This window comes from Lacerta agilis, chromosome 2, assembly GCF_009819535.1.
Source record: "Lacerta agilis isolate rLacAgi1 chromosome 2, rLacAgi1.pri, whole genome shotgun sequence".
NCBI lineage: Eukaryota > Metazoa > Chordata > Lepidosauria > Squamata > Lacertidae > Lacerta > Lacerta agilis.
Window position 1 is genome coordinate 49845606 of NC_046313.1, and position 143956 is coordinate 49989561.

Genomic DNA, 143956 nt, shown 5'->3' on the forward strand with positions numbered 1-143956 from the left:
AGGAGACACCTGGGGGAGGAGGGGGGAGTTCTGTTGTGCCAACAGAAGTCATTCTGTGCACATATTGATTTAGTTGGATACAACCCAAATAGTTTTATTGATCGATTTAACCAGGATAAAGGAGGATTCTTTTGCTCCATCGAAGTACATGCATATATGCATATTCACACAAACGTATTATGCAGTCTATTTTTTTTTAATTAAACAGGTTTAATAACTGTGGCATGTTTCTCGGTGGTATTAAGCAGAACAAAATAGTATTAAGATCAGCCAATTTACACTGATCTTATAAAAATAGATTTTTTTAAAAAAAAATTCCAATAAAGTGCAATAAAGTCATATGCCTAGGAAAACTGCCAAGTTATATTTCTACATTTGGAAAATGATTCTGGATTACATTGTGACCGAAGAACATTTTTAATGTTAGTATTAACACAATGTCTTGCCAGTGTTGATGGAATTTATTGTACTATTTTAAAAGTATGCTGGATGAAATATTAAAAGCAGTGACTGGCATGAATGGTGGTGGTCTCTGTTTGAAACAAACTTTAGGAGGACAATGTTTATGCTCACAGGGATATTCTTGTGTATGGGTAAGCAACATAGGCTACTTTACATTAGATGGTTTCTTCCAACCAGATACAAACTAAGTGGGTTTTTTTAAAAAAAAAAATCAAACCTCTGCTTGTGTAAAAGTTTTAAGTGAACAAGAGGCAATTGATATAATACGCAAGTACAATAACATCTATTTTTTCATCTGTACTCCTCCTTAATTTGAGATGGGGATTCGTTTTGATTCCAGACTCCAAGTTCTGGCCCAGTTCAAAATTCCAATCTCTTCTACAGGAGCTTCAAAAGTGGAGTGTTCTCTCTGTGCATTTCCAGAACGTTGTTGCTTTTAGGTGGGATTCAGGCACATACCGGCAAATTCGAGTGGTGGCTTTATTCCAATAAGAAAAGTAATAGGAAGATGCACTGTAAAATATGGGATAGCATTTCCTTGACACAACTTCATCTAACCTCCCTACAAACAAGTCAGGATGAATGCTCAATAAACAAGTCATATGGGCTTATGTATCTCTCCCACCCCAGCACATTCCACTGAATGCCAGAAACACATTATTTTACCTAAAACAAAGCAAATGAAGATAATGGGTCAGGGTGCAACTCACCTGTTTGCCAACATCAGCTTAGAGCAGAGGAATCTCTAGCCTTGACAATCACTTTCTCTCTGCTGTGGGAGAAGTACGACTACAAAACATAAAGCCACTCTGCACTTTTTTCTTATTAAACCAACTTTCAAATCCATATCTCCTCCCATTGAGGGGTAAGCGGGGGGGGGGGGAGCAAATCAATTTCTTCTGCTCACAAGTCAGAGTGGAAATGAGTGCAGTCTGGGAAGAGGAGAAACTAGGGCAGGAAGAAAAGTGTCATGGTGTGATAATTCATGAATAAGTGCAGCACTTCTGTGTTCCTACAGGCAAGCTACGGGAGGTGGAGAAGCAGGGGAGGGGTCACTTTTCCTGCTTATTTTTTATTTGTGCAGACGCATTGTAAGTCACAAATCTTGGGTGAAATTTACTATTTCCGGCTTGTTGCCATGGGGCATACAGTACCTTTAAGGCATGGTGCTCTTCTTCAGGAAGGGCACTAGGTGGCAGCATCTCCCCTTTCCGGTTTCCTGTTATAAGGAAATGGCTCTTCAAGTGTTCATCACCGCTCTCTTTGGAGGACCAAATCTCATGCTCACCCAATAGGTGAGTCCAAGATGCTTGATGGAAGGACGAATGGGTACTGCAGACCCACCCCCACAAGGTAGTATGAAACTTACACATGGATGCAAGCTTAATTCGTTTAATTTTATCCCCTGCATTTTGAGAGGGTGGGATTGTGCAAAACAGTCCTCTGCATGTACTGATGTATATGTGTGGTAACTGCGTCACCTTCCTTCCTTCCTTCCTTTTTTCACACACAAAAATCACGCTCAAGTGGCATACAACGAAGAAATCAGGAATACATTTTAAACAATAAAACAAAACAAAAACTCTTGCATAACAATAGAGCAAAACAATAACAGTAACAATTTCTTACTAATATTTCAAAACAGTAGCAAATATAAGAACATACAAACAACCACATTTTAATACTGTAACTAACTAGATTACTTAAACAATATGCAGCAACAGTAGCAAGAACAAGGGAGCTTCACAGTTTCAGGTTAGTCCTGGAAACAACCCTCCCAAAATCTTGCTCGCCATCCTACATAGGATTTTTTGTGGGGTGTTAGCTTTTTCTTCCTTGAAAAGTACATACAGCTGAAAGAGGAAGTTGAGAGATTAATACATTTTCCACTTACTCTTTCAGATTTTTGAGACTTAGTTTAATTCTACTAGATCTTGACGTCTATGCAGCTTCCTTGGAAAACTCAGCTGTAGGTGTGAAACTTTCTGTCTGTCTTTTTTGGGGTGGCTGACCTAGGGGAGACAGACAGAAGTGACCAGAGAAGAAAAAGTGCACACTGAACTTGCTCAAAAATCAAAATGTGCTCACATACCTGAAAAGGTTGGCAAGCCCTTTTCTGTACCATACATGGAAGGTTGAGGAAGCAGGGAGCTTGGAAAATCACTTTCTTCTGAAGAAAAAAAAAATTGATGAAGAGGAAGATGCGGGTGGCGCTGTGGTCTAAACCACTGAGCCTAGGGCTTGCTGATCAAAAGGTCAGTGGTTCGAATCCCCGCAATGGGGTGAGCTCCCATTGTTTGGTCCCAGCTCCTGCCCACCTAGCAGTTCGAAAGCATGTCAAAGTGCAAATAGATAAAATAGGTACCGCTCCTGCGGGAAGGTAAACAGCGTTTCTGTGCGCTGCTCTGGTTCCCCAGAAGCGGCTTAGTCATGCTAGTCACATGACCTGGAAGCTGTACACTGGCTCCCTTGGCCAATAAAGCAAGATGAGCGCCGCAACACCAGAGTCGTCCAGGACTGGACCTAATGGTCAAGGGTACCTTTACCTTTACCTTACTAAGACCACTTTACTGTACCTTAAGGAAACCTCGGTTCAGCAAAAACAGGCATGCATGTACTACCTTTGAACAAGGGTAAACCTGAGTCTGAAGATATTTTTCAACATCATCTCGTCTTCTATGAGTACAGAATTATATAAAATGCAGATGATCATTAGGGGTGGATTAGATTCTCATGCAGAGCTTCTCAGGGCTCCCAAAACCAGCTCTTACCTTCAACTGTTTCCATGCAAGCAACTGCCCTTCCTGTGTGCCAGGCCTACAGCCGGCATATAGAGAAAGGTTCCTCCTATATGACATAGAAACTTCATAACAAAGACAATAACTGACTTGGGTCATTCATTACCATATGAAACTGTGCATACTGATGAAAAAATTAGAAGCTTTCCCCCTGAGAGTCATTTTCAGTTTTCTCTCCCATTAGTTTGATTTTCTATTTCTTTATAGTTTCCAAAATTACAATCGCCATTTCCTCAAAGGGCAAATGTTTTAATTTAATAGCATTACAGAAACATCTCTGACACGGCATTAACAAGCGCAGTGATTCACAAGGCCGTGTTTGATGTTCACCAGATGGAGAAATGACCCGCTTGACAACGTAGGCAATCCAGCCGTTCTGCAATTGCATGACTTTATTGAGGTGCTATTCTGAATAATAAGAAATAGTGGTGCCACCTATGACAAATATGTTCTACTAGGGGCAGCTCAAACTGCTTATGTTGCCTACAAATGCAGCCTTCCAGCCACTACCCAATGCCTTGCCAACCACCACCCCCCTTCACACCTGGCCAAACTCTCTCCCTTCACACCTTGCCCCCCCCCCAAAAAAAACCTTTCTTTACACCACCCAAACCCAGGGCCAGATTTAGGTTTGATGAGGCCCTAAGCTACAGAAGGTAATGAGGCCCTTTATACGTCCAGCTGTCCTTTGTCAACAACAAATTGTCACTGTTTTATGTGTTGAGTATATGCTATGTGGTAATTTTATGGTCCTAATTGGTATCTAAAGCCATTTGCTGTGTGTAGTTTTATTTTATTTGTTTTTTATCTTATATTTTGGAAATGTACATCCAGTTTTGTTTTTCCTTTAATTTTTTTTGGGCCCCCCAAGAGAGTGGGGCCCTAAGCTATAGCTTGTTTAGCTTATACAGTGGTACCTCGGTTTACAAACAGCGCTGTTTATGAACTATTCCATTTATGAACTCCGCAAAACCGGAAGTAGTGTTCCGGTTTGCGAACTTTACCTCAGTCTACAATTGGAAGCCGAATGGTGGAAGGGCACCGGTGGCCGGAGGCCTCATTAGGGAAAGCAAGCCTCGGTTTAAGAACGGATTTGGTTTAAGAATGGACTTCAGGAACGGATTAAGTTCGTAAACCAAGGTACGACTGTACGAAAATCCGGCACTGCCCCAACCCCACTTTCTCCGCTTCATCCCCACCACCACCACACTGCTGCAGTGAGAGAAAATCACCTGCCTTCTCTCTCTTTACACTGGGGAGAGGGACACTTAGTATCGTTCTCCATCCACTGTTGGATGGGCGAGGGGGAGAGAAATGAGTTTCTTTTTTTCTTTCTGCTCTTGGTTTCCTTGCCTCTCCACCCCCCCAGGAGCAGTGGCAACAGAAAAAGCACAGGAAGGCTTGCAAAGGCCACCCCACATGATCCTCTCCACCCCACCTGCCTGCCTCCATCAGCCTCCCCTTCCCTCCTGCTTGCTCTCCTGCCCTCTTGGCCAGAGCACAGCCCACAGAAACTGCAGAGGGACAGGCCATGCATATCAGTCGTAGCTATCCTGTTCTGCTGCTGCTTTCCTCCTCCTCGGCCTCCTACACTGATGAGGCCCAAACAATAACTGTTATGTGAAGCGTGCAGCATCAGCGGAGCAGGATGGTTCATGGCTGTTCCTCAGCAGCTTGCCTTTACCTCGGCTAGTTCACTTGCCTACCTGTTCCACCTGCCGGCTAATCTGTCATCACTTTGCTGTTTGCGTGGCCATGTGAGCTGCAGTGTGGTGACATTCTTACAATTTTACTAAATAATAATAATTATCATTATTTGTACCCTGCCCATCTGACTGGGTTGCCCCAGCCACTCTGGGCGTATATTTTTAATATAGCCACACAGCCTGTTCTCTTACTGGATGAAGGACAGGTTCAAAATTCTATGCCATTTTTGAAGCGTAAGGAGAATAAAATACCTTCCTGATGTTTTTGTGCATCTAAAACACAGGGAACTTACGAGTCCATATCTATAAATTCTGGTTAGGGTGTAGTAGTAGGTGAGTTAAATGAACTCCCATAATGAAAAAAGCAGAACAGCTTAGAGAATCAATAATAATTTTAAAAACCCATAACTGATATTTATCACTATAATAGCTTCAATGAAAGGGAATACATAAACCTGAATGATTACGTGTAGCATCATTTTTATTAGCCTATTTTGTTTAATAAAATGCCTTTTAAAGCTGTGTTGGCTTTTTTGGTAGCCTGAAAGTCACATGACCCTGAAGTTTCCTTTATCATTGATTCTTTATGTGCCCAGCAAAAGCTCAGGCTCGTAAATGCATATGGGTTTATACTTAAAGGCTAAGTCACTTTGCCTTGCAAACCTGGGGAGTGGGTTATTTGTTTTATCCTGCCCTAGAGACAAAAAAATGATGTTGATAAGGCAGCCCCAGCCCTTAGGCTTAAAATTTAAGAGACATGACACAAAAAGAAAAAGGATTGGGACAGAAGGGGGGGGGGGAGAGAGAGCAAATGCAGACATGATTCCTTAGTTACAGAGTTCTTGCAATGACCAGCTGGAATGGAAAGAAATGAGGAGCCCAAAGATGCTGGGATACTTTGGTGTTTATGGAAGATGCTTGTAAAGGGTTCGGTGCTTTTCAATAACGTTTTACATCTGAGTGCTTAAAATACCCGTCGTTGTTAAATTATAATTCAGGGCAGGGAAAGGCTCTGTCGTATTCCAAATGGGAGATAGTGCTGGAGTTCGTTCAATTAGCTGAAGGTAGCTAATTGTGTGTTCTTTAATTTCCACGCTATTTTAAAATGTAGGGGTTCATGTTAGTCCTACATATTCCAAATATATAATAGGCAGGCAATTGAGAACATGGGAAGCTGATTTCCTCTGAGTCAAATGCCACACTGAAGCATTGAAACAGCAGCAGTTTAAAATAAAAAGAGGGCCACACTTACTAATTAAAAGTTGCTTAAAATAAGGTCTCCAAGTTCTGTTCAAAAGGCAGCAAAGTATGTCCATATGTGCCCCCTAGAGAGGGAATTTCTCAAATATGGGGCCACAACTAAAAAGACCCAACAGATATATGAGGGCAGGTGTCACTTCTTTGGGGAAAACCTAGTGCATGAACCAGCCCTGAAAAATATCCAGACCCAAGAAATAGCTGTTGCTAGATGAGACAAGATGGGGAAAATCTATAGCTAAATGGTAGAGCTTCTGTCTTGAAAGGAGAAGACCTCACGTTCAAGATCTAGTGCAGGCATAGGCAAACTCGACCCTCCAGATGTTTTGGGACTACAATTCCCACCATCCCTGACCACTGGTCCTGTTAGCTAGGGATGATGGGAGTTGTAGTCCCAAAACATCTGGAGGACCGAGTTTGCCTATGCCTGCTCTAATGTTTCCAGATAGGGCCAGGGGAGACTGCTGTCTGAAACCCTGGAGAGCAGCTGTTAGTCAGAGTAGACAAATATCAGACCAATGGTTTGATTTGCTACAAAGCAGTTTCCAGTGTTCTGCCATTCCAGTGTTGCTCTCCTCTGGGCAGCACTTCTTGCCAATTTTGCTGGCTGCTTCTTGACGTGGCAATTAGATACACAGGGGGACAATAGTATTATGAAAAGCCTTCCTGTTGTCCCCTTGCTGCTAGTGCGGGCTGTGTGCCATTATTACTGGTTTTGGCTTTGCCTTGAAAGTTGGGGCAGGGGGCTTCAGGAGAAGAATTTCGGGGGCAAGTTTTAATTTGGTCATTTTGGTCTTCAAATTCCTTACCAACACCAAGCAGCACCGAGGGCATTCTGATGCAGCGGACGGTCAAGGCTACGGCAGTGGCAGCATAGGAAAGCACATGAGAGAGAGAGAGAGAGAGAGAGAGAGAGAGAGAGAGAGAGAGAAATTAATTAGGCACCTCTAACCAGCCACTTTTTCAGCTTTCCAAAGCCTCTGAGCTCTTGAATTATTCATTGCAAGTGTACACTTCAGATAAAAACAATTTGGCTTTGCAATTCCTTTACAGTGCTGTCTTGCCCATCGTATAATTTCATGCAGGGAAATATTTTGTGGCGAACGAAGTTGTCCAAGAGATACCAAAATAAAACTGAGGCATAAGCATACAACTTGCCCAGAACCAAAATAAATATTTCAAAAGGCAGTCCCATTAAAGGCCAGTATACTATTAGGAATGTGTGTTGTTTTCTCCTTCAAGTAGCTGAGAGAAACCAGTAGACCTTTCAGACGTCACATGGTATTCCTGTGTAGGAAGCAAGTGTTTCATTTTAGCGACAGCATCCAATTTTTTGAAAGGCACAGAAATCTCATATCATAGTGGTGAGTCTCCTTGATCTTAGGAACAGACAAGGAAGGGGAGGTGGCGAGCATATTTTCCCAGGACTTGGTTTTACCAAAATTACAAATAAGATGACATATGACATGAGAATTATAGAAGTCTAAAATGCAAGTCACTAGTAAGCTAGATCAAAAGCTTAGAAGTCATTTAACTATAATTACAAACACACACACACACACACACACAAAATTATAAGCATGCTTTGGTTTTTGTTATAATATGGTTGTAGAAAATGAATCCATTAAACCTGACCTCTTGGTGCTGAATTATTTGGTGACTCAATCATAAAACATACATTTTACTTTCATTGAATAAATCAGTGACAAGTTTCACAGAAGTTTTAACAGTGCCAGTTTTCTTTTTCCTAACAACTATGCATTGTATTAACACAAAACCACAAATTCCAAGTGCATTTCTAGAGCTTGGAAATAAAGCAAGTCACAAAACGATGCATAAGTTTCCTCCATAATTTTTCTTTAGGCTACATGGTAAACAAATCAGGTGGAGGGTGGGCAGAATACAAAGAAAAAAGTTCATTAGAGCCTGCATCTCATAAGCGACTTGTGGGAGGAGGTACCAGACATTCAAATGAGGCTTTGTAGATGCTGGGCAGGTTTCAGGTTGCACCAAGGCCTCCTGGGAAGGAAAAAAACACTTAATGGCTGATATGCCCCCATCCATCTGCACACGTATAACAAACAGCTGTTACCCAGGTCTGCCTCCTTCCTTAGGTGAAACACACAGGTTCCTTGGTATGCAGTAAAGAGGAATAAAGATATTGCCCACTGGAGGGACACTATTGCACTGCAACACAACACATGTAGGACACACATATAAAAAAAACTACAACCACCAAGTGTGGAACATATTGTATTTTAGTGTTTTGCTGGAAGCCACCCAAAGTGGCTGGGGAATGATCTGGCTGGGTTATGCATGTATGTATGTATGTATGTATGTATGTATAAATAAATAAATAAATAAATAAATAAATAAATAAATATAATAATAATAATAATAATAATAATAATAATAATAATAATAATAATAAAGGGTACAGAAAATCTAGTAGGAAACTGTGGTCTGTACACAGATTACAAATGAAGCACCAACACAGCTCCAAAAACCACAAAAAGGCTCTCTCACACACCCCAGCCTATTGTACCCCAGCTGTACACCGGCTCCCTCGGCCAATAAAGCGAGATGAGCACCGCAACCCCAAAGTCGTCCGCGACTGGACCTAATGGTCAGGGGTCCCTTTACCTTTAATATGTCAAGTGGCTTTGACATGATTGTTTCTGTGTTGGTTGAAAACTTCTTCACTTTTTCTGCAAGAGCTGCATTCTTAGAACACAATCATGCTATGTAACAAAGCAACAATTGGCCCTATTGTCTGTCGTCTGATGAACAAGTAAACCTTCAGATAAATGGCAAAGGCTGTTTACATAGATCACAGAGATGTGACCAGGCTGTGACTCTGAGGAACACTCTCGGTTAGGGTGGCCACTGGGCCATAAATGCAAGGCCAGATGTTTCTGTCATTTTAAGAAACAACAACCCATGCAGACTCCATGCATTATTTCAATCCAATAGCAGAAAGAAATGCTCACATACCTTTGTTATTTTGTGTGAGCAAAGGCAGTATCTTCTAAGTCATGGCTGGGGAATCTGCAGCTCTCCAGATGTTGTTGGGCTCCAACTCCCATCAGCCCCAGTCAACATGCCTGATGGTCAGGTGTGATCAGCCCCAGTCAGCAATAGGGTGCCTGCCCTTAAAGCCAGCTCTTTCACTGCTCCTAGATAGCTTGAAATGAACTCTCGTGCAAGCTTCATTGACAGGCCCCTACTTGCTTGCACAACTAGTTGCTTACAAACTCCCGCCTTAGCTGTAAGGAGTGTAGGAGGACCACAGCAGGTTGGTATGACGAGTTCTGCAAATGAATGGTTGAAAAATGGAAAATTCCCCCTGGGGTCACTGCGGAAGCACCCCAGACATAGTGACTAAGCACATGATGGGACTAGATGATGGAAATGTTAAGATCAGAGACAGGGGAGCTAATGGGTCATCCTACCTCTGCTGGTAACTTCTTTCACTGAGAGTGTATTGACAGAAAAGGTGTGCTTACTGTTACCTCAAGACTATGACCACAGCTCATTGAATGAGCACCTGCTTTGCATACAGAATGTTCACTTTCTGTTAAATTCAGTTAAAAGGACCAGGTAGCAAGTGATGAAAAGTAACCTTCCCTGCCTGAAACCCTGAAGAGGCTCTGCCAGTCAAAAGAAACAATACTGGCCTATCCGACAAGTAGTCCAATCAGTGTTTTACATTCTGACAGCACTAATTTGCAAAACATTTGAGGGCAAGGTTGCTACGTTTGCTCTGACCTTGATGCTAGAAGTTGGACAGAGAGGTGTAGGGGGGGGGGCTGCCCTGGAATGCTAATAGGGAGCAAGGTCTGTTAGGGTGCTAATCCGGTGAGCCCTTCACTCCTGTGCTCAGGTTGTATACATGAGTCAATAAAACTGTCTGCTAAAGACATCACAGTCTCTGTTCACCTTTATTCCGAGAGAATCAAACCCTGGGAAAGTGCAGGAACCCCTGGAGTCTCTTGCTGCTTGGAGATTGGGGTGAATGCAATAATGCTATGCCACCCACATACCATTCTGCCTTATTGGTTCTGAAATGTGATCACTTGATAGCTAGCCAGTGATATTGTTATTCTGAGAGGAGATCTGGTCACAAGGCTGAATAAACATAGAAACACACACACACACAAACACACACACACACACAACAATTTAAACCTTTTGGTAAGATGATTGAGAGCATCGTCTTACCATGCACTCAGTTCTGGTGCTTTTTCAATACCATATGGTGATCTGTAATGTGAAATTGGATGAACCAGCACATCTACGTGAGGGTGGACATATTCCGAATGTGATATGTATAACAGCACTTTTCCCAGTCACCACAATTGTGGAAATCAAGCAAACATGTGCCCACACTCCCACATGGAGGCTCTAGTTGAAATGATCCCAGCCAGGTCACAAGTCCAACAGGGTCCTTTGGGTTCCTCTGCACAATCACATCAGGGTCATGTCATGATATCCTTAGTGAGGAAAGTGCACAAATAGGCCCACAGTTTACATCTAAAAATAAGACCGTGGTCACATTTAGTACAGATTGCCATGTTTAACAAATCCTTAATATCCAATAATAACTCTTCTCCTGACATGTTAGCCTTCCATGGGCAGAGAGACTTTGCCACACACAAGCATCCTGGAATGACAAAGTCATGAAAAGCGTGTATATTGTTTTCCTCCTCTCTTTTTTCTGAATGAGCAAATTAGCCTTCAGGGGATCTGTGTTAAAGTTCCAATTTGGTCAGGGATGCAGCTGGTTATTAATGCTCCATCACTATAATATCAAATGAAGCAGTACACCAGCCCATGGTAGCCTTTCTGTCCCCGACCCATAGGACTGAAAGCAAATTAACTCAGGGGAAATATTAGACAATTTCATTTCTGCCATCAGCAAGAGTTGACGTGCCTCCCAATGACATGCTAACACTGACCTTTGCAATGAGGTGGTGCAATGCCTGTCTCTTGAATGGGAATTTCTACAGGGATCCTCTGTGAGAAGTCATTCAAGTGACAGAATGCAGCCACCCGTGGAATTCTTCCTTGTCGTTTTAATAAGACATGCAGCGATCCCGAGCTTTCAGGTACTGGGGTCTCTCAGGTCAATACATCTTCCTAGAGTGTATGACCTTCTCAACAATACTGGCCTACAGGGAAGATCAGTAAATCATTGCCAAACTCTTGTGGGAAAGTGGCAAATCAAGATGTGGACTTAAATAAATGAGTGCAGTATTTCATTACCACCTTTCCAGGAGAAGAGTGATGAACTTCAGTCCGTAAAACAGAGTGACACAACTGATAATGTGTTGCCAAGTGGTGTTCAAGATACCAACCACTCAATTCCATTTCCTCCACTCTCTAGTTCTCCATTCTTCCCACCCCAACAGCCAAGACTATCAGCATTCTGTAGTCAATGAGCACATTCAGTCCTCATCAGACTGCTTTGCTAAATAACCCAGCAGTCCCTGATTACTGCAAACTTTACCAATACACATCCCTCTAAAGCAGTGTTTCCCAAACTTGGGTCTCCATCTGTATTCAAACTACAATTCCCATCATCCCTGACCACTTGTTTTGCTATCTATGGATGATGGGAGTTGTAGTCCAAAAACAGCCGGAGACTCAAGTTTGAGGAACACTGCTCTAAAGCAAGTCTGGAGAATGTATGGCCTTCCAACTCCTATCAACCACACCCAGCATGGCCAATGGTCAGGGATGATGGGAGCTATAGTCCAATGGCACCCCTACCCTGCTCCAAGGACTACTTCAAACAAGTTTGTTCTTGCCGTTTTCAGCAATTGTACCCAAGTAGAATAATGCATATCTTGTGAAATCATATATTAGATGACACAACCTTGATGGCAGAAAGTGAGGAGGAATTAAAGAACCTTTTAATGAGGGTGAAAGAGGAGACTGCAAAATATGGTCTGAAGCTCAACAACAACAAAACTAAGATCATGGCCACTGGTCCCATCACCTCCTGGCAAATAGAAGGGGAAGAAATGGAGGCAGTGAGAGATTTCACTTTCTTGGGCTCCATGATCACTGCAGGTGGTGACAGCAGTCACGAAATTAAAAGTCACCTGCTTCTTGGGAGGAAAGCAATGACAAACCTAGACAGCATCTTAAAAAGCAGAGACATCATCTTGCCGACAAAGGTCCGTATAGTTAAAGCTATTGTTTTCCCAGTAGTGATGTATGGAAGTGAGAGCTGGACCATAAAGAAGGCTGACTGCTGAAGAATTGGTGCTTTTCAATTATGGTGCTGGAGGAGACTCTTGAGAGTCCCATGGACTGCAAGAAGATCAAACCTATCTATTCTGAAGGAAATCAGCCCTGAGTGCTCACTGGAAGGACAGATCCTGAAGCTGAGGCTCCAGTACTTTGGCCACCTCATGAGACGAGAAGACTCCCTGGAAAAGACCCTGATGTTGGGAAAGATGGAGGGCACAAGGAGAAGGGGACGACAGAGGATGAGATGGTTGGACAGTGTTCTCAAAGCTACCAACATGAGTCTGACCAAACTGTGGGAAACAGTGGAAGACAGGAATGCCTGGCGTGCTCTGGTCCATGGGGTCACAAAGAGTCAGACACAACTAAATGACAACATATTTGTGCGTGCGCACACACACACACACAAACAAACAAACACACACAATGGCTTTAAAAGAGAGAAGTAGACAAATTCATGAAGGATAAGGTTGTCAATGCCTACTAGCTACAATGGTTGTTTTACCTCTATTGTTGGAACCAGCATGCCTCCGGATACCAGAATATACCATGAAACTATTCCAAATGGAAGAGAACAGCATAAATTCAGTCAAATAAGTAAGTGATTCCTACAAAAGAAAATAAAAACACCACCTGAACTGTCAAAGGCAAGGGACTTCAGCTAGAGAAACACCTCTGTAGGGAGGGAGTTTCACAATTTTGGGGCTGCCACAGAAAAGCTCTCTCTTGGGCCACCATTCCCCCCACACCTGAGGCTCTACAACCTGTACTAAGGTCCACACTATGGGGGGGGTGCATAGGCTGTGCTAGCAGCCCCATGGCCATAACGTGTTATACAGTGGTGCCCCGCTAGACGAAAATAATTCGTTCTACGAGTGTCTTCGTAGAGTGAATTTTTCGTCTAGCGAAGCGGCAATGGAGCGCGGAGGTTTTCGCGCTAAATAAAAAAATCGTCTTGTGAGGCAGCCCCATTGACATTTTCGTCTTGCGGGGCAGCCTTCCGCTAGCGAATGCCGTTCGTCTAGCGAGTTTTTCGTCTAGCGAGGCATTCGTCTAGCGGGGCACCACTGTAAAGTTGTTTGCTTTGGGGTTGTTGTTTTTTAAAGTTAGATATAGTTATAAGTAATGTGGACTCTTAACAATGCATTGGTAATTTAGACTCTGAAAACTACTCCAAATATTTTAGCAATTAATGCATCATGAATTGGGTATATGGTTAGTTATTTTGATGCCATTTGTTTTTACTATTATTACCTGCCTTGGGCACCATGTGGAAACACAGAATGGAATGCTAAATCATAAATGAAAGAGGCCACAGAAAGGACACCCATGCTATAACTGCTGTGCTATCCAGACCAGAGCTGAATATATATTTCAGATTTATTGTCTGCATCGAGGGAGGGCCGTTTGTAGTCTTAAGCTACCAGCAATAAGCTTAGCGATTTCACAGTCAGCCTTTTTTCTCACACCCACATTTACATATTGTTTATTGCACATTTAAAGCAGGAAGCAGAGTCAGGCTGGGTTGCCATCTCTTAACAAGTCCTTAAAGATCCATACCCGGTAATTATTATGTCCTTCAGTTTGACTTTCCCAGAGTAGAATTTAACCCCTATTTATCATTGAGATGGTGGGAGCTCCTTATCTAATATAAAGTCTCTGTGTGTGTGTGCGTGTGTGTGCGTGTGTGTGTTTGTGTGTTTGTGTGTGTGTGTGTGTGTGTGTGTGTGTTGAGGGAATTTCCTGTTAATAGGAATGTGGATTGTGTTCAACGCCCTGCTCTGACCTCCTTGGGTGAGAAATGCACTCTCTTCCCCCCTCCACCAATAATAGTACCCTCTGAAGTGATTTGCTTGCCTGTAAAAAGCAGCTTTTCGTTGCTAAAGATACTGAATCTCTCTCCTTTTTTCCTCGCCCCCCCCATCTCCTTGCTTCCCTTCCATCTTTCATGGCCGTTGCCATGGCGCCCAGGGAGAGCAAAGCACCGCAGCAGGGGAGGGGGGAAGGAGGCGGTCCATGCTGCAATTTCCAGGCTCTCTCCTCAGTGAGCTCATCAACCTCCTCCTCCAAGGAGGGAGGTGGCTGAGGCTCTGTCTATTGCTGGTGGGTGGGTGGGTGGTTTCCATCCTCAGCATCACCAACCAAAGGAGGGGGGGATAGAGAGAGAGAGAGAGAGAGAGCAGTTGCTGATGTTGTGCTCTGAAGCAACCTCAGTAGAAGGGAAAATGGATCCAGCTTGCACATCCCTCGCCTTTCAGCACCTTCCCTTGGATTCAGCATGGTGAGCATAAGCAATAGAGAAGCATCGGCTTCATCACTGCTTTCGTTAATCATCTCTAATCCGATGGCAATCGATATTTGAGGTGTGCTCTTTTCCATACGAGCATCCTAACCATGTAACAATGACTTTCATCGGAGCCTCTGGGAAGGGTGGAGGAGGAAGGATGGGAGGGGTGTTGTGGGAGAGAGGGAAAAGGAAGATGGAGAGGGATGAAGGCTGATTAGGCGCCGTCTTAGGAAATGCGGCTCAAAGATTAATTGCAACTGCCTTCTTGCCCGTAGATTTAGCAAAGAAAGATGCTTTTGTTTGTCCTTTTCCATTGAAATGTGAGGTGCCCTGTGGATGTCTATCAGCTTGAAAATGCAGTTGTTATTTCTGGGGTGTTTTAATTCCTCCTTGTAATTGCCCAAATATTGGGCTGGGCCTCAGCCAGCTGCAGTAAAGCCAGAAATAGGCAATGTTGGATCTTGCCAATGGCTGATCGATGTGGATAATGTTTACTGCTAGAGGTGTGTGTGTATCATTTGGAAGCATTGCTGAAAGGTTCAGGTCGGATGCAGTTGGTGTGTAAGTGTGTGTGTGTCCATGCATGCCACACACATCTGGGTCTCTTTGTAGGTTTCTACCTACAACACATGTGCAGTTTTCCTTGCCAGTGATTGATTGACAGTGTCTTCCACTCAGGCTGGTATGAGCTATCTATGGCCTCTTGGTTTCATTTCAGCCACTCGGGACAGATCTATATCCTTCATTTGGTGTGCTATATGGCCTCTCTTGGTCACTGCCCTCATGTCCTACTTGGGGTCTTCCAATAAAGATCTGGTTGTCCACAGAAGATTGAACTAGGCAGGCCTTAGATCTAATCCAGAAGCATTGCTCTTATTACATTTTTTTTATGACAATAAGATAAATATTTATCAAATTTTAACTGAATTGATTTTTGGAGAGTGGGAGGACAAACAGTGGCAACCCATATTGAGCAAACCTCCATTTTGATACTTCAGAACCTGAAAAACCAAATCACCATTTCTCCACACTTCCATCTCCATTCAGTCTTCCTGGATGTATGTTTCATCTTCTTGAATTATGGAAAGTAGGTTTTGTTATGAGAATCACTGGTTTAACCTTGGAATGATTATTTTGGTCATAGTTTTTTTTTAATGACTACATCTACAATTGTATACGTTCAGGGCGGAACAGTCATGATATATGTTCCAGGTTGATTTATATTTTTATTCTTACAACAGTAATAAATTCACATAGCAGTGACTTAAAGAGGCAGATTCAAAGCACTACTTTACACTTCGTAGATTTGATGTACTGGGTGGGCTACTATAATTCCTGACAAAGCATGGCACCATATAAGCCAACACTGGTTGTGAACCCCCAGTTCATAGCAAGCAGTATGTGCTCTCTGTATCCCTGGTAAATTGTAGGGTTTGCTGAGGTGATCACTGATCCTGAGGTTTAAAAGACCTTGATTTATCTTGATTTGGGACAAGTGCTTAAGTAATTCAAGGCTACACATGAGTTTTTAGAAAATGAGAAAATCACAATCCATATCACTATTTTTTCCTCAGAAGAAATAACAATCCCATAGTCAATATGTTTGGTCTGAGTAGGAGAGGGTTCAGTAAAAGAACCCGAGTTATTTGAGATGATCATTTCTTAAATCTTATGTTTCTTTTGCACCAATAAGGTTGTAAATGTGGTAGAGGACACAGAAATAACAGCTCTTGCTCACTGGGCTCACAATGAAAAGACGTTTCCAGCCAATTTACTGTACAATACATGCACACTTCTTTCTCATTCATAGCACACCGTCTCTCTAGCTCCCCTCAAGATACTGTACTGCATTCTCCCACAAATGCATTGTCCTTTTTTAGGAGGACACTTAAGAATGGGAAGTGTGAATGAAACAGACAGGGGTTTGAAAACATGCCATACTCAATGGAGAATCAGAATCAGTTGCTGATTGGCTATACAGTAGTTGATGAAAAACCCTCTTTTTGTTGTCAGACTGCTTTTAACAGAATTCTCACCTGGGGTTGTTACAGACCATAGGGACCCAACCATAAATCCAAAATTAAATTTAAGCATACTTAGTTGAATATGCTAAACAGGAAAAGAACGGATGAACAGGGCAAGCTTGGTATTTATTTAACCTTGTCACTTCTACTTTCATTCCTTATTTATTATCTTTGGGGATGGGAACAAAAGCCTTCTTCACTATGGGAAGACCATTTGAGTCATACATATGATCTCCCTTGAGGAATCACTAAATTTTATCACTTGTAAAGAACTAGCCTTCTCCCAGAAGCTGTGTATACTGCTACTAGGTCTGTTGTGTGTGAAATGATGCAAGGCATGTAACTAGTAACTATTGTTTGTGGCAACAAGTCATGGAAGAGCTGTGCAGCAAAGTGTGCTTTCTGCCACTATGGATGAACAGAACATTTGGCAAGAGAGCCTGGTTATGTCTTTGGAGAGGCAGAAGGATGGGGTGAAAGGAAGTTTGTCTCAAAACTTTTAGCAGTCAGAATATCTCTAGGCAAAGCCCCCCCCCCCCTTTCCTAGATCCCCAGATGGAGGTGTTAATACAAAAAGGAGATTGCAGGAAATGACTGGAGTGGAGATAATAGGATAGCCTTGCTGTCTTGTGCAGGTAACCATATTACTGTTCACCATATTTTATTTATTTATTTTTTAAAAAGAGCTTTTGGATCTGTTCACCCTTATCAACCTACCTGCTCTTTGAGATCAGTGAGGGTGTCTATGTATTGTTCTTCACAGAGGGCAGCCCTCTGTTTGACGAGTTCTCTGAGGACTATTTGAAGGAATCTTCTATTTGGAGGGCTGTCCAGTCTGAATTCCATTTGAAGAACACCAAGAAGGAAAAGCAAGGGCCTAGGAATTGCCCATCAGTGGACTGCAGACTAAGCAGTCATATCAGACATGTGATCAGTCACAATCTATCAAGCCAGGGTTTCCCAAACTTTGGTCTCCAGCTGCTGTTAGACTACAACTCCCATCATCCCTAGCTAGCAGGACCAGTGATGGAAATTGCAACCCCAAAACATCTGGAGAAGCAAGTTTAGGAAACCCTGTTTCAAACTGGTGAGATGCATTGCATTTATTTTTTAATTGCAGCAATACTTTCTAAAGTTTTCAACTGCACATTTGCACATGCAAAATTTATGCAAATCTGGCTCACCTCTTGCCTTTTTCTGGTGACATTCTAAAATTAGCTTAGGAGATCTTCCCTGCAGGCCTGCTGGTGAGATCAATTCGGTTGGCTGCCCCATTGCCCCAAGGTCAATGCCCCTGTACTTGTACCCCAGCTGAGATGTATAGGGGCCCAGCAATATAGGCCTTCAGATGAACTGTAAAGATCAGTTTGCTCAGAACTCCTTGTTGATTAAGAAAGGAACATTGTGCTACTTTCATTTGATGCTGAAGAGTGTCAACTGTTTTAGTTTATGCTATTGGGATTCTTTTTCTTGCTATTCATTCCACTATTTATCCTATTGTTGTCCTATAAAGATTTATAGATAACTTTGGGTGCTTATTGCATACTCTGCAGTCTAACAGTTGGAAGATGCCTAGTCAGGACCTGACCCTAAAAGGCAGTCAAAATATACATTAAATAAATAAATATGCTCTGGAAAAATAGTGAATGGATTTCCTTTAAAGACTCTAGAACAACCTTCCATAACTTGGCTCCCTACAGATATTTTGAGCTACAATTCTCCTCAAACCCAGCCAGCACAGCCACATAGTCCAAACAGAACATTCCTGGAATTACAGAAGCCATCCCAGCTTCTGATTTTACCCCCGTATCCTAAACCCCTGGCATACCTGGTGGCAAGTCAGTATGTCAAGTCCAAAGTTCAAAGACCAGGGGGGTCTAAAGTTCAAAACCCAAAAAAGTCCAAGGTCAGGAAACACAATCCAGGGTCAATCCAAGTAGGCAAAGCCTGAAGCCCAGCAATCGGAGCACAGTCCCATAGAGATCAAGGAACATCCAAGCCAAACTCCATCAACACGGGCAGTTGAGCAGACACAACACCTCAGCTCTGCTTCCCTTTTATACTTTGCATGCTGATTGCAGCATCTGGGTTTGATGAGGCCTACTCTAGGAATCACACACATCCCAGAGCTAGTGAGCCCTTGCTTGCCTCAGCCTCCTAGAGAGCCACTTCTGCTGCTCCCTATGCTGCTTCAGAGCCCACCTTGTTCATGGAGACAGGGGCCCCTCTGGCTCTGGGGATGGATCCTGCTGCTATGGTTTCTGTACACTGACCTCCATCCCCTCGCCATCCTCCTTCACCCTGTGAGTACTTCCTTCCCCGACACACTGGGGCAAGCAGGTGATGGGGAAGGAAGTACTCACAGGGTGATGGAGGATGGCGAGGGGTTGGAGGTCCCAGCTACACCCCTCACTGGGATCGTCTTCCTGTTATCCTGCCAATTCATGACACTTGGAATGTCCTTGCAGCCAGCTGAGTTCGACGAGAGCACTGCACCCGAAGATGTACGTTTTTTGGTACTGCGCTCTCACATCCCGGTTTTCATCAGGGGAGTGTTGAAGAGTGTACCATTCTGCTCCTCCTGTAGTTTTGCCTTACTGGAATGTGTCCTTGAAGGTAAACAGTGTTTCTGTGCACTCTGGTTTCCGTCATGGTGTTCAGTGCACCAGTAGTGGTTTAGTCATGCAGGCCACATGACCCAGAAAGCTGTCTGTGGACAAATGCCGGCTCCCTTGGCGTGAAGCAAGATGAGTACCACAACCCCATAGTTGCCTTTGACTGCACTTAACAGTCCAGGGGTCCTTTACCTTTACCTTTACCGAATCCCTCTGGCTTGCAAGGAAAGGGAATGTTGGGATGTGTGTGCAAAAATGTCTGACATTGCATGGTCTGTTGTGCAAAGGTTAGAATCACGTCCACTTTTGCCACTGACTCCACCCGCTGTTGGCATGCAGCCCCTGGAACATTGCCCACAAGAGGATATGGCCCTCAGGCTGAAAGAGGTCCCCAACCCTGGCCTAGTCAAACTGGCTTACAACCCAGCCAATGGCTAAATACAGTCCGTATGTCTCTGTTTGGTTGGAAAGGAAAACAGCAACTGAAAGCAGCTAGGTCGTTCATTAAATGCACGAGAGGCCGTCTCAACAATTTAATTATTATTAAGACTGTAATCCAGCAGGAAAGAGGATGATTTTTTCTTTCATTGCTACAAGAGATGACTAAGCTTATGGTACTCATGTCAGGAAAATATATGTAATATTACTAACAAATCCAAGCCCAGAGCAATGGTCAAATTTATGCTTCCACAACCCATCACTTTACTGTATTTCATGGTAATGTATTCTGGATAACATTACAATTTCACAAATCGGTTTATAAATGCATATGTGGGCCTCATATTTCTACTACTGAAATTGGTATAAATGCCAAATAACTGGAAGGAAATTAGTGAATCAAATTCCCCCTTACACTAAAGCTCTCTTCAGGTGTTCAGCCGCGATATGTGATGCCAAAAGTATGTAAAGCGGGTGGGGGAAATATGAGTTGACTTTGCTCCCAATGTCTCTGAGCACTGAGCATGCCCACTCTACCCCTGACCTTTGCCTGTTTAAAGCAAAGGTCTGTAAGGGGCTTGTTAGCAGGAAACCTGAAGTTTAAAAGGCTTACAAGCTCCCTTCGCAACTTCACGCCAAACACACACAAAGTTTGGGAGTGGAGCTGATGTGCCAAAAATGTTGGAGGCAGGACTTAAACTTGCCTGTATCCCTACATGCCTTTTGTCTCAAGTGCCTGAACAGGGCTCCAAATATATTCCGTACCTTTCCGTAGGAGTGTACTTCACTGGCGATAAATCAACTACTGTACTTCCTAGCTGCATGCTTTGCTAGCATGTTAAGAAGAACCATTTTGGCCATATGAGACAAATGGTACCAGTTTTTAAGTTTGTAATTTGGGCAAATGTTCATGCCTGAGTGGACCTCTTTCTCCATACACACCTCCCACCTGGTGCTATGCTGAATTCCACCCTTTGCCGCATGTAAAGCAGAAGTTAAATAATGACTGGCAGCACAATTAGAAGGAAGCCTCCTTGAATTAAGCGGGGCTTACAGATGGCAGCCTAGGCCAATAAATGCACCCCAAATACATCAGGGTCTTTTTTGTGGTACTTGCTATGGACACTGTGCCCATGGCATGTACATCTCTTGTAAAAAGTGCTCTCACCTATGTCTGACTATCAAACATAGTGATCATGGGGTGGAGAGAGATATTTTGTAAAGGAATGCTCAGAGATGCTTCCTGCCAGGTGCACATATCATGCATGGCTGCACAAATTATGACCCACCAGCTCAAAATGCCAGCCCACCAGGCACTCAGTGAACCTCCAGTTTTTGCTGCCAAGAACTGTAGTCAGAAGGAACTGTCACAATCGTGACAGGCCACATAACATGGGTGCTGGTCTGCATTTAGCTTGCTGGGTCAACTTGTGCTGGCCTGATTTAATTGCTTTACCTGATAAGGTGGAGCTGATTGGCTATGAACATGCCTTTTGGAACACGTCCTATCTCAATACATTAAAGCTGGTAGTTAATAAAAACAGGAATAGCTGAACACACACACACACACACACACACACACACACACACCCCAATTCCCAGAGGCTGCTATGAACTTCACTCTCATTTCAGTGGAACAGGGAATATTGATGAGCAGTCTAATGCTGCTATTGACACATGCTGCCGTTGATGAATCACAGTGTACCGGTATATAGCACTGGTGGTTGTGGAGGGAAATGCAGGCTCTTAACAGATGTGAATAACTGCCATCCATCACTTAGCATATCACTGATTTCTTTTTGGTAAGTCACTCAGTGTTTCCTCTGCTTTATCTGTCAACCACCTCTCCCCATGTGGGCAGAACTAAATCCTTCTTGTTATGCCATCATTAAACCACTTGTATGCAAATGGTGTCCGTGATTTACTTGTGGCTTGCAGAGTTCCTAGCATGAAAGTGATTATTATGTTACTGCATATACAAAACAAGCCGTTCTTCAGCAGTGACACCAACAATATTGGTGTCTACCCTAATCACATGCAGCACAAATGGGGGTGCTTTGCATTCACTAGTGGACACCATGACAGCAACTATTTCTGATCGCTGCACAAAGCTCCCACTGGAGCACAACAACTGTCCCCTTATAGGATACAGGATCATATACAGGATACAGGATCATTTACACTTCTTAGAACTTCTTACAACTTAAGGAGAAAATACCAGATTGCATCCTTTGGCTGCAATAAGAATTCTAACATAGAATGAACCTACCCTTTATTTATTAAAAGCCAATCATTTAAAGTTTTAAACGCATAGTGCAAATGAGACCCTGATCCCAGCAAGAGATGCCAGTGACTGAACCTGGCATCTCCTGTGGCCCTGCTGCTAAAATGTGGCTCTCGCCCTGCATTGGACATGATCTTGAAACACTATATAACTGTGCCAGAATTAGCTTAAGCAAGTCAGAGACAGGAGAATTGGCAAGTTGCTAAGGTGATGGAGGGCATGATGTCACAGGAAAAAATGTCCCTTTTGAAATGTAAAGGTGTTCTGGGAAAAAGAAGGAGGAAGTAGGCAGAACCATATTGGCACCTGCTGGAGGTGCCTAAAAACCAGGAGCCATAACTGACTGTTGCTTGAGGAAGCTATGAGTGGGGCAATGAGACACTCTTAGGGCATAACATTCTGCACCCTCTCCATTTACTTTGGGTGTAAATATGTGTAAAATAAACCATATTTCTTAAAGACACTAGCCTCCACTGTGCCTAGATTTTCCCAACAGAAACACGAACCTGGGTGAGCATCTAGAACCCCCCTGGAATCTTGCTACCGCTCTGCAGAAATTGATGGTGGCGTGCAACCTTCATAACTATATATAGAGATGGGGGGGAGTGCTTCTCTGAATGTTTACTTTCTTTGAAACAAAACTATGCGGCTTACAAATGCAAGCTATAATTTTCCATGTTCCCTGTGGAGAAAGAGGAATTGTTCAGCTATTTTGCCAATTAGCACTAAAAATACCTTATCAAAAATGTGTGGGTTTTGCTTACTCTCTCTGTGGTTCTTGCCTGAGAAAATCCAACAGCAACATTATTGTTTTCACTTAATATCTGCTGTGTTGTGCTATCCAGCTTGCAAGACAGGCAGGAGGATGGGTGGTCCTGTGTCCTACTTTATGGATCCTGGCCCATCTGGTCGCAGTCTTACCTACAGAATGAGACATATTATATTTCGATTTGAATTATTGCAGTTATTTCTAAACTTGCACCTATACACATAAATTGGCAGTAATATGTGTACTGCTTGATCCGCTTGCGTTTTTCTGTTTGCAATGTGCAAGTGACCTCTCTAAGGAGCACGCATTTTTTTTAAAAAAAGAGGAACAGATTACTATATCAAGTTGACATTTATGTGACCATCAGATTCTGAAGATGACACAACACCACCAATCATCTTCACTAAAGCACAGAACTGGTATTGTAACTTTGGAAGTCTACGTGATACTGGGACTTCTTTCCTATGGGTAGAGATGGATTTGGGGCAGTGCGACTGGTTCCACCATAATAGGCGCTGAGCCTAGGGGGTGCCACAGGGTGTTGCAACTATACCTGAAGGAGCGTCTCCACCCCCATCGTTCTGCCTGGACACTAAGGTCCGGTGCCGAGGGCCTTCTGGCAGTTCCCTCACTGCGGGAAGTGAGAATACAGGGAACCAGGCAGAGGGCCTTCTCGGTAGTGGCGCCCACCCTGTGGAATGCCCTTCCATCAGATGTCAATGAAATAAACAACTATATGACTTTGAGAAGACATCTGAAGGCAGCCCTGTTTAGGGAAGTTTTTTAATGTTTGATGTTTTTTTGTGTTTTTAATATTCTGTTGGGATTCGCACAGAGTGGATGGGGAGACCCGGTCAGATGGACGGGGTATAAGTAATAAACACAGCAATAAATAATAAATTATTATTTTTATTACATAGTTGAGCAAAATAGAAGACGAGAGGTCTGCTTACCTATGCTTATGCTCCACTCAGTTCAGTGGAACTTAATTTTCAGTAGACATGTCTAAGACAACCTATTTCTTTAAAGTGGACATTATAATGTTTTCTACATGTAAGCCTTAATTATTTTCTGCAGATTTCCTTAGGAATAATTATATGCATGGTTATAGATTTCATTAGTATTATTATACACATATTTATCTGAGACCTGCACTTAGCTGCTACTGTGATATATTGATGCAATAAACAACACAGGTTAGTTGGTAGGCATTCCAAGTCACCAGTATGCTTACAGTTTCATTTCTACCCTTCAGTTTGGGCCAGAATTTCATTAGTGGTGTGGTTGCAGACTTTTTCTAGTCTGCCATAACTGATTTATTTTCTGTCTGTGTTTATTATTTTTTTATTAATATTCAAGGAATTGATTGTTGTGCTGCTTTTATTGATTTGTTTACTGCATTATGCATTGAGGAAAGTGATGAGATGGTGATGTGTGGCAGTAATTGTGGCAATAATAAGCCAGAGAAATTTGTCCTGGTAGATTGCTTCTCCCCAAACCAGCCTCCTGGTCTCTCTTTTTAAATACTGAATGCCACTAGCCAGCCCCCAGTCCCCTCACTCCCATTCTGAAAGCAGCAGCTGATCTTGCATGACCGCCCAGTTAAATTTGTCAGACTCCTTGTGATTTCTTTATTTTATAATCTTAAAGCAAAGCCACTTTCCCTGAGAAGTTTCGTGCACTAAGTACAATTAATTGCCAGCTAAGATAGGTCTAAAAATATTAGGGTAATGGACATAGAATGAGCTTCGTCGGAATCCATAGCTGAAAAATATGTGTTTTCAAATCTCCTTTGTAAGTGAAGTGTTTACTTAACAGGCATTTTAGTGGTATGCCTGTGTAGAAAATAACCAATAACCGCGGAAGGCTTCTTAGTGGTGCTACTGAGCCAAGGATAATCTGCGCACACAGTACAAAGGCTACTGTCTGAGCTTTTGAACTACTTCATATATTTTGTAGGTCACAGACTGACCTATATGATTTCTCTTCCTTTGTTTAAGCCATTGCTGTCTGTGGTCAGTGCATTAGCCTGTAGGCTGAAAGCCCCACAACAATACAAACAAGCTTCCTTCTACTTATGGCCAGTATGATGGATACAATTCAAATTAAATATATATATATATATTGATGAAATGTTTTACCAGCAATATCATTCGGGTTTCACTGACAACTTCCTCCTCCTTGGGTATCTCAAAGAAGTCAGGGAGTTGGTGAGGAACCTGTAGCCCTCCAGCGCCCATCAGACCGAGCCAGCATGTCCAATGGACAGGGATGGTGGAAGATGTAATCTGGAGAGCATCCCACCATCTTTCTCTTGTATAGACAAAGTACCATAGCAGATTTGAAGGTATTCACATTTTCAACATAATTTTTATTAAATTTTTTGTTTTACAATTTAAAGTACTCATTTTTACATCCTTAAGATATCAATGACTTCCCTTCTTTTCCCATGTTTCATTTTACATATCATAAATCCCTGCATATTTTACAAAAGCTATACCATTCAATATTCCATTATTGCATCCATCCAAACTTATTTACACTGTTGAATTTATCTTAATGCTGCCAGCATTTTCACTGTACTCAGTTATTTCCCATATATTCAATAAACGTTTTCCAGTCTTCTCTAAATGTATGTTCTTGTTCTCTTATTCTATTTGTTAAGTCTGCAAGCTGTGCATATTCTTTTCTACCTAAGTTGCCATTCTTCTTTGGTTGGGACCTCACTCGTTTTCCACACATTTTCAACATCTTAGACACATTTGGAATATTATCCTTAGCTAGATTTGCCTTACAGGTCTTGGTTAGACTTTTTAAAGGGCTTCTTCAGGTAGGACTTATTCACCTAGAACAGGGGGTCAGCAAACTTTTTCAGCCATGGGCCGGACCACTGTCCCTCAGAACTTGTGGTGGGCCAGACTATATTTTGAGGGGGGGGGGATGAACGAATTCCTATGCCCCACAAATAACCCAGAGATGCATTTTAAATAAAAGCACACATTCTACTCATGTAAAAACACCAGGCAGGCCCCACAAATAACCCAGAGATGCATTTTAAATAAAAGGACACATTCTACTCATGTAAAAACACGCTGATTCCCGGACCATCTGCGGACCACATTTAGAAGGTGATTGGGCCGCATCCAGCCCCTGGGCCTTAGTTTGGGGACCCCTGACCTAGAACAATTGACCAATGGCCAATTTAATTATTATCTAATATATTCAAGTGATATAACTCCAGATTCAGAAGGGGCTGCCCATAGTTTATCCTCCCCCCTCTTGTCTTTATAGAATTAGCTGACAATCAATTTACTCACAGGTAGTGCTTTTTTTCTTTAAAAAAATGTTTAGGGGTACTCTCATTTTGACTCAAGAAAATCACCATTTTATAGTTCAAATTGGGAAAAATAAATACAGTAAATGGACAAATTGTTCAAAGATTCACAAAATGTTTAGGGGTATGCGTACCTCTGTGTACCCCCAGAAAAAAGCACTGCTCACAGGTATGGGTGTTACCTTTGAAGAAATGACTCAACTGCATGAATGCTGCTTGTAAAGAAACTAGCAATACGGTTTTATCTGAAATGATGCAGTTGGCATTTATTTGGGTATCAAACCCACTGAGAATACTTTTGAGTATTGATTCAAGAAAGCATTGCAGTTTTACTTTTCCAGAGTTGCTGCTGTAAATATCAATGATCCCTGTTGGCTCCTACTGTTTCCATTGAGCTAGAAGGTTTGAAGTTTTGTGCGGGGGGGGGGGCATGTTTCACATTTTAGAAAGGGACCCAGTGATAACCCAGATATGTGTGACTTGGTAATCAACTGGTGTTCAAATGACCAGCCTTTCATAGAGCTGTAAACATGGCAAGAAATCATGAACAGACCACATCTTACATGTTACATTTATTTACGTGATGCGCCTGACAAAATTTACATACGGTTTGATTGTACTAAAACCTTTAAGCGGTTTACAATAACTATTTAAATGATGGTTGTTTTAAATGAAACAATACCTGGGTGGTGGTTGTTTGAACCAAAAAAATATTGTGAAGGCTTATACTAATAGAATATAAAGTGTGCAAAAGTTCAAGAATTCTGAGTAAGGATAGTTTATTAGCGCATTCCAGGTCTTAAAATTGGTGTCGTTAACTAGGTTACATTGCTCAACACATTATGAAATCAAAGTTGTGTGCATTAGAAGTATTCCACAGGCTTCTGCTCATAGTTACTGAAAAGGTTGACAACAGGATATAGATAAAGGATCTGTGGATTTGAGAGCCAGGTCTGGGATAAGTCTTGGCCATTCTGAGAAAATACCAGCAGCATTAGCATGTGGGATTGAAACAAAAGGGAAATTGGTTTTCCTCGCTCATTGTTGTTGTTGTTCAGTCGTTCAGTCGTGTCCGACTCTTCGTGACCCCATGGACCAGAGCACGCCAGGCACGCCTATCCTTCACTGCCTCTCGCAGTTTGGCCAAACTCATGTTAGTAGCTTCAAGAACACTGTCCAACCATCTCATCCTCTGTCGTCCCCTTCTCCTTGTGCCCTCCATCTTTCCCAACATCAGGGTCTTTTCTAGGGATTCTTCTCTTCTTTCTTACATCTGGGGTAGATAGGAGTGCTCCCGAAATCTACAGAGAGTGGCTATGTGTGTACTTAAAAGGCAAGCAAATTGTGTGTTCTCCACTTTTCACCACAGAGAATTGGGACACTGAGTCACTGAACAAGGTCACCCAGCAATCAACTATCAGAGATGAGAAGGCATTCAAGCCTATTCTGATTCTTGCTGGGTTTTCTCTCGCACTAAAAAGAGACTAAAAAGTGTTTTACATTGTCTCCAAAAAACGACCATCTGGACAGCTAGTTTAGTGCAGAGCACTGTGATTAAAAAATCAAAATAAAACACTGTAGGATTTTTTGCGATTAAAAAAAAAATACTGTCAGAAATGTGTGCATGTCCACATTTCAAACTATGAGTAACAGGAGAGCAGAGAATGCCCTCTGTTTCTGCAACCACTGCATTACCACATGATACTGAGTGATTTGTAAAGTGCTTCAGGATGCTCTTGATTTCAAAAGAAGCTCTAATGGAAGGGGGAGTGGGTATCCCTTTCATTCTGCTTGTATGCCACTTAGATCACTTTCTTGTCATCATTGGAGACTGTAGGGGTATTCACTGGTTCACATTCAACGCATGCACAATCTGTGTACCAGTGTACACAAACAAATGAACTGCACACTCATACTATCATTTACACGTAGTGTTCAATGATTGTACAGTCTGTGTACACAACAGTTAAGCTGTACACTCACACCAACACTTGTACATGCATAGAGACAGCTTGCACCTGTGTTCAGTGTAACGTGAGACTGTGTCTTGCTTCACTGTTCATGGGGATTTCCCTCACCTTCAGACAAGGGAAGGGAAGGAAAACAGTGTTGCATTTTTGAAGTTTAAATTGTGAGACAAAGTGCGTCGGGTAGCGAGTGGGAGGTATTGAGCTAGAGTTGGCTGAACTTACTTGGAAGCAGCTTGGAGGGGTCTGCAGGAGTCCATCTTGTTTTGGGGATCCAATCCGTGTGTGTGTGTGTGTGTGTGTGTGTGTGTGATTTTATTTGATTTAATAAAATACATATAAAATACATGCAAATGCATGTACACATATATCCAAATATATCTATCTATGTCAAACATCTATAAATACAAACAATATGATAAATTCCAAAATTATAAATTTATAAATTATCACATTGAAAAACTATTATACCAATCAATGTTTATATTGTATCAGTTGTTCAAGAATTCAGTTCAAGGAACCCATTAATTTTTTACATTTTCTCTGTCTTGTTTTCCATCTCTCAATCTCGCTGACTCGCTTATACACCACAGCTACCTTCCAAAATGTTGATAACCATTCTTTTACTCTTTCTTTTTGTGCCAGCAAAAATTTAATTCCTTATCAACTCCTCAAATTCACTCAAATTTCGTAATGAAAATTGTCAAGGGGTCTAAGGAGCAACATGTTATCGGTGAAATGGTTTTAATTACTGTTCCCTAGAATCTATTGATTAATTGATTGATCTTCTGATTGAACCAAGATGCTGGGTTCTTTTGGCAGCTTTGCTTCCTGTTTTTGCTTGTTTCCACCATGCACTTCTTGTCTATTTGTAACTCAGACAGAGAACACAAGAATGCCACAAGTATCCAGTGGTCTCCCATTCAAAGAATACTCAGCCCTACAGCATGGCTGGAACACAGAGGAAACTGCCTAATGATCCATCTAGCTCACAAGCCTGGCAGCAGCATTTCAGGGTTTCAGGTGGAGGTGCTGGAGATGGAGGCTGGGACTCTCTGTGTGCAAAGGACATGCTCTACCACTGAGCTGCAGTCCTTCCTCCAAGGTGGCTCATGTCCTCAGGGAGATGGGAAGCCTTTCCTACTGATGCCAGGAGTAGGATCTATTGTACCCTTGGAGAGAAACTGTGCGCTGGCAAATGAGCGAATAAGGCAGAGTACTACAGCAGCAGTTTTAAGAAGAAATTCAAGCAACCACGAAGGAGAATCTGGAAGCAGCTGGAAAGCTTGTGCTGTGGAGTGTTGCAGTAAATAATGGGCATCAATAGACTTTGTAGAAATATAGGGAGCTGCCTTATACCAAGTCAAGCCATTGGTCTGTCTAGCTCAGGGTTCTAGCTAACTGCAGATTTCAGATGAATCTTTTCCAATGACAGGCATTGGACCTGGCACCTTCTGCAAAGCAGATGCTCTGTGGCTGAGAGCCTGCCAAGCAGTGTTAGGAATAAAGAGTCATGGGAACTAGAAAAGCATTTGGGACAGAAGTCAGTCAGCTGAAGTCTGCAGCCATGAATGAGGAAAAACTGTTTATAGACGCTGTGTGTGGGGGTGTGTGTGTTTAGTATCCCCTGTGCATCCATGCAAGTGAAAATTCAGATAGAAACGCAAAGGGGGGGGGCCTGGAAAAATACTGAGACCCCATAACTTCCTGCCTACTCAAATCCCATGGTGTCCTTGAAGTGCCAGACTCAACAATGACACCACTCCAGGAAAGAATACTGTTTGAACTGCAACTACTTCAACAGAATGTTTCAGACAAGTTTGCTCAGATAGGAGCTACTTTGCATAACTGTTCTTTATACCCACTCGATGAAAAAGATGGAAATAATGCTGATCCAGAGGACTTTTCTGAAGGGGAGGATACACAAGGTGGAAAACAAGAAAGGCATCCCTGGCGTGAGAGGCGGGGTGCCCACAGTTTGGACAGTATAAAGAACCCCTGGGGTGGCAGCCCAGAGGTTCGAGTACAACAATCATGGAAAAGGCAATTTGGAGCTGAGAGTGGAAGAAAGTTACTTTGTGATAAAGTTGTTGCAACTGTTTATCAGGAAGAATGCTACATTCTGGAGAAGTGGAAGGTACAATTGAAGGAAATAACAGAAGGAAAAGAAGTAAAACTGAACATGAAGGAAGAAGAAACTGGACTGGGGGAATGTTGGGGGGGAGACCAGTGGGGGATGGGAAAGGCAAAGGGAAGGGTGATGATGGACAGGAGCGGGGTGGGGTAAAGTATGAATTAATGGGGATGTTATAAAGACTGACCACGGCACTCCGACACCAGAGGGAAAACGGACTATGAGATGGAAGAAATACTTAGTTATTTGTTAATATGTATTGATTTTTTCTATATATTTGAAATTGGAATCAGATGAAATATAGGCTACAGCACAACAAAGTTAAATGAAGAGAGGATAAAAGAAGTGGAGAAGTGGAATTTGATGTTTTATTTGATAAGAATAAGATTCAGGATTTAAGATATGTGGATTATAATTGTATGATTAAGATTAGATGTAAGAAAATAGATTTTACAATGTTACAAAGTTACTAAAGAAGATTAGTAATGAACGCAAAAGAGAGGATGTGAGGAAGTCCCAAGCTTAGGATTATAAAGAGGATAAGGATGAGTAAATAATTGTTTTGTTTGTGTGTATTCTGTGTGGTTTTTGTAGTGTTTGTATTTGTGTTTTGTGTATTTTGGTTATTAAAATCCAATAAATTCTTTGGGGGGGGGAAATAAATACTTACTTTATCCCACTTGAACCCTGTGAAAATCTCAGTCACTAATGTTGCCTGATTCTGTGTGAGTGTGAATGGTGGGAAGGGTGTATGTTAGGAATGTGTGTCTGATTAGAATATTAGGAATATGTGGTGTGGTAATGCAAGAATGGCCACTTCCAGAATGTGACCCCTGAGAGAATTCCACCTCAGGCTGAAAAATTTCCCTGCTCCTGCCTTAGTGGGTAGGACCAAGCCCCTATAACTGTTGTAGTCCAGAGTTGGCTGGGGCAAAACCCCCATTGCAGAGCTATTGTAGACATCTTTACAAGGGGATTCTCAACACCTGGCAAACAGTGGACTGTTGTGTCTTCGGAACCCCTCGCCCAGCCAGCTGATAGTCAGATATTGCAAAGCCCTTTTGGCTGAGCCATGTCTCTACCTGCCCCACACCTGACCCCATAGATAATGTTGGCTGTAGTGTAGGTGGGCCTGGTCTGGCCAAAAAGACTGTGTGGGCCAGATGAAGAGGACTGGTGGGCCTAATTAGGCCTGTAGGCCAGAGGTTCACAACATGAGTTCTAGAACTTGCCTAGGAACCAGGCCTTCTTTGGGAAAGGCTTTGGTTCTACAACTGCAGGGTGACAGCTCATTCTTAAACTAGTTATTTTGCCTATAGTCTGTGGGGATCAATGAATGTTCCCCTAATGGAAGCCAATAACTGGAAATCTCTTCTGCCTTTGGAAAGTGACACCCTTCAGCAGAGAAACAGTGTTATTTCTGAATTGCAGAGAGGTAGATATTGAGTCTTCAGTCTTCTCTTATCCAAAGCGGGGTGGGGGGGTGGGGGGGTAGAATACCCAGGATCTACACAGGAGTTGAAAGCTCTTCACAATATAAAAACAATTGACTCTCCAAGGAGACTTCAATGGAAGGAGATATATTTGCCATCAGTTGATTGCTCTGCTTTGTGCATGTCAGTGGCATGTTGATCTATTTAGTGGGGAAATGCCAAGGAAAGAGCAGCTGAAGGCCGGCAAGTGTTTTTTATTGCGAACACAAATATGTTTTAAAAACACTTCATGACATGGGAGGCATTAACTTCCAAAAGACCCATATGTTGTCTGTACTGTAAAGACATAGAGATGTGAAAAGGGGAAGTAATGGCAAACATTGATTTGTTTCTTTTGTGCTGGCAAAGGGAATAGCAGCTCGGATGGGTCCCAGGAGAGAAGCCTTGATGCAGAGAACCCAGAAATGAACAGGCTAATGCACATGCTTCCCATAGGAACTGCATAGATATATAAATCCACATTTGTATAATCGAATAGCTATGTCCACTAAAGGAAGGACCACTGTGAAAAGTGCCGGGCTAACCATAGAGGTAAAGGTAAAGGTACCCCTGACCATTAGGTCCAGTCGCGGACGACTCTGGGGTTGCGGCGCTCATCTCACTCTATAGGAGCCGCCGTTTGATCACAGACAGCTTCCAGGTCATGTGGCCAGCATGACTAAGCTGCTTTTGGAGAACCAGAGCAGTGCACGGAAACGCCGTTTACCTTCCCGCCAGAGCGGTATCTATTTATCTACTTGCACTATGACGTGCTTTCAAATTGCTAGGTGGGCAGGAGCAAGGACCAAGCAACGGGAGCTCACTCCATCGCGGGTATTCGAACTGCCGACCTTCTGATCAGCAAGCCCTAGGCTCTGTGGTTTAGACCACAGCACCACCTGCTAAGCATAGTCACCAATAAAACATGGTTTCACTCACCCGCAGTCTCTTAAACATGAGGATATAGGAGACATAAATATGCAAAACTGAGATTCAAATGATCTTTAGTAGCTCATGTAAACATATGCTAAGACTTCACATTCTGGTCCCTATAACAATAACAACAACAACAACCACAGTTGCTGGTGCATTTGATTTGGCTCTTATTGGCTTATGTTTTACGAGATTAAGAAAACTCTTACTATGGGCATGCACCCAAAAGCATATCCTACCCTCGTCTAGAAGCTGTGATTGACCTTGGGGACAATGGTGAAGTATTTTGCATTTAGGGATTTGAGACAAAATACGTTCAAGCACTACACAACACCAGCTAGAGCCAATTTTAACCAATAGGGACATCAAAGCAGCATCCTTCAAACAAGCAATTTAAAGAAGGAAGATGTTGTTAAGGAGGCATTTCTGGCTGGCATTTTGAACTAGATACTAGAAAGCAAAGACAATCCAGAGATTAAAGTACTCCCTCCCCCCACAAAGCTGAGTTCCAAAGCTCAAAACCATACAGTCATACCTTGGCTCCCGAACGCCTTGGGAGTCAAACATTCCGGCTCCTGAACAATCGAAACCCGGAAGTGATTGTTCTGGTTTTTGAATGTTCTTTCAGAAGCCGAATGTCCGACAAGGCTTATGCGGCTTCCAATTGGCTGCAATTGGCTAAGTACAGTATACAGAGTGTGTACTGAATAGATTCAACTACGTATTTGTTGATCCTCTTAAACAACTTTAAAAATGTTGGTGGGACAAGCTTATCCCTCTGGAAAAGCCATGACTTTTACATTATTATTGTTGTTGTTGTTATTATTATTATTATTATTATTATTATTATTAAAAAAGGTTTTTATTTATACTTTTTAGGTTTATACATTTCATTAGTTTTACAATCAATTTTACATTTCAAAGTTTAACTTCCTCCCCCCCTCTTTCTGTGGTTCCTTAAATTTATTTTTTAATATCTTCTGCATATCCAAATTTCATTTAATTTGTTCATTTAATTATATACTTCAAATATATACTGGTACTCTTATTAAACTGCAGGTTATTACAATAATCCTGCCAATGTTTTTTATCTATTTGCATCTCTAAATATTCAATAAACCATTTCCATTCTTTTATAAAAAGTTTGTTATCTTGATTTCTCATTCTTCCGGTAAGTTTTGCCATTTCTGCATATTCCATAAATTTTTGTATCCATTCTTCCTTGGCTGGGACTTCTGCTTCTTTCCATTTTGGGGCAAGTGGCATTCTTGCTGTTGTAGTAGCATACATAAATAAATTTCTGCACAATTTAGGTAGTTCTCTCCCTATAATTCCCAAAAGAAAAGCTTCTGGGGTTGTTGTTTTTTACAAAAGTTATTTTGAACACCCTTTCCAATTCATATATATATATATATATATATATATATATATATACATATATATATATATATATATATATATATATATATATATATATATATATGTAAACTGTCCATGTCCGTTGATTTCCATTTTTCACCGAAATCGCTTGAGCGACAGCGATGAAATTTGGACACAACACCACATGCCACGATGGGAGTGTTCCTAGCAACATTGGGTATACAAATGTCACACCTACGCAAGGTCAAAAACCCTTTTTTTTGGACCCTTATAGACCAGCCCTATCCACTGGCTGCCTTGACTATAATTTCCTGGATCTCTTTCTTAAAAACAGTTACGTTGGCTGTGTTCTGATTTTCTGGCAAAGAGGCTGATAAACATTATCACTATTTAGCGGTCACTCTAGGATTCACAATCAAGAGTGAAAACTGTGTCTCTAGAAGGTGTGTTTAATTTGCTCGACTGCCTTGCTTAACAAAGTCAAAATCAATGTCTTCATTATGGCTCAACTTTAATTGGTTTCAAGTGTTTGTTTAATGATGATTAATTGAATTAGTTTCTTTAAATCATTTAGTTAAATGAAGTCTGCCTTTTTGTAAATCTTTGTGTAAACAGACAATTTAAAATGTGCAGGGTTGACGAAAGGAACCAAAAATAAATAAATTGCAAATGTCTGTTTATTTCCGCCTTTGGTATTGGAGCTGGGAGAACACCTGCCTACACCATGCCACTTGTCAGGATGCAGATTGCTGCAGACTACCTCATATATTGTAGAAAATATCTACACATGCGCACAAACACACACTGTCATCTGGAGAAACGCTGGAAACGGGCCACTCTCTTTCTGTTCAAAACTGCATGGTAGGGGGCAAGAGGAGCTGCATTCTGATAATGGGAGACTCCACAGGACCAATCAAAGACTTCAGTCAGCAGAGCGACAGCATTGGATCAGACTCAATATATTCAATTTGAGGACCAGCTTCAGGCGAATAAGGTGGCTATAAGAGGGAGTACTGAAAAGTTTTTCTTCTCAGTAATCACTTTTAATATAGTCCCAAGGGTTGCTGTAGATCAGGAGTTAAGCCTGTGAGCACATTTGGATGTTTGAGTGTAAAAGCTAAAGGACCCTGGATGGTTAAGTTTAGTCAAAGGTGACTATGGGGTGCGGCTCTCATCTCACTTTCAGGCCGAGGTAGGCGGTGTTTGTCCACAGACAGCTTTTCATCTCATATGGCCAGCATGACTAAACAGCATGACACCGTGACGAGTGCCAGAGTGCATGGAAATGCTGTTTACCTTCCTGCCACAGCAGTGCTTATTCATCTACTTGCACTGGTGTGCTTTCGAACTGCTAGGTTGGCAGAAGTTGGAACAGAGCTCATCCCATCACACGATAGCTGTCAACCTTCCCTTTTTTGCGGGAAATTCCCCTATCAGTACTATACTATAGACTATAGTACTGATAGGGGAATTTCCCGCAAAAAAGGGAAGGTTGACAGCTATGCATCACACGGATTTGAACCACTGACCTTCCGATTAGCAAGCCCAAGAGGCTCCATGGTTTAGATCACAGCATCACCCGTGTCCCCGGTGGGGGGTGGTGGAGAGGCAAGCAGCAGTTTCTCTGCTATAGCAGAGAAGCTTCTGCTTGCCCGTCCCGCCGCCCGTCCCCCGCCAAAGCCTGCTTTAGCGGGAGCCGGGTGGTGGTGTAGGGGGCAAGCAGCACCTCTCCGCTACAGCAGAGAAGCTGCTGCTAGCCCGTCCCGCCCAAGCCTGGCCAGCGCCCCCTCCATTTTGGCACCCTAGGCAATTGCCTAGTTCGCCTAAATGGACATGCTGGCCCTGCGTGTCCCTGTATTTGAGTGACTCCCCTGCTGGTAACTTTTTTATTCACTCTCCTAAATCAGCTTTCCTCCACCAACCACCCGAGAAAGACAGATAAGAGATCTGGGTAAATATCAGATATAGTAGAATTAATCTGAGCGTTGAAAAGCACATAGAGGTGGGAGTGAGAAAGAGCGCTGCTCTTCCAACTTCCTCCTTCACCTCTATGTTCTTTTCATGAGAGAGAAAGGTGAGCAGCATAACTGCTTCGTGAATAAGGGGTCAATGCAGGAGAGAGGCTTTGTAGGTGTCAGGGAAAGACCTCTAGGTGCCATTGTGCCCACCACATTAACAACCCCTGCGCTAGATACATTGAGATGCTTGCTTGCTTGCTTGCTTGCTTGTTACAGATTCTGTAGCCATGATTTATACATGTGGTTCACCTTCATGTGATGGTTTTATTTGAAATTAAAATATTTAAACAAAGCAAAAAATCATGGGAGCTTCCTAAGTTTTGTTTGAAATGAAACTGGTGGCCTCTATAATTTACTATTTTGGGGTGAAATTTTAACTATGTTTTCTCAGATGTATGTCCCACTGAAGACAAAAGGGCTTAAGCCCCAGTAAGTGGGGTTAAGATTGCAGTCTTAAGAGATGAAAGAGAAAATGGAACTTACATTTTCTTTTGTTTCACTTATTCAGCAATTCCACCAGTGCTATTCCTAGCCTAATGCTTATTGATTTACTACAGAGTCCAAAATAAACCAACCTCTTCACAAAAGACACCCCAATTGCGCAGTCTACAAAGGCATGTCAGATTTGGTGTATTGGGCACTTCATTGTGGCATTAAAAAAAAATCAGTTCATATAGTGTGACATGATAAAGGATCCTTACTTTAGCATCCAGTTTTTGTAATGGCAATTAGGTCATCAGGCACAAAATATGCTTGCCATTACAAAAACATTTCTCAGATGTTAACTTAAAAATGTAATTTAGTATTCCATTCCTCCCTCATCAATATTAGCATTTTTATTTTATTATTTTAAGTTAAGCTACTTAAAGCATTAATGTTGCTCCGACAGGATCTTATACCAAATCCTATGGCACATTAAAACTTTGTATCCATTATTTTAATTTCATTTCCTACTGATTGTTAGAAATTAGGAATTCCTCATGAATTGATAGGACTTTCCAAACCAACTATGCCATCCACCTTAGAGGCCCCAGTATCCCCCAGCACGTGAGGTAAATTATAGACCATGAGGCAGGACAGTTTGAGGGGCAGCCGTTCTGATATACTTACAGTGGGCCTTTGTGCATAGAACTACATGGGAAGCAGCGTGTGGTTGCTTTTCGTTTTTAAAAGCGATCATATGATTTTTCCACAACACCCTTCTTTTTTAAAAAATCAAACCTGGAGCAGACAGCCCTTCAAGTAGAGGGCTCCCTCAATAAAATATGGCACACACACACTACACTGCCGGCCTTCCTTTTAACCAGAGAATGCTGGCTGCTGAAGACATATAGCAAACTGCCTTGTACCAGAATGTGGTTTTTTGTCTGTCTAGCCCCATATTGTCTACTAGGACCAGAAACAGATTTTCAGAATTCCAAGCAGGTGTCTTTCCTATCATCTTCCTCCTGGTCTGTTTTTTGACTGGCGGTGCCATGGAACTTTCCATATGCAAAGCATGTTCTCTACCATGAGCCATGGTCTCTCCCCTCATCTCTTCCTTCCCCAACATGCAGTTGCCAGCATTACTTAGGGAAAGGGACACTGGTACCAAACTGCTATGTCTGATGTAAATATAGATGAGTTGCTCCAAAAGACAGAAAATGGAGCTCAAAGCCAAACCCAGAGCAGAGTTTTGAATGTTTACAGAATTGAAATCTGACATTTCGATGATGCCGCTTCCAGTAGTCTTTGCCCATATAACGGGTGCTCATCCATCTTTATTCTCTTAATGATTTATTAATCCAGCTTCCCATAAAATGTAAGGGAAGCCATGAATAATTTAAGTCTGGTCAAGGCATAAGAAGAAAAACATATGAAACCCAGACAGGGCAAAGCGGAAAAGAGCAGGCAGTGGTTTGATCTCAGTCTCTGTTAAGAGTTCCTCTTGAAGCAGAGCTCTGCTTTAGGGTTGCATATTTTGGGGTGGAGAGCTTTTCCGAATCAAGTGCAGATAAATAGAAAACAAGGCACAATATCGAGCTCGTTACAACAGTCAAAGGAATTGGTTTCATATATGATATTGGAAGCATGAATAGTAATTGCAAGTCAATGGAAATCTTACATTGGACGCTTAGTAACGCTCACTGTGGAATATAGCTACAATTGTGTGGGGGTGGGGGTGGGGGTGGAATCACATATAATTTGAGACTTCGACAAGGATTAGAATCTCCAGGCACTTTTGATAGGATTTGGCATTCCTTTATGACATATACAGCGGAACCATCATTTTCAAGACAACCCTTGTCACAAGTCTGGCAAATCTGGAACTATACAGTACTGGATGATTGTGGCGGTTCGCTCAACCTGCACAGGTCCCCCAGACGTTTAACGGTCCGTTGATACCTGCGCTCACCATTTTGTTAATTAACCGCTGCCACCAACCAGTCTGTCTGGTATTTACTTCACTCAGTTCAGTCAAGGAGAATATTGGAACAAAACTGTTTTATTTGTAGTTCAGTACATAAGCATGTGGTTTTTGAATAAACAGTTCTTTCTGGGTTGTGTTCTTGTTAACAACAGTGCCCAATGATTTCTCCCACCCCTGTTCCTACTCCTTCCCTTGCCACCCTCCTTCCAACCTCTCAATACCCACAACAAGCCCCCAAGACCAAGACCAAGACCCTGACAAAAGACAAGACCCTCTGCCTTCCCCGGGAGGGGTTTATATAGCCCACATAACTCCGCCCCCTAAAGGTTCTTACTGGTTATTCCTTTTAACTCCTTCTATGCCATTCCTAAGTTTGGGTGATCGCCACAATGATCTGATAGCATTGATAATCTTTCCTTGGACTTTGTTATTTTAACTCACTCTACATGCCTATTTTAAAGCTTTGCTTTTCATCTTTTAATATTTATTTGTTGCTGTAATTGCTCTCTCTGTTTTATATACATTATAAAATGAAATAATAAGAAACAACTTTACACACAGAGAGAGAGAGAGAGAGAGAGAGATTGCTTAATGTTACCATGACCTGCACAGCGCATTTTGTACTCACCTCCATCTGCCTAATGACAGGGCCGGCCATGCTTTATTAACTAAGAGTGAAATATGAACCTTGCCTTCTCCTTCAAGCACTTCAATGCAGTTATTAGTATTATGCCTTGCAAACCTGCTGATGGTGGTCACATTTCCCAGGCTTTTTGTCTTGAGGCTTAAAACTACAGATTGCATGTGGATGCATTTTGATGTAATTGAGCAGAGAGGTATATTGCTGCCCTGACAGGTGCAGACACTTGTTTTTTAATGGACACATGACACCTAAACTAGACTGCATATAGAGAGGAGGGCTTCTTTGTTTGTCAAAATCAATTGACTGTAGCTCAGGATAGTTGTACTTGATTTTTATTTTTATTTTAATTTCCTGATTTTATGGTATTTCTGGCTCTGTTTTATTTATTAATTATTTCCCTCCCCACTGGCTTCTGTTTCATTGCTTTAATCATGATTGCTGCTGCATTTCCTCATAGCTGTCATGTTTTAGTGTGGCTTTTTGTAGACTTCTAGTAGAAAAGCAGAGTTAAATATTCAAAGGGAATAAAGAATGAACAAAATGTGGCAACAACAAAACCGTTACCTTTCCCCCAAAGTAAACAGTTGCTATCATTGCAGCCTTATAAAAAAAAGACAGTTGTTTCTGGTTGCTCCCATGCAACTAATATCACCTGTGGGAATGCAGGTCTGTTTCACTCTCTCAAGGTTGCAGAGAGCATGTTTGCTGTGGGCACCCTAAGCAGTGTTTCAACAGTAGAGCTACAGTGGCTACAAGAAGGCATACGCCAGGTCCACCCTTTTCTACTAACCTAGCCCAGAGAGTTGCATAGATAGTGGCTGGCTGTAGTTACATAATGTTACAGAGCAGGATCCATGTCACAGACAGTGCCGGGAGGGGTGTCTCTGGAGGAACAGAGGATGTTATGAAGATACAGTGTGTTGTTGTTGTTTCTTAAAGGAACTCAATAGAAGTACAGTGGTGCCCCGCTAGACGAAAATAATTGGTTCTACGAGTGTCTTCGTAGAGCAAATTTTTCGTCTAGCGAAGCGGCAATGCAGCGCGGAGGTTTCCACGCTAAAAAAATAAAAAATTGTCTTGCGAGGCAGCCCCATTGACTTTTTCGTCTTGCGGGGCAGCTTCCGCTAGACGAATGCCGTTCATCTAGTGAGTTTTTTGTCTAGCGAGGCATTCATCTAGCGAGGCACCACTGTAGGAGGAAATGGGACTGGGTTTAAGGGAAGACAGCCCTTAAGAAGCTGAGAAGAGGAGGTCAACAGAATGACTATAGTTGAATTCACATAGACCTGGTTCACACATAATATGAAATTATTGGTTATAAACCATGGTTTTGCACTCTCTGAACCCTGCTAAGAAGTTTAGCTATGGTTTGTTTTCGGCTAACAAACCACAGTGTGAAGCCCATGGTTTATTGTTGGTTTAGGAACCTTGGCTTGCATTTACTGTGGCTTGTTCATTATTAGTGAAGCCAGCACCCTTTCTTAACCATGGTTCATCCCGGGCATAAAGCCAAGCTACAAAGGCACGAGGCAAGAGTAGCTGGGAAACAAGGCAAGCTTTGAACTGGAGTCCTGAGAGCTAGACAGATTTGGAGAAACCACATTTGCCCCCAGGGCCCAAGGTTTCCCATCCCTGGAATAGAGTAACTGACTGGGCAGTCGATTTACAGGAATAAAATTAAAAGAAAAGTCATTGGCAAAAGAGAAGGAAAGAAAGGGAAAAGCCTAGAAGCTTACAGATGGAGTTTCATGGATTAGCTCAGCCATTTGTACTTATCTTTTAACATTTGATACTGAAGATTGCAATGAACTTAGCTTCAGGCACTTCCTTCTGTAGTTCACTCTGCCTGAGCACCATGTTATCTGCACATTCAGTGCTTGTTGTGCTGTGGAACTAATGTTTGCCTGGGACCGCTGAGAGGGGGAATAAAAATAAATTTCCTCTGCCTGTTAGAATTGCACAGCTGCGTCTGAGCTGCTCCAGGAGGAGTCTGGGAATGCAAATGTGTCTTTTAATACATGCAATTCTAATTAAGTGTAGTCATAACCCCGTGCTGTGGTAAAATTCTCTGTACTCTGAAGCCGCGTATTAAACGCTTCTCCTAAGGAGCGTGGAGAATCCCCTCAGGAGGATGATTCCTCAAGACTAGAGTCAAATTCCTTGCCTGTCCTGTTTTGAATCTGAGTGGTGCTCCCAATTGAATTATTATTATTATTATTATTATTATTATTATGGCCGGGAAAGCGGGCCAGCTAGGGCAACCAAGAAGATCAGGGGTGCCACATGCCAGTCCGCAAATGGCGCCTACCTCGGATGGGGTGAGTGGTTATTCTTGACCTACTGGTCAAAGATAAGTGTCCAAACATCCACACACATTATCTCACACAATGAATTGAACTCTCACCCCTTTTATTGTCCTTATCTTTTCCAGTACTCTACCCCCCATGCTCCCTCTTTGTGTTTCTTTGAAAGACATTTCAGGGGAAAGGTTTCCATAAATACAATAACAAATAATAAAAAAGAAAAAAAATGTTGCAATGAAAAAGATTCATTTTCAAAATGGTCATATAGGATATCTCCTGTGGCATTACGTATGGAGATTTTTTTGGGTATAAGAGAGAGGGAGTTTTGTTTGCAAATAATGCAAGGTGCTGGGACTCAAATCCGCCTGGGAATCATCACCATTTGATGTGTAAAACTGGCTGTAACTGAAAGGCACACTGCACATGCTCAGAAGCATTCTCTCCTCCAGTCTGCCTGCAAAAAAAAATATCAACTAGTACATAATTAGGGAAATATTAACCTTGATATTGAAAATCTGCTACGGAGCTGAGCAAAGGTCAATCTAGTAGAATTTAAGTGACTGCTGGGGAAGGGAGGGCTTAGTTTGCTGCTCATGGGGATTTCCTAGCTTCTCAGGCAAGTGGTTTCCCCGTCTCTGGAGCTTTACACATGAACAATTCCCTTGCCTATAGCTGCTCAGGCAAGTAGAATGCACAATTAAACTGAGGAAACACATTCATATAGGACTGAATTCCACCTTTTAAAAAACAGAAAGATCAAAAGATGCTGTTTCTATTTAAAATGACATAATAATTCATTCTAATATTTCTTGATCAGGTGAAGCATACAGTTTTAAAGCACTGGAATCCTTTCCTTTCCTTTCCTTTCCCTTTCCCTTTCCCTTTCCCTTTCCCTTCCCTTCTGAAACATTCTCTTTAGCAGAGAGGAGAGATGGCACCCATCCCCCAACCCTAATCCGCTCCCCAGATAGGGTTGCCATATTCTAGTCTGCCAAATCCAGGTGGCACAATTTGCAAATTATTTGCTTATGGTGCAAATCACATAGTAGGCTGGGAAAGGGTTAAGCAACCAACCTCCGACTCCATATTATAGAATAGGTGGGGGGACTTCTGGCTCTCCATCAGCCCCAGGTAGCATGGCCAATTGTCAGGGATTGTGGAAGCTGGAGTCCACCAACATCTGGAGAGTTTCAGGTTCTTTCCCGCCCCCCACTCGCCCACCCTGTTTTATAAGAATGAAAAATGTGGTTGGGTTCCCTTAGATACTTTTGCATGCAACATGAACACAGTGTGCAACAGACACAGTACACTCTCCTTTGCACAACGCTGAATTCCATCCCATGTATGTACACTAACTTTGTTGGAAAACTGCCCTGCCTCAACTCTGGAAAGCCTATGTATCCATAGACTTTCCACACATAGGCTTTCTCCTGGAGAAGTCTACACTTAACGTGTGGGTATTGGAGGCATAGAGAGGAAGCTATATGGTCTTGGCATCTGCCCTGCTGCCCATTTAATTGTCCTGAGGCCTTACTTGGCTGTCCTGCCTAGTGCTAGGGGGCTACCAACCACCACATAGGAGCCCATAGCTCTCAAATGTGTACATGGGGGAGAAGGGAGGTTTGCACCTGTGTAGAGAAAATCTGCTGGTCCTTGGGGTGAACCTCTATACACAACAGGCTCACAAGATGGAAAATACAGCAGTTCAGGGAGAATTATTTTTGATATTCACCTCTGAGCCTTTATGTTCTTTGTTGCATTTCAAGGGACTTCTGTAATTGTACTCTTCTGCTCAGTGGAGCTTGCGTCAGTGGCATTGGTGTAGAATCTGGAAGGATTCTGTTTTTAGAATAATCATAATTTATTATTTATACCCCACCCATCTGGCTGGATTTATTATTATTATTATTATTATTATTATTATTATTGTGCCAGGACACCTGAGGTGACAGTGAAGGCAACATCTGCAAAGGAAAAAGTGGTGACCATAGCCTTTAAGGCTTTGTTTGCAGCAAAAGCAGACTCTGAAATATTTTGTTGCAGATTTGCTCTTGTTGCCTTTGAGATGTCTTTTCCAAAAATTGCAGGATTCATATAAACTGTGATGAACATTTTGCTTCCAACTAACTTCTTTTTATCACCCTCTGTAAGTCATTAAAAAATTATAGCCTTACTAGCTTGTCTTAAAAAAAAAAAAGTTTGGCTGAATGAAACATATAATTTATACGCTGCAGAACAACAAGAGCAACATGGCACTTTTTGTACGCTATTAATAACCTCCTAAGATGAAAATTAATTGTTCTGCTCTTTATCTGCAGCGACATATTGCTTGTTGTCCCTTAGTGCTCACCAACTGCACTGCTGAGGGATGCCAGTGAAAGGAAAGATGCTACAAATAACAAAACATTTAAGCTTTATTAAAAAGACGAGATAGAACAGTTGCGAGTTTATACAGGAGTTGACGACCACCAAATGTAATGTACCTGCAGTTGAAATCTGAAGGGGTAGAAGATAATGGAAATAAAACAGCCTTCCATGCAATGGTCTAAAGAAAACGCAATTTGGGATGAAAGCTTGCTTGCTACTGTTTTGTTTCTGGTATTATCATTTTTAATAAAAAAAAAAAACCCCACAAGAATACTCCAACATCCTTCTAGCAATTTCATATTGTACATTTTAATATTTGTTGGAAGCCGCCCAGAGTGGCTGGGGAAACCCAGCCAGATGGGCGGGGTACAAATAAATTATTATTATTATTATTATTATTCAGTAAATGACCTTTCACTAGGCATTCCATAAACAGGACCAGCTCAACACCTACTGCTTTGTCTGAGGTGGAACAACAACTGGTGTCCTGCCCACCCCGAAATGCCTCATAAGGACTACACTCTGGGAGTAAAAGTACAACGTTAATAAGCTGCCTGGAGTGATCACATGACTCTTATCTGATGGTAGGGCCAGCTCTATTTATGACAAAGTACATCAAAAACCTGCTTATTGAAATTATATTCACAGGGGCATCAAGAATAAAGGTGCCCAATACTTTGTGGAAATCAACAGTGCCATTTGGTTTCGCTCAGTTATGCATTTTTCTATTCCCAAGAAGACACTTGCTTTTATTAGTCACACTGTTTCAGATCTAGTTGCATATGTGTATTTGTAAGAGGTGTGGGGGAAGTTGGCTGGGGAGATTGCAATACTTCTAATGAGTGACAAGGAGCTTCTATACTGCCTAAAAAAGGCATAGGCAAACTCCGGCCCTCCAGTTGTTTGGGACTACAATTCCCATCATCCAGTGGTCAGGGATGATGGGAATTGTAGCCCCAAAACACCTGGAGGGCAGGAGTTTGCCTATGCCTGGCCAAAAATGTCATCAAAATCTGATACCACTTTCTTCCAACTCTCCACACACACACACACACAAGCTCCTCTTGTTTTATCTCTTTATCCACACAACCACTTTGACAAGTGCCACATAATGTCTGTTCCACACTTGTAAGGAGCTAATGTGGCAGCATCTACACCCTGGAATTCCCTGGAATTAGGAAGGCACCTTCACTGTATCCTTAAAACCTTTTCTGTTTACGAAAACCTACCCAGACACGTAAAGTTGATGTGATCCATAAATTTTGCTTGGAATGTATACTTTAAAGTGTTTATTAATTTTCCTTTTTAGTAAACTTGTTTTTTGAATTTTTATTTTTATTGACAGTTTTAATGTATATTTCATGTTCTTTGCTAACTGCTTAGATATTTTATTTACAGTTGAGCAGTATACAATTTGTTAAATAAATGCATCTTTTACTACAGTTTTCAAAGGACTTGGCAATACTCCACAAACAGGCAACATTTGCAAAGGAGAAAGAACCACACATGCAACCATAGCTTCGTGTATGGCTTTGTTTGCAGCATCTGTAACAACTGAAGCTTCAATTGAACAATGAACAATTGAACAATGGAAGCTTCTCTGGAGTGAGTGAGACGAATCTCTTGATACAATACAGTATCTCGAAATACCTGGTTCTGCAGTTTTTCAGAACAACTGGTTATAGATGGCAAAGTCTTTAGTTTACTTTATGGTTTTGCTTTTCAGCTTTTCCAAAATTGTACTCAAAGCACCAAGCACCTAAATGTGTGAAATACCTTACCTGTGTCTGGCATCTATTTACTAAATTTCCCTAAAAAGACAGAACTGGCTTTGAGGTCTTGATAAGCCATGGTTTATCATGATGGGGGGAAGCTGTATAGTTTCAGGTTTGTTCCACTCTCGACATAAGGCTTCCTGCTCCTTTTTGATGAAGTGCAGAATAGCATTTCCCTCAACTGTGGCTAGTCCTAACATAGTTTGTTGAGACAAACCAGCTTCATAAGCCATGGTTTGAAGTTGGCGGGTGCTGAACAAACATTTGTTAGAATTAGCCAAAGTTTATCTGGTTTGGATGACATGACAAGCTGTTACAGGTAGGTAGCCGTGTTGGTCTGCCATAGTCAAAACAAAATAAACAAATTAAAAAAAAATCATTCCAGTAGCACCTTAGAGACCAACTAAGTTTGTTCTTGGTATGAGCTTTCATGTGCTGAAGAAGTGTGCATGCACACGAAAGCTCATACCAAGAACAAACTTAGTTGGTCTCTAAGGTGCTACTGGAAGGAATTTTTTTTATTTTTTATTTTGTTATGACAAGCTGTGTTTAATTAAAAATGGAAGTGAAAGCTTCCAATCTCCTCACAGTCAAAGAGGGGAGATATGATCCTGGGACTCATTCCCATCATGATATACACCATTAACAATGGTTTGCTTGAAACAGGCCAGTTTCACAACCAATTGTTTTAAGCTGATCTTTAGGTTTGTTGGATTTGGCTTGGATGACATGACTAGCTGTGATTAAACAACTGTGGGTGTGAAATCTTCCAATCGCCTCACCCTGGCTATTGCGATGTCTGAAGTGGCCCCCCAGTCTTCAAGTTCTACCGGTATTTGTTGAGCCTTTAACTGTCAGCGTATGATATTATACTAGCAATGTCAACTCACACAAGCCACCTTAACAGTCAGTGCCAGGTATTATACTAGTACTGCACTAGAGTGGAAGATCTGTGCAGGCTTCCAGTCGGGAGACAAAAATAATAAAACACAGGGAAGTGGCAGGTACCAAGTGCGCCATGCTGATTCCTGAGTATACACAGCTGTTTTTCATCAATCAAGGCAAACAGTATATGTCAAAGGTCCTAATTTTTCCCCATTGAGACCAGAGTCAATAACCATCTGTCATTTCTGAAACAGTAGCAATATTTCCTTTGATTACACTTGTGTAATAATAGTATCATACCTTACGCTGCTACTTACGGCTGTTTGTATGAATTGACACCGTCACCATAAGGCAGCCCATCTCTGACTCTTTTTGTATATTCCCTGGAAATATTCTGGAGAAAAGGTCCTGAAATCTTCATCATCAGCAATCCCTGCCTCCCCATCACCACCAGCAATATTGTGCCTTTGTATGGAATTTAATTATAGTTTTCTTTGAGATCCAATTTTCATTGAAAATCAAGGGAGGTGATTTTGTTTTTGTTTTTACTGCATTGCTTAGTCGCCCAGTAGCTAATGTTCTCTAGACAACCTACTACAATATGTATTATATAAAAGGGGTGGGGGGTATCCAAGGGACTTGTTCCTCTGCCTGTCCTCTCCCAAATCTGTCCTGGGGGCACCTCCTATCTCCTGGAGAAGATACAGGGAATGTACAGATGCCACAAAAGGTTACAGGACAACTTTGTTGGGTGCAACCCAAAAACTGTCCTCTTTCTTGCAGGCTATGTCTGCATCAGCACTGCACCCGTTCACGTTTCAGTTTAGCCATCTTTGTGTCTGCTTTACCCTCTCGGGAATGTGGGTATTGTGACAGAAGAGCACTGTTCTCCAGGCCCTCACCATTTCTCTAGGTCAGGCAATCAGCTATCTCCACCAGTTTTATTCAAATACACAAGGGTGGTTAAGACGGCTACCTGGAAAACATGAGATGGGCTCATATACCTGACAAATGTGACTGTGGTTCTCAAGATGCTAATGAGAGAGGAGAGAGTCTGTCAAAGCTGGGCTGCCCTTGCTGCTTTGTTGTCCCCTCCTTTCCATCTGGCATCCATTCCAGATTTTACTATGCACTGCTCAGAGAAGCTAGTCTTCCTTAAAGTAGTACCTTGAGCTACAAACACCTCAGGTTACAAGCGCTTCGGGTTACAAACGCCGCTAACCTGAAAGAGTTATCCCGAGTTGAGAACTTTGCCCCAGGATGAGAAAGAAATCGTGTGCCGGCAGTGTAGCAGCAGCAAGAGACCCCATTAGCGAAAGCACGCCTCTAGTTAAAAACAGTTTCAGGTTAAGAACAGACCTCCAGAATGAATTAAGTTCATAACTAGAGGTACCACTGTACTCATAAACAGGCTAGAAATACTGTGTTGTCGAGGGAATAGTTGATCTGTTCTTGGGAAGAAACAGAGAACTAGAGAGCTGGCTTTACACTCTGGATAGATTGGCTGAAAGAACAAGGCCCACTGGCCCACGGTTTCATGGTCTAATAGTTTACTAATTCATCCTTGTCTGGTGTGAAGGCAGCCTGCAGACTCCCACAGAGATGGCAGTGGCAACCATCAGAGAATTGGAGAAGCTCAGCAAGCGTACTCTGCAAGGCAGGTGTGCAAGGAAGCAGCATGAGAAGTTCTCCTGGTGAGGCTTTGCTACAGGTACAAGAACACTTTTGTACCTTTATTTATGCACATGGAAGTGGTGCAAGATATTGTCTGGAAAAGCTTTGTCTATTTTATTTCTGCTTCTCTGAGTGCTGTTTAAATTTATACATGCTTCTCTTTAAAGGAGGGTCAGAAAACGATGGCATCTTTAAGAAAAAAGAGGGACACTAACTCAAAAGGCCAGAAGGATATTTCATGTGTTGAAATATACAAGAGTTAGTGAATCTGAAGTGCACCATATGTTCCTGTATTTCCCAATTGGATACAGCCTCCATAGCTTGACAGCGTTAAAGGACAGATGGAGATAGAGATCAGAGGCTGCAATTCAGGGTGGAGGAAATGTTCTGGATATTTTCTCTGGCTTTCATCAGTTTTCTCCCCCGTTATTCCGTTTAAGTGTGTTTCAAATCCGATAATGAAAGCCAGAGTGTCAAGTGCTTTTCAAAATGTATGGAACGAATCCCTGATATCATCACCTCTCGGCTAGGTATCTACTCAGCTCTGTAGTGGTTACTCCCTTCTCAACAAATATAGTGCACTTGCATATTTATCCACTCCATTTATCAGCAGCCCAATAACTGGAGTTGCCTGGGTGACCTCCTGCCATGTCAATAACTCCGATAGCACAACCTTTTATAACCATTTAGGTCAAGTATAATTGCAGAAATAAAGCATCCCTCTGCTTTTGAATTCAAGTCACTGCACAATGCTTTCACAATTGCAGGAGGTGGGGAAGACTCTGTATGTGCATACATTCCCCACCTCTTGTATAAAAAACCGCCTTTTCTTCATTTCTTGCTGCTACAAATTAATTTATATCAACACAGTCATTCCCATGCAGCACTAATACTTTTAGAGAGGAGAATTCATATAATTATAGCCCCCCGTAACAATTATTTACCCAAATGAATGCATAGCTGTACATTTTGTTTCCTTTTGCCACTAGAAATCATTCTGAGACTATGCTGTGCCTTGCAGAGGAATCAGTATTCCAGTGATGCTTCTGTTGTCCTTCCATGGAATGACCTTCATTACTGTAACAAAAACGGGACTCCTCTGGACTACATGTAATAGGAGATTTGTCTGGAGACTTCTTACCCAGGATTTTTCTTCTTTTCCGGATGGTTCACCCTTGAATAAAAATATATATAATTTGCTCATTAATACCAGCATTGGGAGGTTTCTTTGTTGTTGTTCAGTCGTTCAGTCATGCCCGACTCTTCGTGACCCCATGGACCAGAGCACGCCAGGCACACCTATCCTCCACTGCCTCCCGCAGTTTGGCCAAACTCATGCCAGTCGCTTCGAGAACACTGTCCAACCATCTCATCCTCTGTCGTCCCCTTCTCCTTGTGCCCTCCATCTTTCCCAACATCAGGGTCTTTTCTAAGGAGTCTTCCCTTCTCATGAGGTGGCCAAAGTACTGGAGCCTCAACTTCAAGATCTGTCCTTCTAGTGAACACTCAGGGCAGATTTCTTTAAGAATGGATAGGTTAGATCTTTTTTGCAGTCCATGGGACTCTCAAGAGTCTCCTCCAGCACCATAATTCAAAAGCATCAATTCTTCGGGGATCAGCCTTCTTTATGGTCCAGCTCTCACTTCCATACATCACTACTGGGAAAACCATAGCTTTAACTATACGGACCTTTGTCGGCAAGGTGATGTCTTTGCTTTTTAAGATGCTGTCTAGGTTTGTCATTGCTTTTCTCCCAAGAAGCTTTTCTCCCAGGAAGGGAGACTTCTTAGATCCTGTCAATTCAGATCATAGTGAGCACAACATCTGCCTGCACAGATTTCAATTCAATCCCCAGCTGCAAGGCTAGATGTACAATATTTACTGCCACACACACAACAAAATGCAAAATTAATGATCAAATCTCTCATGAATTTCAGCTGAGATATCTTGACAAACATCAAATGGGCTTGTTTTGCAATATGATTCCCATTTTCACACACACACGCTCCCTCTTATCTGTAAGCCTATTGATAATTACTTGAAATATATGAATAATTGTAAATAGTTTCCACATGCAAACATACTGTATTTTTCAGTGTATGAGATGAGGTTTTTTGATAAAAATAATTATGTTAGAAACTTGGGGTTGTCTTGTACATGGATAGTGCAGAGGGTGGACTGGCGATTGGTTGCTACTGTGAGCAGGAGATTGGTAGCAGCGATAGGGCGGGTGATTGGCAGCTGCGGCAAGGGCTGATGTTGATAGGCTGTTGCTGCGGCAATTGTGTGGGTGACTGGGCAATCCCCCCCATTTGTATTCCCCCCAAATAGGGGCCATCTTATACACAAGGGCATGTTATACAGTACACAGAAAAAAACAGTACTTTCAAACTGTGCACTCCTACAGTCTCGACACTTAAAATGTTTCTATTCAACTACAACACAAAGAGTACCCAAAACTTCATAAGTAATAAATAGGTAATAAAAGAGGTCATGTTTATCCTTTCTTACAGTTAGTTATTTAAAATTAAATCTATTCCAATCTCTGCTATCCCATTTTTTCTTTTTATATTATGCGCAACCAGCTTCCAACTGTCTAATCTTTCTTTCTAATTCCATGTTTCTTTAATATTACTGTCAATTTAACAATTGCCATCTGTTCCCCTAAGCTCCTAACTCATCCTTTCTTATTTGGTTAGTGACTATCCTTCCAAGCCTATTGATATCTTTTATTGTTTTTACTGAGTGATAAGTGCAATCACAATGTATTGGGAGGAGGCTATAGGGAAAAGTAGTACTGTTATGTTTATCAATGAAAGGGACTGATAGGTAAAATATTTGGTGGTCTGGTATTTTAAAGATTCATGGCTGAATATGGGGCGTGTGCTTGCGTGTGTGTTTGCATGAGTGCATTGTGCGTGCATACACACATGCTGAATAAATAATTTCTTTTGATTTATGTCCAGGTTTAGTGCTCTCAAACTGCAAGCTCTCTATTTTTAGAAATGCTTTCAAGGTTGTTCTTGGGCTTTGTGCATTGCCTTTTCTTATGCAGCTTGTCTTAAGCCAAATTATATGAAAGGCCTTAAAAAACAAAGAGAAATTCCATCAATACAAGTAAACTCAAAATAGGCTTCCCTCCTGCAGCCCAACACGGTGACCTTCTCAAACCTCCAAAATACAGTCCAAAGGTCACACTTGATAAATTTGCACTTGGGTGAAATTTACTTGTGTATTTATTCTAATAATAATCTAATTCTGATTGGCTCTTAGGATAAAGCGCATGTGCATAAAAACAGCACGGTTTTAAAAATCATATTAACTGTCTGGCACCAGTGACTGGTGAATCCTGGCAGAATAGAGGTGTTCTTGGTAGGTAGTCCCTAAATTCAGGAATTGGGTGGCCAACTTGTCCTACATGGAGTCGCACACACCTTGAAGGTTCATGGACTGGGATAGCTTGGTTGGCAGAGCATGAAACTGTTAATTTCAGGGGTGTGGGTTCAAGCCCCATACTGGACAAAAGATTCCTGCATTGCAGGCAGTTACACCCTCATGGTCCCTTCCATGTCTACAATTCTATGATTCTATAAACCTGTCACTAGAAGCCAGTGGCTCCAGATATATGGGGTGCGAGGGGCTTTAGCCCCCTCAATATTTTGAGGCAGAGGGCACTGCCTCTCAATATTGAGGGAACTGCCATCACCTCCCACCTCTGGATGAGCACTGGCATGATCACCCAAACGCCAGGATGGGCTGGAGGCTTGGAGGGTGATTGCCAGAGCATCCCAGCAGGCATGGCCCAATGGGGGGCAGGGCGTTGTGCGCGTGATGTCATGCACATGCGACAGCCCAACTTGGTACACCTGATAGAAGCCCAAGTGGCCTCTGTGGGCAGAAGTGCTTACTTCCAACTACAACTAGCTGGATCAGGGCAGCCTTGTCATCATACTACAAGCTACACCATACAAGCTACACTAATTTATTGATTACTGCCAGGCACTCTACATGGGTCTTCCCTTGAAGACTGACCAAAATGGCAGGATGCTGCTGCTAGAGCAGGGGTACCCAATGCTATGTTGTTGGACTCCCAACTCCCATTAATGCCAGCCAGCATGCCTAACGGTTGTGGGTGGTGGGAGTTGCAGTCCATCAACATCTGGGGGTATTAGAAGTTCCTCATCTGCATTTTAGTGGGCAGAGGTCTATGTTTAGAGCCTGTCAGCTCTGGCAAAATACCTTTAGCTGTCAGGATGGTGTCTTCAGCTCCCAGATGGATCCCCAGGGAAGTATAAAGACAAGGAAAAGTTTCTTAGAGTCCCTTTTTATTTCAGACTTTACACAGAGAGGCTATAGAATCCAGCCTCTTGGATAATGGTATTGTCTCCCACTTCCTCGTTCGTCATCATCATCCTCTATGGGTGCCGCTAAGTGCCCTCTGTCTTTGAGCTCTTTGCTCTCCTGCTTTTAAGGCTCACCGGGTTCTGGGAGATGGTGGGTCTGGAATGCTTTCTAGTGACAATGTGTCAGCCAGTTGCTGCTCCAGCTCTGCCTGTTTCTTCTCTCCCATTATTTCCCAACTTTCCCCCTCATCTGCCTCTGAGCTGGGATCTCCCACAAACCACTGTTGTAAATCGATACTGTCTTCCTCTTCCTCCCTTCTGGAAGGGTCAGGATGGGGAGGCGGTCTCCACCACTCTTCCTCCTCTGCTCAGTCCCTGACATTAGCAAACAGAATTTTTTTGTCACCTGGTGAAGTAACAAGATGTGAATTTTTGGTTGCTTAGCAGAACCCATTCTGGCACCTTGGTCCCTTGGAGTTATGTTTGTTTGGCCTTCCACTGTAGGCAGTTCAAGGAGAAGGGAAAGTGTGTGTTGTTTAGCAAGCTAAAAGGGGCATGTTCCTGCCTGAACCATTCTTCAATAGCTCATGAAAAGTGACACTCACATCCATTTGTTTGTGGGTAGAAATCACAAGGAATGACAGGAGAGCCAAGTGGAATATTCAGTTTTCAGATTGCTCTGAATATGTTGATATATGCAGTAAGGGCAAGACCATCCAACTGCATGTCAAAAATTATAATAATTGCATATTAGCTTCATTTGCATTCAAGTTCCAAGCACGGAGCTATGACATAAATGTACTCTAAGTAAGACACAAAAACAAACCTTTTGTTTTAACGAAACACACAAACATATATGTTTTGATAAATAACGAGGGTTTGCATTTACAAATAGAAATAAAAATACTTTATGGTCACTGTACCACATGTTTACAGTGAGATTAAACATTTAACAACACCCTGCAATTGGCTTCACACAAAAAGTGGAGCCCATTCATTAGCAGCCAGGGAATAATCCACGCTGGGAGATGCTCAACTTAAACAAAAGCATTAGCATAGGGAAATTTGCATTAATTCTTCACTGTCACCGCTTGGAAAATACTGTTTATTCTGTGCATTTCAATTCCCGAACCATTTTGCAGTAAAAATGATTAAAATACCTCAGTGCCATTTAAATTCAAAAGGCAGAGTGAGGAATGGAGCCCCTGTTGCATGATTATTGTGCTGTGTTTTTAAATGAACGTGGCGTCCCCTTCTCCGCTGCATAAAGTGCTTCAAGAAATGAGGCAAAGGCAGCTGCTACAAATGACATCCACCAAGCACTAGGAATATATCAGCTGGCCAGAGCAGTCCAGAGCCCCTAGCTTGCACCGGGGGGGGGAGGCTAGGTTTGCCATCTAAGCCAGGCTCTTGTTGGTTGCCACCAACAGAATGGTGTGCCACTCCATCAGTGTAGCTCTTCTTCTTCTGCCTGCTGAGCATGAGTGCCATTGGCAGGATGCCCATAAGGGACAGCCAGCATTAAGAGCAGACTGGGGCAATCTAGGGGCAAGAAGAGCTAAGCCAGTCCAGAATCCATTAGATCCTGAGAGTTTCACTGCTCTTGTGCAATGGCATTGGGTCCATTCTAGGCCCAATTGTTATGCCAGTTTCAGGTCTTCTGCAGTGATCTACCTGTCTGCCCCCCCCCCAATATTCTGCCCTAGCTGCCATGCATGGCAGGACTGCAGATGTGATCATGCTGCCCCTCCATGCAGACTCTCCAGTTGGCTGCCAAAGTTTGGATTGTGCTCAAAATCTAGGATGGGGAACACAGGCAAGCCTACCCAGACATGTAAAAGGTGACATGTGTTTTAATCTGTAATTTTAACCGCTGGTTTAAATTGTATTTTTAATATTTTAAAACTTGCTTTTAACTCTGACTTTTATTGAGAATTGTAATGTGTAGTTTATGTTTTCAGCAAACCACTTAGAGGTTATATTTATAGTTATGTGGTGCACAGGTTTTGTTAAATAAAATAATATAGAAAACAACTCTTAGTAACATGAAGCCAGCCTAAGGTTTATGAGCCAATAAAACATCCAGACTCGAATCTCCACAGGTTTAAAAATCTAGGAATGTGTTTACACAGTTTATAGAGGTAATCCTAAGGTATTTGTTTATAGAGGTAACCTAAAAGAAAATTGAACCATGGAAGACTGATGTGTTCTACTTAACAGTACTGCTGCCTAAGGAAGTGTGATACTGCTCTGTAATTTGGAGCTTGAGACTTTTTCTTAACCTGGCCCAATTGCACTGCCAGTAACCTGCTAGGCTGGACAGCTCCCAATGCAACCAAGTTAGTTGCTTAGATAGATAGAACACCCAAGTGACACTCCTGTGATCTCAAGGTGGATCTGCAAGCTGGAACGTGTGCAGAGGATGGCAACCAAGATTATCAAGGGCCTGGAATGGTTGAGGGAGTTGGGTATGTTTAGTCTGAAAAAGAGGAGACTGAGAGGTGATATGAGAGCCATCTTCAAATATCTAAATGGCTGCCACATGAAAGAGGGAGCAAGCTTGTTTTCTCCTGCTCCAGAGGCTGGAAACCCGAACCAATGACTTCAAGTTGCATAAAGGGAGATTCTAACTAAACATCAGGAAGAACTAGATTGGATTAGATGACCCTTGGGGTCCCTTCCAACTCTACAATTCTGTGATTCTATAACCTGTGCTTATATGTGTTGAGATCAAAGATGGGGAACCAGACAAAAAAGGCAAAAAAGGTATCTGAAGAAGTGTGCATGCACACGAAAGCTCATACCAAGAACAAACTTGGTTGGTCTCCAAGGTGCTACTGGAAGGAATTTTTTTTATTTTTAATTTTGTTTTTTAAAAGGCAAGCTTTATTTTCTTACTGTTTGATTTAATTGTTTTAAGCTCTGACCAACAAGAGCTAATATTTCCAAGTGACCCAAAGCTTAGAGGAAATAATTCTCTAATATTTTTTCCACAATGAGGGTGCTTCCTTGATAAACCAGAAAGAAAACTGCAAGACAATTTAAGTTTTTGCTGGAATACACCCAGAGAGGTATTTGGAAGCAAGGTTTTTTCCTACAGTGGAGGTAAAAACAATGGTAATCAGGGGTCATAGCCACTGGAAGCCTTCTCCTCCATTTTATTCCTACAACTTAGCCAGTTCCCGAGTCACAAGAGCACAAGCTCTTATGCCATGACTGCTGAGCTTATTCAGGAGTCTTTGGTAAGGTACCCGGTTGTTCATACACTCCAAGTAGGTGAAGCTTGACACAAACCAATAAAAGCTAGGCAAATCCTGCTAGAGTCCTTTGTACTATCTTGTTCATTGTATTTCTGCAGAAGGGACTGGGGAAGGCTGAACTCCCATTTTCTGAGGGAGCTGAATGGATGGGCTTTTCTGTCTCATAGGGGACAAAGGAGGGGCAAATGGACTGAGCTCTGGTTTTGTTGGGGATCCTGTAGGCAGAGTTAGGAGGAGCAGGCAGCTTGTTTTCTAGCTTGGTTCAGGCTTTTATCCTTCTAAAATTGAACTAGTTTGTCCATTGATGGGATAGCGATGAATGAACTTGGGAAAGACAGCAAAATACCATATGAATTTCCACAGGGTGACTTGTAACAGAAGTTAATCTATGAACATATTATTGTTTTAAGTGACACAGCTGCCCTTCCTGTTGCATTGTAAGCTTGTCAGGGATCACTGAGAATTGTGTGAGGAGTTCTTCATTTGGAAGCCGTTTCACAGTAAATTGCAGCTTCTGTGTTCCAAATTGTTCTCTGAAAGAGATTCATCTTTCCTTCTTGTTGATAGATTACTAGCTTCCCATTGATGGCAAACTGCTTATAACAATGGGTTAAATGATCACCATGGTTTGCCAGACAAGAGAAAGGGCCACCACAAAAGATATTTAGATAGGCTACTATTTCATGCTTCAAATGTATTTTTGCAATCCAGCCAGGAGGCGTTTTCAGACAATTTTATGTAGAAAAGAAAAATCCTATCTATTTAGCTAATTGTTATTTGTTAGATGCTTTTATATTTGTGTGCCTTCTGCAACAAGAGCATGAGAAAGAAGCCAAACACTCGCTTGTCTTAACCAAAGCTATTTACCTTCATATAGGATCTCTGAAGAAATCAGGCCTTGAAATTCTTATTCTTGTTTCTATTGCCTAAGGTATATGATGGTGTGCCGCCGCCTCTAGCACTGATTCAGAGAGAGAAATGAAAGTCAAACTAGTGAGAAATCAAATTCTGCCTGTTTCAGCACAACCACTGAATGACAAAATATTTTTAAAAGAAAGTCGTGGTTTTCAATAAATCACTTAGCCCTGGAGACATGAGCTTTGTTGCACAAATCTGAAGCATGCCCCAGTAATCACATCTAAAAATTGAGCATGAGCTCTACCTTCCCCCCCCACCAATACATACCCAATAGTATACAAATGTTTCAAGGCAGCTGTATTATAGATAGTTATAGATGATATTTTCCCATATCCCATATACATTTAATACTTCTGCATATGAGCAGGGTGGTATAGAGCTCCTCCAGATGGCCTGCTTATTGAGCATTCATCCTGATTTGCTTGCACAAAGCTTACATGGAGATTAGCCTATGTCCGGTCTTTATTGAGCATTTTTTCTCATTAGTTTGTGGGGATTTTATATGACAAACAGCATTTATCTTGCACTGATCTTGTATGGTTGTTCTGTGCCATTCTGTTAATTTGCCCGTCCCACTCTTTTCCCTCATCACTTTCCTAACTGCAAAAGGCCGGGGGTTTTCATTGGATTTGATGTGTGTGTTTTTCACTGGATTTATTGTCCCAGTATGCATTTGAATCTGCAGTCAACACCCCTACAAAATACTGACAGTCTGAAGGCACCCATTGCTGAAATGTGAAATAAAATGCAAAATGGAATCACCCAAAGAATCTCTGTCTGTTCTGTGGTTATATCAGGTTCAAACTGGAACCCGAGGTTTATGTGCAAGTTCAAAACACACCCAAAAGTTATCAACCATGGTCAGAGAACCTTGTCACTGTGAGGAGAAGGTAGGTCACCCAGGCCGCTTAGACTAAAAAAAGTTTCGGCAAAAGAAAGCTTTTATTGAGCATGAGACTCTGTAATCTCAGGTTTGTGGGTTCTAGCCCCACATTGGGTGAAAGATTCCTGCATCGCAGGGGGTTGGACTAGATGACCCTTGCGTCCCCTTCCAACTCTACAATTCTATGGTCCTCAAGAGTAAAACTGGCAAGTCAAAAAAGGCTTGAAACCGGTTTCAGTACTCTGGACAGGGGAAGCTTATGTCACAACATCCCTAGTTATGTATTAATAAGATGTCAGTTTAAAAATGAATGGTGGGTCTTTCAAGTCAAAGGGGCTTGATAGAAGTGTTTCCTTTAGCCTGCATTTTAGAAACTCTTCAGCTGGATCGGTTCATCCAGGATTTAATGGTTATCCAGGATGTAGTCGACTGACCCGATTGAAATGGTGCCATAAGTATTGTGTGCCTCCGAGAAATAGTTTTGTAATGGGAATACGTGGAGACCTTTAACGAGAGGCATTCAGGTGTGAGAGATGATAACAGTCAGTTGAGTGTCATGCTTTGTGGCTTTTCATCACAGAAGAGAAGTATTTGTAGCCGAGGCTGTAAATTGCATCCTACTGCATGGGTGGTCAGGGAGAAATGGATACGTGCTGTTTGAGCTGGCTGCTATGCAAAGGCTCTGCAAACCACACTGAGGCTCTGATGAAGTCCGCTGAGTTCAGGGGCTGATTGAATGGTGGATATTTATCAATGGCTTGTGGAAGGGTTCTAAATATGAGCCCTCTTCTGCACTTTAACACTTGGACGAAAATCTGATTTATAAAAGATTATGGTACATAGATTATGGATTTTATGACCACTGGTGATGGAGATGTTAGGGTATCAGTTATGTTTGGCATTTCTTTGAAGTGGACAGCTGAGGTTGTGCATGTCACTGCTTGTTTGTATAAATTTATCAAGATTCAAATTAAAATCTTTAATACAGGAGATGTGAGAGGACAAAAAGCAGTTGAGGAGAAACTCCTACAAGCCTGCAAACTCCTGAGGGTCAGATCCTGTTGATACCATTGCCTCATGCCTTTTCAACATTTCCTCTTAATTCTGAACAGTGTTTATAAGTTGAGCTGAAAATCAAGCACATATACAAACAAAATATTCATGGGCCTCTCCGTTTTTGTTTGGTTTTCGTCCAGGCTACGGAATCTGCTCTGGTCGTTATTGACAAGAGCCTACAAAGCTTTCCTTTCATCTCTTCCCTGTCTCCTAAGGTCACAAAAATGTTGAAAAAGCATCAACTTGGTAGAGCGATCATGTCACCAGCCATAGTGACCTCAACTCATAGTGAGCTCAAACATGTTCGTGTGTTTGCATACGCTTTAAGGTTTTTTTGACAATCAAATGGCATGTAAATTTGATGAAATAAATAACTAATACGGGAGTGCTGCCCCCTTATCCATCTTCAATACAAGCTGTTTATACTCTCTGATAAACCAAAATGCACTCTGTACATGCTCAGAAGAACTCTAAGATCACAGATTATGGAGTGGACCTTTAATAAACTGCAATTTAGGGCCAAACTATATACAATGCCATTCATAGAATCATAGAATCATAGAGTTGGAAGAGACCACAAGGGCCATCCAGTCCAAGCCCCTGCCAAGCAGGAAACACCATCAAAGCATTCCTGACAGATGGCTGCCAAGCCTCTGCTTAAAGACCTCCAAAGAAGGAGACTCCACCACACTCCTTGGTAGCAAATTCCACTGCCGAACAGCTCTCACTGTCAGGAAGTTCTTCCTAATGTTTAGGTGGAATCTTCTTTCTTGTAGTTTGAATCCATTGCTCCATGTCCGCTTCTCTGGAGCAGCAGAAAACAACCTTTCACCCTCCTCTATATGACATCCTTTTATATATTTGAACATGGCTATCATATCACCCCTTAACCTTCTCTTCTCCAGGCTAAACATACCCAGCTCCCTAAGCCGTTCCTCATAAGGCATCGTTTCCAGGCCTTTGACCATTTTGGTTGCCCTCTTCTGGACACGTTGCAATTAGCAATTGCATAAATGGCTTTCTTTTTAAGTAAATTGTAGGCACATGGGAACTATTCCAGATAAGAGCTGGTGGGGGGGCTATAATTCTTTGTCCGGCTCTGTCCTCAGTCCAGAATGGCACCTACACACACACACACACACACACACACTGACACACAAGCACACCTGCTATTTGCATAGGAGGAGAAGCTTCGCTACATTCATGAGAACCAAATATGAGCGTATAAAGAGGATAAGAAAGAATGGAGCTGGGAAGAACATTCTCATTATAGATTCCAAATGTGATGCCTGACCTAGTCCCTAAAAGGATTCTGTCTGTGCCTATGTCTGCAGCAGGGAGAGTCAGGGACATTTCAAGCTAGCACCTCCTGTCAGTGAAGGTTGCTTACTTAATTCTGGGGCAATTTCGACATGGGACTGTGGCACTGAAACTGCAGTCCTAAACATAGCTGTCAACCAAGTCTATAGTATAGTACTGATAGGGGAATTTCCCGCAAAAAAAGGGAAGGTTGACAGCTATGATCCTAAATGCACAGCATTTACCACAGTGGGACTTCCTCCTGAGTAAACACGTGCAGGATTGCGCTGTGTGCACACACCACAGCATTAACAGCTCCAAATGCCTTTACGAAGAAGGGGTTTGATGTCATTCTCGTTTCACAGAAGAGTGACAAGGCAGTGACAACAATGATCATTCAGTAAAACGCTGAACAGTAGGAGAGCACATGCCTTCTCTTAAGGGATGCCTTTGATCTGACAAGGTCAATTTTAACCAGATTCATATTTTGTGGTGTACATTTTTAAGTGCTGCTGCAGACAGACAGTCTAGCCACAGGATCTTCGGCAATGTGTGCTCACTTCATAGTTTTAACTGCTTTCCAAGATTGGATGGGAGCAGAATTTAATCTCCGATAAATCTTTATCTACGCTGAACTGTTGTGGCAAACATATTGCTGCTCCGGCTTCTGCAAGTGTTAGGAGAGAATTGTGCTGTGACAGCATTTTTTACATGGCTCCTACCAGGGACTTAATCAAGAATTCTTAAGCAATTAGAGGCAAAGGGGGAATACCGTGTTTCTCCGAAAATAAGACACCGTCTTATATTTATTTTCCCTCAAAAAACCCCACTACGGCTTATTTTCAGGGGATGTCTTATTTTTATTACCACAGATTTATAAACAGACCAAGTGAAAGCCATGAGAAGTACTAAATGTGGGTGCAGGCTGCCAAGACTGCACAGCTTATGTATGTTCTTTGCTAAACTTGTTTTTTCTTTTAACACAAAGGAAATTCAAATACCGGTACAATGGCAAGTATTTTGGGGGGGGGGAGTAATTTAATTTAACTATCCCAATAGTTTAACCCCAATAGTTTAACCTCTTGGGTTCTCTGCTGGGTCCCGCTGGCTTGGGGCTCCACGTGGCACTGCTAGGCGTCCCTCTCACAGCTGCAGCCGGTTGTTGGTGCCGTGCCGGCAGACCTTGGCCAAGCCAAGCGGAGGCGAGGCCGCTGGCTCGGGGCGCTCCACGCAGCGCTGCTCGGCATCCCACGCGGCACTCTAGCAGCAGCCGGTTCCGGGCGCCGAGCTGGCGGGCAGAGGCAAGGCCAGGCGGAGGGGAGGCCGCTGGCTCAGGGCGATCCGTGCAGCGCTGCCGGGCGTTATGCTCAGCGCTGCAGCAGCTGGTAACGGGCACCGAGCTGGCAGGCGGGGGCAAGGCCAGGCGGAGGCGAGGCCACTGGCTCATGGCGCTCCGCGCAGCGCTGCCGGGCATTATGCTCGGCGCTGCAGCAGCAGCCAGCTCCAGGCGCCGAGCTGGCAGGCGGAGGCCAGGCCGCTGGCTCGGAGCGCTCTGCGCGGCACTGCTGGGTGTTCCGCTCGGTGCGGCGCTGCGGTAAAGAAGATGGGCAGCAACTGGAGGGCGGCTCCTCCAGAAGGAATGAGGTTTTAAGGTGCAGGCAGCCTCGCCTCTTCCTTGGCGCCCTCCAGAACTGCGCCCAGCACTACGGCTTATTTTCGGGGTATGTCTTACATTTCGTTAATGCTTGAAAATCCTGCCATGGCTTATTTTATAGGGACGTCTTATTTTATGAGAAACACGGTATATACCATCAGAATTTAAAAGTCTTGGTGCCTACTGCATTGAGGCCTTACCCACACTTATATTTTGCTATACGCTTTCCAGGCGCAGGTCCACACTTGAAAGCTCCTTGTCTGAGCACCTTTCCCCTCCCTCCTTGAGCTTTCCTCACGAAAACCTTCTCTTTAGCGCTCAGTTGGAGCAAACGTCAGTTCAGGTTTTCAGCAGATTGACATTTGCTCCGAGTGAGTGCTAAAGAGCAGATTTTCACAGACAAAACAAAGGGGAAAAAGCAGTGGTGGTCAGACTTGGAGCTTTAAAGTATGGACCATACCTAGAAAGAGCAGAGGAAAGGTATGTGTAGATAAGCCCTGAGAGATGGCTAGAGGGATGCCATGGCCCCAAAATTGTTCGAGGCGCAATCTTGCACAAGTCATGTAACGTGCATGTGAGTGCATCCCAGAAGATGCACATCCTAGTTTTCCACATATTGTAGGGTACGGGTTTTAGAGATTGGGACTGTATAGGGAGCAAGTACTTAATTATGCAGAACAGTGATGACCATCCTCATGAAACCCCCCTGAAGCCACAGAGGGGTTGCATCCTAATTATCCACTGAACATTAAGGTCTTGTTACCAGTGGATTCCTGTGGACTCTTTCTTCAGAACAGTGGCTACTGTCTGTAGCAGTTATCTAGATTAATTGATATGCTTGTGTGTAACTGCACTGAAAACAACAACAGGCCAACCACTCCAGCCACTTTAGTGTTTGTATAAACTGTTCAGGTTGGTTATTGTTGTGTTCCATGCAGTGCAGTGGAATTTTGGTGTGTGAGTCTTTGGTCCTAGGCTTGATTCTTGTATATCTAATTCATAATCCGATTAGAATGATTAATTCTAGAGCACTGAGCAGCACGTCCCAATAGCTGCTGAGAATGCCAAGTCAGCATTCTAAGGATTGTAAGCAAACTTGCGCACTGCATTTATGCTAAAGCTTGTTATCTCACTAGTTCAGTGTGTCACAGCTGCCTGCATACATCTGTAAGCAAATACAAATGCCAGGCGTAACATATGTCTGTCTGCAGAGGAGAGGGAAATCAGCACTTTATATTTGATAAATCAAGAGTGAATAAGCAAGCCTTTTTGAAGGCATCTCCAAAACTCATTTCCTCATTATGGATCCCTTCTCCCTCTCTTTCACATTTTCCTGTGTACCGACACAACTAAGCCTTTCTGCAGCTGCTAAACATGGTCGCATCACACCCTCCCTGCTATGTGGGTAGAATGGAGACATTCCATCTGTGTAGTAATGATATTTTTAACCGTCATTCTTTATGCTTTTAGGCATACACAGCCAAAGGTATCCTATTTCGGAAGCGAAAGCATCCATCTTTTATGGGCCAGTGCTCTCTCATTGTAGATTGACCTTAAAACAGCACATCCAGCACACTGAGCAATGTTCATGCTGCAGGACTGCAGTTGGTGATGTCTGCCATCTGCAGCATTATGTGAGAGTTCAAATTGTGGGGTAACCTGCAGCCAATGAGGAAAGGCAACTCCAGAGCAGTTTCTTCCTGCTGCTATAATGGAGTTATGTGCTACAGCTAAAGCTGTTAGCTATAATTCCTTACTTTAAACAGAAAAAGTAATTATCTCTCTCCCACCCCACCTCTTTAAGCTGGATGTACATTACACATACACTGCATATGCAGTCTTACAGAAATTTCAGGCTTGGCTTGCATTGCTTTTTTGTGATAAATTGCCACTGGTCTAATCACATAAAGCACAATGCTGGCAAATAACTGGATTGGCCAGTGTGAGACTTCTGTACAGGCAGCTGGTATTAGTATTCATGCCTCAGACACCATGGATGTTCTAGCCGCGGAATCAACACTGGAGTTTATTCTGAACGGATGGGCCACTGCTAATTTGCACATTTAATTAACATAATTGGAAATGTTGGTGGTTGACAGTATGGGAGTTGTGACAAGTCCTATCTCTCCAGCTGAGTCTTCCAACAGTCTTTGAAACAAACAAAAAAAGCTCTGATATTGCCAAGCCCAAATGTTCAAAAATAGGACTAATGTAAGAGTCCTTTGATTTGCCTTCTGGTTTCTGAGCTTTCAGGATTCATTGCCAGTATTTTTTCAGGTTTTCCCCCACTACAACTGACAAGTGCTACAACCCATTTTTTTTAAAAAAATTATAATTAAGATTCCTGTTTGAACAAGAGTCCCCAGGCCAATGGGAAATTGCTTCTTAGAGCACAGATATCCCACCTCTCCAAACAATTTATTACAGACCTAATATTCCAACCCCCATGCTTGGTAATGTAATCTAAATCCTTCCTAGATTAATTGCAACATACGGTACGTAACAGTGAGTGGACTGGCCCCATACACTGTGCCATTTTCAAATCAGAGCTTATTCCAGAGTAGTCTCCTTCACTACTTTGCCCTACTCCTTCCCCTTGGGTTCTGCTTCCTGCAAGCATTAGGATTGGGTGCAGGGTAGGGGGTGGGGAGAGAAAAAATAAGGGAGCACTGTGCAACAGAAACCTAAACTCCCTTAAATATGTGCAGAACAGATCTCCAGGTTGCAACCTGACAACTGCAATACTCCAAGGCAATATTAATAAAATATGCAAGATCAGCAGATATATGGGAAAAAACACAAGCAGACCATAGCAAGAAGGCAGGAAAAAAGCAGCTGATGTTTACTCCTTTCTTCTCCTGTCCTATTTCTGAACGGTTTCTCTGCAATCTAGTGCATGCACCATTGGGATGGTTTCTTCATCCACGTGGGTAGATGCCTGGAAATCAAGATGACAAGGAGGAAAATGCATAGGTGCTATAAAAAAAAAATACTATCAAACTATGGCTGGTTTCTAGCTGATCACAGATCTGGTTTTAATCTCTAGCCAAGCCATTAATTGGTTAAATGCATCAATGAATTAACAGAACATAAAATGAAACACACCAGAAAGGGAGGAATGAAACCTCGAGGCCATTAAGTAAGTGACAAAGTGGTGGGGGAGAAGCAGTGGACACCCAGGTTGTGTTAGCAGAGTCTTTGCACTGGTTTCTACTAGAGCACCAGGTTAGTTGAATCTGACCCAGAGTACCCAAAAATGCATTTGACCTCCCACCAACCCTAATGTCCTTGTAGTATATGCCAGTGGAAAACATAATCTGAAAACTGTGTTATGGTTATTCCTAGCAGCTTCTGCAACGTGGCCACAGAGGCCCTTCTCCATGTTCTATCTATAGGAGAATTATAGTGTCCATGTACAAATAACAGGGGCTTCTCTGTGATGGTGGGCTGACTTTGGAATGAGGAAGGTACGCCTTCAGCCAACTCTCTATTATTTCCTATTGTAGTTTTAAACATTGCCATTTTAAATTATTTACTGGTAATTTTTATCCTGGTTGAATGTTTTTATTCCTCTCAGTAGGCCTACTGTATTGTGTTTAACTGTTCTATGCTGTTTTAATATTGCATTGTGGATTTTAAATTGTCATATATACCTCCCAAGAACTCTATGGTGAATGGGTGGCATATATGACCTGGGAAGTTTTTTAAATCCTTAAAACAAAACAAAACAAAACAAAACATTGTCTTTATATTGAGTGTTGCTAAGCAGACTCCAGCTTTCACTGAACTTGCTAACGAATGCTGTGTCATCTTATTTCTCCCAGGACTGCCCAAGGAGCTGATGGGGCTATCTTTACGAATGTCACACAGTAGGTTCTGAGACAACTTTGATGGAAAGAAAGAAAAAATGGTTGTTCCCATTTGAAAAAGGATTCTCACGCACAGACTCACAGCAGCCAGCAGCCATGTCAAAAAAAGGACGCAGCAAGGCTGAAAAGCCTGAGGCACTGATTATGTCCTTACAAGCTGCCAATGAAGATCTCAGGACCAAGCTAACAGACATTCAAATTGAGCTTCATCAGGAGAAGTCTAAGGTGAGTGGGAAATAATGGTAGTCAATGACAGCAGGTGATTAAAAAGGACATGACATTGCATTTAAAAATGCCTTCCCGCCATCCCAGAAGAGGGGATGAATCAAACTTACAGTACTTATTTGTAAGGTTTGCTAATGACTTCCCTAAACAAAGAACCAGGAAGTAAAGACAAAACACACTTCATGCCAGGATAGGCTTTTACTCTATAGCAACAGAACAGAAGGGTAAAAGCAGTAACTAGGGGTGGAGCTGCAGCAACCAGCCTGTGCAGTATGTTCTACAAAGCCAGCCACAGCCATCTGTGCTGCTCTTTAGCATATATTTAAGAAGCAGGCAAATTTCCCCATATATACCATTTGGTGAGTTGGTTCTCTGTATTTACCCAAGACCTCTTAGGATACTAGATGGATAAATGGTTGGTCGGCTTTTAGTACTGACATCCTTTAAAACTGGCTTTATGGGAAAGGACCATGGCTCAGTGGTAGAAACATGCAAAGGTTCCCAGGCTCAATCGAACTGCCTTGAAACCCTGGGGAGCTGCTGTCAGGAAGTGTCCATAGCACTGATGTAGATAGATCAGTGCTCTGACAGCTTCATGCGTTCCTGGGCTGCAGAATGAGGTGGAAAAGGGACTGTAGAATTCCGACTGTACTATTTCACATTGCAGAGGAGAGTTACATTATGGATGCTCTTGTGTCAAAAAACTAGCACAACGGGAAGATGGCTGGACCTTTCTTTTCCTTTTCAGAAGCATTAAAAAAATGGCATTCTTCCACCTGTACTGTGAAATGATGTCCAGATTCTCTTTGAGTTTTACTTGCCGATCTGCTTCCGTTCTTATGCTGTCTTGCCGCTTTGAATTCGCATTCCAGCCACACTAGCAATTTTATAAGGTTCTTGAGGAAGATTTCCTCTCCCTTTCTCTCTCTGCCCAGAGAACTGTAATCGACACCAGTGACCCAGACTCTTTGATTCTTTTGCCAATAAGCATCGCCTCAGGCAAAACAAATCTAGGCTGCCACTGGATTCCATAATTAAGCAGTACCATTTTAACTTCCATGAAGTCTTTCATCACGAAGACCTTTCTGGGCTGTCCATAGATCAAGGCTACCATTAACCTCAGAGGACAATCAAATGTGTCTGTCAAAATCCAGTTTATTTAATTGTAGAATGATTGGGATGAAAGAAAGACTCGGTGCTGCATTAATATCAGACAAGATAGTGTACTCCAGAGTATTTCTCCTTTTGCCCTCCAGTGAGAGTCAATCATTAATTTGCAGCCCATTTTAGCAACAAAATAATAATTTTGAATGAGAGGAGAGCTGTAAACCTACGCCCAAAAAAAATATGTGCAGAAGCTCCAATCATGTCAGTGGGACTTACCTATGTGTAACTGAGTGGAAATTGAGCTTTTGTTTCCAATTCATCATGTGCTGCACTCTATTTTTACAATCTTGAAAGACAGCTTGTGTTGGTCCCCTCCCCCATTTCCTTGGCACATATCCTGTAGCACTCAGGAAAAAATTAGCTGCTCAGTTCACTTAGGAACCGTAGGCTAGCTGCCAGAGGCCTGGAAGATGTAGCGTGAGGAGGTTGTCCTGACAATTGCCACTTCATTCCAGCCCTGCAGTCATCTGCATGTCTTGATTGGTTGCAGCTTTTTGGAATGTGTTGTTAACAAGAGAGAGCCGAAGGGACCCATGTCATATATCGAGAATGGGTGGGGCAGCCAGATTTTAAGAGCGGAGAGAAGATTCATGGTGTTTGTTGCAGTTGCATTTTTCCTTCTAATAATGAGAGATGTTCCTGAGTAATAATCTTATGTGTTATAAAACAGAGGATGGGTAAGAGACCCCTTCCTTAAATGGTACTCTTGTGTTCTACAAAGGGGCCCCATAGCAAACACCTGAAGGATCAGCAAGATTGCCCCAACAGCAGAAAAATGTCATCTGCTGTACATTGCTGGTGGTATCATCACCACAATTTTAGAAACATAGTTTGAACAGAGGTGAATTCCAGAAGTCTAGGTGGGACAGATGAAAAGAGGCACATAAAAATAAATCCAATAAGTATTGCATAAGTTTAAGAGAAGCAAATTAAGCCATTATTTTTGGCACATTTTTATCTAACCCTCCAAGGAGTTCAAGATGGCATTCAAAGGAGTTTCTTCATTTTATTCTAACAACTCTGTGAGGCAAGTAAGGCTGAAGATGAGGTGACTATCCCAAGTCCACATCATGACTTTTGTGACTCAGTTGGAAACTGAACTCAGGTATCCTCAGGTTAAGTCCAAAACTCAGCCCACCTCACCAGGTGCAGAGAATCTTTTTTCATTCCGAGAGCCTCATTGCATCCAACCTCCTAGGACCACATACTGGCAGTGGGCAGAGACAAACAAACAGGTGAGGCCAGAAGTTACACATAAACAGCACCCACCATACATAGATTCAGCACACACATGTTCACATAAACATGCACACGCATACACATGGCACACACATATGTACACACACATATGTACATGTACGTACATGGGGGGAAGTCGCTGGGGTCCTGCTCCTTATTCCGAGCGCATATGCGTAGAGGTTACCATGTGAGTTTTCCCCATGACATTGAAAGAAGACGTCAGTTTGGAATAATTGCTCTAGGGTGATTCTGGGGACATGTTTTAATCAGCTGTCTCCAAAAGCGGTGTGAAAATAGCTCTTGCCTTAGGAAGAGCACTAATCAGTTTTAGTTCTGATGTGAAGACTTTGATGACCTATGCTGAACCAAAATTGCACTTTGGAAACTTTCCCTCCCTTTAGCATTTATCTGGTTTAAAATATATTCCATACCCATGGACGAAGGAATAAAATAAATGAGGGGGAAGTGCTTTTGTTGCCTCAATACATCTTGCAGGGTGTGAAACAATATCCCCTGAAGTTAGCAATTTCTTTTTCTTTTTTAAAATATAATTTTTATTGTTTTTATATAAATACATTGAGAAAAACTTTCACATTTATCTTTCCATTCATTTAACATTTTGGCCTTTTAGGGCCATGACTTCCCTCAAACCCTCCCCATGATTTTCTAATATATATTACTTTATACTATACTTCTTAACTCAATCATTGCTTTAAATCATCATAATCACTGAAGTTAGCAATAACTTAATCACTGAAGTTAGCAATTTCTGTCCTTACGTGGAATTTTAACTGCAAGCAGACATCCCCTGATGTATTAATGCTAGCATCCTGGCAGCCAAAGTTTGGGCTGATAAGTTCCAATCAAATGTAAATTTTCATCTCTTCTCCAAACTTTCCATGTTCTTGGTCACCTCTTTGGGTTTCTAACTCTTAGGGCCACATTCAGCTAAACAGGTGCACTAGCAGAAGTTCCCAGCCTTGGGAACATACAGCACTCCTTTCTCATTGGCCTTACATTTATTGCCTGTGTTTCCCTTTTCTTTCAAGCCTTAGGCCCATAGAGACTTAGTCCTTGCATAAAACTTTTAGAAGACATCTGAGGTTTTTAATATTTGATGTTTTGTTATGCTTTTATATTAGTTGGAAGTCTCCCATAAAATAAAATAAACAAAATAAAATATTATTATTCAAAACAACATCAACAATAACCTTGCACAAACTACAGTGAAAACCACACGCTGTCCTAGGCATTATTTGTGCTGGGGAGCAGCAGAGATAAGCCCTGGAATCTGTTTTCATTTATATACTACTTACCAGCGCTTTTTTTCTTTAAAAAAATGTTTAGGGGTACTCTCATTTTCCTACTGATATTGAAATACTGCCCCTCAATGAGGCCAAACTTAGATTCACAAAATGTTTAGGGGTATGCGTTGTTGTGTCTTGGGTTCGTGGAACAATAAATCCAGTGACACCTCTTCATGAACAGCTCTTTATTGTAGGGTAACCGACAAGACAAGACAAAACAAGACTGGGGAACGGGGGCAGGGGAAGCTCTATTTAAGGCACACTGGTACAGAGAGGATAGATACATTTAAGCAGGAACCAATAATATTCTAACTTTCCGGCAGGACCCAATCAGGCTGTGGATTGTGCTTGTACCCTTAAACTGACAAATGACATTACTCCACCCGGCTGACAGAATGTCTTAATTAATACACAACATGCGTACCCCGCGACCCCCCCCCCAGAAAAAAGCACTGCTACTTACATGCCAGAATGTCTTCCAGGTTCTCCATTCTTTGTCCACACCGAGGGCTATATTGCTCTAGGACTCAGGCCACAATTTTTTTAATGCCAGGTTGGCTGAGCACAGATAGTCGCTTTTTTTCCCCTCCACAGAAAAAGTCCACACGTACAGTTTCCGACAAGGCCTCATCGCTGCAAACCTATTACAATATTATATTGATTTTTCTTTTGTGCTATCAGTGAGTGGGCCTCCCTGTTGGTTTTAAATATTTCTTTGCTTTCCCTTAAATTGTATTTCACTATATTTGTTGAAAAAGAAATACTCAACGGAAAGCCTTATTTATTGAACAAAAGCCTTTCCCCGGTCATCACTGTGCACTGAACACCCCTCCCCCCGCAAGCTTTAGCATTAAACCAAAATTGTTTCTCTATCCAAGTGGTTTTCCCTCACTAAATTGCTTTTGTCACTATCAGGCTGCACTTGAAGTCTGCCCTCATGATGATGTTGAAAGCAGCTTACGGTGCAGAAAAGGCTTTATTGTTGTCTTTTTCTGTCAAGTACCGTGAAATATTTATAGGGGCGAGTGCTGGGATCCATACATGAGCCCTTCTTTGGGCAAAATTCCTACTGAATGTTGTTTCTAAAGTAATAAAGATGAAGTGCGGATTTAAGCCACCCATTCAGGTTGTGATGCGCAGAGACTTCAAAAGCTCTGTCAGCAGATTTCAGATGGGCTCAGGGAAATCAGTGTTGTGGAAGGGCCAGGCTAGATGTGAGGTTTGTCACGTAGTTGGCCCGGGCATGCTTTCTTATTTAAAAAAATATATAGCTGGTGCCTAAGGTGAGGGCGAGCCAGGTTGAGACCATGAAGGAAGGCTTAAAATCTCCCATCCTCTTAGCTTCTATTTGCAATGGTAGAAAAGTTCCCTTGGAAACTGACTGTGACTGGTAGTGATGTCTTGCATGTGGAATGCCATCCCAGGTGAGAGTCACCTGGCCCTTACTTTGCTATCGTTTTTGAACCAGGCAAATAGTTTTTTTTATTTACGCAGTCTTTTATAGATTGCTAACTTTTACACTATTTTCAAGAACTTGTGAGTTCTGATTTTTATCCACTTCTGTCTTGTTGTTGCTTTATTTGTTTCCTGCTATTTTTATTCTTTTGTAGGATTGCTGACTGGCTATATCTATATGCAGGAATGCTGACTGGCATACACACACACACACACACACACATACATACACACACACAGCAAATTTTATAAATGATCTCTTCAGCTTGATTTATGCATCTTTTAAATGGTAGATAAAAGAAACAACTAAATTCTCCAGATGACAGGATAATACAGCAGCAGTAAAACAAATCGCATACACACAATGTGTCAGTGGATAGCGCGTGGCAGAGGGATATTCTTCAGAAATAACGTGTAATGTAAGCCATCTTTTGTAAAGTTGGCTAGTTGACCCTTGGGGTCTCTTCCAACTCTAGAATTCTAGGATAGCAACAGCAACAACAAAAAACAGTCTTATAAATTTATCTCTATAATCCAGAATGAATGCAAGACAAGCATCCGAATCAGTGTGCAATTCCCCAAAGGTGGAGATTGGATTAAGTCAGGTGTGAATTGCTTGGGACTCAGGGTTCACACTTCAGTTAAGACAAAATAAAAAATCCTTCCAGTAGTACCTTAGAGACCAACTAAGTTTGTTCTTGGTATGAGCTTTCGTGTGCATGCACAATTCTTCAGATATCAGGTTGTTTTATTTTTTATTTTGTTTTGACTATGGCAGACCAAAACGGCTACCTACCTGTAACTTCAGTTAAGGTTTGGTTGGAAGTTTGCTGCTCAGGACTTTAGCTACGTTAGTAAACAAGCTTTTGGTCTCACTCTTGGAAGAAAAAGAAGCCATTTGGAATTGTGTGACAACTGCAAGTTCTGTGAACATTTTAAAGACTTATATCACCATTATCAACTTCTAGGCTGCAAGCAAAGACAGATCTGTTTACCCCAGCATTTGATTTTTAACTAAGATCGTATGGTATGATCATACTCCAACCTACTGCTGTGTTCACCCTTTTAGTAGGGAGGGCTAGGATTTAGCAGGAGGAGTACTTGTACTAAAGAAGGTTGTTTTATTCTCTTGCTGTTGCTTTAAACTTTTGTGTTGGTATGCTTTTTATAATTGCCATCTTCTTTGAAACATTTTATGTAGTGACAAATGTAATGGATAGTCATTGTCATCATTATTAATAGTTTCATAACATCTCTTTTCTCTCTCCCTTGCTTGTTGTCTTGCTGTAGGTAAGCAGACTCGAAAGGGAGAAAACCCAAGAAACAAAGCGGATCCGGGAGCTGGAGCAGCGCAAGCAGACAGTGCAGATCACTGAACTGAAAGCGAAGCTCCACGAGGAGAAGATGAAGGAGCTGCAGGCCGTACGGGAGAATCTCATCAAGCAGCACGAGCAAGAAATGGCTCGGACAATGAAAATCAGAGACAGTGAAATCCAGAGGCTCAAGTCAGCCCTGTACGCGTTGCGGGAAGGGAGCAGCGACAAAGTACGGACAGCACTGACCATTGAGGCTCGCGAAGAGGCCAGGAAACAATTTGACTCTGAGCGCCTTAAGCTTTTGCAGGAAATTACCGAACTCAAGTCTGCCAAAAAGCAGGTGGACGAAGCCCTGAACAACATCATCCAGGCGGATAAGATCAAAGCGGGGGATCTTCGGAGTGAGCACCAATCCCACCAGGAAGCAATCTCAAAGATCAAATGGGAGAGCGAGAGGGATATCCGCAGGCTGGTTAGTAACCTTATCCTAATGGGAAGCCGCTTAACGGGGCTCAGAAGTACATACTGGTTTTGTGTGGTTGTCACAACTCTTACGTGGTGCCTGCAATGACAAAAGCAAGGTTACAGGGGCAGGAATGAATTGGCTGCTGAAACAGGGCAGTGTAGCTCGAGATGCCCCCATCCTCTCCCCTACTCAGACCACACGGATAAAATTCACTGTAGGAACATTGCATCCTCCTTCTGAGTGTTATTGAGGCTGACATATAAAATCAGTGAGCATAACTTACATAATGGTAGTTAGTCTCCTTCGTTGTTATTAGGGCATGTGAGCAACACATGCAACAGCCCTCTTTGACTCCACGTGATTGTGTGCACAGGTACGCAGCTGCCAAGAAAAAAAATATTTGTGTGAACTTGGGGTGGAGGCCCACATCCGTTTCTTTCAGCACAGCCCCTGGGGTGGGGTGGGGGGAATAAGCCAAAACTGTACAAATGGCAATGTATTCTATGTACCCCTCCCCTAGGCAAGCCACCTCTTCTTATAGGAAACTCTGTATGACTTTTTGGCTTTGAAAATCCATTTCTTGGGGGGGGGGGGTACATTTAAAGCAGGGGTAGGAAATATCCAGCCCATGATACGAAGTCTGTTCACCTCTCTATCTAGCCCGTCAGACACTCCCCAGGCCTCTCTCTTTCTCCCTGGGCCATAGCCCTCCTCCAAGCTCTCTTTGGGTGATTTTTGCCTTGCTGGGATGTGTCCTTGAACTGTAATAAAGCCATTTGCTTGCCTGTATGGAAGTGTGTGTACAGAAAACACTGGCTTTTGCATGGCTGGAAAGTAGACTTCCGTACAAAGTTAAAAGTGCAATCCTTCATCCTATCCACTTTTCCCTGTGTCCTCATCACTTACAACTGGCATGTGGCCCCTGGAAGATGGTTCCTTACGCCTGATACAAAAGATGCCATTAGGTGCCATCCATATGGACCTGCACACGGTCCATATGGACCTGCACTGTACATAAGCTCTCCCCCCCCCCCCCTCATTTTCACATTGTACTGTATCTTGGTTGTTCCTGTATTTGTCTTTCCCTGGTTGCAAAGGTCAGCAGACAAGCAGTGAAGTGGATTTACCCATGCAAGTAGGCACACCAGCCTGCTATTTGAAATGGAAGCACAGGAATTCGATTTGCAATTGTATTTGTTTGCCCACAGGTAGGGGCACAGCTTCCCACTACTGCAGTCCCAAGGAGCACAATGTTCTAGGGGTGAGGTGAAATGGGGGTGAAGTGTTTTGTGCACATTTCCACCCTTGGTGAATGCATTACTCCTTTATATGTCATTGGGAGGTTCTTTTGCACCCCATTGTGAAAGGGTCTAACACTTTGCTCAATAGGCTAGCAGGCTGGGTGGTAAAGAGGAGTTGGACATCCCAATGAAGGTGTTTCATGGCAAGCAAATGACACCTTCTGTCGCATGTGACATTCACATTGCACCACTTAACTGAGATGTGCATTTGAATTGATATTCTGATCTGATGCAACATGCATGCATAAAAGAGGCGCCCATGATTAGAGTTGGATTGTAGCAAAAATACACTGCCAGTGAGCACTGGAACTGATAGTACAGTGTGACACAACCAGGTAGACAACAGGGATGCTTTCTGTCCTCAGTGATGTCATCATATAACAAATTTGACAGGATACATGCCACTGTGATATCACCAAATTCAGTATGTGATCCCTGATTAGATGAGTTAATCACTGGGGGAAAGCCCTTCAAATAATAATAATAATAATAATAATAATAATAATAATAGACTCCGAAGCAGCAGCAACAAATGGGAAACAACGGCTACAAACAAATGTTGAAAACTGTGTTCAAGTGTGGAAGGTAAAGGATCAACTGCAGATGTGCCTTTAATTGATTGTTGCTGTTTAAGAACGTATTTTCCTCTTGCTCTGGCCTCCAAGCTTAAAGAGGATCAACTTGCTTCTCACTGCCAGTCTTGTGAAGTGTGCACAGAGTCCTACCCAGAACAATACATATATAGGAACATGAGTATACCTTTCAAAATCATATACCGGTATATATTCAGTAAAGCAGGAAGACATCTAGTGGCAAGCAGAAGTCTAGAGAGAAATAACAAAGCCAATCTCTCTTCTCTCTCTCTCTCTCTCTCTCTCTCTCTCTCTCTCTCTCTGTGTGGGTGGGTGGGTGAGTGTACAAACATTGCTGTGTATACAAGAGGGAGTGTTGGATTCAGTCCACAGCACTGAATTTGTCTGGATGACTAGCCCAGAATACAAACTTTTTAGGAGCCATATACAAAGCCAGACCCTTTTGTCATGCATATTGGCTTAAAAGCACATTTCACCAGATTGGCAGCTCTGTAAACAAGATCAGACCCTGCCTCACAGACTTTGCTTTGCTTTTAGGAAAGCAACTCCTGTTAAGGGTTCTGCGATCACAAGATACTGCAGGCTCTGGAAGTGGCTTTGAGTTATGTGTGGAAAATTCTTCAGGCTCTATTTTGTGTGAATGCTTGCGCACAGACACCCCAAATTAATCATTTTCTTCCACTGAACATTATTATTATTCTTACTTCTGTTATCTAGTTCATACCAAATCATGACATTTTCAAGGCTCACATTGAGAGGCCTCGGTCAAAATCAGTCTTCCCCAGTGTGGTGTCTCCCTGGTATTTTGCACAACAACTCCCAACATCATGGTCTAAATTCTGGTTAACAGTTTCACTGCTAGGGAAAAGCTAATACCAAAAGCAGCCAACACGATGCCTTCCAGATGTTGCTTGATACTAACTCCCATCCACTTCAACTAGCATGGCTGACGGTCAGGGACGATGGGAATTATAGTCCAGTCTCTTCTGGAGGGCACCAAGTTGACAACCCCTGCCTAATACTGCTCCAGGGTTATACTGACATCAATAGGTTGTGTCAGAAGGATTAGGAATACAGTTGTACCTCGGTTTATGAACTTAATCCATTCTGGAAGTCCATTCTTAAACCAAAACCGTTCTTAAACCTAGGTGTGCTTTCCCTAATGATGCCTCCTACTGCCGGTGCCCTTCCACCATTCGGATTCTGTTCTTAGACCGAGGTAAAGTTCTCAAACTGGGACACTATTTCCAGTTTTGTGGAGTTTGTAAACTGAATCGTTCTTAAACCGACTGTTCTTAAACCGAGGTACCACTGTAGAGTGGTAAGACAAGGGGCAGGCTTGATACTTGGCCCCTTTGCAAGGGGTCTCAGTTGGGGTCTCCACTCACCCTGTAAAAATATACTCATCTCTTCTGTGGTAAATCAGAATAACTGCAGTTTAGTGGGAAAGTACACTAACCTGTGTGTATGCAAAGCCTCTCATCATTGCTTATGTCTGCAATACAGACATTTAGAGCTAACATGAAGCCCACCTTCGTTCCACTTGCTGTGTGTTCTGGAGTCCTTGCTATGGATATTTCCCTTGCTGCACCTCATTGTCTGGAAGGGTGGGACAAACACATTGTAATGACCAGGCCTTCTTGGTAGTGGCACCCGCCTGTGGAACGCCCTCCCACCAGATGTTTAGGAAATAAACAACTATCTGACTTTAGAAGACATCTGAAAGCAGCCCTGTTTAGGGAAGTTTTTAAATGTTTGATCTTTTATCGTGTTTTTAGTATTCTGTTGGGAGCCACCCAGAGTGGTTCGGGTACCCAGCCAGATGGGTGGGGTATAAATAATAAGTTCCACCCAGGGCTGGATTTAGGTTTGATGAGGCCGTATGCTACTGAAGGTAATGGGGCCCTTTATATGTCCAGCTCTCCTTTGTCAACACAAATTGTCGCTGTTTTTTGTGTTGAATATATGCTAAATGGTAATTTATGAACCTAATAGGTATCTAAAGCCATTTGCACATAACAAAATAAGTATTTTATCAAAGTAATTGTTGAACTGAAATATAATTAAGAAGAAATATATTAATAGTGAAATAATTATTAAGCTCTAACTTTAAAAAATTCTTTAAAAAAAATTTGGGGGGGGGGGACGAAGAGAGTGGGGCCCTAAGATATAGTTTGTTTAGCTTATACATAAATCCGACACTGGTTCCACCACATAGCTGCAACATAACAAAATGTTGTGTGCCCACCAAATAAAATATTTTCTTAGCTCTGTAGCATCTATATGTCTCTTTTCAACATCCTGTTTTCAGCCTTGGCTTATGAAGAGTTGCAATCTATTTTTCCTTTGGCTTTTTCACATGCCATGACATAACATCAAAAATCTGACAGGTGTATCTTTTCTAAACATCCAGACACAGATATGGGGATTCTTTGCCTTTTGGATTTATGCCTGCTGTACAGCTGTATAATCATTCCTTGACCATGAAAAGTTGCCGGCCATAACAGTAGGGGATGGAGAGAGTGAAACAATTGACTGAAAAGTTTCTGTTAGTAGATTGAAAGGCCTCTTTGAGTGTAAACAAGTTGAGCTTCTGTATTCTGTAAACTGCCTTCGTGAATGTGTAGAAAGTACGTTCCCTCACTGCTCTGGCTTGTGGAATAACCCTGTCCTCCTATGTCTTAATTCAGATGGATGAGATCAAAGCAAAAGACAGAACCATCTTCTCCTTGGAGAAAGAGCTGGAGACCCTGACTGGATATGTTCAGAAGCTTCAACTGCAGAAGGAGGCTTTGGACGAACAGCTCTTCTTAGTAAAGGAGGCCGAATGTAATATGAGCAGTCCCAAAAGAGAGATCCCAGGCAGAGCAGGAGATGGCTCTGAACACTGCAGCAGTCCTGTAAGAAAGGTTTTATATTTCATCACAAAGGGGGAACATTTGGGCTTTGACTGGATGCACTTTGCCCACTTATTGCATCATTTCCACAAGGAAGCATCCATTTGTGGTGCATGAAATGTGCCCTCTTGTGGCTGGCATAAGGGCTGCACTTCTGTACTCTCAATTTAGTGCAATTCGCAAGAAATGGTTATGGAAGTTAAAGCATAGCATTTTTGTAGTACACGGAAGTGTTCAATTTTTAAAAAAAAAAAAATCTGTTCAACAGTTCTGCAAAGTGGGGATGTTGAGGCTGAGAGATAGTGGCATACCTAAGTCCATTGCGTTCATGGCTGATTCTGGAGAGACCCTTGCATAGTTATGCAACAATTATTTCAATGTTTGAACGCTTTATTTTATGTGAAATCAATCAATCATCTTTATTACGGTCCAGAGACCCAACAATTCATTACAAAACAGTACACAATTTCGACAGCCCGCCTTCAGGTTACACAAGCATTTTGTTCAGACTTAGGAATAGGGATCATTGGTTCTTGCCACCACTGATAGAAACTTTGCCACTGCTAATGTTCTGTCATTTTTTACGGTCTTCCAGTAGGAACCTGACATAGCAAGCCTCTGATTTTCCCGGGAAAGGTACTAACAAGGATAATATCAGTTCAGCCCTGGCTTGCTCAAATTTCACACAGTGCAGCAAAATATGCCTGGGCTTCAGATAGAATGTTATGTTCATTTAGTAAAATTGTCAGTTTACTACTGAGGAAGCGAGCATACAACTTCCCAATTACTGAAAGCAGGCTAATTGGCCTGTAATTGGAGGGTACGTTTGGGTGGCCTCTCTTGGAGATTGGAATGACTATAGCATGTTTCCAGCTATAAATGAATTGAGTCCCAGAGGGTGAGAGACATGGTTTCAGGGTGGGGAGGCTATACGTTTTCTTTCCTTGGGATCCATCATTTCTGCCAAATAACTTCCCTTCACAGTCTAGCTGGCAACCAAGCAGCTCTTGCGGTCCCTTTATCCAGCAGATGTACAGAACCTGGAATTTTGGATCACCTCAGTTTCTGAGCAAACCATCAAAAGCAGCTCCACATAGAGCACATTACAGTAGGCCAACCTAAGCCATGGGTCTGCAGTAGAATAGACTTACCATTAGCCAGACTAAGGTGGTCGCCTCAGGCAGCTGAACTTTGGTGTCATGAAAAGGCAGCAAGTTGTTATTTATTTCATTTGCCATGTGGGGTTCAGGGGAAAGGTGCCTGCGGGATTTTCTTCCTCAGGTGCCAAAATAACTTGTCTGGCCTTGGGCACTGCACTGACAGCAGTTTGCCTATATGCAGCTGTTGTATTAAATGATTTAAACATTTCCTTTGCAGGACCTACGCAGAAACCAGAAGAGGATGGCAGAGCTCAATGCTACCATACGGAAACTCGAGGACAGGAACACACTGCTGGTAGACGAGAGGAATGAACTGGTGGGTGCTTCTAGCAGTTTTTTCAACGGGGGTGCTTGAAAGCTATATCACAAAGAAGAAAAGGACCTAAAAGGGGTCGTGACTTATTATTTTGTTTATTAAATTTCTACACCACCCTTCATGCCAGGGTCAAAGGGCGGGTTGCAGCATAAACCAGATGGATGATTTACATGGCTCCTCATCACTCTTGGATGGAAGGAATAAGCAACACATGAGTAGGAAAGACAGAGGGCAAACACAAGCACATTCCCTAAAGAGGTGGGGAAGATCTCTCCTCCAAGATTTAGTCCAGTGGCAGCCAATGCAGTTCCCTGCAGATGTTGTTGGACTCCAATGCCCACCATCCCTGACTATTGGCCATGCTGGCTGGGGACTGATGGGAGTTAGTGTCCAACAACATCTGGAGGACCAGAGGTTCCCCATCCTCTTTCAAAGCACCTTTGGTGCTCTAATCTCCCACCCCACCCCACAAAAAACCCTCTGCCTTCAGCTTTAATGAAAGTTAGAATTACCATGTTATCATTCTTTCCTAAATTATATTAGAGACTCCCTTGCACAGTAGACACCAGCAATGAGACAGAAACTAAATGAAGAAATGAAGAAAGGGGTTTCTCTTATAAGTTGTTATTATTGTTGTTGCAGTTGAAACGTGTTCGGGAAGCTGAAAAACAATGCAAACCTCTTCTGGAAAGAAATAGTGCCTCTCCAAGAGAAATGATGAACTCATGCAGTCGTTGCAGCGCATGGAGGAGAAGCTCAAAGCAATCGCTAAGGAGAATTTAGAAATGGTTTGTACTGAGTGTTCAGAACATTTTTTTTCCTACTTGTGCATAGTAATATTAGCAAGTTTTTGCCCATAAGTTTTCTTTGCAGTGAATTTCTGGGATTTAACCACAAAAGGCAAAGCTGACACTTGATCTCGTTAGTTGATGAAGGTTTTTCCTTCTTCAAAATTGAGTGTGAAGATTTCAGGGACTTGAAACAGGAGATTATCAATAGCTAAAAACCAGTCAATTTCATGCTGACCGTTGTCCGGTTATAGCAATGGCATTTGTGACATTTGGCACATACAAACTGAGCATCCTGGTGCATACAAATTGAACACAGCAACCTGCATGTCTAAACAATAAAGAGTCTTCTTGCATTTCACAGACTAAGAAGTTTATTCTGGCATAAGCTTTTCATGGACTATAGTCCAATTCATCAGATGCATGGTCATAATGACCGATGCAAACTTTGTGCAAGCAAATCAGGATTAATATTCATTAAGCAGGTTGCATGGAACAGCATTCATGCATGCAAATGTACATGTGAGCCTCCCAATTCTCACTTAAACTATGTTGCGTTTGTACACATGAACATCCAGCACACACACACCAAGATTCCCTTTGTGAAGTGGCGGGGGGCGGGGAGGTTCTTTCCTTGAACCACACCCCACAGAAGAGATGTTTGAACCATTCCCAAGTAAGCTGCCTCCATTTGCTTCCTTGAAACTTCTCCTGGAGTTTCTTTGTGTAAAGAGTAATTGACAAGCAAGAGCATTGTAAAAAGAACAAGGAATAATTTACACAGATCTGTTTCAAATCATTTCCCACTGCTGCACTTTTCTCTTTTGAAAAAAAACAAAGCTTTTTAAGCATATATCGAAAGATATGTTCAGTGATTCCTAGTCTGCAAGTAAATGGGTGGGGATTCATTTTAATGATTTTATGCAACAGAACTGGATGTCTAATTCTCCACGAACTAAAGTTACAAACATAAGCTGCTTTTAGCTTAAATTGATTTAGGCAACAAAATTCTAAGCATTTATATTCAGAAGTAAGTCCTACTGATTTTAGGGGCTTTCTCCCAAATACTGAAAGTGTGTTCAAGATCTCAGCCCAAATCACAGAATCTAACATCCATACTATAGTGCAGGGATTTTCGGCTCTAGCAAGGTTTGTTCAGTTTTCTAAATAAGGGAGTATATCTGCCGTACCTTCAGACTATAGCAAGAGAACACTTCTTTTTCTATAGAACTATTTATGTCTCCCTGGAAATACACAAAGTGGAAAAGCTGCAGCCCTAACTCCCTGACATCCATAATGATTTCACACTTAAACGGGAGGCAACAAAACAAAACAAAATACTAAAAATAGCCATGCCAATTTGGATGTCAGATTGTAGACACCTGGCAGAAAATGTTGCTGAAGCAGAAAAAGTTGTTTGAAAGAAATTGCTTGTTTCTAATAGTTTGTCAGGGGTTGCTTTTGTTTTGTTTGTTACACAGAAAGAAAAAATGACATCACATCCTCCTCTGAAGAAATTAAAATCTCTCAATTGACCTGGATCAAGCTAATGAAGAGCAAGAGACTGAATTTTTTGAAGCTTCAGGTTATAGAACAACAGAACATAATTGATGAATTGACACGGGTAGGTTGTCCTTTACAAACATTAGAAGTAGAGGAGTAGCTCCTGAAAGCTATCATTATGAAAAAGCAGGATGCCTATAATTATGGAAGCATTTCTCATATCCTAAAGTCAGGAGCAAGGATCCCAGACCACATGTTGTTGTTGTTGTTCAGTCGTTCAGTCGTGTCCGACTCTTCGTGACCCATGGAACCAGAGCACGCCAGGCACGCCTATCCTTCACTGCCTCTCGCAGTTTGGCCAAACTCATGTTAGTAGCTTCGAGAACACTGTCCAACCATCTCATCCTCTGTTGTCCCCTTCTCCTTGTGCCCTCCATCTTTCCCAACATCAGGGTCTTTTCTAGGGAGTCTTCTCTTCTCATGAGGTGGCCAAAGTACTGGAGCCTCAACTGAGGTTCCACATAAGACCACAAAGGATCAGACATAGCAATCCTTTATGTTGTTGTTGTTGTTGTTGTTGTTGTTGTTGTTGTTGTTGTTGTTGTTAATAACAACAACAATGTTTTTATTTGCAAATTTAACAAAGAAAATGAAGAGAAAGAAAAGAAATTATAGACAATAAAAAGAAAAAGAAACAATATATGAATAATAGCAAAAACAACCATCAGTTCACTTTATGGATACAATGACCATCAGTTACTGCATCAAAAGTTAAATATTAACTTATAATAGAAGCCCACCAGATATCCAAATAGATATCAACATGACATATGGCGTGAATTAGTCTCTCACTGTTATGGGTTTGTGTTTGGATTTCACCTTGACTTCCGTTCATGAGTGGGTGCCCTTTTGGCTGGATGGTGGCACAGTCTGCCGCAAACTCAACCCACCATGGGCAGAATAATCGTGAGGATTGGTTTTTAATTCAGGGATGGGAAAACTTTCCAGATTTTGCTGTACTCCAACTTGCACTAGTCCCAGCCAGCAAGACCAATGGTTAGGGATGACATTGGTGGCTACATTTTCAAACTCATGACCTTCATGTCCTCAAGATCCCACCTTCCATTGGGTGAGGGCCAGAGACTTCTCAATGTGGGATGCCTGAGACTGAGCCTGCCCTACCCTGGCACTCACTGTTCCTTGCTCTACTTCTATAGGATAGAGAGAAACTTATTCGTCGCAGGAAGCATAAAAGAAGTTCCCAGCAATCAAGGTAAGTGAAGCATAGAAATGTTTTGGACAAACAGGCTGTGCTGTATTTCATTATTGCAGAGCCCAGTGTCGTGAGTTGCAGGCATTTTGGTGAGAAGGCACTAGGCCTTGCAGACATAGTTTTGCCAGTAGAGACAATGAATTTGCACAAATAGCAGCAAATCCAGGATGTGTTTGCCAGGGCTGGAGCATGTGGAGCCAAGAAGAAAAGGAGTGAAAAAAGCAGAGATTTGTGAACCTGCACATTGAGCTCAGTACACTCCTGGACCTCATCTCTCTAGAGAGGAGGAGCTGCAAATCTTCTGCCAGTTGACCATGCATATCCCATATGCTTTCCACCCCTGTGATGTCTTATCCTTTATGTGGGAATAGAACATTATAATACAAGTGAGCCTTAAATTCTCGTTGATCGGTCTGTCTGCAAAACAATTTCACTTCAATTGGCAAGTTTTAAGTGCTGATGCCAGTACTTTGCTATCCAAACCCACAGATTAAGCAGCTCTGTCATCTTACAGCATGACTCATCTTTCCTTTGATGTTTCTAATTCAATAGGAAGTCTGAAGGCACTAAGCTGGGGGGGGGGGAGACTGGATTTAACATGGCTTACCTTCATAAAGTAGCAGTTACTTTAGCATTGTTCCTGTGCATTAGCTCCAACTAGGCCTGTAACCAGCATAAGAACATGTAACTGGATGCAACCATATATTGCTTCCCTGTTTCACCCACACCCCTTCCCTTCCTCTTCTGTTTTCCCTGTGTCAGATTTTAGAATGGAGGCTCCTCAGGGCAGGGACCTCAGTTCTTATATCTCTGTAAGCAGCATGCACAATGATGGAACTATGTAAATACATTGATAACAAATCAATAGCAGGTGCAACAACAGTGGGTTGTATACAGGGCGGTCCTCCTGATCAAGGAAGGCTCTTTGATCCATCTTTGATTCCTGAATTGCAAGGGTTAGGCGAGAAGACTCTTGTGGTCCCTTCCAACACTATAGTTCTGTGATTCTGTGTGAAGAAAAGCGGTAGGCAAGCAATTTTCACTGATTCCCTCTGTGTTCCCCCTTTGCCTCCCCAAATCTGTAAAGGAGGTTGGGGGGGCTCTCTGGAAATGTGGAAGGTGGTGCAACAGGGGGCTGCAAGAGAAAGGGCGGCTGTGTGCGAAAATCACATCTCTCCCATTTCCATTCATGAAAGCCTGCCCTAGATCAAACAGCCTTCCCTGAGCAGGGCCCATTGCTAGCAACTGGAATCCTGATGCCCCAGTGCGCTGATTTCAGTGAGATTTCTCTCACTTGTATAGCACACCGTGAAGCTGTGTCCACATCAATGACTGCCACTACTCTGACACTGGGGGAGTGAGAGGAGGAATTCTGGTGTACATTGTACTTCTAAAACAGAAAAGGGCCTACCAGTGACCCCATGTTGTGTGAACCCAGCGCAGCAATCGCACCAGCTTGCTGTCTAGATTTTGTGGCTCATGATGAAATAGTCAGTGCAGGGCTAGTCAGGCTGAACCCAGTGCCTGAATCAAGAATGTAATGACTGGACTTGTAAGTATGACTGAATATTGCCTGCGGTGATAGAACAATACTGGTAGTATTTTTTCATGTGAGGTTTTTCCTCCCTTCAGAGGCATATATTGGACACAGTTTATGGGGGTGATGATGACTCCATGGACTCGGAAACCTCATCCATGGCATCATTCAGGACAGACAGACAGAACACCAGCAACTCCAGATGAAGACCTGGATGAAGTAAGATATTTTGCCTCATACTGTATACACCCTGAAGGGCTAGCAGTGGGGCTTCTGCAGTGGCAACAATTTTTATTTTTATTTTTAAGTGACTGATCGGAATTTTAAGAACAGGAAGTCTGGGGCATGGCACAAATCTGAGCAAAATGTAGTTGTTTGATAAGTATTTGTTGAATAAACAATGTGAAACGAGGACTCTCTTGTGACCTTTAAAATATGCATTTTAAATTGAATTGGAAAGGGCCAAAGCTCAGTGGCAGAGCATCTGCTTTGCAGGCGCAAGGTCCCAGATTCAATTCCCAGCATCTCCAACTTGGGCTGGAATAGACTCCTGTCTGAAATCCAGGAAAGCTCTTGGCTGTTAGATACTGAACCTGATGAACCAATGGTGTGAATCACCTTAATGCAGCTCCCTGTGTTCCTAAACGAAAGGTAAACCACAGTATGGTTAGCTTCTTGTCAAAGACTACCATGGTGAGAAAAAAATGTTGTAAATTTCAGTGAATTTCTTCATGTTTTCAATGTTTTTCTTGCTAATTCTTTGCCTTGTGTATCATTTGTTTTCAGAAAATAAATTCCCAGCGTTTTGAAAGCATGATAAAATACCTTCTTTCCAACTGATAATCTATTCAGCTGAGTTGACACGGGCCAAACTACATGTGATGTTTAAAACGCATTGAATTCCACGATTATACTTCTGTTTTTTGTTTATTTTGTTTGTTTGTTTGTTGTTTTTTTTTAAAAGGACTAACGGAAAGTGTGCATGTAGAGGGGATCAGGACTCCCCTCCTTGCAGCTGCTGTTTTCTCCCAAAGCAAGTACAGTGGTACCTCTGGTTGCAAATGGGATCCGTTACGGAGCCCCATTCGCAACATGAGCAACACGTAACATGAAGCGCTGAATCTGTGCATGTGTGCCTTGCGATTCGGCACTTCTGCGTATGCGTGAAGCGCGATTTAGCGCTTCTGCGCATGCTCGACGCGCTGAACCCGGAAGTACTGTAACCTGTTCGGTACTTCATAACCCATGCCAAACGCAACCCACAGCTATCGTAACCCGAGGTATGACTGTAATGGGCAAAACCAGCAAAAACCTCATAGCAGTTGGAGGTGGGACTTTTCTGCTGGAAGCAGCATGGGGAAAGGGGTCGCATTTCCTGCCCCATGTTGCAGTCCTGATAGTTTTGCCCCACCTTGGAAATGCTGTGAGTTAAATAGAGAATTCCAGTCAGGGCATTCAGAAATTTGTTTAGTATCATGTGCCGTTTGACCAAGTGTTCTAGTATCGCTTAATTCTCAAATAAGCATGGTGTATAAATGGGGGGGGGGTATTTTGAATTCTTGTTATCTGGTGTGTTATAACCAATGTTTTTTTCTTTAAAAAAATGTTTAGGGTTACTCTCATTTTCCTCTCAATGCCTCTCAATGAGGCCAAACTTAGAGTCACAAAATGTTTAGGGGTATCCGTACCCCCAGAAAAAAAGCACTGGTTATAACTACATTTTAAGTATGTTGACATACATTTTTTGAAAGAGAACTGAGTGTTTGGTTCCGACCTGGTTGGAATGCTCTGTCCCACGAGACTAGGCCCGCGGACTTGATCTCCTTCCGCAGGGCATGTAAGACAGAGCTATTCCGCCTGGCCTTCAACTTTGAATTAGCCTGATCATCCATTCCTTTTCCCTTTGCTTTTTTTAAAGAAGAAACCCTTTCTGGGATCCACATTTTAAACTTTCCCGTGTCTCCTTGCTGGCCCTAGCAGGACCAACTTGGTCAGTTAGCCCTGGCGATCACTTGATGTTTACTGAACTGGGTTCCTCCCTCCCCAAAAAAATGGCCCTGAATTTTTTGAATTTTATTGACATGGATGCTACATTTATGTTGTATTTATGCTGTTTTAAGCTGTTTTTTAAGTCATTTAATCAATGTTTATATTTGCTGTTTAGCCCCCTGAGCCGGTTTTTAAATCAGGAAGGGTGGGTGGGGTATAATAAATTATTATTATTATATTATATATCATTATGGAAACAACAATAAGAGAGAACACACAAGCTACAACAATGCTCTCTGCTTTAGGTTACATGTAAATTGTATTCCTAATTTACAAAAAAAAAAGGTTTACATGTAAATTGTATTCCCTTAATTTACAAAAAAAAGTCCAGGAAGCAAAAAAAAACCTTTTCCATTTAAAAATATGTTATTGGTGGTTGCATTTTGATATGGTGACTCTTTTTAAATTTATGTTCATTAAACTCCTAAACAAAATACCGGTACCAAAAAATTATGTGGCTTTTACATGGTAAAAACCCTATACAACCCTTCCAAGTTTTTGCAACATACATTCCTACAGCTTATAACCACCTGAGACTTCCTTTATTTATTTCTCTGTCAGAGCTTAGCAGCTGAAGAATCAGAGTTGCGATTTCGACAATTGACAAAGGAGTATCAAGCCCTGCAGAGAGCCTATGCATTACTGCAAGAGCAAACAGGAGGTATCATAGATGCAGAACGAGAAGCCAAGGTTAGTATTTGCCATGGGCAACATTTCTCTAAAACTCAAACATACACCCCAAACTTAAAAACAGAGGAGGAGGAGGGGAGATGTTGCAAGAAACTCATAGCTGTGTCACATAATGTTGTGGCTATACTTTTTAACAGGCACAAGAGCAGCTCCAAGCCGAAGTCCAGAGGTACAGAGCTAAAATAGAGGATCTGGAAAAAACGCTGGCCCAGAGAGGACAGGTATATTCTTTACAACTGTTTACAGCTGTTTTCACCCATAGGCAATATTTATTTGCTTTTGCATAAAGAAGTTGTTAGAAGCATGGTTTGTTGTATAGGAAATAAATGCTTTGCATACATGTCCCCACTATGTGAAAGGTGACATGTGAAGAACATAAGATACACAGAAAACTGTAACAACGCGCCGAATTGGGTGGTCATACATGTCCCACCCATTAAATGTAGCTACTTTTGATGTCCCACTTCCTACAACACAACTATGGATTAATTTGGTAGTAAGTGCAATATAAAGCTGAATAAGAGTTGAGTCAGCACAGTGAAAATAAAATCCATTATTTTCTTAGTCATAGTGGCTTTAATTACTATCATGACTGTGGTTTCCTATCTCCCGCAAACGTCAGCCCTTTCAGGGCCAATTCACACAATACAGTTTTCTTCGACATGCATTAGTTCCGTTTAACAAAAAACTTGTGTCCATACACATCATAGTGTGTCTACTTCATTGCATATCACACTTCTTTTAATGTTAAAATTTTCTTCCCATCAAACAGGACTCCCATTGGGTAGAAGATAAGCAACTTTTTATTAAGAGGAATCAAGAGCTTTTGGATAAGGTATGTTCAAAACCTGAATTTCTAGATTGTACATCAGTGCGTAGAATTTTGTGCTGAAAACTAGAGCCACTGTACCTTGTTCTATCCAGGACTCCAAATGCATGATAAGAAGCTTTTCATTTCTCTGCAAATTCTGAAAACAGTAGTCTATGCAACAGGTAGGCAAAAAGCACAACGTTGATATCAAAACGATATCAAATACGTTGCTGAAGTTTGCATAGGAAGAAAGTAAAATATATTAATTCCAGAATGCAAGAAATAAAGAACAAATGAAAGATATCAAGATGAAACTTAATTACAAAGAAAGGGCAGTAGTTGTAATCAAAAATAAAACAAGAGACTCTCCAACAACATCAGACAGTAAAAGTAACTTTTGGCAGCATTTTTTTTCATCCTTCTTCAGAAGTGGCCTTTCAGAGCAACTAAGAATTCTTCCAATTTTGCTCAAAGGCCAGTCCTTACACAATGCATTTAATAATATAAAACATGAAAACTGAAAGGTCATCCAAGAAAACTGCATGAATCATCAAAAATAATCTTCAAAAGTATCTCTTAGCCACAGCGAATCCCTCAAAAGTCCGAATCAGCACATGCAGATCTTGTTTTATGTGCCAGGTTGCTTCTGATATATTTCCATCGATTTTTAAAGGCAATTTATGCTTATAGCACATGACCTGTATCCTTTATAGGCTTTGTTATGTTTTCCATTATCAGGCTGACAACAAAGTTTAAACAGCTGGATATCTTTCGTTTGGGGAGGGGATGGAATATGCAGGGGAGAGAGTGGCGGTAACAAACTTCTAAACAAACATGGCCTGGAATCTCCACTAATTAAATATTTACATTTGCCTTATAGATAGAAAAACTGGAAATCGATAACCACCGATTGCAACAGGAGCTGCAGGATGCCAGAGATCAAAATGAGCTGTTGGAGTTTCGGAATCTGGAACTTGAAGTAGGACACCGTGGACCCTTTATTGCAGAATGATTTTTTTATTATAACTTTGTGGTTTGCTGTTTGGAAGCTGTTAGCTGCTTTGAATATTTTATACAGAAAAACAGAGTGCAGATACACAAAAATATCAAATGATCATTGATGAACAAAGATAACTGAACTGGGAAGAGCAGTGTGGAATAAAAGATGCCCAGTTCCTTTCCTTTCTTCCCTTCCTTCTCCTTCCTTCCTTCCCTCTGAACAATAGTTGCTGGGAAGCTGTTATGCTCATATGCTCCATGCAGGCATCTCATAGGCATCTGGTCAGCCACTGTGAGAAAAGAATGCTGAACTAATATTGACCTGATACAAGCAGAGCTCTTTGTATGTCCTTATGTTAAATAACAACAGAAATAATTAGATGGGCTCACCACCAAGCATCTCCAGGTACAAACAGTGTTCCACATTCAAGCTTGGTGTTGCTATTTCAGGAGTTCCCCAGTACAGTGTCTCACTGAGAAATTCACCAGAGCATGCATTTTTAGTGTACATCAGCTAATCCAAATAAATTGCAGGCTCCAGATCTGTCACAATCATCCATATGAATAATCTTCTTTGATATATGTTGACAATACCATTAATAGCAGATTGGTCCCCCCTGCTTTGTATAATATTTAATGAGTAATATTAATGAATTTAAATATAAGAACAGTATAAATAAAGTCAGTGCATATTTTTAGAACATTCTTACTGGCATTTGGTAACCCGTATATTTCATTTCAGATTAACATTCTCATGATTTTTTTTTTTTATTTAGTAGATTTATATACCGTTCACTCAAAAAAATTATCTGTTGTTTATTATTGAACCTACTGGTCGCTTTTCTTACAAAAACTCAAAGCGGCTTACAAATATACATTAAAACAAACAAACCTACAGCATATATCAGTCATAAACACTATAGCTCAGCTGTATATTTCTATCTTCATTTTAAAGAATGAAGAACAAATTGCTTGAACAGGATAAAAGCAACGTTTTCATCTGCTCATTGTACATAACTCTTCTAATTCTTACATAATTCTTACATTTTACTTGAAGGAAAGAGAAAGAAGGTCTCCACCATTTAATCTACAAATCCACCCATTCTCCGATGGTGTAAGTGCTCTGCAGATCTACTGCATGAAAGAAGGTGTCAAGGTACGTTAGCATGGATTCAATAAAAAAAGGAAAGATCCTGTTGTCTTTCTTTTGGAACTAATTTCAGTTGTTAAATTGTTCGTCTAGGTACAAACGCACACGTGAATATATGAGCAGTTAGGATCATGGTGATCCCAATTTAAGCACATTCAAGGATCTCATTTGCATAGAGTCTGTACATTTAATCCATGACCCTCCATTATCCACTGTATTAGTCCATGTACATGCACATACACTGACTTTTGAGTTCATGGAAGTTAGGCACAGGATCAGTGGGCCCGACCCTGATGAGCTCTTCCCAAAGTTCATTGAACACTTGAGTTTTGCTTTTATGAATGAAGTGTGGTAGACAATACCTGTAGAGCTGGATATGATTTTAAGCACTCTAGTTTTGTTGATTATATAAGATATTCTATATAATTTAATATTGAAATCACTTGTGTCCTAGATGCTTATACACACCTAGTGTCCCCTATGGGGGATAGAAGGCATTCCCTGGGTGGCAATGGAAGGTGCTTCACCATGCTAGAACACAATTAGAAGTAATGAATTTGGTATCAATAGGAAATTGTGACTTAAGCTGGAAAAGGTGGACATCAATAAATAGATGGTATGGTGGGCTGAATGGAAGAGATAGAGGGTTTTTGCAAAAGGCCACATTTCTTCATGCTGGAGATTGCTAAAAGATCAGTCTAGGGCCCTATGAGGCCTCTCCTCCTCAAATAAAAAATAAAAAATAAAAAAATCCTTCTAGTAACACCTTAGAGACCAACTAAGTTTGTTCTTGGTATGAGCTTTCGTGTGCATGCACACTTCTTCAGAACCTCTCCTTCTTCATCAACCTCTCCTCCTCCAGTTTTGGTGCTTTGTAGCTGTGTCCTGACCTTCTCATGCAAATCTGCTTGGTTCCATCCCTTCTATAGTTCTGCTGCCTTCACACATGGACAACTCTACATTCATTTCACCCTTTCAGCCTGTGCATGTATTTAGGGCTCAGTTGTTAAGCAGAGTTATTTTCGCCCAGTCCAGCAATAGGGAGAGAGGTTATGGAACCCCCAGGTTCTTATCACAAATCTGATATTACTGACTGTGAAAAGCCTTGATCCTTCTGTTCTTAATAAGTTGTTTTTTTTTAATAGGATGTTAGCATTCCAGATCTCATAAAACAGTTAGACATCTTGGACAATGGGGTAAGTATATGCATACCTGACAAGTTCATATTATGTACAGCACCACAAGGGAAACTTGAAAGGTTGCAGAGTAATGTAGTAACCTGTTTTTATCAAAGAGGAAAGCAATAGAACTGTGTTCGTAATCTCTTTTTTTCAAATTAGATTTTATTAAGGTGTTTTTTTTTACAAAGAAATAGATAAACAGGGAAGAAAACTTTGTCTGAGATGTTTGGTTTTCAAGAAAGGTATCGCCCAATTGTGCATTTTGGAGATATTTCTGTCAGTTACAAAGACTGGCCTTTTGTGGCTAAGAAAGGTTTTGTCTCTGATACAGACTTTTGTGCTCACTGCAGAATGTAATGTCCATGCAGGCATGTTTCCCCATTCATTTGAAGAGACAATGTGATTTTGCACAGTGCATCGCATTGCCTGTACACAAAACTGCTTCCTCCACTTAAGTGAATGGGGAAAGGCCATTAGGGCATGGGAATACTAAAATACTAAGATGTATTGGTTTATAGGAGAAACTGAAACAGAATTCTCTCACTCAGAGAGAGAGAGAGAGAGAGAACCTATTTAGCAAACAACTGCTGTTTTTCTCGGTTTGATCTTTTGCCTTTTGAAATTTACAGAATTTAAGAAATGAAGAGCAAGTGGCCATAATTCAAGCTAGCACTGTGTTGTCCCTGGCAGAAAAGGTACTTTTGGGGCACTTGGTGTACATGAATTTAAGCTATGAATTGGAAAGCGATGTAGCACAGGATGAGGGGGGGACAAGACTGAAATATTAATCTGTCTGTCAAAAAGTCTGTGGTCTTCTCGTATGAAAGAATGGATAAGAGTAAAATATGATTCAGGTGCATTCTCCACAAAAGAAACATTAGTTTTGTTCCTGCTTGTTTGTTTTTAAATAATTTCATTCATCAGTCCTGTTGTTCAGTTGGCCTGATTCTCGGATATAAGCCAAATCATTTTATTTTGTGACTGTCTTTACTACCTTTCAAATTGCCCAATGCACTGCTTACTTTAACATTCTAGTTCCAGGAAGAGTTCATTACACTTAAGAATAAAATCCAGCATTCATTGTTCAGATAAATGACAATTTGCTTGGCCTGAAAGCTCCTACTCTGTGAATAACAACAGATTAATGAGCAATGTGCACTTTAGCTAGCAGAGTCTGTCCTTGAAATGAGGTTACTACCCAGAATGATGCACACACTAATGATTCACATTAACACAGACTGCCCTTTAAATGGAGGAGAGGTCCGCAGTTGGGTACATAGGACGTAGCTGTATACTGAGACCATTGAGCCATCTAGCTCAGTATTGTCTACATTTGACTGGTAGCAGCCCTCCATTATTTTTCAGACATGGTTTTCTCATATCCTACCTGGCAGGGATTGAACCTGGGACCACCTGCACACAAAGCAGATGTTCTACCGCTGTGCCACGGCTTCCTGCCACTGATTCTGCCTGTGCTGTAAATGATAAACTGATGAGCTCTGAGCAGAAGCAGAAGCACTCAGCCCTTTGAATGGGAAAAGATGAGCAACAGCAAAAATTGGGTATCCAGGGGAAAATATCTGAAACATACAGGACTTACGTTTGGGAAGATGGAAATATCCACAAGAATGGAATTGGATGAATTGCACAAGTGGTTAAGAAACAGAACTTGCCTGGACTTGGCTCTTGAACAGGGTTGGGTAACTTGTAGGCTTCTACATATTGCTGGACTCCAGCTCCCATCAACCTCAGCCAACGTAGCCAATGGTCTGGGCTAATGGGAGGTGTAGTCTAGCAATGTCAGGAGGGCCATAGGGGTTCCCCAATGTTAACCCTAGGCCACATTTTCAGTGCTTGAGATGTGAACAGTAAGAACAAAATGTCTGTGACCAGGGGTTTCTTTTTTTAAAACCACTGGGCAGCCACAGCCTCCTACCACGTTGGAAGGAAGAGGTATGGATCCAAGTCCAGCAAGGTTGAGCCTTAGCACACGCACATACACTTTATACAAATTAATGGCAAACAACTAAAGTAAGATATTTATTTATCCACATTATGAAACTTATATCCTTACAGGTTACAGGTTGAGCCACAACCGGTATACAAACCACATAAACCCAACATTCTAAATGTTCTGTTTCATTCTATTATTTCATTGTGATGTTTGCTGCTTCGTTGTTTACTGCCTTGGACTTCTTTGGGAGGAAGGAAATAGGATAGAAATGTCAAGATTAATAGATAGCAAATGCATAGAATTACAGGTCAGTAAAATCAGTGCTGTTATCTGTTAGAATGCCATTAACTGCCTTTACAGTTGCTTAAAGAGAAAGTCGTTCAGACAGGCTCCTATTTCCTTTGTTTCTTGTTTTGACAAGAGTAATGAAAAAAAGATGCAAATAACTTTTTTGCCTTGCTCCTTTTTCTAGTGGATACAGCAGATTGAAGGGGCTGAGCAGCTCTGCACCAGAAGATGATGGAGCTGGAAAGTGACATGGTAAGGGGGAAAACCATATACTAGACCTTCTTGTAATTGTTGCAATCTTTGTCCCATGCACCATACCTTTTATTATTTATTTCCTGAATGATTCTGAGCATCAAATATGTCTTTTGCTACAGCTTCTTGAATAATTAATTTGTGGCTTTGTTTGTTTTCCCCCAAAACCATCCTTCATGCAGGAGCAGTTCTGTAAAATAAAAGGTTATCTGGAGGAAGAACTGGACTACAGGAAACAAGCTCTTGACCAGGCCTATATGGTAAGTTGAAAGCAAAGAACAGGAATGAACACCAGAACATAGATCTCAGAACTCTGATTACATGCACCTCAATGTATTTGGGGGGTACATCCTCATGTCAGCAGTTGGAATTGTGTGTGTGTGTTTGGGTTTTTAGAAGGTAGAACATTTCCCCTATTGTAGGGGTGGGAGGGAAAGAAATCAGCCTGAGCTATGGGTATCTTGCATATGCAAAAGCTCTGTTGCCTACATGGAGCTTCCATGGCATAATGGCAGAAAAGGGTGCGTATTGTTCTCTGTGTGCAGGGTTACACCTGCTGTTGAAGTGAATGGGAAATCTAAATGTGACTGTAAGCATTCACTACATTACATCTAAGTGGGTAGGCAGGTAGATGATTTTAGACCTTCATTTAGAATTGTCCTCATTTACCAAATTCTAGAGACTAATTAATACACTATATATACACATATGTGTAGACACACACCCAGAGAGAGAGAGAGAGAGACATAAAACTATCACAAAATTTCCGTTTTCATTTTGAGCCCTCCAGTCTAGCCACCTTGTTCTTTTACATCCCTTAAAGAGGGCACGTATTGCAGTGAAACCTGGAAACTGACACCCTGTGTTGTGGGTGGTTTTGATTGATGCTGGGTTCAATCTGGCCAATGGGGCGCAGTCTAATTGTATCGAGGGACCTATAAATACCCATGCACATGTCCCAGAGCTTCCTCTTTCGGTGCGTGCATCGGAACACTCGCCCACCTCTCCCTATATTTAGGGCTTGCGCTTGACCTTGCTATGCCGTCGTGTGTCGTCTATCGTTGGGAAAGGGGCACGGCAGGAATTTCCCCCTCTTGGCTGATTGGCTGTTGCCATTTGGGTTTCGCCTGCCGCGTAGCAAATCGTCACAACTTGTAAGGTGGCGGGTAGGCTCTGGTTCAGGTGATAGGGATGGAGAACGCTCTCACCATCCCTGTGTGAAGGGTATTCCATTAAAGGAATCCGGGACTCAATGGTTTGGTCAACCCCTGAGAGGGGGTTGTACCTGTGCCTGAGTCCAGGGGGACATTTGGGTGGCAGACATAGCCTGCTCCCGGCTTTCCGCTTATCCAGCTGTTTACCCTTGGCTGACCTATGCTGGAACCCTGGGTCAGCGCTACCTGCATGGCAGGGAGCTAGTCAAACCAGAGCCTATGCAACCATTCACAGTCTGTAATCAATAAAGTTGTGGCCTAAATTCTGCCAAAAACCAAAACAAATATTTGAGTCACATGTGAGTTATTTAAGGGGAGGTTTCTGGGTCTGAACACGCCAAAATAGTTTTAAAATATATGCATGAATATAAACTCAGGATTATACCTACCTAAGTGGTTTAGTGTGAGGTTAAATATCCCCTAAATACCTTTTCCTCTTCCATTGCTTAGAGAATCCAGGAGCTTGAAGCCACTTTGTACAATGCTTTGCAGCAAGAAACAGTGATCAAGTTTGGAGAAACTGCTCAGTGAGAAGCAGCAGGAGGAACTTAGGACCGCTGTCGAAAAATTAAGACGGCAGATGCTGAGAAAAAGCAGAGAATATGATTGCCAGATCTTGCAGGAGAGAATGGAGTTGCTTCAGCAGGCACATCAGGTGAGATTCAGATGACAGAAGAAATACGATTAGGTTTTATTTTGCAAAAATTGGCATTGTTATCCACTGTTTCATGGCCAATGCATTTGCCCTGTAAAACACCAGCAACAAATCAGGTAGACCTGTGGATTTTGCCTCACATAAGACACCTCCAAACTGGCCGTATTTCACAGGATGGAATCATACCAGGAAATTTAGGTTCACACAATTAAAAAAATAAAAGCACTCTGTCACCTTAGTGCAACAGATCCACTTAAAAAAAGAAATGGATTTTTTGCAGTTAGGAAAGTAATGCATTGAAAAGTGGGAAATGATTTACAAAATAAACATCCCACAAGCAAATTAGGATGAAAGTTCAATAAACAGGTTGTTCGGAGGAACTCCAAGTGGTAAATAAGTACATGCTTTACTCACTTTCAGAAATTAGGAAACCCAAACTTATTTTTGACATTTTGAGTCTGTGGTCGTATATTCACTTACCTGGAAGCAAGCTCCATTTAACTCAAAAGGACTTATTTCTGAGTAGACAGGTATCAGATTGCACTGTAAGTAGAGTGCACATTAACTGCTCACCCTCAATGCAAGTTCTTAATTTAGAAATCTTAAATGATATTTTCTCTGTCAAAATTCAGCAAACCTAAACTTTCTTTCTCTTTTTATTGCGTGCATGTTATTTCTAGAGGATCAGAGATTTAGAAGATAAAACTGACATCCAGAAGAGACAGATCAAGGATTTAGAAGAAAAGGTTGGTTATTTACATATTTTAAAATGTGTAGGAGCCTAGATAGTTTAATATTTTATGTGTTCCTTTCAGGTTTACTAAGTCTAATTGGTGTTAATTAATTTTTTGGTTTGCTTTGCATTTTCATTCTACAGATTGTACTCCATGAAATTTTGCAGAGGCTTTTCTGTAAACCTGTGCCTTTCCATTGGAAATCAGCTGTTTCTGTTAGAGCTGAGCCACAATACTCCCTCCTTCACTTCAGTGCCCCCATGACTCATTGTGGATATTTGAAATGGACATGTGAACAGGAGTAAAGAATTTACCCCACTACCCAGCAAGAATTGTTCTTGCTCCCCATTGTTACTGGATGCTATTTTGCTTCCTCCCCACCTAGAAGACATAAGGGCTGAAAACTTTCTGTATCTGCCCTTACTCTGATTGGCTTCAGGCTGCCACCATCAGAATGAGGGCAGGAGCAAAAAATCCTGACTTTGGTATCTTCTAGGTAGGAAAGAACTTTGAAGAATAATAATTGTGCTTTGCAGCAACACGCCGATAATCACTCCAACACTGGAGAAAAGTGATAGAGGACTATGGAAGGGGGAATTAGTTTCAGGATACCTTCCAACCCTCCAGTATGAGTGAAAAAATGTTCTTTAAATAACTTTCAGCTCAGCTCTAGTGTCTATTTTGTTGTTGTCCAGTCGTTCAGTCGTGTCCGACTCTTTCGTGACCCCATGGACCAGAGCACGCCAGACACCCCTATCCTCCACTGCCTCCTGCAGTTTGGCCAAACTCATGCCAGTCGCTTTGAGAACACTGTCCAACATCTCATCCTCTCTCATCCCCTTCTCCTTGTGCCCTCCATCTTTCCCAACATCAGGGTCTTTCCAGGGAGTCTTCTCTTCTCATGAGGTGGCCAAAGTACTGGAGCCTCAACTTCAGGATCTGCCCTTCCAGTGAGCACTCAGGGCTGATTTTGCTATCCTATTTTAAAATTTACAAAGGGAAAGAAACACAGACCTGAGATATTAGTTGTGATTCAGACTTGCAGATTTGCCCATATTTGTGTAATGGCTGATCAAGAGCAGTTTTTGTTTTTAAGTCAGTCCATCCTTCATCGGATTTTTTCCCTTCCTGTTAATGAATCAGACAGCTGGTAGTGCACCTTCACAGCAGCAAATGGATTTTACTGAAGAAGCCATTCAGCCTTTAATCTCTGTGTGAAAATCAAAGCAAAATATTGGCACTAATCCACTTATGCCATCATGCTGAAAATTGTTTCAGGGAAAAGAATAAACCCAAAAGATTTTCCATCTTGGTTAAGCATGAGTAGTTGACATTCATAATACAAAGGCTTTCCCTATTTACTATTTTTGCATGACCAAAATGTATCATTCTATCATTTTGCTAGTACAGATTTATACAGGCTGTCCAGTCTTCCACTCTAACCATGTGTTATGATCAAGACATGGAAGCTCCAGTGCACCCAACGAAATACAAATTGCACAGCAACACCCATTCTTGTGCCCACAAATTAGGTCCTTTCAGTGACATGAATTTTGATTCCTACATTTTGATTCCTGCATCTGAGATCACGCCTCTTCATAAGATCATAAATCCCCAAACTATTCAAAGTCAGCCTAACAGACTGATTTCCATGGAAATTTGCCAAGCTACTAAGAACGAGGCCTTTAATAATTATTTGTGCCAGTCAAATGTTAACAAAATGGATGCAACCCTATAGTCTAAAAGTGATGTATCACTTCCAGGAGAAAGGGTTTACTGGAAGTATAATCATTGTAATCACATGTCTAATGGAGTTAGATCCTTATCACATACATCATAGTGAAAATAAATATTATAACCCCGGAAAATAATGTGTTCTTTTCTTCTTCCTCCTCTGCAGTTTCTTTTTCTGTTCTTGTTCTTCTTCTCTTGCCTTTATTCTTTGGCCTTGATGTCAAATGTGCCTCTTGAAAGGTAAGACTGCTTTCTTTGTTTTCCCTTAAAATACTAAGCCACACACATACCTCTTTCTAGGTTCTTATCCAAAGCAGCACAGCTGAATGTCTAAACCAATGTTGATCCAGAAACAAGATCAATCAAGTGTGCTTCTACAAAGGGCCATTTCATACATTATGCACAGGCCAACTTGAGTTTTCCACAGGAAGTTGCAGCCAATCTCAGCTCCCTGAGTAGACCTTTCTATTGTATGCGTTTGTAAACACATTTATTGCACTCAGACTTTACATTAGACGGTTGCTGTAATGTGTGGTGACCCTAAGGAAATGTGGAATGTTGCCTTTGTCCAGAATATATTATTGGTTGGTTCTAACTTTTGTCCTCTGTCCAGCAACCCTTCCCTCATTATTTTCCATAGCACCAGCTTTTCGTATATAGAATCTGAACCATAAGTCATCATTTGGAGTGACTAGCTTAAGATGCAGAACAACAATAACAACAACAACAACAAAAGATTTCATGGTTTGACTTCTCTTTATGTCTTTAGAGTATAATAAACTAATAGCTACTCACATAAACTAAACTGTCTTTGAAGACACTATCGAAGTAGAAAAAATACCCCAAAATTCTAAATTTAAAGACTGCTCTCTTAGAAGAGGGAGGAGATGGAAGGAGAGGAGAGAGCAGAGGGACTGGAAGTGGGTACTACTCTTTTAATCAGGAAGGTCATTTGAATGGTCCCCTTTACTAGACATGCTTTTCTCTTGCTTTCTAGAGTGATTGACTATACAGAAAAGTCCTCAAAGGGCAGATGCTTCCAACACACGAAGAAGAGAACACTGTTTACAACCATTGCAAAACAAAGCAACACTCTGTCACTGAGAGACCACACCCCACCATGTAGTTTTAAGCCATTCTTCAAGATTTGTTACTTGACAGTTCCCTGTCTAAAGCTACAAGATATGCTGCACTTAATAACATTCTATAAGGAGGGAGACAAATATGCCATCAGCATATATCACTAGGGTTTTTATTTTATGTTTTTGGTGAAGAATCAGCAAGCAACCACATCCAGCCGATTGAGTAAAGGCATGCCAGGCAAGGAACCAAAGTTACTATGAACAATCTATCCCTGCTGTGCAGGGGGGTTATTTTAAACACGGACACCAACTTCCCATGAAAGTCATCGATAATAAAGGGGACAGAGCAGAAGAAACGTATCCAGGACTCTTAAGGGGACATTGACAATAAACAGTTGATGTGGAAAGTCTGGCTTTCTTAATACAGGGACTCTTTCTCTCTCTCTCTCTTTCTCTCTCTCTGATTTTAAACTCAGGAACAATGACAGCTGCAATGTGAACAAAAGGGGGGGAACCGTACTCTGTTTTTGTTTCATAATGGGTTGAAACTGACAATGGGATAGACGTGGTTGGAATGTTAATCTACTGCTGCCTAAAGTGTGGCATGGGTGATCCATCTAGTGAGAATGCCTGACAGTGCTCTTGAGGATTCCTAACAATGCTGTAGCCTTATTTGTCGCCAGGGTCCTTCCGCAAAGGGAGGATGGCTGTTACATCAAGTGAAGAACTTGACAAGGACGCAACACTTACTTCACTAACTGTTTCATGTATCTTCGGCCACTGGAATGGGGCGGAAAGGTCCTCCGACAAAGAAATAGCTGTGTCAGAGAGGAAGCAAATACCTGTTAATCAAACCTCAGCTTCCGAAGAGTTTCTGCCTCCGCTCACTTGTACAAGTGAAATCCTCCTAAACAATTTGTTTTCCCCTGTCATGTTGTGTTTTCCCAGTTGGCTGCGTGAACCAAAACAATGAAACCTAGGATGTACCCTGTATTATCTCACCCATACATGACCAGTGCATATCTTGCTGTTGAGGTTAGGCTTGCCTTCATCATCAAGGCCTGCCTTTTAATGCAGCATTTATCTTCCAGGTGGCAAATAACTCTCACTTGATTTTGCAAGGTTTCTTGTTGGATGTAGCACCTGCTTGTGGAAATTGCTGCTTAGAATCCTTGGTTTGTGTTTGGAGAAGTTCTGATGACTGGCAGTGTGCACTGAGGATGTCATCCCTGTGCTGAAGGCAGCAGTAGAGCCTGGTTTGTTATATAGCGTGTGGAGAACCTCAGCTCTGTTCCCAGAAGCCTGCACTGACCTTCTCTTCCATTTTACCACCTTAAGCCTCTTCTCCCTTATAGAGATGGGAGAAAAAGCAAGGACTTATCTTCCACCTGTGCACCTGCAGAATTTAAATACGTTTAGAAATATAAATATGGCAAGCATAGAATTTGCTTGTGGTTGCTTGCTCCTAATAACAGTGGCCAACATAAGATTATGCTATGCATTGCTTAGCATTCAAAACAGGGGCTTAATACAGACATAAAGCAAAATCTCTGATTTTTAAAATGCTGGAATGCTGCAAGAGCACCCATTGGTTCATTGCCATGCCATCATGTCTAACATTCATGCACATTTATCACCCCTACCTGCTCAGAACTGTCCTCCTGTTAGTGCCTTGTAAGGGCACAGTACTTCATATCAGACATTCATACAATCAAGAAAATCAGTAATGAAGGGATAAACAACATTCTCACCCACAGTGGATCCACACCACAATGTTAGTCTTATATCACATTGAGTTTGCTGCAGCAACACCTTGAAAGCATGAAGCTATGTGGCTAGGGTTACCCATGCGACTTCCCCTGGTGCCCATGAAGGTTTTAAGATCCTCCTTATGAGGTGGTGACCTCCCACCTACCTGGAAAAGCACATAGAAATGAAAGAGGAAGTATTAAGAACCACAGACCTTGTACTTTCAATTACTGCCATGGTGCAAAACATGGGTGTGAGGCATGGTTCACATCGAAACCACTAGTCATGTCATAGGTCACCTCTGTGACCTTAGGTGTGTTTTGTGACTTCTTGGTGGTTTTGTTATTATTACAAATAATGAGGATTCATGCCTTGGATCCATGTTTTTTATCATATTGGCAAGCCCTGGACCTGTCATCTTCATTGTGCAGTCTACCAAGGTTGGCTTTAACTTGATGGTGGTTTAGGGGACTGGAGGGTATAAAAACATGCAAATTCAAGAGGATCTATTTTAATTCTACTGGATTTGACTTTTATTCAGACCCCATGGCAAAGCAAAGTTTGTGTGTGCATTTTCTCCCAGCCAAAGGCTCACAAGCTGTTTCTCAGATGTGTCTGTGATCCCTTGTAACAGCTTGTCAGGAAACAGATGCATTGAAGGTTGCATTCTAACATGCTTTATTGCTAAACTAAAACTTACGTAAGAGATGCCGTACAGTTCTGATTACAACCTAGGTTCAGAGTCAGTATTCCTCTAGATCTTCCCCCCTGTCCTCTCACACTACATCTTCCAGCATGCATTGCTCCAAGCCCATGGCTGATTACTAGCAATACTTTCATACCCTCCAATATTCCTCAGAAAATAGGGATGTTCTATTCTACATCAGTAGAATTAATCTTAGATCACCACTGAGCATAAAATGAGACAAAGGTTCCATAGGTGTCACTTTCCTCCACCACAGAGGAATAGCACTCAGCAGAATCAGTAGTGGTAAGAAATTGGTCCTTCAGAGAAGCTTGCCTACCGTAATTGATACTATCAGTAAGGAACAGCTTGCTGTGTTCTGTCACTGAAAGTGATAGAAGCTTATTCCATTTTCTGCGTCTTGTCCATTATATTATGTCTCTTTTGCAATATGATGAGTGCAGTTTGCACTGAATGGTTGAGGTACTTTGCTGAGCAAAGATTGTAACATCTAAGTTTGGAAACAAAACCATGTGCTTTTCTATCTGCTTGCTATCGTTACTTTACTATGCGTCACACTCATTTGTCACTTAGCATCTTATGAGAAGCCAGGATAGAGTTTACTTCCCAATGTTAAATCTGAATTCATTCTTTGTGCTGCACCACAAAGAGTTGTATCTCCCATACAAGATGCTGGGTAGCCAGCATTGTCTTTTGCACCATTCCACATATCGTAAAAATTGCCCAGACCTAAATATTGAAAAAGAGCTTGCTTTGTCTTACCACAGTGTGGATGGATTCTGTCAAGTCAGGTTAAGGCTATGAAGAGGCACCTAAAGCTTCCCTGCAGAACAGGGCTGTGATTTTCTTTGAAGCCATTTCCTTTGCTCTTTGGAATACCAGAAGGCTAAATCAGCTTATTTGTGCTGCAATTTACATGAAACCTTACAAGATGCAGTATGTGTTGCAGGGCATGTCCACACTGTGTTTGCGGCTTTTGCCATTCCTGATTAATTTACGTAGTCCACATGACTAATCTCAACACTAATCTCAACGCTTCCCCCCAGAAAATTCCCAGTTTACCCAAAATGGAGATAATCCAATAAATTGTGGGAAATCAGGCTCCAAAGCACTCCACTCAGGGTGCAGACTATTTTGTTCCAGTGTCTTTGAGTGGATCATTCATCACTATCTGCTACTCTCATTTCCATGCTTCTTCAAAACATTCATTTCTTTTTCTGCTGTGCTCCACTATTTCTGGCATGCCCCTGAATGGAGGAGGAAGCCATATCAATTGATCTATCACCTGTCTGTCTGTCTGTCTATCTATCTATCTATCTATCTATCTATCATCTACCTATCTTTTGATCCTTCACATTTGCACAAAACCATAAAACTGCACAAGCAAAACACATTAAAAATATCTACAACAGATACTGTACAGCAATCTCAAAATTGTGCTGAGAAATTACAGTTGCTTTCATTTATCCCCCAGGCAAAACCCTCAATGGAGAAGCATGAGCAGAGAATTTACAGTTGCCTAGCTATACTTTTGCACATTTCCTGAGCTGGGATTATTATTATTTTTAAAACAAGGTGCATCCAAGCTATCTACATGAATGCCCTGTCAGTACTCAACTGACATATTAGAATCAACAAATCAGAAGGCAGGGACAAATGCAAAAAGGAACACCTACTGGTGTGAACAGGAAAGACCAACACTGCTCTTCACATTCAAATTCAAATTTAAATTTGTGTGGCTGGCAATTACTCTGGTCTAATTTAGATGCGGGGAAAGTGGATTAACAACTAAATAATGCTCAGATGTGGACAAACCCACAGTCCCTTATTTTTATGTTACTGGAGACTCTACCACTCAAGATATTCAATATCATCTTCACTTTATAAATGAATTTCCTAGGATTTTGTGGAAAAAATTCTAGATCTGACTTAGTGGAGTGATATTTTATCATGGTGTATCGGTGGGGTCGTACCACTTCCTGCTTCTCCAGCTTTCTGATGGGGTGCAGAATGTGATAATAGCCTCCTCAGCATCTGGCAGGATGTCACAGAACATATTTGGGCTGCCGTACATCTGGAATTTCCCAGACATAGCTGAGATTCATCCACTAGAAATAGCATCTGGATGGAATTTCCGAAATTCGGCAAAAATGTCCAGGAAAACCTGGGCATATGGCAACCCATGTTGGAAGTTTCCTTTAAAAAACTCAAAAACAGATGAACAACTTTGCCCCTCCCCCCAATAAAGCTCAACAACCTTTAAAGGTAGCACTTGCTGAATGGTGCTTGTGCTAACCTGTTGAGTGAATACAGTTCTCAGGTACCACTTCCATTCTCCCAGCAAAACAAAAACCAACCTCCATTTGATGTTTCGTGTGCTCTTATCATTTATTTATCATCTCCATTTTTGTGTACTTTTCATTTGACATCTCAGAATTCTAGGCATTGCAAGCTTACTACAAATATCCCCTGGTGAGTGGATGAATATTCACCTGAGAAATACAGGGTGAGTCTTTTAAAAGAGGCCCCGTGGAATATGTGTACTCTGTATCCGTGGGGCCTCTTTTAAAGGACTCACCCTGTATATCCCTGTATCAGCACTCTTTAAATTAACGACACTGCCCAGAATGTGATCTACAATTTTCAATTTTCTGGAATTTTCAATTTTCTGAAATCTAGCAAAAAGTATGCACATCACTGGTGGTAAGAGAACATGGCTGGTTGATGGAATTTTTGTTTTCATGAATTGGGGCCAGGAGTGAAAAAGAGCCATGCAGGCAAATGAAATACCCACACAATTATCTTTATCCCTCCAGTGGAAATAACTGCTGTCAGATGAAATATAGCTTATGAGATGCCATTTTATGGTAATTCTTACCTTATCTTCAAATTGTCTGAGGCCCTGTAATTACTGTGGAATCCACCTTCAGTATACAAAATATTTCCCATTCTTTCAGGGAGAGAGTGTTGTTCATCCCATCAAGCCAGATTTCCATTGCTAAAAATGCAGGCATACACACACACACATACACACACACACACACAGGGCCTGTGACCGTCTTATATTTTCTCTCGTTAGCACTGATGCAATATTTGCAATGTAAAACATGCATTGCCCTTTAACACTACACCCCCAAATTCTAAAATATGCAAATAATTGTGGCAATCATATGTAGGGGCAAATAACATTGGTAGTATGCCACTCAATTTATAGTGTTTCCCAAACATGTGGCTTGGAATTAAGACCCTTTAGAATCCTGCAATAGCAGCCCAGAATGCTGCAATATGATATTCATTGTACCACTGGCTCTTTGGACCAGGGCTGCCATTTTTGCAATATACATTTTTGTTTTGTTTGAAATGTACATCATTATAGGACTGCTTCCTGAATACCCAGTTTTGCACTTTAGAGTGCTTTTAACATGTGGGAATTTGCCTTGCGTGCCCACATGCCAGTTACCACAGGCAGTGCCAATTATTCCTCTGAATACATCAATAAAAAACAGTCGAAATATGAACAACTTGTACCGTCATCGGATAACAACTGTCTGATGTGACCTTATGTTTTAATCTTGTATATGCCTGCCATGATAAATTCTCTGTTCTGATCTACTGCAAATATCATTCATATAATGTGTAATTTACATGCCTATGTCATTCAGTTTTATGCATTTTTACCATTTGGGATCTCCAGTATTGAGTAACTCAGATTTGGTTCCTGTAAAGACCCATGGGTCTTCAAGGTTGCTTTGTCAGTGTATGGCATTTTGTCTTCTGTCACACTGTTCTTGTTAAGATACATAGTTTGATTTCCACTTAAATGAATGGCTAAATTTTCATGGGTTTTCATGGGTTTTCCAGCCCTTCCATGGGAAGATGGAACTGCTTAAGGTGATGTTCCACAGCATTCTTCGCATGCTGAAGAAACTGACATGTTTTCAGTTCTGTCTTTTGGTGTTGCGATATGTTCCTTGTGTATGCATGTTCATCTCACTTTCTCTAATACATACAGCCAATCCTTTCATTAAGGCTCTGAAGGAGGGTGGATAACCACCAGCCCCTTGGTGAGAATTCTGTGACTCATAGTACCGAGTGGTCTGTCAGATTTGCTCTGTAGACTTTGTAGGCGCTTTTCTCTCTCTTCAGTGCAACACAATCTGTGCCTAATATTCTTGACACTGACTTTGCAAGCCCTCTGCAGATCAAAATGAGTTCACCTTTTGAAATATGTACGTAGAAGCAAATACATGCATATGTTACTGTACATATATCTATCTCCAGTGTATATAGTAGGATGCTCTTAGATCTTATAAAAGTGTACTTCCAGTTCTAAGAATGAGGATGTGGGGCCAAGGGTGGTTCAAAGGTGACGTGACTAGTGTGAATGAATGGCATGACTTTCAGCTCCTGGGGAATTGGGTGGCAAATCTGCAGTTCCACCCTCGTGAAACTGGAGCCGTTGCACCATTCCCAGCTAAGCAGGCCTCTCTCTGCATGTACAGATAGACCTAGTGCATCATCAAAGCCAGAGGTGGCCTGAACTCACCAGAATCTGGTACTTCAGAAAAGTGGAATCAGGACTTCCAAATTTCAAAACAAGCTATGGAGCATTGAAAGTGGGTGGGGCGAATGAGTGTCCGCCGAGCCTTTTCCTGAAATGGAGTCCATGGCACCGCCCAGTCTGAGCAGTTCCTCTTGTTTCAGTTTGGCATCTCATTGACAATTCAAGTGTTTTATTTTTAAGGTCAGCGTGTGACTCTTTTCTGGCTCTTTTTGCCACGTGGCCCCTCAATTTCATTGACAAGGAGCATGGAGAAAGAACCCTCAAGCTGGCCTTTGAAGTGCACATAAGGGGGAAATGCTTTGAATGGCAAACTCTGGGCAAAAGATAGTCCCACATCACGCAATTCAGCAGTATTACTACTCACATGGATCACAGTGGCAAGCCTTCTCTTTTGACATATCAAAAGGGCACATTACATAGTTTACTTGTAACTACAGCAAAATTCCAAGTTTCTCAGTTTGAAGGCAGTATGAAGACACTGTGAATCTCCAAAGTGTTTCTCTCTGCTCTATCCCATTTGGACTAAGCTAGCCAACCCCTTTTTATTACCCACTGCATTTAGATTCAGCAAATTGCTCCTGCGTTGGACAAGAGTTCCACTTTCTCTCCACTGCATCTCCCTGTATATAAATTGATCCCATTTTTGTGTCTATAATTCCAGAAGAGAATTGTAAATTATTTGGCAGAATGACCCTTTGATAAACACTGCGGCCATGTATATGTACTGTACGTATTAACGTGTAGATGAGAATCCTTATTGTATGTAAAGTTTTATGAATGGTTATTTTTTAATTTATGTATTTAATATAGGATTCAATGACCTCTGGTGTTTTAGTTTGTATAAAAAAAAATAAAAATAAAACAGCAGCATTTTTTAAAACTTCACTTTACATTAATGGATGTGTTATCCACAGCCTGCTTGAAATCCATTTTGAAACAATACAGAGACAGCAATAAAGCAGCACACCTGCTTCCTGCCATCTGCTATATTTTCACAGGAAAGTGAGCAGAGTGTGAGAAAAGAACAAGTTTCAGGAGTTGTGCCAGGGATCATCAGGGATCAGCCTCAGGACTTGTTTTCAACATATGCAGTGATAATAAAGTTGATCCTGCAACATATAAAGATGTGCATTTGAACATGTGCAGAGTGAATCTTCTCCACCATTAAGATTTAGGTAATAGTCTTCCATGCAGTCCTGAGCCCCATTCAGCTTTATTTTCAGGAATTAAGCAGTGGCAGAATGATGGGAAACCAACCTCCTAAGCCACAAACAGAAGCTAAATGGTTTCAAAAAAAAAGTGGGGTGTTTTAATTAATGGTAAAACTTAACTATGATTTAGAACACAGCATATAGCAGAGATCCCCAAACTTATTTAGCCTACCACCCCCTTTTCAGAAAACAACAACTTCTCAGCGCCCCCCTGGAAATCTACCTACTTTAAGCAAAGGGGTAGGGCTGCAGTTCGCCTGCCATTGACCAAATAGACCAGCAAGCTGTGATCCACTTTCTAGGCCTGGGAAAACCCCTTGCTCCCAGCATGACCACCAGATCCAGGAGAGGCATTGTCGCCATTCCACAACAGCGCCTGACCTGGCAGTAAGCGTCATTACATAACAGATGAAACATGTACAAACAGTTTTTCAATTCTTTCTTCTTTCATTATGCTTCCATCGCCCCCTTATTTTTATTCAATGCTCCGCAGTTGCACCTGAGGCTACTACCACCCCCCTGGATCAGTCCAGAGCCCCCCAGGGGGCAGTATCACCTACTTTGGGAAACACTGGTACAGTCATACCTTGGTTTTTGAACAGCTTAGCTCTCGAACATTTTGGCTCCCAAACACCGCAAACCCGGAAGTGACTGTTCCGGTTTGCGAACTATTTTTGGAAGATGAACGTCCGACAGGGCTTCTGTGGCTTCTGATTGGCAACAGGAGCTTTCTGCAGCCAATCAGAAATTGCACTTTGGTTTCCGAATGTTCTGGAAGACAAACGAACTTCCAGAACGGATTCCATTCAACTTCCAAGGTACGACTGTATACAGGAAAGTGGCCTTCAACTGGTGAGTTGGCATCTACTACCGGGTTGCAGACTGATATGAAAATACAGTATGGTAAGCATTTTATTTTATTTTTTTAGGTAAAGGTAAAGGTAAAGCACCCCTGGAAAGTTAAGTCCAGTCAAAGGCGACTATGGGGTTGCGGCGCTCATCTCACTTTTCAGTCCAAGGGAGCCGGCGTTTGTCCACAGAGAGCTTTCTGGGTCATGTGGCCAGCATGACTAAACCGCTTCTGCTGCAACGGGACACCGTGACGGAAGCCAGAGTGCATGGAAACGGCATCTACTTTCCCGCCACAGTGGTACCTATTTATCTACTTGCACCGGTGTGCTTTCAAACTGCTATGTTGGCAGGAGCTGGGACAGAGTAACAGGAGCTCACCCCATCGCGGGGATTCGAACCGCCAACCTTCTAATCGGCAAGCCCAAGAGGCTCAGTGGCTTAGACCACAGCGCCACCCACTCCCGAACCTTTATTTTTTTAATGGGATCCTCAAATGCATGTTTGGGTTAAAAGTGCATCCCGGGTCTTAAAACACTGAAGACTACTGGTGTTACATGAGATTTCACAGTACAGTGGTAAAGCACACACTTAGCATGTATGAAATCTATGGCATCCGTAGTTAAAAGGGACTCAGATATCAGAATTCTAGAAAGAGATTCTGATTCTTTCCACAAGATGGCAGCCGTTTGCTGTCATCGACACTAAAATAGGACTGGGTGGGGTAACTGGGGATAGTTTTTTGAGTGTTCAGTATTGCTCTTTCATATTTCTCTCTCTCTGTCTAAAGAGTATGTCTTTTTTTTCTACACACAGATGAGTCACAAATCCAAAATTATTTGACCTTAGATACAGTGCCAGACCATGCTTCATTACAAATGAAGGAGGAGTCAAAATATTATTCCAGAATCTGTCTTTGTGAGAATTCTCCACATTTCTGCCTAAAGACTGAGGCTGGCTGTTACTAACAGATGCAGTAAATTAACTTACGAATCCAAGAGACTCAGCAGTCACAAAGAGCCTGGAACTAATTAATTGCACACAGAGCAACTCATCCTTGCTCTTCTGCCAGACAAGAAAAGGCTAAAGGTCTGTGTGAGTCACCCTCTTAATTTTCAGCTTACAGAGGCACAAGTCATTTGCTTCTGTTTTGAGATGAGAAAGCATTCACACACACCCGTTTACATGCCTTCTGCCTCTAGTACTCTTTTTTATTGTTGCGGTTCCAAGTATAACCATAATTTCTAATTTCTAACTGTTGTTCCAACACTCTGATTTACCAGGAGACCAGAAAAACAGGGCCCGTTCCAAGTAAATAAGGCACAGACCCTCCAAGTGTCCCTACCTTCCAGGGGAAAGCCCCAGATTTACAGAAGCTGTCCGGGTTTCTGATTTCATCCCAGAAGGTCCCCCCTTTTCCTTAGGATGTCCCTGTTTTCATATTTTCAAATGTTGGAGGGTATGATCTGTAATCCTACTCACACTTTCCTGGCACAAGTCTTTCTGGCAGGTGTGCATACCTAGAGGACCAGAGTAATACAGATGTGTTTCACATTTACAAAGAGATTAAGGCACACTTGAATTTCTAGCCACTTTGGATTATGCTTTCCTTTTGCAAGTGAAATAATCTGTTTCTCTCTGCTATCCCATTTAGCACTCCTTGCAATTCAGGATTAAATAAATAGCCCAGCAGCCTGAGTGAGAGACTGCTGGTGTCCTTATCAAGGGCAGCATAGAGAGCATTCTTACATACTGTATCTGTGCTTGGTTTGCCAGTTGCACAGTCACCTACAGGAAAATGCTCCAGAAGGTCATAACCACAGCCCTAAAGATTATCGGTCATCCTCTCCCATATTTGGAAGAACTATATAGCTCCCATTGTCTCAAAAAAGCAAACAACATTTTACAGGATTCATCTCATCCTGGATATAGTCTGTTTGTGAGGCACCAAGATACGAGCCCCTGAACCCCATTTCGGAGATGCCCCCACTCCATTTTAGAGATTCAACTTTGCTTGAACTTTGCTTCAACTTTGCCAGCTAAAATCCTTACATTGCAGCTTCTTAGATAAACTTAGCAAATCAGCAGAATGCCAGTAAACGGCCGACCACAGACTTCCTCTTTTCAAGAGGAAGTCTGGTTTCAGGGAAAGAGCTAACCACAACTCAACCCCATGACCGAGCCATTTCCTGTGAACATCAGCAGAAGCCAAAATAAGGTCCCAGGTGCAGTTGGGGGTCAACGGCTAGGCATTTAGGCACTGAAATAATAGCATATAGCACCTCCTGGCGGCTAAAGCAGCTTGAAACAGACAAAGGCAGCCGGACAAAGGAAATGTTCTGATTTGCTAACGCAGTATTATAATATTAGTTCTGATAGGCCAGGAGGAGGGATTTAGGAGGAGCTTTACTATGTCATAGAGAGTACTTAAGCTTGCCCCACAGGAGGTGGGGTGTGCATTTGCCTTTTGCTTACTGAATGCACCTTATTGCAATAAAGAGACTTTTTTTCTGAAAACTTTGCTGCCTGAAATATTTTCGTCTGGTCTTATTGGGTCAAGGCATACAGGCGTAACATTTCTGGTGCCGTCAAGGACTCGGATCGGGCCTTAAGCCCTCGACCAGAGGCAGCCCCTTGCCTACTATGCAGGGCGTGGGAGGTTAACAGCCCTGTGACCTTGCGCGCACCACCTCAGTCTTAAGAGTTGGAAGGGATCAGAAGGCATCTTGACCCCCCTCCGCCCTGCAAGGAGTGGCAACGGACAAAGAACCGGGGAGACAGGGAAGACAGCCGGCTTTTGGTGAGTACTGACCCTCTATATTAATTAGAGGAAGGGGGACTTGATCTCTCCCCAGCGTATGGTATTAGCCAGCAGGTAAGGGGTCCTCTGGCGAACCCATATACGCAGAGGTAGGGCAGGTAGGGCAGGTAGGACAGGTAGGGCAGGTAGATACATAGATATGTGTAGGTAGGCAAGAAAGGACAAAAGGGGGAAAACTTTGGGAGGTATATGTGTGTGGTGTGTGAATAAGGTACTCCAGTGATTGTGTGTATGCATGAGAGGCCGGGGCGTTAGTGCCACTAGCCAAGCGACGTGTGGTCCCGAGGTGCGGTTTCAGGTAGCGAGAGCTCACCTGGCCACTAACAGGACGTGGAGAAAGGTGTGTGATTGTACCTTGGTAGGAGCGGAGTACCTCAGCAGCCCAGGATGGGAGGAGGGTCCAGCAAAGGGACTCCCCTCCAGTGTTTTCTGGACCATTGGAAGGAAGCCACAAAGGGCGACGATTGGGGATTCCCGTTGAGGAAAGAACGCCTACGATCCCTGTGTGAAGTAGACTGGCCAACACAGGGTACAGGCTGGCCCTCCGAGGGAAGCTTTGATGAGAATCTCATTAATCCCTTATGGCGGACTATAATTGACAATCATCCAGACCAGATCCCATATATCTCAACGTGGAAGGATGCTGTAGATGATAACCCCCCGTGGTTGCAAAGATGCAGAAAAACGCCACCAAGGGCAAAGATCTGCAGTATACAGAAGTTAGCAAAACACCCGCCAGTACTGGACAGTCAAGAAGAGGAGCTTATGGTTCCGCGGCCACCCCCTTATGCGCCCCTAGTACAACAGCCTCAGAACGCAGACCCACCGGCTGGGGCAGAAGGGGGACAGGGGAATAGGGTGAAGGTCCCTAACACCCAAACCCTGGAAGAAATATACCCAAACCTCAGAGAATTAAGGGAAAAGATAAGCCGGTATAGGTCCTCCAATCCTAAGCATAGAAGTGCAGCGGCAGCCTACAGCAGGGCCCGTAATCAGGCACTGAAAGACTATGCAAAAGGGTGCAAGGAAGCACCACCAGAAGACCTAATTGCCCCCCTTCGGGTGGTATGGGACAATCCACCCCCACCTGATGCACCTTTAGTCGATGGTGGACCCCCACCTCGGACGTACACCATGCAGTATGTTCCCTTTACCACCACAGATTTGATGAATTGGAAGGTACACACACCACCCTTTAGTGAAAAACCTAAAGCTATGGTGGATTTAATGGCATCTATCTTCGCTGCCCACGAACCAACCTGGCCAGATTGCCAGCAGTTGCTGAATACCCTTTTTACCACAGAGGAAAGAAGGAGGATAGATCAACAAGCATTAGAACACTTGAAGGAACAGAGAGTGTTAGAAACAGATTGGCCCACTCGATATCCATCGTCTGATCCCAAATGGAACGCAAACAATGATGGAGACCGAAACGCCCTAAAAGCATATAGGGAAACTCTCCTACAAGGTATTCGAAGAGCAGCTAGGAAGCCAACAGACCTGTCCAAGGTCTCGGCTGTGACCCAGAAGGCAGATGAGAGCCCTGGGGATTTTCTGGAACGGTTAATGGAAGCCTATAGAATCTGGACTCCATTTGACCCCGACCTCCCCGAGTATGCGGCGATGGTCAATAGCTCATTTATCGCACAATCCACTAAAGATATAAGGACAAAGATACAAAAGCAGGATGGGTTTCAAGGAAAGTCCCGGAGTAAATTGATGGCAATTGCCCAGCGAGTGTATGACTATAGAGGGGAGGAGGAGAAGAAGGAAAAGAGGAAGTGGATGAAGGAGAAGGCGGCAGTTATGGCGGCAGCTTTGGCCCAAGGAGGACCGGCGACTCGGGAGGGCCAGAGGGGCCCAGAGGCCCGAGATAGAGGCCGGTGAAGAGGTCAGCCGCTTGGAAGAAAGCAGTAGAAGAGGCATTGAAGGAGTATGTAAGGATGAAAGGCCAAGCAACAAGCGTCCTAGGACTGGTGACCCGGGTGAGGCCAGAGGGGTCTGACCCGAGGAAGAGGCCGGTGAAAAGGTCAGTTGCTAGGAAGGAAGCAGTGTGTCATATGTAGAAAAGGGAGACACACTGGAAGTGAGAATGGTCCCAGAATAGAGGAGAAGGAAGAGGAAGAGGACAAAGAGGAAGAGGGTTTGGAGGAAGATACCCCAGAGGGACCAACCAGAGATATTTCGCTGGGAGCCCAGTATTCTGTTATAACCACGCCTGTACAATCCAAAAGCCTAGAATCAGTGAACATTGTGGGAGCCACAAGTGATTTGTTCAGGGAGGCATTTGGAATGTCAAATTGAAGGATGCCACCTCACCCATCAGTTCCTGTATATGCCCAAATACCCAGTGCCCTCACTGGAAAGAGACGTCCCCTCAAGGTACAGGCACAAATTATTTTGTCCCCAAAGGACCAGAAATGCAGCTATTTCCACGAGTGACCAGCATATTGTCACTAATGGCGCCTAGAGAATACTCTTAGGAACTTTTGGCAGCCTTGATCACAAAATCCCATCCATTTACTCTTGGGAAAAGTGACAGAATAAATACCTGAAACTCTCCAAGCTCCACCAGGGGTGTGGGCTGAAGATAATCCCCAGAGTTGGCCAAAAATATCCTGCATATAATTCTTAATGTAAGGTCCTAGGCTATGCCAGTCTCAGTAAAACACTACTCTCACTTTCCTGCCACGATGGGCGGCAGAAGGAGCCCAGAAACACTTGAACTGATTATTGAATCTTGGCTTACTCAAACCCCCGAATGGCCCAATACCAGGGCCTGCTGTGTGAAAACCCAAGAGTGCACCTAAGAGTGGTGAATACCCTTAACCCCGCCACCCTGATGCCCCTACCAGACGACGAGGAAATAGAACACCATGATTGTCTCCAGGTGATGGACGAAGTCTATTCTAGCAGACCAGACTTGAAAGATGAACCCCTGAAAGAGCCTGATGTTGTATATTACACAGATGGGAGCAGCTTTGTATCCAATGGCGTTAGGAGGGCTGGGTATGCTGTGGTGACCAACGATGAGATTGTAGAGGCAGAAGCTCTGCAACCGGGAACCTCTGCCCAGAAGGCCGAAATAATTGCACTCACTAGAGCCCTGCAATTGGCAGCTGGATGTAAGGCGAATGTATATATACAGATTCAAAGTATGCCTTCTTAACCCTGCATGCGCATGGAGCTCTATGGAAGGAAAGAGGTCTGATAGGAGCCCATGGAAAAGCCTTGAAGTATGGACAAGAAGTGGAAAGTCTATTAGAGGCGGTGTGGGCCCCTGAGAGGATTGCTGTAATGCATTGCAAAGGACATGGGCGAGGCAAGGATTTGGTCACCAGAGGCAACCATAAGGCAGATAAGGCTGCCCGAGAAGCAGCCTTGCAACCACCACCTTCAACCGTGGCTGCACTCATCCCAGAAATATCCACTGAAGACTTGGAACCTCACTATTCTCCTGAAGAGCAAGAATGGGCACAACAGGAGGGAGCCCGACTGCAAGATGGATGGCTACTCCTCCCAGACAACCGAGTGTTCGTGCCCCAACACTTGGCCAGCAAAATTGTGAGAAACTACCATGAGTCCACACACTTGGGTGGCACCGCTGCTAGGGAACATCTCGGGAGAAAATTGTATGTGCCTAACCTCTCACAATTAACTGCTGCTATCTCCCAGAGGTGTATCCTTTGTGCCAAAAACAACCCCAAGCAAGGAATGCAACCCCCACCGGGTGTACAACATGTGGGATACAGCCCTATGGAGAATCTGATTGTGGATTTTACTGAGTTGCCACCTGCAAGGACTTGCAAATATCTGCTAGTGTTTGTTTGTACGCTGACCGGATGGGTAGAGGCGTTCCCACCAAGGACTGAAAAAGCCAGGGAAATAACTAAGAAACTTCTAACCGAACTAATACCCAGGTTCGGACTGCCCAGGAGTATAGGGAGTGATAATGGACCAGCCTTTATCGATCAGGTAGTGCAGGAAGTGTGCAAGACACTTCAGATAAAGTGGAGACTGCACTCTGCCTATAGGCCACAGAGTTCGGGAAAAAACTGAAAGGATGAACCGGACTTTGAAAATCCAATTGGCCAAATTAACCCAAGAGACCGGACTGAAGTGGACAGATGTCCTCCCTATAGCTCTGTTCCGAATTCGAAGCGCCCCCACCAAGAGACTTAAACTGTCACCATTCGAGCTCCTGTATGGGAGGCCACCTCCATTTGTTCGTGAAAAACCAGCTGGACTGGACAGGTGGAAGAGCATATCACCTTCCACAAACAAATAATCTCTCTATCTGTCTGTCTGTCTCTCTGTGTCTGTGTGTTGTCGTTCCCTCAGCAGGTGGGCCCTCGAGCAAACACCGTGCAGCTTTGCTGAGCCAGTCCATCAGTTCCAGCCTGGCTATAGCTTGTGGGTAAAGGAGTGGAAGCGCAACCTTCTTACACGGTCCATACACGGTTCTCCTATCCACCCCAACGGCGGTGAAAGGCCGAGGTGACCCCCTGGAGTCGACACCCTGCTGTGCCTAGCCAGGAGTAGGTACTCAACGCACGGTGCACCAGTCTCCCCTGCTGCGTCTGACCGGCAAGGACGCCCAGCGCACGGGAGACCGAATTGAAGTAGCCCCTGCTGTGACACACAGGACGCTGTCACTCGACGCACGGGCCACCGGAAACCTCCATTTTATGCAACAGAGACCATCTCCAGCAGAACCACATCAGAAAAATTGGTCAGAAGGACATTGTTATTAGTGGTTTGTCGACCAGTTGTTAGACAGGGCATAACTCTATAGATTGGGAGCGTTAGAGGTGTGAACAATGTTGGTCTAGGCTGTTGGGATTGGACGGGAAATTGGAAGGGAAAATCCTGTTGACCCCTTGAAATTGACTTTGTCAAAGTAACAATATCCTTTTCTATTCCCTTGCGTGTATATAGTTGGGAACCAGAGGGGGAGGGCCTAGTCTTTTATACCTATGGGTGTATTTTCACTGGAAAAGAGAATAGGGAGTCCATTCTACAGCCAAACAGTTCTTACTGTTAGAAAGTTATTCCTGACTATTTGCTACATTGCAACTGCTCTCAAGAAGTCAGAATAGGTAAAATATTCACTGATCCTATTCTTCTCACACTAATTTCATTAGTCCCTTCCAGTCCTCCAGTAAATGTCATCACCCTCCATAAGAAATATGGGCCATATTCAGCTGTAACAGTAAACCAGAATTTAGTCCTCGAGGAATGAACTTGGGGTGAGGCACTGGCTCTTATTCGACTTTCTCCAGTGTAGTCACAAGGAGATTTGAAGCTTTCACACCAGGGGACACGCCACCCAGAGTCACCAAAGGGGGGTGGGAAGTCCTTTTATGTACAGGAACCGCAGGCTTACCAAATGTACCTGTGGTTGCCACGCAACTGCTTACAGTCCAAGGGACTGACTGGAGAAGGACACCATTACAACGTTCGCCTCATACATGGCAGCTGTTGTGAGTGGGGCTGAGGAGAAGGTGGCTGCAGGAGGAGAAGGGATGGTGGAAAGCGGCAGAGGTATCAACGAATATGATACGGATGTCTTTGAAGTGGAGAAGATCCTGGACATGAAAACCACAGATAGTAAAATACTATACAAAGTACGATGGAAAGGTTATTCACCAGATGATGATACATGGGAACCTGATGAACATTTTGAAGACCCTATAGGGGTGTTTGAACACTGGATGGATCAAGTTATAGAGGAAATCTCAGTAGGTCAATCTGAAGAGGAAGCAGAACAAGCTGCTCCTCTCGATTGAAAGGGGGGAAATGAGGCACCAAGATACGAGCCCCTGAACCCCATTTCGGAGATGCCCCCACTCCATTTTAGAGATTCAACTTTGCTTGAACTTTGCTTCAACTTTGCCAGCTAAAATCCTTACATTGCAGCTTCTTAGATAAACTTAGCAAATCAGCAGAATGCCAGTAAACGGCCGACCACAGACTTCCTCTTTTCAAGAGGAAGTCTGGTTTCAGGGAAAGAGCTAACCACAACTCAACCCCATGACCGAGCCATTTCCTGTGAACATCAGCAGAAGCCAAAATAAGGTCCCAGGTGCAGTTGGGGGTCAACGGCTAGGCATTTAGGCACTGAAATAATAGCATATAGCACCTCCTGGCGGCTAAAGCAGCTTGAAACAGACAAAGGCAGCCGGACAAAGGAAATGTTCTGATTTGCTAACGCAGTATTATAATATTAGTTCTGATAGGCCAGGAGGAGGGATTTAGGAGGAGCTTTACTATGTCATAGAGAGTACTTAAGCTTGCCCCACAGGAGGTGGGGTGTGCATTTGCCTTTTGCTTACTGAATGCACCTTATTGCAATAAAGAGACTTTTTTTCTGAAAACTTTGCTGCCTGAAATATTTTCGTCTGGTCTTATTGGGTCAAGGCATACAGGCGTAACATTTGCACGGTTGCATATAGTCTGTTTGCACGGTAGACTAAAAAACAGTTTTTATCCAAGAGCTATAACTATTTTAAATGTGTAACCAAATGATATGATCTTTGGGGAGTCGTGATGGATGGTATGTATGTGCATGTGTGGTTGTAAATGTAGAAATGCGTATATGTGGCCGTAAATGTGGGGTGGCATTCAATTTTGTTGTACTACGTACAATGACAATAAAGTATCTATCGATCTATCTATCATATCTTTTAGCCAAGATAGTTTTAGTCCCTCAGCTGTTATTGACCCCCCACCCCACCCCAAAAAACAGGGGTAGCCCTCACACATTGCTGGAATCCAACCCCCAGCATGCTCCATTCCTCTGGAAAGCACTGACCTGGCTACCCCTGCTCTTTCCCAACCTTTCCCAACCTGGGGTTGTCCAGATGTTTTGGACTACAACTCCCATCACTCCAGCCAGGCTAGCAAAGGTGGGCCTAAACTCCCGAGCAATCGAGAGATCAGAAAGCTCAGCTCTATCTGGGTTATTCCAGCTCAGCTTTGCCAATAGCTGCTTCCTTCCTAAAGCAAGCCACAGCTTCGGGAAGTCAGTTTTTGACAGGATTGGGCAGGGTGGGGGAGTAGAGGTGAGAAAGAGAGAGAAAATCCCTCCTGCACTATGAAACAGCAACACAGACACTTTAAATGTGATTGTGCTTTTAACACAGTACAGTATGTTTGTAGTTTGGAGCTCAGCTTCTGCTGCTGGTATCTTGGATCCCACCCCCACCCCTTTTTTTCCTTCAGTAGAACCGCTGCTGTTGACCAAAGTAAGATATTTTAGAAGCCTGTTGATGTTAATCTCATCTCACAAACTTTGGCTGCATTCTTCCTGGGGAGATTTAACTAGCTACTGCAAACTTTGTTTTCTGAGTGAGATCACTGCAGGGCAGATACTTTGCTTTCTTTCCTTAAATATATATATATATACTTATTTAAAACTTTATTTAGCACAGCAATCAATTTTAGTTCTTTTGACCCCAGGGACTGTTTTGTGTTTTAAAAGTGTGGCTTTATAAAAGAGCGAAGATCAGCACCTTAGCACATGACAACGCAACAAAGTTCAGTGAAATCCAACTCCTTCCGTGTTCTCCATCAACAGCTTCCATTGTGCTAGTTTTGCACAGTCCAGAAAAGGAGGACAAGGGAGGGGGACAGAAGGACGGGCTCGCTTTTGTCTGAAACAGCGAGACATGGTGCAAAGACAAAGAGACCCCTTGGAATGGGGTCAGTGTGATAATTTAAGCAAAAGAAGAGCTCTTATTTTTAACCACTACAATGCTGGATGCTATTAATATTTGGTACACATTGAAGGGCTGCCCAATCTACATCCAGTTTAAAGACAGAACCATAAGTACAGAAAGCTGTGAAACTGCCCATCTGAAGTTAGCACCGAGACAGAATACCCCTAAACATTTTTTTAAGAAAAAAAAGTACTCGTGTGTGTGTGTGTGTGTGTGTTTTATATATATACTGTTATGTATTAACATTGGCTGCAGTTCTCACTCAGGGCCACCAATATGCAAATGAAGGATTGAAAACTGTCATTCTCTTATTGGTCAGTTAGTTGGAATTGCTTACTGTTACAAGTTACTTAGCATTATATAAAGCAGCCAGCTAAGCTGTTGTCAGTGGAACAAGGAGCAGTTCAAACTGTTGTAATAAAGAGCTGTTGATCTAAAAGAGCTGTGTTCTTTGTCCATCTTTCCCACAACTTAACCTATACATACACATATATGCATATGTACATATAAATTAGCATATGGAAAGTATCATCTTTTTTGTAATGCATATGTAGCCACAACCCCATCAGATAAACAAGGCCATGTTGTATGTTATAGCCCAGCCATCAAGCAAAAGCTCCTTCAAAATACACGGGAGAGAAACTGACATTTTTGTGATATCATATGGAATGGATGGCTGGAGTGGTGTTCTCCATGCCAACTCAGTGCCTGGCTTGAACCTCTGGAAGGGAACAGGACTGACAACCAAGAGAGCCAGTGTGGTGTAGTGGTTAAGAGCGGTAGACTCGTAATCTGGGGAACCGGGTTCGTGTCCCTGCTCCTCCACATGCAGCTGCTGGGTGACCTTAGGCTAGTCACACTTCTCTGAAGTCTCTCAGCCCCACTCACCTCACAGAGTGTTTGTTGTGGGGGAGGAAGGGAAAGGAGAATGTTAGCCGCTTTGAGACTCCTTCGGGTAGTGAAAAGCGGGATATCAAATCCAAACTCTTCTTCTTCTTCTTCTTCTTCTTCTTCTTCTTCTTCTTCTTCTTCTTCTTCTTCTTCTACTTGTTCAAGCAGCAATGATGTGAAATTAGATTGTGGACCTTAGCTGGAAAGCAAAGAGCTTGGTTTGCATGAAGCATGCCAGCAAGTAACCCTTCAGGGATGCAGGTGGTGCTGTGTTCTAAACCACTGAGCCTCTTGGGCTTGCCAATCAGAAGGTCAGCGGTTCGAATCCCCGCAACAGGGTGAGCTCCCGTTGCTTTGTCCCAGCTCCTGCCAACCTAGCAGTTTAAAAGCATGCCAGTGCAAGTAGATAAACAGGTACTGCTGCAGCGGGAAGGTAAAGGGAGTTTCCGTGAGCTCTGGTTTCCGTCACGGTGTTCCGTTGTGGTGTTCCGTTGCGCAAGAAGTGGTTTAGTCATGCTAGCCACATGACCCGGAAAGCTGTCTGTGGACAAACGCTGACTCCCTTGGCCTGAAAGCGAGATGAGCGCTGCACCCCATAGTTGCCTTTGACAGGACTTAACCATCCATAGGTCCTTTACCTTTACCTAACCAGGTAAGGAGCAGCTACACATTTATTCCGCATATTGCAGTTCTTAAAAACAAGGCAACAGAAAAGGGAGAAAACAATGTCTGGACATATCACAATGATGACCTGGAAATACACAAGTCCCATTTAAGGCTGAATTCTAGAAGTTACCAAAGAACAGAACCCTCACCCCACTCATTGCTAGCCTCCATCTTCTGGAGACTATCTTTGCTCCGATAACTAAACTGGAGGTGTTGTTGAAATTTTTGGAACATGGGAAGCTGCTTCATACTGAATTGGATCTTGCCTAGTTTTGCACAGTAACTGACAGTGGCTTGCTGGGTTTTCAGGATCTCTCCCAGCGCCATCCAGAGATGCCAGGGAGTGGACCTGTACTCTGGTGCTGAGCTACAGCCTTTCCCCTTGTTCACTCTAGCTGAGAAAAACTGGTTCCTTTCTCACTTCTTGAGGTGGCAGCAGAGCTTTGCTTTCATTGCATTTGTTGTCAAGAGAGACAAAATATTATTCTGCCTTTCTGGCAAAGTGTGCAGGCCCATGAACGGAAGGGCAGCAGCTCACAAAGGGGAAGGCAGGCTGCACCGCAATGGAGGCCTTGTGATGGGGAGTTGCCAAGAAAAGCCTCAGAGGAGAAACAGAAAGTATATTTTTTATAACTACAAAGATTTAGTTAGTTGCTTTAATTTACAGTCTTCCCCCCCGCCAAAGTCAGTTCAAATCCACAGCATCCTTGGAAAAGTGTGTTTTATTGCTACGGACTTGGTAAATAAAAAATAAATAAAGAAAATGCCATTTTAAAATGGAAAAAAGCTGTGTGTGTCTTTATGCCTTTTGCATGCATGTGTAATGTTCCACCCCATGACTCACAGAAAGATGGGAAGCCATGTTCCAACCATTTGTTTTAGCATAAATCAGAAGACAAAGTAAAAAAAAAGAATTATATAAATGGGAACGAATTATTCTGGCACTATAGTTTTAGATTTTTTAAAAAAATAAAGGATCATTTATAACAGTGAATGTTGCTAAGAGAATAAACACATAACATGGGATCTGGAATGTATCTAAATGTCACTGAAGTTTTGTAGTGCCTGGACCATCTCTGCAAATTAAAGCATTCTGAATCTAGTGTGTAAGACTCTGTAAGACATCCTTAAAGTTTATGTTTGCTAAGGGAAATAAAGCAAATAGATCAGATTTGAAGTTTTTGATGCACAGTCCAAACATATTTCCAAGGATATCTCAGCAGAATAATTTGTAACATTCCCAGCCAACCAAAACTGGCTGCAGAAGAAAAAAAGGAATGATATTGATGCATATGGAGAACCTGCATTTTCACAGGACAAACTAATTCTGATAACAAAATTAACTCATTTTTTAAAAGGATTGCATGCCTAGCAAATGTTATCAAGTGTTATCAAATGTTATCAAGGTGGTCGCCTTAGTCCTGGTGTCCCAAATGTGGTGCCCATGGGTGCTACAGTGACCTCAGACATCTCCCTTGGCACCCGTCAATACCTTCTGTCCCTCCCTTTTTAAAAAGTTATTTTTTGTGTTTTGTGGGGAACATTATCTATTGGGGGTGGGGAGATGTTTCTGAGCATTACCACCATGTTTTCTCCTATGAATGCCCTGCCAATGAAGCATGTGTTGAATTTATACCAAAAGAGGGACACAAGGCAGTGGAATAAATATAGTAACGGTTCTCAAGGTGTCATAAGAACATGAGAAGAGCCAGCTGGATCAGGCCAATAACCCACATGGTCCAGCATCTTGTTCTCACGTCAGCCAACCAGATGTCTATGTGAAGCTTGAAAGCAGGACCTGACACTAGCAGATATGCTACAAAGTGTCTCGTATGCTGCAATGGATCACAATGTGAGAACAACTTAACGTGCAAGGAGGAAGAACATGCAATATTGTGACAGTAAGTGCTTTAGATTTCTCCTAAGGGAATGGTGTGGGGAGCTTCCAAAACCCCAGGAACTGCTGTATTTTCTATGTCTTAAAAAGCAACCCACATGTTTAGGAGCATAAACGCAGCTGCCTAACTTTAATAATCCTCCGTGGCCTAAATCTTTTTCCAGTGGCAGACAACAAAAGCGAACCATTTTGCACGCGGATGAAGCCCTTGTGAAAGCACAACTTCTAACCAGAGCCCAGTTCACAGATGTAAAGCTTTCTTTGTCAGCTCTAGCACAACAGATGGGGTCTTCAGGGAGAAGAGTTGATAATCTGTGGATTAAAGACCCCTAATTACACACCGATTACAGCTGTATTGTGGGGGCAGATGAAACGGGCAGACATAGCCATATCTACTCTAAGCAAGTACCAGATGGCCTTTAACCTGGAGGTCCCTTTTGCCCATTAGAAAGAACCTGAAATAACATGGGAGCGTTCTTTGCTAAGCTTAGGGTATAGAGAAGAGTGGCCAGAGCTCTCCCAATGCTGGTAACACTACAGTTTACATCAATGGGGCAGGACAGTGCTGTGGCATTGAGGTTAGGTCTGTGCCAACGCCCTAACAGAGGCAGTTGCTTAATGCTGCTGCATCTGAACAGCCCCAACCCTGATGCCTTTCTGCTCCTCGCCCCCAGCCCTGTCCAGGGAAGGTGTAGCAACATTGTTGTCCAAAAGGCAACGCCATGGCTATTCCTCATTACATCACCTCTACTGATAGCCAAGCTCTCTAAAGTTACTCTAGCTCTCCCATTATTCCAAAGAATATAAAGATAAAACTATGATCCAATTTAAGTACCGGTAATTGTTTACAAACCACCTAAGCCTTCTGATCCATAAGCGAGAAAACCATCAATATCCCATTGATCAGCAAAGAACCAAGTCAACTAGCTCAGGTATGTTGATAGTTGTAATTCCGATCCAGCATTTAAATTGTCAAAACACAAAGCTATAAAGTCAGGTGATGCTGTACATCATGGGTAGGCAAACTAAGGCCCGGGGGCCGGATCCGGCCCAATCGCCTTCTAAATCCGGGCCACGGACAGTCCGGGAATCAGCGTGTTTTTACATGAGTAGAATGTGTCCTTTTATTTAAAATGCATCTTTGGGTTATTTGTGGTGCATAGGAATTCGTTCTTTTCTCTTTTTTTCAAAATATAGTCCAGCCCCCAGCCCCCCAAGGTCTGAGGGACCCTGCTGAAAAAGTTTGCTGACCCCTGCTGTACATTCTCACTTTAACAGATTTACAACTGCTCTTGCCCAGTTTATCTCCATTCTGTCAAATTTATAATTGCTTCTTTGATATTAGCAGTTCCATCCTTGGAGGCAGATTTTGCATAATTGCTAGGACCATTTTTAGGTAGCCTCCCATAGCAAAAATAAAATATTTCATAGCAGAAGCTGTGATCCTTAGCTATCTTCAAGCACTGGTCATTTAGGGACAGTTAGGCATAAACACATTCAGCAATGAAGCCCCACTTATTTCCAAGATGTTGATTTTGATCCATAAAGCTTTAAACAACTCAGGACCACAATACCCCAAGGACCGCCTCGCCCCAAAAGAACCGACCTGGAACCTGTCATCCTCATCTGAGGTCCTTCTTTGTGTGCTTTCTCTGTGAGAGATCTGGGGGGAAGCAACACGAAAATAGGCCTTTTCTGTGGTGGCTTCCTACTTGTAGAATGTTCTCCCTTTGTTATACGTATTTAGGTGTCAGGCAAAAACATTCCTCTTCTCCCACTCCTTTGGCTAATTAAGCAATCTATAGCCTTTTAAACTATGTGTGATGTGGGGAAGGGGGAAAAGAGTTATTGTTTCCGTTTGTCACTATGGTATGCATTTTTGTGTTTTTATATAGCAAACTGCCCTGTGATCCTCGAAGAGTGGTATAGAAATGATGGTGGTGGTGTAGATCCCTGGCTTTGGTAAGGTTTCCTTTGACAAGACTTATTCAGTTAAAGGAGAAACTGATGTCCCCCTGAATATGCGGCAGCTAGACTGGTGACTGGAAGTGGCCGCCAAGACCATATAACACCAGTCCTGAAAGACCTACATTGTCTCCCAGTACATTCCGAGCACAATTCAAAGTATTGGTGCTGACCTTTAAAGCCCTAAATAGACTCGGCCCATTATACCTGAAGGAGCGTCTCCACCCCCATCGTTCATCCTGGACACTGAGGTCCAGCGCTGAGGGCCTTCTGGCAGTTCCCTCACTGCGAGAAGTGGGGTTACAGGGAACCAGGCAGAGGGCCTTCTTGGTAGTGGCGCCTTCCCATCAGATGTTGAAGAGATAAACAACTACAGCGGTACCTCCAGTTGTGGATGGGATCCATTCCAGAGTTCCGGTCGGATCCCGAGGTTTCCGCAACCTGGGGACCGCTTCTGTGCATGCGCGCACAGCGAAACCCAGTAAAATACTTCTGGGTTTGCCACACACATCCCGAAGTTTGAGGTTCGACTGTACATGGCTTTTAGAAGACATCTGAAGGCATCCCTGTTTAGGGAAGTTTTTAATGTTTGATGTTCTGTTGTGTTTTAATATCCTGTTGGGAACCACCCAGAGTGGCTGGGGAAACCCAGCCAGATGGGCAGGGCATTAATAATAATAATAATAATAATAATAATAATAATAATAATAATAATAATAATTGTCTGCTATGATTCCCCCAAACTGGTATTCAGTGGCAAACTGCCTCCAATTCCAGATGTAATACAGAACCTATGTGACTAGGGGCAATCAATAGCCTTATCAGTGTGTCTAATAATCCCCTTTTAAAGCCTGTGCCCTTGCCAACAATGGCAGTTGGCATGAATGATGTTCCCTAATCCCCGGCACAAGATTGGCCAGGAGTTTCAGGACACACGATTACAACCCTTTAAAAATGAGCAGTCAAGAGTTGCCAGCTGGGATATGCATTCCTGTGCCTTCAATCTCTCGGCTATATCTCTTAGGCACCAAAGTAACAGGAGGCCTCCCGGCTCACAGACTCAATGTCACTCCAAGGCCACGGCATTTTATTAGCAGGATTAAAGACCAGGAGGAAATATTTGTTGTCAGTATCCTAGCTAATCTTCAGCATACCCCAAGCTTTGGCGGTTGCAGGAGAAACTGGCTAGTCTTTATGAGGCAAACAAAGTGCCTTCCTACCTCTGGGCTGCACTGTGGTGACCTAACCCTTTTACTATGTCTTTACAACTCAAATGCAGCCTGGGAGCCATTAGCAAAAAAAAGGGGGGGAGGAGAGTGGTGCCCTGATGTGTTCTCTGTGCTTTTGTATAAGGGGCTAGTGAGTCAGCTCATACATCATTCATTCTTTGCATAAATAACAGGACTTATTCTTCTCAGTTAATTGCATGCTGTGCCTTCAAATTTTGTGAGAGACAACCTGTCTCCCACCCTTGGATCCAGACATTCTTTCCAGAGGCACATTCCAGCGCAGGCTTTGAGTTTCTGAACACCTTCAGTTCTCCATAGAATTTCTCGTGTCTCCTCAATAACTGGGGAGGAAAGGCATTTTGAGATGCCCGTGGCATTTTGTGGAAAGCCATTAATCACAGATTGCAAACCACAACAATAACCCCCATCCCTTTGGGCCAAGAGACTTTAGTATTCTTATTTGTTGAAACTGTAGTCTGCTCCACACCCCTAGTCCTCTGTCAATCTTAAAAGCTATGTGCATTATAAGCATAAGAATTAACTGACCAAAAACATGGTAGGAGATGGAACACAGCCTATTGTTTCTCATGGGATGGCTAGTGAGAATGGCACTGTTAATACCCACTACAATGAGATTTGGGGATGGTCTTAAAAAGTGATTGGATAAATTCATGGAGTATACTGTTAGTGGCTACAGGGCCACAGCACTGACACTAACTTCTCCCTTTTCCTCTGCCCACAACGACCTTGTGCCACTATTCTCCATCCTGCCACTTGCCATCTCATTGTCTCACTCTTTACCTGCCATTTGCCACCTCCCAGGATTTCTGGGGCCTTCCTTACGCCTCAATGCTGGGCTCTGAGAAAGAGATCCTGTGAAAGGAAGCAAGCCATTGTGATTGAGATGCCATGACTGTGGCAAGCACTGTTAATCTGAGGCCCTTCTTCAGGTGACTCTTCCACGAGAGGTCCAGAGGGTGGCAACACACGAACGGGGCGTTCTCTGCAGTGGCTCCCCATTTGTGGAATGCTCTCCCCAGGAAGGCTCACCTGACACCTTCATTACATCTCTTTAGACTCCAGGCAAACACATTCCTCTTCCCCAAGGCCATTGGCTGATTTTACAATCTATGGCCTCTTAAATATGTTGGGGTGGGGTATTGTTTTTCAGTTATTTTGTTATGTATTGTGTGTTTTTAGGTTGTAACTCCCCCAGTGATCTTCAGATTCAGGGCGGTATATAAATCTAAATGATGATGGTGATGGAGATGATGATGATAATGATGATGATAATAATAATCCCTCCTGGTCTGCTGCTTGAGCCACATGGCTTGTTATAGTGCTGGCCCTGAACCCTATCAGTCATGATGGCTAAATATGGCTGGTCAAATGGCCTGGCAGTCCTAATTAGCTCAGTGGGGTGGAAGTTCCCAACACTTGCTACAGTTATCTAGTAATCAATATACATCTGGGGGGAAGCTAGAAAATATACCCAGTGACTTCACTAGAAGCAGAAAATAGGTGGAAGTCCTACATATCCCGTAGTAACTGGTTTTCTATTCAACTTGCAGAATTCTAATTTAAAATAGTTTTTCCTCTCTTTAAATCCAAGTGTACAATGAAGGCAATAACGTAATCTTAATACTATGCATATCTATTCATATATAAGTTCCACTGAGTGTGTGTAGGACTATAGCCTTTTCGTTAAATGGTGTGTTCTGCCCTAGTTGCGGTAATTCTTGTTCTTGACCTAAAAATCAAGGGGGAAAAGAGTGGTTAATTTTAAAAAAAAAATCATACAGAAGGCATAAGGTATATGAAAAAAGGCTTTGCCTGTGGAAATGGAATAGTGTAGAAATGCTGTGTCTGCTATTTGCTCTGCAATAGTGCACTGAGATTTTTCTAGAGCAAGTTATTTGCGGCTTGTAGCCTTGATCTTGGCATAATATGGAAATGTAAAACAGAGAGTGCTGTAATGGGAAATAAAGAAATTTGTACATGGTGTTATAATTTGTAGCATATTAGCAATTAGATTATTAGGTCCCTGTGAAAGAGGACCCATCAGCATATTCGTAAAAATGCTTTATAGAAAATCTCTTTGCTTAAATAAAACTCTGTAGATAAATATAACTTATTTTGGAAAAATAGTTTTTGGGCACTTCATTGCATGAAGTGCTGTCCTGAGTTTTAGGTATTTATATACTGTACATGGCTGGGTGGGGAATTCGTAAACAGTGCAGCTGAAATGAACATACTTTTTTGCCTTTCATTTCCTTCTGGCTTCACTGTTTACTATTTCCCTCCTCAACCATGTATGTATGTATAGGCTCACAGGCCCTAAAGGAAGAAACCAGACCAAATAGCACTTCTATTGTACAGCTTATTTAGGTTATAGTTCTTTATTGGGTTTCTGTAACTGTTGGGAATATGTGTGTGGGTGATTGTGTGCAGGTGCAGAATGGCTAAGGCACAGGCATGTTAGTAGATGTGAATACTGAATATTCGTGTATTGAGTGGAAATCTCTGTTATGGAATATGATCTTTTATATATTGCAACCATGGATTTTGATGGTTAGCATATTGCCTTTAATTTTTTGCCTTTTCTGTAAATTGCTTTGTGATCTTTTCTGACGAAAAGTGGTGTATAAATACTTAAAATAAAATAAACAAATAGTATTTATACACACACATTGTTATGCATATATGATTTTTTTAAAAATCTGTATTTTTAATGAAGATTTTATATTTTGTGTGTGGTGTGTGTAACACACTTAGAGGTTTCAGCCAATTAGGGAGCATACAAATTCTGTTAAATATATCACACCTACATCTCAGGATAACATTTGCACATTTGATGAAGCAAAAGCTTTTGTCATAATTAATGTGTTAGTCTTTAAAGTATCACACAACTGCAAGAGACTAATATGCCGGCCTCCTCTGGAAATGCTTGCTTTGGATAATATTGATGGAAGAAAAGGCTAGTTGCTTACAGCCTATAATTGTGCATCTGTAACATCTTTTAAAAACTCTGTTTTGCTTATGCTGTAAACCAAATAGTAAATACTCTTGTTCTTGTGAGAGATTCTTGATAGTTTGAAAAATTCACAATTATTAGTCTATGTTGCTCCACAATGTAGTAATGACTTTGAAATTTACTTTATTGATTTACATAGCAGTCTGTTGGTCCATCTAGCTGTGAAGCAGCTACGTCTTGACAAGCAAAGACCACTCCCATCCCTTCCTCTTTAGCTTCTTTTAAGTGGAGATAGAATTTAACTTCGAAACATATGCATACAAAGTGCATGCTTTACCACCCTGTGCATATTTATTATGCACAATGTAAAACTACTTTTCTGTGCCCCCTAAAAAGACACAGATGCAATTAAAGAAAATCCTACAGTAATTACACTGACCGACCCTCCCATAAACATTCTTCATAAGACGTCAGCAAAGCCACTTCTACTTTTTACGTATATTTCCAAGAGAAAGTTCAGAGACCAGTGCTGCCACTCTCTTCCAAGAGTTTTCAAGAGTTCTTTTAGATAAGTCTAGGCTACATGACGTCAAAGTGCAAGTAGATAAATAGGTACCGCTCCGGAGGGAAGGTAAACGCCGTTTCCGTGCACTGCTCTGGTTTCACCAGAAGCGGCTTAGTCATGCTGGCCACATGACCCAGAAAAACTGTCTGCGGACAAACGTTGGCTCCCTCAGCCAGTAAAGCGAGATGAGCACCGCAACCCCAGAGTCGTCCACGACTGGACTTAACAGTCAGGGGTCCCTTTACCTTTACCTTTAGGCTACATGGATGTGCTGATTCATATGTTACTTTGGAGAGAGAGAAAATCAGTGAAGGCAATCTGCAGCTTCCAGGACACTTGATTAAAGCCCAAAGGAATGACAGTCTTTGCCAAATATTTATATTGCAAAACCCTCAGCCTGTGCTAGTTAAATAGTATGAATTCCTTTGTATATTAGAAAGGAACACTTATAAGTAATTGAGTGTTCCATTATTTCTAGGGTTGCCATATTTCAAAAAGTGAAAATCCCTTTTTTAGTTTGCCATAAATTGTTGGGCTTTTTTTGCAAAATCACAAAGAAATTAGATGTTTTGGAGCTATTTCTGAGGAAAATCGGCAAAAGTTACACTATTGACATGGGCTGCCATACATCTGGATTTTCCGGGATACATAGCCGATTTCTGCCAGGATGCTGCTTGTGGCTGCAGTATTCCAGTTATGTCTGGGAAATTCCGGATGTATGGCATCCCTAATTATTTCTCTCTAAGTCTGCAACGTTTATCAATGACTGCTGCTGTAAAAAGTTTCTCAACCCTTCTCTCTTGATGGGGGCTGGGGGGAGACTGTGCCATGAAATATTGGTACTGGGATTACTGCATGTTAAGGAGCACATTCATGGGCACAATATACCTGTAAAAGACCTCAAGAATCTTGAAAATTTCAAATCTGAGGGTGGGAAGTTACCTAGTGACCTACCATTGGAATTGTGTGTCCTTAGACCTCACAGCCCTCTTCAGGTGAAGAAAAAATGATATTCTCCAGTATCTCACAAATGAAAACTAATGGGACTCAGAACAAAATGTTGCAGCATGCTGTGCTGTTGTGCGGGATTCAGCCACTCCATTCCAATCCTGCCATCCGTGGTTTTCTATTTCTCTTCCTCAACAGATATACAGAGTTTCATTGCCATTGAGTATGCTCAGTCTCCATTGTGTTGTTCTTGGGGTTCTTCCCTTAAGTATGCTCAGTCTCCATTGTGTTGTTCTTGGGGTTCTTCCCTTCCACACACAGTATTATTTTATACTTCTGAAGACCTTGGGATTCCATATTGGCTGCATAAGCAACATCACTCATAGTCTGGACTTCAGAAATAGAGGAAACAACAGGGACATGCTTGCTTGTTATCACCCCATTTTTTTTTATTCCTAAAATAATTTCCCAAACCTTCCTGTACCTCATTACACATGGCTGAAGGCTCTACTCCATCTGCTGTGTTGTGTTCATTTATTCCTCAAGAGTCAGTGGATCTACATTGTTTGAAAAACAACAACAACCAAGAACAAGTATGTGGATACCGGTATGCTAAAATGATAATAATAAGGAAGTGCCCAACAATATGCTATCAACAGTTCAAAATGAGCCGCACCAGCATGTAAAATGGCAAGCTATGAACTGCATGGGCACTGTAATGTTCGCACAGATAAATTTGCAGGTGCCCTGAAGACTTCAGCAGACACATCCATACATGCACATCCTCCAGCTCAGAGATTTAGCTTCTATGGGAGTAGCTGAAACCTGAGTAAACCTAGCAGCTTGTTCAACAGGCAACAACTGAGACAAATGGGGGCAGCAATTTATCAGGGACAAAAAAACAAGGACCATCCCTAGTAAATAGGCACCTTTGGGGCTCATAGAAAAAGGGTGTGTGTGCAACATGAGCCTCTGAGTCAACAGTGTGATGCAGCAGCTAAAAAAGCCAATGATGGGCTGCATCAATAGGAGTATAGCGTCTAGATCAAGGGAGGTAATTGTACCACTATATTCTGCTCTGGTCAGACCTCACCTGGAATACTGTGTCCAGTTCTGGGCACCACAGTTCAAGAAGGATACTGACAAGCTGGAACGTGTCCAGAAGAGGGCAACCAAAATGGCCAAAGGCCTGGAAACAATACCTTATGAGGAACGGCTTAGGGAGCTGGGTATGTTTAGCCTGGAGAAGAGAAGGTTAAGGGGTGATATGATAGCCATGTTCAAATATATAAAAGGATGTCATCTAGAGGAGGGAGAAAGGTTGTTTTCTACTGCTCCAGAGAAGCGGACACGGAACAATGGACTCAAACTACAAGAAAGAAGATTCCACCTAAACATTAGGAAGAACTTCCTGACAGTGAGAGCTGTTCGGCAGTGGAATTTGCTACCAAGGAGTGTGGTGGAGTCTCCTTCTTTGGAGGTCTTTAAGCGGAGGCTTGACAGCCATCTGTCAGGAATGCTTTGATGGTGTTTCCTGCTTGGCAGGGGGTTGGACTGGATGGCCCTTGTGGTCTCTTCCAACTCTATGATTCTATGATATTGATAGGCATTCTGAAGCCTCCAGATTGGCCAGGCATGGTCTAAAGACTAGGATCTTAGGCTTCTGCCTTGTCCAGCTTAGCAGAACAGAACCTTCTTGCTGTAGCTCCAGTGCCAAGCCACTGGCAATGGGAACGCAAAAATGAACAAAGCCTCCAGGCTCTGGTTATGTCTACACATAGCCCCAACCTGGCTTTGTCAAGAACGATATTCATGATTTTGGAGGGGCAAGAGAAGAAATCCAAACTAATCATGTTGATAATGTTCCATCCCGGTGGCTTTTCTGTTTGTGCCAACACATTTCAAACCCAGAACAACTTCCCTGAAGAACTTTGCCTTTGGTATGCACAACCTCAAACTGAACTCGCCAAGTGGATGCTTAGAGTGACAGGCATATTCTATGGATTTTAGCAGCACAGAAACCTATTGTAGCAATCCCTAAGGAAGACATATTTGCTGTTAGTGGCTAGCTTAAGGTTTGTTCTTTGTTTTGTCCCCAATGGGGTTATTTCTGCAGACTGGGTTTTTCTTTACAATCCCATCCCCTTAGTGCTATTTGGCGACCATTGCAAAAGAAGGAGGCCAAGAGCAAATGAATGCAGGATAGACATGAATGCTAGCCTTAAATATATCGAGTAGAAGCATTACTCTGAGTAAGTCACTACTGGCTGTGAATGTAGCATCTGTGGAGTGTTCTCGTTTTTGCCACGTTGCGTCTCTCACTCTGCCTGGAGCCTTTTGTGCCTGACATTGGCCCAGTTCCAGAACAGCTTCTTCAAATGCCCAAAGACTTTGAGCTCATTCATTTCATCTCCACAGCTCCTCTTGCTAAATCCCAGAGCCTCACTGTCTTGCTTGATTGATGAAGGCAGACAGCTTTCTTTGGCTCCTATAATCAGGAGGAGCCACTGAATACTCTCCACAAATGTGCATGTCTTTTATGGATTTCTTCCTCTCCATTTTTAATTTGGGGTAAATTCATCCCAGAGGTGAGATTATAACTTTATTCCCGCCCACAAAAAATACTCCACAAGTTAATGAACTGAAACACAGTAGTAGTGTTTCCAAGAAAATGATTCATTTAAATATATCTAAGACAGGCATAGGCAAACTCTGGCCCTCCAGATGCTTGGGACTACAATTCCCACCATCCCTAGCTAACAGGACCAGTGGTCAGGGATGATGGGAATTGTAGTCCCAAACAACTGGAGGGCCAGAGTTTGCCCATGTCTGATCTAAGACAATAAACCCAGCAATCTCCTCTAAAGTATCTTCTTCCCTCTTTGGACAGCTCTTCCCTGAAGGAGTCCATGAAGCTGCAATGATAGCCCACTACTTGAACTATCTCTGCACCAGGAATGGGGAAAACATCTCAGCTTAAAGGCAGCGTTCCCACATGGGCAAGCTTTGGAGCAGTGGGTGAGGCCAGAGGCAAAAAGTGGGCAAGACAAGAGATGTGGTCTCTGTGCAGTAGGTTACAATCTATACAGATGTCAGTGGTTTCTATACTCACATTTCCACTGTCCATCCAGACAAGAAAGTGGCATTATTCAGGGACACATTTCATCCAGGCAAAAGTACTGAGGAGGGTATTGCAGGGCCAGTAAGGAGGGTATTGCAGGGTGGATGAGGTAGGACGTATGGTGTGGGAAGAATCCCAAAGGCTTGACAGAGAGACCTGGAGGGCCACATTTGATCTCCAGTCATGAGATTTCCCAGCCTTACAGTACCTTCCAGGGACTCCCAATGCAGCACCCATGCACAACAGTACCTCCTATGGCACCTGCAAAAGGTCTCAGTAAATATCCACTCAAAATTCCACAATGCACAAGAAACAGATTGGTCTTCCTGTTTTCACTGACTTGGCCTCTCCCATATTGAACACACCCTCTTAACAAGACCAGGTTTCATTGGATGCCGGGCCCAGGCACCTACCCTCTTTCCATTATGAACAGAGGAGAGGGACAAAGAGCTTCTTTATTAGAGTGTGGTAGCAGATAATGTAGGAGACCTTTCCCATTGATGGGGAAGGGGCTGAGAGTGGCATACACCCATCATTTTGTGGTCCTGCCTCTTTCCCCACTCTCTTGGATGTGGCAGCCATTTTGTGTTGTGTCATGATCCATGGCAGCCATTGTGTGTTAATCTCACTCTCCCACAGCCATCGTTTTGTATTATGCCACACCCCACACAGCATCCATGTTATTGGTACCCACGGCACTTTTCCATAATTCCAAATGTGCCAACAAAGGTTGGCAACTCCTACTAACTATACACTATATCCTAGGAGAACTTGTTAATTCATGCTAATTCTCCTGCTGCTTTATGCTGGTTTTAAACAATTATGATTCTACTTTTATTCACCCTCTACTCCGCCTTAAAAAATAAATAAATCTGTGCCTCACATTGTCAGTTCTTGGCCACATTTCCCTGTTCCTGGTGACATGTGGCAAAGCAGATATGTGGAATAAAGAATTATCCAAGGGTAAGTGGTGGAAATGTTGTCAGTTTGGATAAGTAGCAGTTTAGGAAAAGGGGGTTGGGTGGGGCCTGTTCTTTGATGAATCTCTCCAGCACCTGAAACAAAAGCAGTAGGAAAGGTTTTGGCTTAAAATAAAAATCTGAGATTCAGTTCACAGCATTTAGAACATCTGTTTTTCCTGACATGCAACATGTTCTGTTTTAGAATATAAAGAACTTAAACATATTTTCATCTGTTCCTACTTTGTCTAGCAGCCATTGTTTCTCAAAACAAACTTCTGCCAATATCTAGGTTCATTTGATGGCCAAAAGTATGTCTCTCTGTAGGCTTTCTTTTGCATGTCTCTTCTTTCAAGTGCACAGCATTAAAAAATAAACTCCAAATGCTGAACATACGATTCTCTTCCATCCCAGAGGCTGAGATACTTAGAAATTTGCTTTTAGAAACAAACTGTCAAACAATGAAAGTGGGATCAGCTTTGTTTTTCATGCCTTCGGTGGAAATAAATGGTTTGCATCCTGGTATTTAAAGCCTCATTGTTCCCTGTAAAAACCCTCCAGTTTATAATGCTAGCCTAAATAAAATATTTTAAAAGATTTACTTATTTTACGCTTAATGTTTTTTCTTAATGTGAGACAGAGTCACTATCTGAACATAACAGACAGTTTCTACTCCAGGGCTTTGCATGCGACAAGCGGGTGCTAATTTGAGGAGAGAGGTGAATACAAATTTTGGGTTGGAAGGGAAGCAGATCGTGAACTTGTATTGGGGAAAAACCAACAACTTCGAAAATTGTGTGGATAAGATCCCTTCTCTTACTGAGGTGGATTCTGCTGTTTCATACACAGCACATTTCTCCTGGTGAAGGGTGGAGGTACTCTGGCCTTATAGCTGATCATCAGTAGAGCACATGGTTCAGTTCCTAGCATCTCTATCTAAAAAGGATGGTGATAAGAAATATTTCTGACCTGGAGAGCTCCTGCCTATACTGAGCTAAATCATAGAATTAGAGAATCATAGAGTTGGAAGGGACCCTGAGAATCATCTAGTCCAACCCCCTGCAATGCAGGAATATGCAGCTTTCCCTTACAGGGATGGAACCTGCAACCTTGGTGTTATCAGCACCACGCTCTAACCAACTGAGCTCTCCATTTGACCAAATGGACAAATACTGAATGAGATGGATCTGGCAGAAGGCAGATCCATATGCTCCTGATACATTATGGCAGGTGTAGCATGACCTGAAGACACATCCTATAGCAGCCTTGCTGAAGGTCTGGATCAGTGAGAAGAGGGGAGACCAGCTGGGAATCCTGTGCATGTCCTCTTAAGTTCCATGGAAGAAAGGCAGGATATAAACATAATCACAAGTATTTATTATTTCAAACATTATTAATACAGTATCTGCCTTCTCATCTTTTAAGATGGCTTATTTAAGATCAGACGATTATTTTTAGAAATCGGTTAATACATGGAAATATGGAAACAAAAACCCAACCATATGCCCGAACACATCAAAAACTAAGTCTGAGAAGCAGAGCAACTAACAGTAAGCAGCCATCAGGATGTGTAAAAAGATGGCACTGATTCAGTTTTTCTGCGGTGGGTGTTCCAAAGACTGGGCACTGCCAATGCAAAGGTTCTTCACCACCTACTTTGCCTCTGAAATGGGAGGACTTGGAGCAGGGCTTGCATTGATAACTTCAGTGGATAAGCAATTTCATATAGGAGGAGGCAGGTCTTCAGAAATGCCAGTCGTAAACCTAAATCCCAGTCTGGCCACTGAAGGTCATAACCTAGCTATGTTAGAAGGTCATAGCACTAGCTATGTTAGTAGTGTTACACAATTTGTAGTGAGAACTTGTAAACCAAACAAGGAGGTCTTCTAACAGACCTCTGGGAAGACATTTTAATTCTGTTTGCTGGGTTGTTGTTTTTTACTAGTTGACTTCTTGAAGTTCCTAATAGGCTTATATGCACCCCTGTGTGGTGGCAACCATTGGAGATAACACTGCTGGCAGGAGTGTCTCCTCTGCTGTACTTAAAATGGGTGCAACGGGGGCCTCCACGGTGGTGGTACAGCCCCCTGATCATTCATGCAGTCGCTGAGTGGTATTGCGTTCCTCAAGCATGAAATGAATGCAAATGCAACAAGCTATTTATATACTGTACAATAATAAAAATAACTATAATTTCTTAGGAATGTAATATTGGCTCTGAAGAAGCATATGCTAACCTAAGATTAAAGCCCATTGCTTTAACCTGGTGATCCACGACCAGCTGGGATCAAGACACTGAAATGCCCTTGAATTCTTTGCCAAGCTAAGCCTTTAAGTTACAAAATAAATATATTTGCTTGGGTGGGCCACAACAGAATTACTGCTGTTGCTTGGAGAAATGAGACTTGCATCAGATTAACCGCTAGCAGACTCTTTAGAAAGGGCAAACAGGATTCTGGAGAGTGCCTGTGTTTGGTCGCTTCCTAAAGCTCATTCTAGGGTGAATCCCATTGGTGCAGAGCATAGGAGCAGGATTCGAAGCACTTTCCCAATGTACCAGTGGAGGTATCTTGGTTTGAAGATGCAACATGAAGACACAACAGTGCAGCACATCCTATTTTGGCTATGTGGGACAACCATTGAAAGGTGGACATGAGAGACATAGCAATGTAAAGAAAAACTCTGCTCACTTTCAGCCTTAACAATTCTGAGTTATTGTTAACATTATTCCTAACTGTGCAAAATGCCGAGGGCTGCCCTTCTGCCAGGCCTACTTTCTTAGAAGAGGAAATATATAATTACAGTGTCTTTCCCGTTGTAATTTCCCTTTATTGCATTTTCAATAGATGATCTATGGTGCTAGCTATATATCAGCTATGCCAATCGGGTTATTCCCTCATTACTTGTCGTCTGTGTACAATTACGAAAGGGTGCTGTCTCCAGATCCACCAGAAAACCATTTTAATATCATTTCCCACTGATGTGGTGGTAGCAGAGAAAAGAGGAATTTCCTCCTAAGGACTTGACTTTCAGATGGTTGGTTTGGGATGAATAAGGAGTGTGTGTGTGTGTGTGTGTGTGTGTGCGGGCAGACAGTTATTTCCTTGGTATTATTCCTTATTTCATTTCTGCTATCTCCCTTCCTCCAAGGAGTTCATACATTCAAGATAATTGTGAAAGGATGAGACAAAAATCTTGGTGCAGCCGTTAGAGCAGTTTTTTTCTAACTACAGTAGTGCACTCCAGCTGTGCTGGCTGGGATTGATGGAAGTTCTGGTCCAAAACAGCTGGAAGGCCCAGGTTGGAAAAGCCTGAGATACAGCAATGGCCTAGGGCTGTGAAGACCAAAGTTCAAATCCCTGATCAGGCATGAAGCTTACTGAGTGACTCTGGGACAGTCCTGACTCTCAGTCTAACCTACCACTCAGGGGAGAACCACATGCATCATCCTAAACTTCTTGGGACACGAATGCACTTCATCCCTTAAAATGGTGTGGAGTGCTGAGCAAAAGTGTTTGGAAAACAAATACTACTGAGCAACACTGTTTACCTGATGTTAGCTTTCTTCTTCTTCTTTGGGAACAAAGATAAAGTGCAGCTGGTATAAGACAGGATGTAACTGACTTAAAGACAAACATTAAGAGGAATGTTGTGGTCATGGCCCTGAAAGCAGCTGTTTGTGTGTAATCACCAAAATATTTTATTCTCCAAGCACCTAAATCATTTGACCCACATGAGACAATCCAGAAACATAAAGAATCAGGGATGGGGGAAACTGTCTCTCGGTGTCTATAAATAACTCTCATGCCCGATGTAAAATAGAGCAAGAATAAAAACTAGATTTATTATACCACAGTGCTCCATTTGGTTTCGACTGAGGTGACCCACATCTGAGGGAGGGATGCTACTAATAATTATTTTTTAAATCACTGCACCGTATAAGCACTTTTGAGTTGAAATATCAGCTGAGATCTATGCTACTGAGGATGGACTATAGGTCAGTGGTAGAGCAAGTGCTTTGCATGCAGAAAATCCTAAAGCCCAAACTCTGGCATCTCCCGTTAGAGGATTTCAAACAGCAGGGCTGAGAAAGGCCTCTGTGAGTCAGAGTTGACAGCACTAGGCTAAATGTAGTGGGTAGGAGGTAGATCATGGCACCTTACATCTGCTGGGGTGTGCGTGCAAAACATGCTGGCATAGTTGGACATAAACTGATAATGCAAAATACTTTTCAAGTTCTTAAACAAGAATGCAAAGTCAGGATTACTTAACACAACTCAGTTATGTTTTATATGTTAAGACAAGCTGAATGTGGATTCTTTGTAAAGTTAAAAATGCATCAGTGGACACAAAGCAGTTATCCCTACCCACCCCGCCTTACAATGGCCCTGGGCATTCCTACTGGGCATCAGTGAGATGCTTATTGCTGCTGCTTGAAGAGGAATCAATGCTTTTTTGTTAAAAATTTAAAGCATCAGTGAAGAACCTTTTGTAGCATGAGGACCAGATTCCCTTCTGGGCCACTTTTTGAGAGTGATGTTAATTTTACCTTTGTGCAGGCTAGTCTGTACACACTAATATATACTACTGTCTCCCATCTAGACAAACAAGAGTTTGCCATAGTTCAGGGGCACATTGCAGCCAGCCAAAAACACTTCTGGTGCAAAGCAAGGGCAGTGAGGGGTGTGGTCTGGGGAGAGTTCCATGGGCCAGAGAGAGAATCCTGGAGGGCCACATTTGGGTCTGAGGTTCCCCACCTGTCTTAAACTATGAGAGAGTGCACCTTCAGGGGTGAAGTCAAACCACTGGAGAGTTATAGCGCCTGCTGTGGCTGTAGAGACTGCTGAGGGAGAGACGTGTTTTGTTGCACCTGGGTCAGATGAAGGCGTCCAGTTGTGCTGTTGCAGATGCACCATGGCGTTTCTTCTCTCTGTGCTCTTCCCAGAGGCCATTCTGCTGTGGATACGCAACCTGATTGTTTGTCTACAAGTGCTGCAGTGGTGCCTGAAGCTGGCTCCCCGTAGTTTACACCCTTGGGTATCCTGCCATCTTCCATTCTGTGGAGATGGCATAGACGTCACTGAGACAGGAGTGTGAACATGCTGGGAACATCTGGGCTTGGGAGAGCACATCTCTGCTTGAGACTCTGTACTGCTAAGTGATTACCAAGGCTGCCTTCTACTATTCCCTTTACATGAAAAGACCTTTTAAAAAATTACATACTCTGGAAAACTGGGCCCTAACTTCCTGATAACACCAAGGTTTCCAGTTGATAGGAAAGCCAGATTGCACGCAAAGAGGAAACTGGTAATTGAAGTTTCCACTTTCCTCCTGATCTCCATTCAGTTTTTATCACACAGTTTGGCTTACTATAGTTCGGAAAAAGAGGCCTACCAAAAATAAAGAGGTGTTTGATAACACATGTTTTGATGAATCATCTACGAATCATTTGTGGGAGACGCTGAAATTAGACAAAACACCAGAAACTATGTTGTGGCATTCCATCTTACCTTGGTAGGGGACATACAGACAGAGTAGTAAACCAACAGGAATTTTCTATTAGTAACTTGGTTTCTGTTATTTGCATAATAGAAAAATGTAAGAAATGTTTCCCACAAAATTACAGTGAAAATCAAGTGGTCCCCCCCCCCACGACATGTTCATAGGGGCATTTTAGTTAAAAGTTATTCTCAATTTTCACAAAAAATGCACAATGAATTCTAGGAGTCAAAAAATTATAGAACGCCATAACATGTGGAGTGGTTATGTCTCATTTCATTAACTAATCCTCCTGTAAAAAGGGATTTGCTTAAAGGATATTTTGAAGAAGGCTGGACAATTCTTCCTCATTCATAGTTGTTCTTACGAATTGCTTGGCAAAGCACTTGGGAGCTTCTTAACATTTCCAAGTGTCTGATGCTGAAACAGTATTTGCGTGGCCAGGCAGAGTCCCTTGAACCCCGGGCTGCCCCTGAGGGAAATAACGACACGTGACAATGTTCTATGGGATTAAATTGGCCACAACTTTATTAATATGCAGATGTAGGGCGACCTTGGCTCAGGCATTGGGCGTTTATCCTTCCCAGCCCCCCAGCCGGGGTTCTGGGTAATTTCAGGGTTATCCAGCATGAGTGGGGAGTGGGCTAGCTCTGGAGAACATATGTTCAAGCAGATAGCCCGCCCGCCCCCTGTTCGCCGCCACTGGAGGGGGAGGGCAGTGACGACCTCAGGGCATATGGTCAATGCCTCCCCCTGAGACCCCTTTAATGGGAACCCTGTTATTGACGCTGCAATGGGGGCGGGGGTCACCGCCCCACACCACACCCCAATTTTGTAGATGACTAAAGTATCCCACTCTTTTCTTTCTAACACTGAACATGAGCATTTCTGCTTACTGACCCATCCTTAATGACACACCCCTCCTTTCCTTTTTTGCTCTCTCCTAATACTGAGTAGTTATGGACAATTTCTAAGCCATTTGGAAATGAGGCTAATGCTGAGAAATATTTGTATCGTCTAATTGGATTGTGCTTGGTACTGTCAAGTAGCACGCACAGCTTTGACATTATTAATATTTCAGACGATGATACTGTAAAAGGAGTCACTTGGAGATTTGTCATCCATTTAAGTAATGCAACAGAATAATGAGGTTTTGAGACAGAGCCATTAGCTGCTCTTGCATGGCTGTCTGGTTGAGATGCTGTTGTTTGAAAGTCTATCAACGCCAGTCCTGGATATTTTGCTGCTTAATCAACTTCCTCTCCCAACCCCCAACCCAACCCCAATATGATGTTTCCTTCTTTCCTCTCTGCAGCAGTTTGTACCTGATCTGCCATTCTCATGAGATACCACAACCAAGCTGGTGTGGTTGTGCTACAGAGGGCTCTGGACTGGGAGCTTTGTGAACAACAGTCAGGGGGGATAGAGTGAGAGAGTTCAATTAGGATACATGGAGGGGGGAAGTGCTAAAGCTCTCTCCCCTACAGGCTACGGTCCTGATCCAGCTTCTCCCCACCCCAACAAACAAACAAAAAACAAGAAACCTCAACTGTGTATGAGCAAACTGTGTAACTATCATCATATCTAGTTTGGCGGCAATATCACATTGTGCAGGAAATCCAGGCAGCAGCTACTTCTAACTTCCCTGAGTGGCTTGTACAAAGGGAAAGTGAAAATTTTACTGCTCCTCTAAACTTGCCTCCCAGTCTGTTCCTTGCACTGTTCAGACCTACCTTTCTCCAGAAGATGTTCCTAAAAGTCCACAGAGTCTTAGTTTTTTACCCAACATTTGCTATTTTAAGTGTGAAATGGAAAATAGCCGTTTGTATTGTGAAATACCAAAGCTGTTTAAAGAGTAAAAAAATATATATGCCTGAATCTCTATTGTGCAGTGGGTCGTGAAAATCAGGGCTCATTTAGTGATCATTTGTTTCCATTCCATTCCATTCCATTATTTTCCTTACCCACAGACCATTGTTGGTTTTGGAGTCCGTTATACAGACAGCGGTGTGTATGAGAGGAAGAATTTATTGTTTTGAGAGTTTTCTCCTGCAAATCTTACTAATCACTGACAGATTTTTCTTAAACAAAACTCATTGTGGCTTCTGACATCAGCTTCACAGATGACATTCAGTCATGAGAATAAGTCAGAGATGGTAGTAGCAGGAGTAGGAGATGGAACCAGACATGCTGACAATTACCTCTGAGAATGGCTGTTGTGTTATGCTGCACAGTCATTGAGTTTAGTCAATAAAAGTCTAGTCAGCAGATCTTGAGATGCAAATTTAAAAAAAAAACTGATAGCAGTCAGAGCCCTGTGAGTGGTCTGCTGCTTTCTTGCTGAAGTTATAGATCTGGTCAGTTCTTTGGACGGCAGACTGTATAAGTATGTGATATAATACAGGGTGGTCGAAAAATAGCTATACAATCAATCAATCAATCAATGGATTAGTTTTCTTTACTGATATTGCGAATGATGAGAACTTGAGTCAAGAACAAAGAAACTGGATTCTAAAGTAGTATACCTACTTTTGGGCCACCCTGTATATAATAAATATTTTCATGCAAACATTCATAAGGGACAATTCACATAACTGTGCACAGAAAGAAAAACACCGCAAACTGAGTTGTGCACACAGGAGATTCCCATGGTTTTTACAGTGGTGTCTAATATTAAACAGGATGGTTGTGACTGTATAAATGGCTTCTACCTTTGGGCACGCAACAGATTCATTTGCACTACCTTTTCTTCACTCACTTACATACTGAATAGAGGAATCTGTTAGTATGGGCAATCATCTGAGGTGAGCCAGCAACTAAGAGTTGTGGGACATGCCAGAAACTAGGAGTAAAGAGAAATAAAGAGTTAGCAAAAACTAAAAGACAAACTATAGTGCAGAAGCAGAGGACAAACTAGGAGACAATAACATCCCGCTGCTCAGAAAGACTTCATTCCTCAAGCAAGAATCCCATTTTCCCTCCTGTCCAGAAGGATCCAGTGGCTAGCCTGAGTGGGGAGACTCAGTACAGGACTAGAGGGTACTTCACTGAAAACATAGATGTCAACTTTTCCCTTTTCTTGCGAGGAATCCTATTTGGAATAAGGGGGGGGGGAGTTGACAGCTATGACTGAAAAGCTGCCATTTTGCAGGTCACTTGCTCACCAAACAGGGCAGATCTATGATTCTAGCAGCTTTCTCCTGATACACTGAAATCCCGTTTATTTGTTTTCCCACAAGAGATCCATAATCCTTAATTCTCAATCAATAAATTGCAATCCAGAACCTTTCTGGTGGTCAGTGACTGCATGGTAAAGATGCTATTTTGACAGTGACTATGGTGTTCTCGTGATCACTTAATAAAAATCATATGAACCCTATTCTGCTCTATCTACTTACCCTTATGATTATGATTAAATGTATGCAACAGATTCAGAGACCACTGAAAGATGATGACTAATCTCTTGGTATGCAGTTGTTGTCTGAATAACAGTAAGAGTAACGTGACATTGAATTGTTTTAAAAAAGTCCTTAAATAGGAGCAAAAGTATATCATTAATACTGTATTTACTCAAATCTAATGCTCACTTTTTTGGCCAAATTACATTGCAAAAATTAAGGTGCCTATTAGATTCAATGGCGCATTTATATTCACCAGCAAATAATTTTTTTTGTTTTGTTTCAAAGTTATGAAAATTGAGGTGTGCATTAGATTTGATGGTGCATTAGACTTGAGTAAATATGGTAACTGAATAATTGTAATAACATGTACAGTATTATGCATTATAATGTAAACACACAAACACACCCCCTCTGCAAGTAGTGGCTTTGACAGTTGTAGAAACTTATCGGTGTAGAAGACTATAAATTCTTTGGGTTCTTGTAACACTGATTAGAACGTGAGTTCAAGATCAGCACTATACGTTTCACAAGGAAGAATTACTACAACTTAAAATGTAGTCATCATGAAAATAACGATGGTAAACAGTCCAGAGTTATCTTTGATTTTAACGTGCATTTGGGGATAATAAAATCTCTTTTGGTGAATACTGCATGTGAGATATGCAGATTCATCATTTCACTCCTTTTACCTTGTCACACATTTAAGGAATGCTTTGCTGTGGAGCGGGATTTGCAGTTTCCTAGCTTGCCAACATTTTTGTACGTCTGCAACTTACTGTCTCAGATGAATCCTAATTTTTGACTTTAGAGCAGCAGCTTGTTGGGAATTCATGAAACTTGTAGCTGTCACACTTTGGTTTACAGTAATCAAACCTGCACATTTCCCAGAAGCATAGCCATGCCAGTCCGTTTTAGCAAAAACAACGAAGAGCACTGTAGAACCTTTAAGACTTGCACGATGTGGGAGGGAATTAAAAAAAAGACTTAGCAACACAGAGCTTTGAAGCCTGTTGTTATGATGCACTTTAACATTTATGCTAAACCATACCACAAAAAGCAAACTTGGTCATCAAGCAGTCAAAACAAACAATTTGATCATTACAATAGTTTAATGGAATTAACTTAATAGTCTCATAAACAAACTGTATCACACAACTCTACCTGTGCATATTTATTATTTAATTTATATAGAGTTTGCAGGTAAAAAATACATAAATGGCAAGTAAATATGATTATGTGTGTTGCTATTTTCTGCTTTATGTGAAGTTGCCTTCTTTATTCTTTCTTATTTATTTATTTATGTAATTTCTCAGTTGCTTTATCTTGCCTAGGGCAACCCCAAACAACTTACAACCAACCAAACATACAATAAATCCCATATAGATAGGTACATTAAAACCAAGGGAAAAAGA

The 143956-nt window shown here is 42.3% G+C and overlaps 1 protein-coding gene and 1 long non-coding RNA gene across 2 annotated transcripts; one reads left to right on the plus strand and one right to left on the minus strand.

Moving 5' to 3' along the window:
• The first annotated feature begins 14515 nt into the window (after positions 1 to 14515).
• Positions 14516 to 98603, plus strand: JAKMIP2 (janus kinase and microtubule interacting protein 2). The gene is given in 28 exon segments (XM_033139980.1): positions 14516 to 14759; positions 65428 to 65697; positions 72156 to 72653; positions 77232 to 77441; positions 78816 to 78914; positions 79557 to 79611; positions 79614 to 79702; positions 81184 to 81234; positions 81236 to 81271; positions 81273 to 81326; positions 82423 to 82482; positions 84111 to 84193; positions 84195 to 84234; positions 86626 to 86754; positions 86892 to 86975; positions 87527 to 87589; positions 88446 to 88544; positions 89622 to 89720; positions 90860 to 90910; positions 91525 to 91590; positions 93322 to 93346; positions 93349 to 93389; positions 93572 to 93649; positions 95054 to 95125; positions 95127 to 95258; positions 95939 to 96004; positions 97893 to 97916; positions 97918 to 98603. Coding segments are annotated over 27 exon segments (2535 nt in total). The 5' UTR covers positions 14516 to 14759; positions 65428 to 65493; the 3' UTR covers positions 97945 to 98603.
• Positions 98604 to 133492: 34889 nt separating this feature from the next.
• Positions 133493 to 141978, minus strand: LOC117041318. Its single transcript, XR_004425951.1, has 2 exons — positions 141906 to 141978; positions 133493 to 133740 (listed from the first exon to the last, which is right to left on the minus strand). It is a non-coding gene; the product is annotated as an uncharacterized LOC117041318 (long non-coding RNA).
• Positions 141979 to 143956: the final 1978 nt, after the last annotated feature.